General features: G+C 35.0%; 12 protein-coding genes, 1 long non-coding RNA gene and 2 other non-coding genes across 19 annotated transcripts; 9 read left to right on the top strand and 6 right to left on the bottom strand.

Moving 5' to 3' along the window:
- The first annotated feature begins 18,071 nt into the window (after positions 1-18,071).
- LOC122318782 (ubiquitin-like-specific protease ESD4) lies at positions 18,072-24,492 on the top strand. Its single transcript, XM_043136394.1, has 9 exons — positions 18,072-19,429; positions 19,589-19,665; positions 19,791-19,878; positions 20,041-20,139; positions 20,682-20,774; positions 20,879-20,998; positions 22,295-22,398; positions 22,539-22,611; positions 23,945-24,492. Exons 1-9 carry the CDS (start codon positions 18,593-18,595, stop codon positions 24,005-24,007), a joined length of 1,554 nt encoding a protein of 517 aa, XP_042992328.1. The 5' UTR covers positions 18,072-18,592; the 3' UTR covers positions 24,008-24,492.
- Positions 24,493-25,763: 1,271 nt separating this feature from the next.
- On the bottom strand, positions 25,764-36,494 carry LOC122318769 (kinesin-like protein KIN-13A). Of its 2 annotated transcripts, none has more exons than XM_043136378.1 (15): positions 36,265-36,494; positions 36,079-36,153; positions 35,658-35,923; positions 34,767-34,988; positions 33,924-34,112; positions 33,138-33,242; positions 32,837-32,914; positions 32,534-32,615; positions 31,182-31,344; positions 30,095-30,424; positions 27,844-28,062; positions 27,131-27,734; positions 26,844-26,909; positions 26,239-26,422; positions 25,764-26,049 (listed from the first exon to the last, which is right to left on the bottom strand). In XM_043136378.1, exons 3-14 carry the CDS (start codon positions 35,868-35,870, stop codon positions 26,240-26,242), a joined length of 2,454 nt encoding a protein of 817 aa, XP_042992312.1. In that variant the 5' UTR covers positions 35,871-35,923; positions 36,079-36,153; positions 36,265-36,494; the 3' UTR covers positions 25,764-26,049; position 26,239. The 2 variants fall into 2 exon arrangements, with proteins under 2 accessions (XP_042992312.1, XP_042992316.1); XM_043136382.1 differs by having other exon boundaries at positions 35,658-35,910.
- A 9,232-nt stretch (positions 36,495-45,726) lies between these two features.
- Positions 45,727-52,600, top strand: LOC122318754 (condensin-2 complex subunit D3). 3 transcript variants are annotated; one of them, XM_043136366.1, is made up of 10 exons: positions 45,727-47,379; positions 47,971-48,711; positions 49,162-49,647; positions 49,977-50,068; positions 50,217-50,304; positions 50,413-50,527; positions 50,622-50,745; positions 50,828-51,002; positions 51,303-51,397; positions 51,762-51,901. In XM_043136366.1, the coding sequence occupies exons 1-9, from the start codon at positions 45,853-45,855 to the stop codon at positions 51,366-51,368; spliced, it is 3,414 nt and encodes a 1,137-aa protein (XP_042992300.1). In that variant the 5' UTR covers positions 45,727-45,852; the 3' UTR covers positions 51,369-51,397; positions 51,762-51,901. The 3 variants fall into 3 exon arrangements, with proteins under 3 accessions (XP_042992300.1, XP_042992289.1, XP_042992294.1); XM_043136355.1 differs by lacking the exon at positions 51,303-51,397 and having other exon boundaries at positions 51,762-52,600; XM_043136360.1 differs by lacking the exon at positions 51,303-51,397 and having other exon boundaries at positions 51,755-51,967.
- A 235-nt stretch (positions 52,601-52,835) lies between these two features.
- On the top strand, positions 52,836-53,031 carry LOC122293536. Its single transcript, XR_006237299.1, has one exon. It is a non-coding gene; the product is annotated as a U2 spliceosomal RNA (small nuclear RNA).
- A 1,571-nt stretch (positions 53,032-54,602) lies between these two features.
- LOC122318746 (chaperone protein dnaJ 49) lies at positions 54,603-57,046 on the top strand. Its single transcript, XM_043136343.1, has 2 exons — positions 54,603-56,219; positions 56,594-57,046. Exon 1 carries the CDS (start codon positions 55,168-55,170, stop codon positions 56,215-56,217), a length of 1,050 nt encoding a protein of 349 aa, XP_042992277.1. The 5' UTR covers positions 54,603-55,167; the 3' UTR covers positions 56,218-56,219; positions 56,594-57,046.
- Positions 57,047-59,254: 2,208 nt separating this feature from the next.
- Positions 59,255-59,973, bottom strand: LOC122318740. The gene has a single exon (XM_043136332.1). The coding sequence runs from the start codon at positions 59,853-59,855 to the stop codon at positions 59,496-59,498; it is 360 nt and encodes a 119-aa protein (XP_042992266.1). The 5' UTR covers positions 59,856-59,973; the 3' UTR covers positions 59,255-59,495.
- A 6,113-nt stretch (positions 59,974-66,086) lies between these two features.
- On the bottom strand, positions 66,087-66,282 carry LOC122293753. The gene has a single exon (XR_006237354.1). It is a non-coding gene; the product is annotated as a U2 spliceosomal RNA (small nuclear RNA).
- A 20,611-nt stretch (positions 66,283-86,893) lies between these two features.
- On the top strand, positions 86,894-87,423 carry LOC122302701. Its single transcript, XM_043114096.1, has 2 exons — positions 86,894-87,116; positions 87,191-87,423. Exons 1-2 carry the CDS (start codon positions 86,934-86,936, stop codon positions 87,341-87,343), a joined length of 336 nt encoding a protein of 111 aa, XP_042970030.1. The 5' UTR covers positions 86,894-86,933; the 3' UTR covers positions 87,344-87,423.
- A 256-nt stretch (positions 87,424-87,679) lies between these two features.
- On the top strand, positions 87,680-97,244 carry LOC122318710 (protein pleiotropic regulatory locus 1-like). Its single transcript, XM_043136285.1, has 17 exons — positions 87,680-88,136; positions 88,250-88,274; positions 88,443-88,563; positions 90,200-90,281; positions 90,877-90,939; positions 91,970-92,054; positions 93,039-93,131; positions 93,739-93,802; positions 94,381-94,466; positions 94,551-94,652; positions 94,786-94,869; positions 95,344-95,404; positions 95,534-95,600; positions 95,719-95,796; positions 96,238-96,302; positions 96,538-96,615; positions 96,719-97,244. The coding sequence occupies exons 1-17, from the start codon at positions 88,003-88,005 to the stop codon at positions 96,889-96,891; spliced, it is 1,461 nt and encodes a 486-aa protein (XP_042992219.1). The 5' UTR covers positions 87,680-88,002; the 3' UTR covers positions 96,892-97,244.
- A 1,184-nt stretch (positions 97,245-98,428) lies between these two features.
- Positions 98,429-103,592, top strand: LOC122318720 (UDP-glucuronic acid decarboxylase 2-like). Its single transcript, XM_043136307.1, has 7 exons — positions 98,429-99,559; positions 100,057-100,204; positions 100,752-100,831; positions 101,048-101,131; positions 101,281-101,355; positions 102,535-102,627; positions 102,926-103,592. The coding sequence occupies exons 1-7, from the start codon at positions 98,918-98,920 to the stop codon at positions 103,166-103,168; spliced, it is 1,365 nt and encodes a 454-aa protein (XP_042992241.1). The 5' UTR covers positions 98,429-98,917; the 3' UTR covers positions 103,169-103,592.
- Positions 103,593-104,313: 721 nt separating this feature from the next.
- Positions 104,314-109,555, top strand: LOC122318715 (eukaryotic translation initiation factor 2 subunit gamma-like). The gene is made up of 9 exons (XM_043136295.1): positions 104,314-104,472; positions 105,176-105,362; positions 105,524-105,585; positions 106,191-106,303; positions 106,383-106,485; positions 107,062-107,289; positions 107,374-107,592; positions 108,114-108,374; positions 108,868-109,555. Exons 2-9 carry the CDS (start codon positions 105,257-105,259, stop codon positions 109,168-109,170), a joined length of 1,395 nt encoding a protein of 464 aa, XP_042992229.1. The 5' UTR covers positions 104,314-104,472; positions 105,176-105,256; the 3' UTR covers positions 109,171-109,555.
- Positions 109,556-109,673: 118 nt separating this feature from the next.
- LOC122318728 (probable 3-ketoacyl-CoA synthase 21) lies at positions 109,674-111,336 on the bottom strand. Its single transcript, XM_043136313.1, has one exon. The coding sequence runs from the start codon at positions 111,130-111,132 to the stop codon at positions 109,777-109,779; it is 1,356 nt and encodes a 451-aa protein (XP_042992247.1). The 5' UTR covers positions 111,133-111,336; the 3' UTR covers positions 109,674-109,776.
- Positions 111,337-126,535: 15,199 nt separating this feature from the next.
- On the top strand, positions 126,536-128,431 carry LOC122302697. Its single transcript, XR_006240503.1, has 2 exons — positions 126,536-127,203; positions 127,900-128,431. It is a non-coding gene; the product is annotated as an uncharacterized LOC122302697 (long non-coding RNA).
- Positions 128,432-134,016: 5,585 nt separating this feature from the next.
- On the bottom strand, positions 134,017-134,788 carry LOC122302688. The gene has a single exon (XM_043114076.1). The coding sequence runs from the start codon at positions 134,641-134,643 to the stop codon at positions 134,017-134,019; it is 627 nt and encodes a 208-aa protein (XP_042970010.1). The 5' UTR covers positions 134,644-134,788.
- Positions 134,789-135,998: 1,210 nt separating this feature from the next.
- Positions 135,999-138,044, bottom strand: LOC122318696. 2 transcript variants are annotated; one of them, XM_043136269.1, is made up of 2 exons: positions 137,897-138,044; positions 135,999-137,780 (listed from the first exon to the last, which is right to left on the bottom strand). In XM_043136269.1, exon 2 carries the CDS (start codon positions 137,676-137,678, stop codon positions 136,392-136,394), a length of 1,287 nt encoding a protein of 428 aa, XP_042992203.1. In that variant the 5' UTR covers positions 137,679-137,780; positions 137,897-138,044; the 3' UTR covers positions 135,999-136,391. The 2 variants fall into 2 exon arrangements, with proteins under 2 accessions (XP_042992203.1, XP_042992211.1); XM_043136277.1 differs by having other exon boundaries at positions 135,999-136,597; positions 136,664-138,028.
- Positions 138,045-143,858: the final 5,814 nt, after the last annotated feature.

The raw sequence follows: 143,858 nt of genomic DNA, 5'->3' as shown, positions 1-143,858 counted from the left end.
GTCCCTTGCCTACACCGAGAATGCAATATCCAGAATGCAAACTATACAGAATCTTCCCGATAGGAAAGAGGTATATCAGCAAACTATACAGAATGCAATATCCAATCAAGTAGAAGCAGGACACGGTAAAAAAAATAAAGAAACCGAAATCACACCCAAATCAGAAACCCAAAACAAATCACACCCAAAATCAGAAACCACACCAACCAAATCACACCCACTAAAAAAACCACACCATAAACTAAAGAAACCGAAATGGAAGAAGAGTTTATCAAAAACTAACCTGATTTGTAGTGTTTCTGAGGATGACCAGATGAAACGACGACAAGATGACGGCGACGATGGGATGACGACAACGACGGGATGACAGCGGCGACGGGATGAGTGGATGACGGCGACGACGGGATGAAGCTAGGGTTTCGGGAAGATTCTTTGAGAGAGAGAGAGAGAGAGAGAGAGAGAGAGAGAGAGAGAGAGAGAGAGAGAGAGAGAGAGAGAGAGAGAGAGAGAGAGAGAGAGAGAGAGAGAGAGAGAGAGAGAGAGAGAGAGAGAGAGAGAGAGAGAGAGAGAGAGAGAGAGAGAGAGAGAGAGATTGGGGGGGAATCGAGCTGCCGAAGGGATATAACTCAGTGTCAAAACGGCGTCGTTTTGGCACTGGGTTAGGGTTTTTAAAAAACCCTGGTAACGGATTTGAAACCCGGGTTTCAAATCAGGGTACCCGGCCCGGGTTCACCCGGGTTGTAGAAACCGGGTACCGGCCCGGATGTTTTCCGGGCCGGTACCCGTAACCGGGTTCCGGACCGGGCCGAAAAAAAAAATCCGGCCCGGTTGCCCAGCCCTACTTATCGACAGCATTATGAGAGCTGCACTTGGACATTTAAAAACAAATTTTTTTATAAAAATATAAGCATTAATCCATGAAGTGCTACCCTTTATAATTAGAAGTTAAAAAATTAGGAGGTGAAATGAAATTTTCTTGAAAATACACATAGAAGTTGAGGACTTTGATTTTGATGAAGAGCGGATAACGAAGAGAACACAACAACCAGCAAACTTGAACCTAACAAAAAAAACGAAGAGCAGGAAAAGAAAACCAATGATGGAAGAGCGTCAAGATCTTAAAATAACTATAGAATTTTAAAAAGAAAAATCATTTTTACAAATTCTAAATAGATAAATCTAGCTCAAGTGTTTGTAAAAAAAATAGACTATACCTTAAAAAATAAAATAAAAAAAATTACTTTTTATCATTATGATTCACTTTTTTATAAAAAAAAACTTGCATAAAACTTGTATATTTAAAACTTATACTCACTTAGACAAATTCCATGAACTCACTTATTTTTATCACTTCTATCAAAGAGAAGAAATAGAAATTGAATAAGAAATCCCAGTTTAAATGAAATAGCTAATAAAGCACAACCTCAAGTGACACAAACTAAATAGAGAAAGAAACCAAAATCATCTTTATTCATCTTTATTAGACTAATTGAAAAACCCATTTTTAGGAGAGGGTTGGATAGTGAGTTGAGATGAGATGAGATAAAAATTAAATAAAATATTATTTTTAATAATATTTTTATTTTAAAATTAAAAAAATTGAATTATTCTCTCAATCCAAACGAATCCTTAGAACACCAATAGCATGCTCTCTCAGATCGAGTAGAAAAAACTTAGACAATGGAAAGCGGCATTCGCTCTCTCAAATCTAATTTTGTTGCCCAGATGACTAACACAAGAAGGAGGTAAATTAAGTTATATTTAAAAATTAACAATTATAAATCAAATACACAATATAAAATATAAATAAAATAAGAAACAACAATAAATATAAAGAGTAAGAGTAAATGAGAAGCAAACTCGGTATGTTAAATAGATTTGACACCACTATCTACGTTCTCGCCTCAAACTACCCCTTGAGGATCCCTCAAACTACCCATTGAGGATCCCTAAATTCACTATTCAACATCTTTCAAGCAGAGATAGAAATCTATTACACCTTTAAACAATTCTCTTACAAAGGATCCGTGTAGAACACCCTCTACACTTGCAATCACATTACACTTGGTTATTCAACTATTTCATGTGTAGAACATTTTCTACACGCACAAGAGTTATTCACACTCTTTTACTGATACAAGAGCTAATAATGGGTAGGTTATCAGAGAACACTCATCAATTAGTGAAATAAGAATAATACAGCGCAAACTATATCTCTGAAAATGAACAAGGTTTAAGGCTCATGTTGAACCCAAGGTTTCAAGTTTCATGTGATTATAAATCTACACATGGATTTTGATGATAACAAATGAATTCAAAGAATAAAGGAGTTTCAAGCTCAAGTTGTTCACACAATGGAATCAAGCACATCAAAGAACCAAGCATGAGCAAGAAGGAAACAAGTTCACATTAAAGTCATAGAGTAATGTTGTAAATCTCTTAAAATTCGAAATTAGGATTAATGCTCAAAATTAATATTTTATCATAACGCATTAAAATACATTTTCCACATGTGCATGAATATTTTTGAAAATTAAATTTGAAAATTTTGAAAGATGATTGATTGTCATCTTTTGCATGTGCATGCCTTGATTAAAGGGTTGAACTTTGAAAATATTAAAGATGATTGATTGTCATCTTTCATATGTGCATGTTTTATTTGAATATTTTCAAAAGTGATTGATACTTTTTTAGACTTATACAAAAGGTAGATGATTTTGTTTGAAAAATTTGAAAAGTAAAGTGTGATCATTTTGTCATATGCAAAAAGTAAAAGATTAGGTTTGAATTTTTTGAAAAGGAAAGTGTGCTCATTTTGTCATATGTCAAAAGTAAACGATTTTATTTCAATTTTTTGAAAAAGTGAATGATGTTGTCTTTGACATGTGAATCTTTTTAAATTTGAATATGAAGTTTCATATGCCTATAAATAGATCATTTGAGAGCTTCACATTCACAACACCAAGAGTATACAACATTCATTCAAAACTTTCAAAACTTTCATTCTCTCTTCTCTAAGCATTGAGCATTAATCCTTGTTCATTTTGAGAGATATAGTTTGCGCTGTATTGTTCTTATTTCACTCATTGAGGAGTGTTTTCTGATAACCTACCCACTATCAGCTTTTGTATTAGAAAAAATGTGTGTATAACCCTTGTGCGTGTAGAAAGTATTCTACACGGGGAATGGTTAAATCACCACGTGTAAGGTGATTGCAAGTGTAGAGGGTGTTCTACACGGATCCTTTGTAGCGGTGTTGTTCAAAGGTGTAATAGGTTTCTATCTCTACCTGAAGGAGGTTGAACAGTGAATTTGGGAATCCTAAAGGGGTAGCTTGAGGCGAGGATGTAGGCAGTGGGGCCGAACCTCGTTAACATACTGAGTTTACTTCTCTCTTACCCTTATTCTTTATATTTATTGTTATTTCATATTTTGTTTATATTTTATATTATATATTTGATTTATAATTATTATTTTTTTAATACAACTCAATTTACCCCCCTCTTGTGTTAGTCATCTGGGCAACAATTGGTATCAGAGCTAAGAGCTCTATTATAAGATTAACTATCTTTTGAGTTAAGATCTTATGGCTAACATTGCAGCTTCATTTGGTGAAGGTCAATCTAGCAGTCGGCCTCCACTCTTTTGTGGAGATAATTACTCATTCTGGAAACTTAGAATGAGAATATTTATTCAAGTTCAAGGTAGAGAAATCTGGAAATGTATTGTAAATGGACCTTATATTCCAACAAAAGTGGTTGATGGAGTAAAGGTCAAAAAGGAAGAAGAAGAGTTTGATCGTGAAGACGATAGACTTTATACTTTAAATTTAACTGCTATGAATTTATTATATAATGCTCTTAATGGAAATGAGTTTAATAGAATAATGAATTGCGCTACGGCAAAGGAAATTTGGGATAACTTGGAAGTAACTTATGAAGGAACTTCGCAAGTCAAGGAATCAAAAATTTATATTCTTACTCATGAATATGAAATGTTTAAGATGAATGATGATGAATCTATTTCTAATATGCATACTCGTTTTACTAACATCATAAACAGCTTGACAGCTCTTGGCAAAGTTTATTCCAAGGTGGAGATAGTAAGAAAAATTCTCAACTCTTTACCAAAACGTTGGGAATCAAAAGTTATAGCGATTCTTGAAGCTAGAGACCTCAAGAAGCTCGAAGTCAATGAACTCATCGGGTCACTTATCACCCATGAATACACATTGAAAAGAGGAGAAGAAGAAGGAAAGCCAAAGAAGAGCTTAGCACTTAAAGCTGTTCCTCATGAAAGTGAAAGTGATGAAGATGAGGAAACTGACGATAAAGATGAAGAATTTGCGATGATAACAAGAAGAATTCAAAGGTTCTTGAAGAAAAATAGAACTTCTCCGAGGAAATCCTTCAAAAAGTTTTCCAAGAAAGATTCAGGTAAAAATGACATTTTAATTTGTTATAAATGCAATAAACCTGGTCATATCAAGCCATATTGTCCTCTGCTAAAGAAAGATCGAAACAAGGGCAAGAAAGCAATGAAAGCTACATAGGATGATGATTCAAGTAGCTCAGATAGTGAAGCAAACAATGAAAAATCAGCAAATCTTTGTCTTATGACTAAAGATGACATTGAGGTAACAAATCTTGATAATATTGAAAATCCTTCATATGAAGAATTGTAAAATGTTTTAGAAGAGATTTATGAGGAATTTGAAAAATTGGGTATCAAGTATACTGCTTTGAAAAAGAAAAATTCTTCTTTAACAAACGAAATTGAAATTTTAAGAAAAGAAAGTATCATTTTGAAAGATGAAAATCTTGAAGTGAATAAAAAGAAAACCGATTTAGAAAATATTGTTAAAAACTTTACGAATGGAAAAAGAAATTTTGAAAAACTTCTTGGTAGTCAAAGATGTGTTTTTGACAAGGCAGGTTTGGGATATATGCCAAAACAAAAATACAAACCTTATAAAAATTTCTTTGATAATCATTTTACATCAAAAACTAATATTCAAAATTCTTTTCATAAAAATAATTTTGTCAAAAAAGGATATTATTATAATCATTCAAGTTTTTCATATATGTCACATGCTATTTGTAATTTTTGTAATAGAAATGGTCATAATTATCATACTTGTCCTATTAGAAGAAATCATACAATGACTATTAGGGCCATATGGGTACCTAAAAATCTTGTTTCTTCTAATACTAATAAATAAAAGACCCAAAGAATTTGAATACCAAGAAAAATCATTTTAATTGTTTTTATAGGTATGCATGAAGTCATCCACAAGCAAAAATAAGTGATTTTTAAATAGTGGATGTTCAAGACACATGACGGGAGACAAGACTAAGTTTTTTGATCTTAGATCTAAAGAAGAAGGACATGTGACATTTGGAGACAACTCGAAAGGGAAGATCGTGGGAATAGGTAAAATTGGTAATGAATCTTCTCTCATAATTGAAGATGTTCTACTTGTTGAAGGTTTAAAACATAATCTTTTGAGCATAAGTCAATTATGTGATAAAGGATTTACAGTTACTTTCAAAATGGATAAATGCATTATTTTTGAATGATTATGATTGTAATATTTGTTTTATTGTTTTTAGAAACAATAATGTTTATACAATCGATTTTGAAGAAATTACCTCACAAGATGCTATTTGCTTTTCAGCTCAAAATGAAACTAGTTGGCTATGGCATAAAAAATTAGGTCATGCCAATATGGAACTTATTTCCAAACTTTCAAAAAATGATCTTGTGAGAGGTTTACCAAAAACGAATTTTTTTAAAGACAAAATTTGTGATCATGTCAATTTGGTAAACAAACAAAAACTTCTTTTAAAACTAAGAAACATATTTCCACTACTAGACCATTGCAACTGATACACATGGATCTTTTTGGACCAAATAGAGTTGCAAGTCTAGGAGGAAAATATTATGCATTTGTTATTGTTGATGATTTCTCTAGATATACTTGGGTCATCTTTCTTGCTCATAAAGATGAGGCACATAATGCATTTACCAACTTATGCAAGAGAATTCAAAATGAAAAGGGATATACTATTTCAAGTATCCGAAGTGATAAGGGAAAAGAGTTTTTTAATAAAAATATTGAAACATTTTGTGATGAAAACGGTTTTGTGCATAATTTTTCTGCTCCTCGAACTCCTCAACAAAATGGGGTAGTAGAGAGGAAAAATAGATCTCTTCAAGAGATGGCAAGAACAATGCTCAATGAGAACAACTTGCCTAGTTATTTTTGGGCCGAAGCGGTAAGTACTGCATGTTATGTTATAAATAGAGTTATGCTAAGGTCTAAATTAGATAAAACCCCTTATGAGCTTTGGAATGAGAAAAAATCCAACATTGGTTACTTTCATGTATTTGGATGCAAATGTTTTATTTGAATGACAGAGATAATTTAGGCAAGTTTGATGCAAAATTTGATGAATGTATCTTTCTCGGGTATTTTACTAATAGTAAAGCTTATAGAGTATTCAATAAAAAGACTTTGACTGTACAAGAATCTATGCATATAGTATTTGATGAATCTAATTCTCCACTCTCCAAGAAATCTATTGATGAAGAAACAGGAGTTATAAATAACACAGAAAGTCTCAATCTCAACAAAGAGAAAACAATAGAGGAAGTTCAACATGGAGCCATCAGGAAAGATCATCAAAATTTAATATAAGATGCAACCAAACAGTGGAAATTTGTGAAAGATCATCCAGTGGAACAAATTTTGGGAGAACCTTCACAAGGTGTAAGTACTCGATCATCTCTTAGAAATATTTGCAATCATACTGCTTTTCTATCTCAAATTGAACCCAAAAATATTGATGACGTACTTCTTGATGAATCTTGGATTCTAGCTATACAAGAAGAGTTGAATCAATTTGAAAGAAATGATATTTGGACACTTGTTCCTAGACCCAAAAATCATACTATTATTGGAACAAAATGAGTTTTTAGAAACAAGAAAGATGAGTCCGGAGTCATTACTAGAAATAAGGCTCGACTTGTAGCCCAAGGTTTTAATCAAGAAGAAGGAATCGATTATGATGAGACATATGCATCTGTCGCAAGATTAGAAACTATTCGAATGCTACTTGCATATGCTTGTTATAAAGATTTCAAACTTTTTCAAATGGATGTTAAAAGTGCTTTCTTAAATGGTTTTATAAATGAAGAGGTATATGTTGAGCAACCTCCAGGTTTTGAAAATCATATTTCCCCAAATCATGTTTTCAAACTCACAAAATCACTATATGGACTTAAACAAGCTCCTAGAGCTCGGTACGAGAGACTCAGTGGTTTCTTGATTGAAAAAGGTTTTTCAAGAGGAAAAATCGACACAACTCTTTTCATTAAATATGAAAATGATGATATTCTTTTAATTCAGATTTATGTTAATGATATAATATTCGGTGCTACTAATGAAAATATGTGTCAAGTTTTTGCTAAGACTATGCAGGAAGAATTTGAGATGAGCATGATGGAAGAACTTACATTCTTTCTCGGATTGCAAATTAAGCAAGCAAAAAGTGGGACATTCATCAATCAATCAAAATATATTGAAGAATTACTGAAGAAGTTTGGGATGGAAAATGCTAAGGAAATTGGAACACCAATGAGCCCATCAACTAAAATTGATAAAGATGATTCCGGTAAGTCAGTTGACTCGAAGATATATCGAGGTATGATTGGTAGCTTATTATATTTAACAGCCAGTAGACCAGATATTATGTTTAGTGTGTGCTTATGTGCACGCTTTCAATCATTTCCAAAAGAATCACATTTAATTGCAGTTAAGCGCATTTTTAGATATCTTAGTGGTACAATTAACCTAGGGTTATGGTACCCTAAGCACACATCTTTCGATCTAATCAGTTACATAGATGCAGATTATGCTGGCTGTAAAATAGATCGAAAAAGCACTAGTGGAGCATGTCATTTCTTAGGTCATGCACTAGTTTCCTGGTTTAGTAAAAAACAAAATTCTGTTGCACTATCTACTGCTGAGGCAGAATATGTTGCTGCGGGTAGTTGTTGTGCTCAAGTTCTCTGCATGAAGCAACAACTTGAAGATTTTAAACTCATATATAATCACATTCCAATCAAATGTGATAATAAAAGTGTTATAAATCTTTCAAAGAACCCAATACAACATCATAGAACTAAGCATATTGAAATAAGGTATCATTTTCTTCGAGATCATGTGCAAAAGGGCGATATAATATTAGAGTTCACAAACACACACGATCAGTTAGCAGATATTTTCACAAAACCTTTACCAGAAGATAGATTATGTATGATCAGAAGAGAAATAGGTATGATGCATGCTATGAATATCTCTTAAAAGATAGACCAGAGTCAATAAAAATAGAGATAAATTTTTTAAATACTTTTACATAAACTTGAGATTCTTAGCCTCATGCTTAAGACGCTCATTCTCTTCATACAATATCATGTCATTCTTATCCATGGGAACTGGTAAGCGGAATGAAGAATCTAATAAAGATTTCAACTGTTTATTCTTCTGCCGAATGATTCATTTCCTTGTGTGAGATTCTTGAACAATTCGTTGAAGTACAACAATTTGTTCTTTGAGCTTTTCAATTTATGATTTTTGGCTTGTAGCCGCTGAGAAAAAGCAACAATAGAGGAAGAGTAGCGAGTCCCAAGACTCACCAAGTCATAAATAGCATCAGAATCTGACTTATTAGTCAGATTATTATTTTCTTGCTGTAACATGGCACCAATGGTAGCTGCAGAAAGAACAGGAGGTTGAGATGCAGAATGCCTCATGGATGGATCTAGAGAAATGTTAGAAGAATGAGCCATTGAGAAAAGAATAGAAAGCTTAAAACGAGAATGTTGAAGGTGTAACAGCCCGCTAAAAATTTAATTGTGAAATTTCTATTAGATTTAGGAACCTCGTGAAGACCCCATAAGTTTTCACGAATCCATTAATCGTATAGGTGTTAATCTAACTACATAGTTAGTGTTATTATTTACTATGGTATCCGAAGTGTGTTTTTGATTACTTGGAGATAGTTAGAAGTGTCAAAATGTATTATGATTTGTGCCATTAGACTCGGAGGGTTATTTAAGGTCTTATGGCGCAATAACATTTTTTTATATTTTCGAACGAAATATCTGTTCAAAACTGTAGATATTATTGGATAAAAATATCTTGAATTGATTTTTGTAGATATTATTAAGTAAAAGAGTCCTACACTCTACTCTCACTCCGGGTAAGAGAGTCCAACACTTAACTCTCACTTCGGGTAAGAGAGTCCTACACTTAACTCTCACTCCAACCTCATCTCTTCCATATCTCATCCATAAGTATCTCCAGTCACCCCTCCCCATGAAATTATCTTCATTTACACTTTCCATTGAAAGAATATCAAACACTCTCTCTCGGACAGCTTTTAGGAGGTCTTTTGTACACCCATTTCGAAACTTTTGTAAGTATTTAATCATAAAGTCTCCTTCATATAAGTTGTTTCTTTTTTAGTCTAGTTTACGTGGATATCTTATTTGTCCCATTTGAAAATCATTTAGTCAGTCAAATATTGTATAAACTATAGAAATGTCATTCTGGGAGATAAATTGGAGAATATGTTATAGTTTGGAGTTTTTGACCAAGCTAATGGATAGATATTGGTCCGAAATTTTTATGGAATATTTTTAACATGTGTATATGATTATTGGTTGAGAATTTTTGCATGATTAAAGGTTTTGATGAAAGATTTTCTTAAATTTAGAAACTTAGAAACTGGAAGAGGAAAAACAGTTTCTGTTTTGAGAAAGTTTAACTCTTTGGTGGTCTAACCTATTCCAATGACTTTGATAATTTTATTGGAGGATCCTAAGCATCTTATATACATGTTATATTATTATTTTGAAGATATTTGATGTTAGTTTCAAAGATATGAAATTTTATGCAAAGAGATATTCAGATAAGCCAAAGTATGGATATTCTTGGCTAAATTTATGTTTTGGTTAATTTCTAACCATGTGATCTTGAATTAGAAGCTTATATATGTTTTAGGACATCTTTTTAAACCATGTGATGGTTTGGTTTGAAGATCATATATTTATAAGTCATAGATCAAGAGATTTATCAAAACTAGTTGAGGAAAAAGTTTCTGTTTTTGGACTAAGTGTAAAACCAAAAACTCCAAATGTTATTTTGTGATTTTGGTGACTTTAGTTTGATGATTTAAAGTATGGTTGATGTTAGGATGATATTATGAATATTTTAGAAGTAAGATTTGATTTTTGAAATTCTTGGAGATGTTTTGATTTAAAGTTAAAAACTTGTGATTCAAGTGCTTGGATCTTTTTACAAAAAATTTTGGTGTTGATTATTAGCTTTTTCTAAATGGATGTTTTAAGTATGGTTTTGAACTTAGGATTGGAAGATGTTTGTTGGAAAATTTTGGTTTAAACATGAGTTTTGAAGTTGGAAGGAATTGCAACAAAAATCAAGGGAAATGACCTATGGATGTTTCGGCCATAGTGTGTTTTCCATAGTTGTGTTTTGTTTTAAATTTTTCCGAGTTGATATTTAAGTTTAGGACAAAATTTACATGAGAAATGTAAATTTTGAAAACTTTTGGAGTTAGTATGGAAAATCCTTAACTTATGGGTAAAACGGTCATTTTTCCACGCATTTCATTTTACTCTTTAAGTTAGTATTTTCCATATTTCAAATTATTAGTGATTTAGTTCTGACTTTTAGAATCACCAATTACAGTTCCTCGTGGTTGCACTTGAAGTTTTATAAGAAACGCGGAAATCGAGGTAAGTTAGTTTTTAACTTACTAGCAGTCTACTGTGTATGTGTGCTAAATAAAGGAACTATAGTGTATGTATGTGTGTTATCATATATGTCATGCCATACCAAGTTATCACGTAATTGTCTATTATACAGAATTTATTCTGTCGTCAATTTTTATCTGTTACATAATATATTCTGTCATGTATTACTGTACCTTATAAGTACGTCATGCTAAGTATGCCATCTATTACATGTATGTCAAGTCATGTAATATTCACTGTTGCAAGTATGTCATGTTAAATATGTTGTCTATTATATGTTATGCAATGTTACGAAATATTTCTATCCCAAGTTGGTCATGTATTTCAAGTTATATTCAAGTCACGTTATGTTACGTCAGGGCTTCAGTCATTTCGTATTCCAGTCACGTTTCATCTTGATTACTTATGTATGGGGTCACAGCAATTGTGACGCATACACTACGTGAGACACAGCAATTGTGACACGTAGAATACATGGGGCTACAACAACTGTGGAGTATGTATTTAAGCAGTTAAAGAATAAGTTTCCGTAGAATACATGAGGCCACAACAATTGTGGAGTATGTATTTTTCATGTTAAGTCAAGTTTGTGTAGAATATATGGGGTCACAACAACTGTGGAGTATGTATTTACACGTAGAATACATGGGGCCACAACAACTGTGGAGTATGTATTTTTCATGTTAAGTCAAGTTTGTGTAGAATACATGGGGCCACAACAACTGTGGAATATGTATTTTTCATGTTAAGTCAAGTTTCAGATCAAATTCATGTCAAGTCAAGTTCAGTTCATGTTTCAATTTAAGTTATGTCAATTATGCTATGTTGTACGCTAAGTTATGCTTTAATTACTTATGAATTTGATTATGCATTTATGCTTTTACTGTCATCCATGCATCATTAGCTTGTGTAGAAGTTTTTTGTTAACTTACTGAGATTTGTAATCAAATCTCACTTTGGTAGTCCTAACTACCATTCCCCCCGAATGGTAGATCTTGTTACAGGACCTGAAGGAGAATCAGGAGCTGATCAACTAGACACAGTTGACTAAGCGACGGTGCGACGTCAATGTTAATATAGTAGTTAACGTAAATTACTACTTGTACAATGAAGTTGCATCTCTAGTACTTTTTGGATCATAACCATTTTGGACTAGTGTTGTGATCTATTCAATGGGTCTTTATGTATGAATTATGTTTTAAGCATTTGAGATATTTTCAATTTGGTGCATAGTATTGCTAAAGAAAAAAATTATCCGCTGCGAATATTGCATAATGTTAGATACATGTTAGGAACATTGCATCTTATATGTCATGAACGGGGGCAGGTAACCTTGTGTTGCATGTCTCGACGCTTCAAATGTCCGTCCGATCCCAAACGGAATTTGGGGGCGTCACAGAAAGAATGCAGATGAGTTATAGAGATGAGAATAAAACTTGATGTAGATTGGATGAACTTCAGGACTGATTTTATAGAGATAGCATAAAGAATAAGACAAACTATCATCCAAGTCAAAGAGCAATGTATTTTTTTCCTGATCAGTGAAAATGACTCTTTTTAGAAACTCGGAGCTTTCAATCTCGTTTGTGAACAACATCAGGCAAGTTTTTCAAATCTCCAGCCGCACTTGTCGGATCACGGATGGATGAAATTTATTTATTTATTTTTTTTTTAACTATCTACAGTGTCTACTAACGCACCGTTTTCTTCAGGTCCATTTACTTGCTGCCGATCCTTTTTAATGATGCCAAAAGGGGGAGAAGTTTTAGACTAGAATATTAACGTTGTTTAAATTTCTAAACTTGTTATATATGCTTGGAATTATATTTATACTTTTGCTTGAAAAACTAACGCATATTTTCAGGGGGAGCTTAAGTATTAATACAGGTTTCAAGTTCTATCAAGTATTTGTCATCATTAAAAAGGGGGAGATTGTTGAACCCAAGGTTTCAAGTTTCATGTGATTATAAATCTACACATGGATTTTGATGATAACAAATGAATTCAAAGAATAAAGGAGTTTCAAGCTCAAGTTGTTCACACGATAGAATCAAGCACATCAAAGAACCAAGCATGAGCAAGAAGGAAACAAGTTCACATTAAAGTCATAGAGTAATGTTGTAAATCTCTTAAAATTCGAAATTATGATTAATGCTCAAAATTAATATTTTATCATAAAGCAGTAAAATACATTTTCCACATGTGCATGAATATTTTTGAAAATTAAATTTGAAAATTTTGAAAGATGATTGATTGTCATCTTTTGAATGTGCATACCTTGATTAAAGGGTTGAACTTTGAAAATATTAAAGATGATTGATTGTCATCTTTTACATGTGCATGTTTTATTTGAATATTTTCAAAAGTGATTGATGTTTTTTTAGACTTATACAAAAGGTAGATGATTTTGTTTGAAAAATTTGAAAAGTAAAGTGTGTTCATTTTGTCATATGCAAAAAGTAAAAGATTAGGTTTGAATTTTTTGAAAAGGAAAGTGTGCTCATTTTGTCATATGCCAAAAGAAAAAGATTTTATTTGAATTTTTTGAAAAAGTGAATGATATTGTCTTTGACATGTGAATCTTTTTAAATTTGAATATGAAGTCTCATATGCCTATAAATAGATCATTTGAGAGCTTCACATTCACAACACTAAGAGTATACAACATTCATTCAAAACTTTCATTCTCTCTTCTTTAAGCATTGAGCATTAATCTTTGTTCATTTTGAGAGATATAATTTGCGCTGTATTGTTCTTATTTCACTCATTGAGGAGTGTTTTCTGATAACCTACCCACTATTAGCTTTTGTATCAGAAAAAGGGTGTGTATAACCCTTGTGCGTGTAGAAAGTATTCTACACGGAAAATAGTTGAATCATCACGTGTAAGGTGATAACAAGTGTAGAGGGTGTTCTACACGGATCCTTTTGTAACGCCCCCAAATCCCCACGCCCGAACACGGGAAAATCAAGACGTCCGGATGGTGACAACCCGGGTCACCATCCTATCGACGGGTGCCAAGTGTGTGTAAGGCAACATAAGTGTACAAAGAAACACGCAGCGGATAACGAAAGTCATAACTAAGTACCAGAATTTTCCTTAACGTAATACAAGCTGTTTAAAACGTATATAGATAAAATATTACAAAACACAAATACAGTTTTAAACAAATATAAAACACAACATCAGCAGCCCGGCGGAGCCGCATCCTCGGGTTCAGCCTCCTCCTCTTCGTCTTCTAACTCTGCACCAAAAGCTACGGAACCAAGAATGGTACCGCAGGTAAGTAAAACCCAAACACTACCAGATAAAAACACATAAAACTCAAACAAGATGCATGAAACATGCCCAATGCACAAAGCCCATAAAACACCCGTTTTCCACACACGCCAAAAACCCATTTGGTCCAAAACCACGCCAAAAGTCCCATTTGGCCTCTCAAACCATTATCCAATTTTAACCGCGTGCACCATGACCTCCCCTAGGGATCATCCGCACACCCTGGCTCCAGTGCCACACCGCAGAGTACCACCGCGCGTGTGACACCTAACAAGCGATGCCCAGTTCCGCGCCCCGCGCGTGCGTAGCCAAGCATCCTCTAGCCCTCACCAGCGAAGGGCCACGGAGTCAGTGCGTAGGGCGATGCCCGGTTCCGCGCCCGGCGCGTTCGTAGCCAAGCAACCCCTAGCCCCCGCTCCCGTCGTCTAGCGACAATTCAGGGGACATCACTCAGTTTATTCCGCTCCCGAGTGACCAGAGGAGCTCCACCGGGATAATACCCCATCCCGGCTTGGGGTCGTGATACACACGCACCCGTAAACCACTCACGCCAATACACAGGCTTTTCACACAATTCCACAAACACACGTGCATGCACCATGCAATGCCATAACAATGCAAAATAAAATAATCAAACAACATAAATCAATTAAACAGACAACTCCGTCCTCCATCCATCCGACCCCCGAAACTCCTCGGACTCAGTCCGGAATCAACAACCAACAACAATAAGTAAATTGTATGAGCGATATATATTTAAATCTGAAAATAGGGTTTGGAAAATACTTACAGCGCTATATGGAAATTTTAGAAAACAAGCGGCGTTGCAAACTGCGGAAAAACAGCAACGTCACAGTGAAAATTCACTGTGGCCGTGGGTTTGAAAAACCCACTTTTGAACGGGGACAAACTAGGACATGAGATTGATAGGGTATAGTCTAGGGATGGTTGTGAAGCTATTGGAAGTGATGAACGGCCGTGGGTGGCGGCGGAATCGCCGGAAAATGGCCGAAAAACTCAAATCGGAAACTAAGCTCGTAGGAGCTGTTCCGGTGGTCGTTGGAGGCCGGAAATGGGTGGGTTAGGACGGCAAGGAGTCGGTGATGAGGTGGAGCGACGGTGGCGGATCGGAGCAAAATCCGTGCGCCCTTCTTGGAGTTTTTCCGGCCAAACGGCCGGCCGGTTGGGGGTGGGCTTTGGAGGGGTGGTGCGCCGGAGGGAGGGGAAGAAAATGGGACCAGTGGGGGGCCGAGTGGTGGCCGGACGGTGGTGGGCCGGTAGAGAGAAGGTGTTCGGCGTGAGGGAGAGGGAGGAGAGAGAGAGAGCTCGGGGGGGGACCGATCGGGGAGAGAGAAGAGAGAAAAAAGAAAAAGAAGAAAAAAGAAAAAGAAAGGAAAAAGAAAAGAAGAAGGAAAAAGAAAGAGGAAAAAGAAAAAGAAAGGAAAAAAAAGAAAAGAGATGTAGGGAAAAGAGGAGATCTAATCCTCATCCGGAAAACAAAACTAAACCGCCAAAAAGAGATTAAAAACCACAAAACAACTAAAAGAAATAAAACACAACATCAAATAAATTAAAAACTAAATTTAAAACGCAAATAAATTAAAATAAATAACTAATATATTAATTAAAATAAAAACAACCATTTAAGCGAAAATACACTTAAAAGCGGGTCATCACACCTTTGTAGCGGTGTTGTTCAAAGGTGTAATATGTTTCTATCTCTACCTGAAGGAGGTTGAATAGTGAATTTGGGAATCCTCAAGGGGTAGTTTGAGGCGAGGATGTAGGCAGTGGGGCCGAACCTCATTAACATACTGAGTTTGCTTCTCTCTTACCCTTACTCTTTATATTTATTGTTATTTCATATTTTGTTTATATTTTATATTATATATTTGATTTATAATTGTTATTTTTTTAATACAACTCAATTCACCCCCCCTCTTGTGTTAGTCATCTGGGCAACAGCTCAATACTTAGAGAAGAGAGAATGAAAGTTTTGAATGAATGTTGTATGCTCTTGGTGTTGTAAATTTAAAACTCTCAAATGATCTATTTATAGGCATATAAGACTTCATATTCAAATTTAAAAAGATTCATATGTCAAAAACAACATTATTCACTTTTCAAAAAATTCAAATAAAAGTTTCTTATTTTTTATTTGTAAAAACAATATCATTCACTTTTTAAAAATTTCAAAATTAATCTTTTTACTTTTCGCATATGACAAAAGGAGTATACTTTACTTTTCAAAAATTTCAAACAAAATCATCTATCTTTTACATAAGTCAAAAAGAGTATCAATCACTTTTGAAAATATTCAAATAAAGCATGCACATGTGAAAAATGATAATCAATCATATTTAATATTTTCAAATAAAATCATCTACTTTTTTCATAAGTCAAAAAGAGTATCAATCACTTTTAAAAATATTCAAATAAGGCATGAACATGTAAAAGATAACAATCATTTATTTTTAATATTTTCAAAATTCAAACCTTTAATTATGTCATGCACACGTGAAAGATGACAATCAATCATTTTTCATAATTTTTAAATTTAATTTTTAAAATATTTATGCACATATGGAAAATATATTTTAATATTTTATGATAAAATATTAATTTTGAACCTTAATCCTAATTTCGAATTGTTAAGATATTTACAACATTACTCTATGAGTTTTAATATGAATATGAACTTGTTCCCTTGTTGCTCATACTTGGTTCCTTGATACGATTGACTCCATTGTATAAACAACTTGAACTTGAGACTTATTTATTCTTTAAATTTATTAGTTATCATTAAAATTAATGTGTAGATATATAATTACACGAAATTTAAAACCTTGGGTTCAACAAATTTAAACCATAAACTAATCCCTAATAATATTAAGGGTCTTTTTTTATTGTATTATAAGTCTTAAAAAATATTTAAATAGTGTTAAAAGTTTTTAATAGAAAAATTAAATTATTTGAATGTTACATATTAAAATATTATTTTAATTTCAAATAAACTAAAAAGTATATTTGAATAAGAATATTATTAATTTCAAATTGATAATCATTTTAATATTTTTTTCCAAACATATTTTTTCGAGAAAAAAATAAAAGATAACTCGTGCCATGTGAAAAAGAGTAAAAATAATTTATACGCAATATTTTTCACAATTTTATTTTAAATAAGGGATATTTTTATAAAACGCTTCATAAAAATATTCTTATTTTACAATATTAGTATAAAATGTATTATGAAAATATGTTTCTGTTTTTTGAAAATAAAATGTTTGTCTACTATTCACTCGTTCCTTTTTGTTTAACTTTCTGGGTAAATTTACAATAATAATAATAATAATAATAATAATAATAAAATTTATTATTATTATTATTATTATTATTATTATTATTATAATGATAATGAAAATATGTTGTGTGTATGATTATTCCGTAAAAAATAATGGAGGAATATCGACAGCCACCTTGAGTGTGGCCCGAAAGTGGAGGAGTGACACGAAACAAAGTTACAAAGGGAGGGGCTTCTAGACTTGTAAATGGTTTGGTCGTACGAAATCAAATTATTTTATCTTTATATTATTTTATATATTTATTATAATTTTTTTAAATTTTTGTAGAAAGAATAATAAATAAGTTATTTTTTTTAATTTTAATATAAAAATAATATTAAAAAATAATATTATAATAATATTATATTCAATTTTTAATAAAATATTTAATTTTTTAAATTATAATAACCAAACATGACCTTATAGACTGAAAATGAACTATGAAGTAAAGGGCATATTTGACATTCTCCTTAAAAAATATAATTAAATTTTTTTTTTTATAAAAAGCTCTATTTCTCTATATATTAAAAAATAAAAATTGTAAAAAAAAAATTAAAAACAAAATGAACTTTATGAGTAAAAATATAAACAAAAACTATAAGCGCATGTACAATCCATGATACAACTGAACACTGACCACAACATTATCAAATTCTCGATCAATCGGAAAGTCCTTAAAATTGATCCGAACGAACACGGAACATCAACGAGAACATCACCGCCGCTGAAATCTCCCATCTCTTCTTTTCAAATTTATTCCCATCTCTTTACTCCGCTCGCTCGCTCGCTCTCCAAGCCAGGCAAATTTCGCGGGTTTACATTTTGAGCACACTGTCCTGGATTTTGCTTCAAATCCGCCCTCCGATGCACTGATAGGTTTTTGAGTTTCTCAAATTCACTGCTTTATTCCCTATCTTACAACACCGTCGCTCCAAACATTCTCTACGGCCCATCCCCAAAACACAACTTTGAGTCCCATTGCGTCGCAGCTAGGGTTTAACCAGCTCAAAGTGTCTGGCCCCCTCTAAACAAAACCCTAATTTTCAAATTCAACTGGGTGATTCTCTCTGAGAATGCTTTTATTTAGATGGGTTTTTGATTTCTAGGATTCAGAGTTCCCAGGCTGGTCAATGGGTGCCCGAACGAGCAACCGTAAGCGCGATGGCGAGTGCTTGGGCTTTAATCACACCTATGCATCTCAGAATTCTTTAGATTTTCACATTTCAAAGAGACCGAGATTCTCATCCATTGACAAGACCCCGGACCGACCAATTGTATCCTCGAACAGCACCGTTGCGAGACTTTCACGGTACCCAGAAGCAACCCCTCGGCTGGGTAGAGAAGTCCACGCCCCTTGCAGAATACTCAAGTACGGGTTTTCCTGGACTTGTTTGAGTCGGAACTCAGGGCGGAGGACTAGCGGGGTTTATAAAAAGGAGCCTGTTGATGAAATGGGCAATATTTTGAGTGTCAAGTACGATAAGGCAAAGAATAGCGCACTGCGAACGCTTCGGTACCTGACAAAGGAGAAGGAGGTGATCGAAGTAAGTACGGATAATGAGAAGGGTGGAGTGTCCGAAGATTCAAGCATTGAGGAAGTTGAGGTCGTGGAAGGTGGCTTAGAAGGGCGGTCCGTGGCGTCGGAACACGGGGAGGTTTTTAATGGGGCCGTGGCCAATGTGCAGGAATTGGATGCCAAGGTTTTGGATCATGAGCTCTTGCCATCATCGTCTTCGGCGGCTTCACACTTGACGAATGGGAATTCAAGAGTGAATGATGCCGAGAAAATGTTGGATTCTCTGAAGCTGAATTCTGGGCGGGATATGAGTGTCTCTGCATTTAAGAAGTTACTTGAGTTTACGGAAAGGCGTACTCCGAAATTGAGAAACTTGAATTTTGAGATTGAGTTACATGAGGAGCGTAGGTCTATGTTTCAACAGTTGCGTCCGGCTAAGAAACCCGTGGAGGTGAAATTCTTTTATGCGCCCTCTTTTAATAAGTAACGTTAAGATTCTTGGTTATTTAGATGCCTTTCAGTTGGTAAGTAGCTTTACTGCTTCTGAATTTTGACTTGAATGTTCTTCCAGATGATGCTTAATAGTATTATAAGTTATTTATATTTTCAGGATTTACCGCGGGAACCTTTCCTCCCTCTTACAGAGGAGGAAGAGGCTATGGTTGAACGTGCATTTAACTCCACTAGGTATGCTTTGATACATGCCCCGCGCCGCCCCCCCCCCCCGCGGGGGGCGTCCACCCCTCTCCTTCCTCTTCTCTTCTTTTATGGGTGTCTTCGTAACTGTAACATTAATGGGTGGATTGCTACAGGCGGTTAGTCACTCATGAGAACTCAAATATTGAGATCACGGGAGAAATTCTGCAGTGCCTTAGACCAGGGGCATGGTTGAATGATGAGGTAATTTTTGGTATCACGATTTATGTTAGCAGCAATGATGAAGGGTTTTTAATTTGGTAAGCATGGCTAACTGGTTCTTCTGAGCTGGTAATGTAGTTTCTTGATAATTACTTATAAAAAAAAATTAGTTTCTTGATAATTATTCTCTTCCTTCGTTTGCAGGTCATAAACGTGTACCTTGAGTTGCTGAAAGAGAGAGAAAATAGAGAGCCGCAAAAGTTTTTAAGATGCCATTTCTTCAACACATTTTTCTACAAAAAGGTTGATTACCAGTGTTCCTATCATTTTCTTCAACTTTGTGGTAAACTTTATTTTATCTTTACAAATGGCTTCATTCATTCACGTGCCATAGTTTTTTATTTTTTTTTTTGGTCTCAAGATTTGTGGAAGGTTCTGTTCACATTCTTGGTTTTGCTTATTTACCTACAGAGTTTGAAATATTTTTTGCCTTTTTAACCCTTTACTCGTTACAGATGTCTGAATATTCAATTATTTCCTTTATATCAATTTTATTTGTTGGATCTTAGTTTCTAGTTCCAAGCATTAAAATATGAAATTCTACCTAATTTATAAGGCTCATTTTCTCTCTTTTAAATATTTTGGTAGCACCATAGTCTAGCATTTCATTTACCAACTTTGATTGTGTTCCATGTCCGACTTCACAAAGTAAGCCTTGTTTTTCATATTTGCTAGCCTCTGGAATCTGTTCCACACTCTCATATGTTTCCCCTTTATGCTTTTATGACCGATGTTTGTTTTAATCATTCGTTCCTTTTGTTGTTCGACTCAACTGCTAATCCCAGTTGATAAGTGGGAGGAATGGCTATGATTATAATTCTGTCAGAAGATGGACGAGCCAAAGGAAATTGGGATATGGCCTCATTGAGTGTGACAAAGTAAATTCCTGTGTGCCCTCCTTTATTTATTTATTTTCTGCGAGCATATTTTGTTTGATTGGCCATTGCTTTGAAGTTTAAATTGGGTTTTTTCATTTTTGAAGATATTCGTCCCTATCCATAGAGAGATACATTGGTGCTTGGCAGTTATAAATAGGAAAGACGAGAAGTTTCAGTATCTTGATTCACTAAGAGGGATGGATACCCAAGTGCTGAAAGTACTGGTATGCTTTTTGGTCATTCCCTGTTTAGCTTTATGTTTCATATGCTGAAGTCAAGAATTAAGTCAAAGTACCATAGATTCCAGCATCAGTAATTGATTAGTTGTGGAAATTTTCTTTGACTAAACTACAGTCCCGTGAAATAATTGTATAATATAATCGGCTGTTTAAATTCTGTGGTTAATAAATTCCCAATTAGATGTAATCTCTTGCTTACTTCCTGTCTATTTGGGTTATGCCTATTTCAATATTAATAAAATCTCTTTTATTTATACAAAAAAAAAAAAAAAAGATTCTGTGGTTCATAAATGAACAAATCTAGTGAAATGAGGTCAACTAGTTAATGCCACCAAGCCGATCTATATTCTGCTGGCATCAATCATGCAACCACATACTGCTTCCGTCCTGCCGACTACCCACCAACACCTGCTGTCATGGTTTCTGTCAAAATGACAGTCATCTGCATGCCACTTACATCTCATTGATACCCTCATCACTTTTTGGGAGCCACTACCATAACCAATGGTGGCGATGCCAGATCATTACCCTGAATACTCTCCACACGAGCATGGTGATTGTTATCATCACAATCACAGTGGTACTCCAACAATGTAGAATGCTCATCTGAACTGTGAAATTTCAAGATGATGGGATCTTCATTACCTTCATTTTCAAACTCAATAAAACATGACTTGTCGATTTAGGGACACAAGAAGGCAATTTTCTTTTTATAAGTTACAGTTGGCTTTAAGATTTTTTGTAAATACTTAAAAATGTGTTGTGTAAAATATTTTTATTACTTTGTGTACTTATTGATTCTAAAGATGGTATTTATTTAGTCATTTTATAGTTCTAGTTATTTTGTGCTATTATTCCCATTTTTGGAGCACATGGTGATACGTAAGGGGTTTTGAAAAAGAGAAGTAAAAACTACATGCACTTTTTAATGCAAAGTTCCCCCATCTCATCCTCATCCTTGAATGTTTTAAGGGCATGTACAAATTGGTAAAAGAAGCTTGGTTTTGTCATCAGTATGGCCTATTGCATAATCTTTTTTGCTGCAAATTAACTTCAGGATTGTGTACCTCTAAGCTATTACTTTCTCTATGTTGTGTCCATATACTTGGGCTCTTGCGTATTCTTATGATTAATGAAGTTCTGTTTACTGATTAAAAAAAAAAATACTGTGGTAGTGTATTTCCACCTTAATGATTGTACTTTTCTAAAGCCATCTGAAGAAAAACAAGTTTGCTCAACTCATTGGGGTTTGTATTTTATGTTAACTATTGATTCATCCAGGCTAGATATTTTGTGGATGAAGTGAAGGATAAGAGTGGAAAAGATGTCAATATAAGTTCCTGGAAACAAGAATTTGTTGAAGACCTTCCTGAACAGGAGAATGGGTGTGTATTCATATATTTTATGCTACTCAGGCATCTTCTTTTGGAAGTCACTGCCTAGAAAGTATTACAAACTTATTACTATAATTGAAAAGAGTGCTGCTCATTGAAATATTTTTCTAAACGAACTTTGATATGAACAGGTTTGATTGTGGCGTGTTTATGATCAAATATGCTGACTTTTATAGCAGAGACATTGGCCTCTGTTTCAGCCAGGTAAGGCACTTGTAGACATGCTCCTCTTGCATCATCAAATATGTTCATTTGCATCAGTTGAAAACTAGTGGCTTCCACTAATAGCCCTCCACCCCCCCCCCCCCCCGCCCGCCCCGCCCCGCCCCCAACCCCCCCCAAAAGAAAAAACAAAAAACAAAAGGTTTTCTGAGAAAGTTCATTTCATTCAACAAAATAGAAAGCATGGTATAAAGGGGTTGACCCCCCAAAAATAATGCAAACACTAACCAAATAAAATCTAAATAAACTGGAAATGGACCAAATAGTTAGTCCAGTCCAATTGTTCTTGGCCCATAAACCAAGACGTGCAGGGGTGGGTGGGGTCACCAGAACTGAACCAGTCTGTAAGATTGGCTGTTTAACAGAGTTGAACTGAGGTTTGTTGGGCTGAGATTATTGTTGAGGAACTCTACTCCAATGTCCAGTGAAGGAGTCTGAAGGTAGATGAGCTGAGGACATTGGATGTATTGGAATATCACGGGTTTGCTACTCAGGTGGTGTTGCATGGATCCGCATTCTGGAACAGCACTGAGGTCTACTACATATCTGACATCCAAAATGAAAGGAAGAAGGAAAATAGGAGGAAGGAGAAGGGAGGAGTGGTCCACTGATAGAGAGGCAGTGCCTGTAACCCACGAGCAATGATGTGGCACATGGGCTGCACACAATGATTTGTGGTTTTGGGGTGGGTGGAGTCAGAGATGAGAAGTGCTGGGAAGAGTTGGAGCGGGGACTGCTGTAGATTTATCCTCCAAAACAAAAGGATAGGGGGCAAAAAAGAAAGGAGAGACATCGACAGAGAGAGAAGAGAAAAGGGAGAGGGACTGTCTGGATACACCCTATTTGTCAAAGGGCGTGTTTGAGGTGAGCTGTATGTAAATTTGATTGTGCATAAGAAGTTTAATTGATTACCTGATACATGGTTTTTGGTGGTTGGGGTTGTGAAGTTGGGGGTTTACATTGCAGAGGTTAGTCCTAAAGGCCCTAATAGGGGGATGTTCCAGATCATCAAAAAGAAAAGAAAAGAACAGGAGGGATATGGAATGGGGAGGAGCCAAAGCTCCCTCCTCCTCCCCAGACACTCGCAATGAGTTGAAGGACTAGTAGAGGGGAGTGGAATGGGGAGAGGATGGTTTATCTCTTAAATCAATGCTAGAGACAGTGAAGCCAAATTTGACGGGGCATGCAAACAAACCGTTGCAACCATGAACACAATGAATAATTTTCTCTACTAGTTAAATTGCTCTCAATTAACTTGCTCCAATAGATCTACACAATTGAGTGCAACTGAATTCTGTATTTCTTTTACTTGCAGGAACACATGCCCAATTTTCGGAAGAGGACTGCAAAGGAGATTCTCAGATTAAGAGCTGACTAATTGAAAATGTCAGCCTGCCGCTTTAGAAATATGCTATTGCACCCATTTGAAATTAGGAATTTAGAAAACACTACACATCATTTTTTTTTTTAGTAGAAAATACTTCCCATCATTGAGTGAAGAGTACGAAGTCTGGACCTGGGTGATTGCCATGCAATGAATAGGAGTATCCTGGTGTGTGCTGACTTCCTAACATCACTGGTGGCATGAGTCTAAAGTGGTAGCTTGTATATACCATACAAGAGAGCCAATCTTCTGAAGTGTTACTTCGCAAGCGCTAGGATGTGTTGGTAATTTTCACACCCAACTTCCATTATCTTCTTCTCTTTTTTTTCTCCCTTTCCTTTTTGCCACCTTTCCTTTTTTTTTTTTTTTTTTCCCTGCTTGGTGAGCTGAGTTATTTTTTGCCTATTGTTATCAGTCTTGGAGTCGAGATCGATTTATCAACGTAATCTTAAGTTTCTGGTCCCCTACCGAATGCTTCATATCCTTGTCTTGAGTCTTCTGAGAATTTGCTTGTTCTGTTTTCATAGTTAGTGTTTCCCTTGGGATATTATAATGGGTTGCTGTCAGCGAGAACTCGCGTGGTCGGACTGGTCAAGCAGTCTTTGTTCAAATAGAGTAATGCTACGTACGCTGAGGGATGTAGCCCGAGCATCTACAGAGAAAGGCAAAAATAGTTTTGTTTTTTTACTTGTTTTCATTCATTTTTTTTATATCCTTAAATATATATATATTTAAAAAAATCACAATATCATTAAAAAATATTTCTTTAATCACTAAGTAAAACCAAAAAACACCGTCGGGAGAAATGTTCGGATCCATTATCGTGAATCCCAAGCATTTCTCGTTCAAATAACTCATGCGACAGTGGCAATGAACCAGTTAAGTGTTGCTTTCGGGGGTGTTCCTTTTCATGCAATGGACCATTAACCCAGCTTTTTTCTGTAGGGATATGATATGGACTGTGGCACTAAAGCACTAATTTTGTCATGTAGCAAACAACTTATGAATGAGGCTAGATCAATCATTGTTGGTTTTTGCAAAGGTTAACCATATTTCATTCTGATTAAAATCATGCTCTGATTTTATTCATTTATCTCGGTGCGTTTAGAAATTGGTAAATCAAAGTTGCAATTCACAAATCATATTTACGTTGTATTGATTGGTGGTGCTTGTTACCACCCAACTCGGCAATCAATCATGTTATATACTAGAGAATGTTGCATGGAAATGAGTAACAATACCAGCTTATGATGATCACTGAGATGGAATTGTTCTCAAATATAACTTTTAAGTACTTCGGGTAGGGAAGGAAGGGTCGTTCGAAGAAGTAACTCAGGCGAGTCCTCATGTAATTCATTGTGAAATAGACTAAGAAAGAAATATTTAGGGAAAAATAAATTCTCTTGGATACAATTAAAATGGAGGATTAAATAATGCCAACAACCAAAATGAAAGCGTGCGCCTGGTTTAAGACTACCCAAGTACTTCCACGATTTGAAGCCCACCCTCTCCCTTAATTATCTGTAAGATTGCAATATAATTCTCATACGAGCTAGTATAAACAAAAACAACCTAGAATGGAATTATTGTTCAGGTAGTCTTTCATCAAATAATAATATTCTGAATCAATACTAGGAACCATTTGTATCAGGATCAGTGTTCAAGCAGAATGCTAATGAACAAGGTGTGTAGGTGGAGAAAATAATTTCAGAACATTAAGGAAATTATGGAGCATGCATTTCACCTCCTCTTTTTTTTTTTTTTTTACCTTTTCTTGAATTTAATTTGTGAATCAAATCCAGTCACCTGTAAGCAACAGCAACGGTCCACAAACCCTTAAAATCTGGGGAAGATCACATCAGACCCATCTAAAAAGCACAATTGACTACGCTACAATCTTTGGTAACAGACATGGAACCTCTTGTTCAAGCCAAAAGTTTGGAAGTTACAGAACCATAGCCCTCAAGTACAGTTCGGTTGTGCATTACCTTATATCCTTCTCCTAAAAGTACCTCAACCCATCTTGTGCATTGTGACTGAGGGAAAGAAAAAAGAGTATACATTAGAATTGTAACTCGATAGCCAGAAAAGATCCACATACATCAAAGAATCCATTGAACAGATTTTTTTTTTTTTTTTTTTTTAAAACACACTGCAAAATAATAGAGAGAAATCACATGTAAGGATATGGTTTGATCCTTAAAAGCAAGGAAACAAAGAGATACCTTATCGCAGCACTCTTTTCCGACTAAGTATCTCCTGTTCTTTCAATCTGTGCTGGAACCTTGCAAGGCGAGCTTGAAGACCAACCAGGCCTGCTGCCTTGCGAGAAAGCACAAAGTTCAATTGTGTCACATAGTTGTCGATGAGGCTGCCTGGTTGGTCCACTTCTGCCAGTAGTTTCATTTCCTAGAATCCAGAAAACATAGGGGGATGCCCGTTCAGATCACAGAGAACACTTCAGACGTTAAACATGTGTTTCAGTTTAAGTTTGAAAGACCATGAAAAAAATTAGTAGGTGATTACGCTTTCTTGGAACTTTCAGGCTTTCATTTACTTATGTTTGGCGGGTGATAATGAACCATGAGTGAACTCACACAATTCAAACGAGACAATGTCTCCTTTTCCGACTATTTAGAAAGTCAATGTCATGATTCTAATCACATCAGGAAACTATCAAAGCAGACTACAGAAATCCCAGAGGGAAGCAATTCATATGCTGAAGGGATTGAAAATTATAAAACACAAAAAATGAAATAAACACAAACCTATCAAAACAAAAAGAACTCCGAAATTAGAAACCTATTTAGCTGATCAATTTTTCACTTACCTCACGAACAATCTCCATTGTGTCTTCAATTTCTTTTCTATGAGCAGCAATCAAGGCCTCTTCTTCCTACAGCGGCCAAAATAGCACATAAGATAAACAAGCCGCAAAGCAAAACCTCTAATATAGCCAGTGACCCTTGGCCCAGATGACACCAGCTCTGATTTCTATTGGGTGAATCAGGGTTCAATCCCCCACATTATTATCTACCAAAAATTAACTAACAAAAAGAAACCTCTAATATAATAGAAAGATTGCCATGAAATAACAGGGCTACACAGATAACCAACCTCAAGTATTTCATTAATATTTCCATCAGGAAGAAGTTCTGGATCATGTCGTTGGGGTCCAACATTATTTGTGCTGTAAATGCTTGTATTCTGCTGCCTGGTGCTTGTGGCGGAAAAATCCGGCCCGTTACGGTCTTTTTTCATCCAGTTCCCCAGCTTCTCCGACTTTTCTTCCCTAGAAACTTTTCTGCGAGGTGGTGACACCTTTTGCACTTTCTCTTCTGTCTCTACTGAGTTTTGGGAATAAGAAGAGTATGTCTTTTCAGTGGTAGAATCTCCATAGGAAATTTTCATTTCATACCTCTCTCTGTCCATTGAGCCAGAAGCAACCCCTTTTTCCTCTCGGCCATTCAAGGGGTAACTAGATGAAACACTGGAGGGCTGTTTACTAAACTCAGCAGTAGAATTGTATGAAAAATTTTCCTTTTCCACAACCCTCCTTCCCATATCTGCTACTTTCACCTCTTGCCGCTGGTCACAGACATCCTGTGAGTCAACAGAAACCGGCAAACATGATAGTGACAAAGCATCTTTATTACTTGATGGTACTGAACTGATACCCTGATCCTTTCTTGCATTTCCACTTCTGGAGAGACTTTTAACCCTGTTCATGGAATATCCATTATTCAGTAAAAAAACAAAAACAAACGATAACAGACCACCGACACTGACGTACTTCAAATTGTTGACGCTCATGATAGTTAAAAGCATACCGGTCTGCATATCGCAAAGTATTGAGCGTATGTTCACAGGAACCAGCATTTGGAGAAATGCAAGAGATCATAACAGTCCTTGAATTGCCGACAAAAGAGTCACGAAGCACTTCTGTGAGTTTGCTTCCGCGAAAAGGAATATGGATCTGATCATTGTCCAGAGCACGAATGCACTCCTTGAGAGCCAAAAGGCTCTTGTTGATTTCAGCTCCCTCAATCCTGTAACATACCAAATAATCCGGGAAATTCAAATATGAGGTCAATTTCCACAGCAATAAAACAAGATCTTAACGCCAACATATAAAACAGCTGGAAAAACAGGCTAGAAAAAGAACCAATGTCCAGCAAGGAAAAGATCTGTTTATGGCAACTCTATCAAAACAACTTAATACACCCGATTAATGTTGCTGTATGTACGAATGGCCTTCAAGGCCACACCGGACCCAAAATAAAGCAGTGACTAGTGTTCAGTGCCATGGTAGATACTTGGGAAAAGATAAGAACTCAACTTAAGTGAAAGAGTCAAAAACTCACTCTGACCCTCCCTGAAACTAGACCAACAAACCAAAATTCAGCACCTTAAGTGGACCAGGACTGGTCGATCGTTACCATCAGATTCAGCTCTAAGGCTTGAGCTATGGCCCAATGCCAAAGAGACAGATTAACAGCAAGAACAGCTGCAACCACCTCTAATAAGAGCAGCTTCAAGGTTGATAGGGTTATAAGAGCCTGGTTCAAATCTTAAGCCAGATAAATGAAAAACTGTTTCGGACCTGCCAGTAACCTTCTTCTTCTTCTTTTTTTTTTTTTATAAGTAAAATGAATTTTATTATCATGAATAGGCATATCCCAAGTACACAGGAGGTATACAAAGGAAATAGCTACTACACTCTAGACAACAGGAAAACTAAGATAGAAATAGATTCATAACATTCTCATCATTCCTTACAAAGATCTTAGCCCACAAGCTCAAAGTATAAAAGAAAAAGTTTCGAAGATCTTCAAAAGTGCGCTCCTTGTCTCAAAATATCTCCCATTTCTTTCCAGCCATGCCATAGACACCATATTAAACACAAAGGAATCATTCTCCACCTGGCAGCAACATCTTTCCTCACCTCACAACCATACCAACATGCAAGAAGCTCCTATACTTCCTTAGGCATCACCCAAAAAACAAACCAGTCCGACCACAAAGAGTTTGCCACCTCACAATGTAAAAACAGATGATTTACAGATTCTCCATCCTTCTTGCACATGACACACCAATCAGCCATGCAGAGAGTTTGCCACCTCATAATGTAAAATCAGACCTGCCAGTAACTAATGGATAATGATAGGCTTACTGCCAGTAACTAAGGAAGTGACTATTAGTGAAGTTGTATATTTTTTTCTTAATGATTAAGGATGTTAAAAAAAATACTTAAAAGAAAATAATAAAAATAAAAAAAAGTTTCAAATACACTATGGAGTAGTAAATGGGTGGTAAGCCTATCATTATCCTTTTTAAACCGCTAATGAGCTGCTGGTCCTGAAATAATATATTAATGCAATCTCCTATTATAGCTAATTTACTTTTCCAATGTTTGGGCCCCCACTTTAAGAAATTGGTTAATGATTCTGAATAAACGAAGGAGCAATAATTTCCAGGAACATTACATTTCTGAACAGAAGTACCATTTTCATTTTCAAGTGGTTTTAATGAATCAAGTTTAATCATTAGTAAAAAGGAAGTTAATGAAACAAGGAAATTTTCAGTTGCTGCTTATGACATAAGCTTTTAGCACTGTGAATATCATTTACACAAGTATCAATTAAAATACATATGCTCTGAATCCGAAAACCAAGCAAAGCAATAAAGCGGCACAATGGCCTTGAATGTTAGGATGCCATTTTCAGTTCTGGCATAAACAGTAAGATGCATTTATCATTTTGAAAATTTTCACACACTGTTCATGTTTCACACGTTCTTTTGGTGAAATTCCATAAGAAACATCTCTAAACAAATCCTGCTCCTGCAAATTTAGCCAGTCATGCAGGATGCTATTGATATAATAATTCTTAAACATGTGCAGCACATCTAGCAGACTAGCAAGGGAACGAAAAATGAAGCTGGCATAACAAGGATGTGCTTGAAAGAATTAGGTAGATGCAAAGAACATATTATATTAATGCAGACTGCAGAAAAAATTGGATCTCAGCCTATTTCTGAGGAAGTAGAAAAAGGAAAAATATAAAAATGCACAAATATAACCTTGTTTGTCGGTCATTGTCAGTGGTGTCAGCACCTCTTTCACTACCAGCAAGATCAATAAAAGAAATCTTCCCAACAACTTTTGCAGATTTAGACTCATTTCCGTCATTGCTACGCTTGGATTCTTTTACCTCGCTGTGCTTCTTTACAACAAGTTGCAAGATAGCATGTGACCTGGAAGATTCCTCATTGGCACCAGTGGATCCCGTACTTCTTGCAGCATTACCTCGCTCAATGTATTCTTTAACAATTTGTACATCAGAAACTTCAAATTCTTGGAGTCCAACAATGCAAACTTGTTGCTTTCCATCTTCCCTCATAAATAGTTTCCTATTGGAGAACAATGAACAGTCTTTATCAATGACATAAATTCATAATTGTGAATGTCTGCACAGCCAACATTAATACAAATGGATACAAATTCATAATAGAAGATGTTTAATATTATTAATATGGCACATGCATGGAGAACAATGAACAGTCATTTATCAATGACAAATTCATAATTGAGAACGTCTGCACAGCCAACATTAATACCGATGGATACAAATTCTTAATACAGGATGCGTAATTTTATTAATATGGTATATGCATTTACATCCAACCAAAACCCATGCATGCATGATGTGGGACACACTGCTGGTAGAAACACAGGATGGCATTTCAAGAAATCGTTTACCATCCTGACAAACACTCTGGGTGGCATAGTTGCCAAGTATTGACCCTTGCCACAAATGCTTAGCATACAAATTTACGCAAACAGAATGAGTTGTAGAAGTACAACAACACATGTTGCTTGTAGGTGACCAGAGTAACAAATGCTTCACAGCATCCCAACATGATTGTCCACATACTCCAAATAGTCGAGACTCAGAAAATAATTCCTTCCCTTACAAACACATGAAACAATGCCACTAACAAAGTGATATAACTTCAGCTCTTGCAAGAAAACAGGAACATCTAAAGAATAGTTCATTCATCAGAACGACGACTACATAAGGAAGTTTTCTGCATGAATTTTTACAATAAAGAGTAAGCCAAAACAAAAAATAAAAAATAAAAAACCAAAAACAATGAAAATACTAACTTTCTGTCACTGAGAAGATCAAAGAGTTTTCCACCATATATCTCAAAATAGCTAAGCCACAATTTAAATCTCTGATTACGATAGAATGGCTGATGTAACAATCTAACAAGGTCCTCTGATGCTCTGAGAGGTAACGGTTGCATTGTGAATGTCTTGCCACTACCTGAAATCAGGACATTTCAGTTAATTAACTTATTCAGCAAAAAATGGAGATTACAAATTAATATATATATATATATAGATATATATGAAGCTCCATCTAAGATGAACTCTTAAGTTGTAGACAAGTAAGAAACTTCCAAACATGGGGCAAGATTTAATGCATTTACCACCTTTTTTTTTTCATCAGTATGCATACCATCTTACCAACTCATACAATACAACTTCTTTTCCCGATCTTAAACAACCATCTAATCAAGACACTACCACCACTACTCCTTCCAATCCACAATAGGTTTTGATCTTTCCTCTTTTAAGCTGCCAGGAAATAAATTGAAGTTCCAAAAATGAAAGCATTTTTCATATAGACTTTCCAGATTACTCTTAAATTTGAACTCGCATCTTTTCAAATATAAATCCCTTTTCTTGACTCAGCAGAGGGCATTTTAGGAAGAGAATTATTAAAACGCATGCAATTTATAAATTTGCATCTAATGTGGGATGAAGAGAGAAGTTCATGATCAAATACAAATTTGAAAAGAAAAGACACTTAATATATATGCCTTAACCATTGCCATTGCACACACTGTACACATGATCTAAACGAAACTTGTTAGTTTTCCCTCTATGATAGAGCTCTGATTGTTTCAACAAAAAATGGCATACAGGGGACCCCAAATTGATATACATCAATGCCCAAATGTCTTTTTTTTATAGTTACATCAATGCCCAAATGTCTTTTTTTTATAGTTACATCAATGCCCAAATGTTTCAAGAAATATTTGTTAAAAATTCAAAAACATTATTTCACTCCATCTATAACCTCAGCAAAAATATCTTTATTTAATTTGACTATAGTAAAATTTGGTTTAAACTTTAAAACGTTTAATTTTACTTTCTCAAGATACCTTCACGTGATAAACAATTTTGTTTAGAAAATTGACACCTCCCTTGCCAAAAAAAAAAAAAAAACAATAAATAACATGAGCCGATTCAGATGCTACAGATTCCAAGATACCATTTGTGATATATATCCACAAACAGAAATTTTAAATAGCCTGGACAGTTTGGGACATATCCAAATTCCCAACAATTAGAACAGTTTAAATGTTTCAACAGGATAAGCTTTAAAGAAGGTAACTGATGATAACAACAGTTGGTCATATGGCAAGGTGATCAGAATCTCAACACACCAGTCTGACCATACGCAAAACATGTAGCCTTTGTTCGGTCAAAAATGGTAGGAATGATTGGTTCAACAGTAACCCTGTATACCTGTAGCAAGTACCATGTAAAGATGTCATGCATTGAGATAAATATTAATAATCATACAGAAAAAAAAAAGTCCAGATTATTAACAAAAGTTCTCAAACATAAACCCCAGAACTCAACAATACCATAAACATCAAAGAAAGACTACATCAATACACTCGTGTCAATAGAGAATGCCAGACCAGCAGCAAGAAGCAAACTTCAAATCATAGTATTAGCATTACCTCATCATTAGTGACATACTCATTAAGAACAGCATCAAAACAAAACTCGTGCTTCTCCACATATGCAGTCAAGTCCACCTTCAACAAAAAATAACAAAAAAAGGATTTCAACATATGTTTGTATGAGTCTGCAAAGAGTCCACTCTAGTATTTTACTAATAAACAAACATTTGTTTGTAAGAGACTGTCGATTGGGGAGAGAGAGAGAGAGAGCTCAATATCAAGAGCGCATATCAATTTTAAACTCAAATTTAGCAGGAAACTAGAAGATATGGTGCTTTGTGATGGCAAAGGATGATACCTTCAGTTTGGGTTCATGGACAGTCAAATAAGCATTGTCATATACGTTTACTATATCATCCTCCTTCCGAGAAAGCTCCTTCTTGTTCAAAGGCCTTTTACGAACCTAATGCATGCATTAGAATTCAACAATTACAGGAGTTAAAAAAGAAGAAGCAAAAAGAGATATGGAAAAGGATATTCCATCATGTGCTAGTTGCACAAGCAAGAAGCAGATAGTCAATAAAAATACAGTGACAAGTAACATTAGCCAAATCAATGTCTAAGTCACAGGAAAGAAAACTGAGACCTGCATATGCCCAAATGCAGATGCAAATATCAATAATTGATAAACTAGGATTTAAATAAAAATAACACAGCAAGTTCTTAAACAACAATTTATAAAAATTACCAAAATCATTAAATCCTAAGGCTTATGGTTCATAGTTTAAATATTATATCATGAGCAAACATGAACATGGGCAGTCAACTTTCTGCACAACTACGTACATAAGATAAAGAAAAACATTGGTGAAAAGAATTTTCTGCAGAGATCAATAATATTATAGAGGCAGTCAAAGAATGATTATCGTTACTTATTAAAAAAAAAAAATGATTGTCAGCGTCTAAAAATGAGACTTGTCACAATGGATATGACATGAGCAGATGTGGACATGAAATATCTAATTTATATATTGTATCAAATAAAAAGAAACAACAACTAACGAACAAAACTATATTTAGGATGTACTACATGACCCAGGCAGACATATATAGCAGCACCCTGCTGTCAATTTAACCAACATACCACGACTTTAATTTTAGCCACGTTATTCTCCTTTGTATTCTCTTTTTCATTCATAGGTAATAGAAGTGATGCATCTACATTTGGTTGCCCTCCTTGCTGTCCACCCGCTGTCGCATTAGAGTCATCATCAAATGCTTTTGTACCACCAGGCATAAAGGGCGAGGGCTCAAATGGTTCTGGAATAACATGCTGCGAGTAGAAACAAAATGATGATCTATTAGAAAGGAATATGTGCGTGTGTGGGTACTCTCAGCACTTATGAAATCATCCTAACCTTCTTATGGGACCAGATGATAATCCACAGGTAAAGGAGTATCCAATTTATTTAACAAAAAAGGGAGAGATAATTATACGCATTAAAAATTGATATAGACAATACAACACATTCTTCTTTACATGGCAATTCAGAAACCAATAAAATTTTTATCCTTTCCCCTACTGTAACAACAATCAAGAAATGCTCTTCTTCCAGCACAATTGACATATATTTCCTATACTTTTGATTGAAGTTATATAAAATAGTTCCAGGCCAAAAATGGCAGAGTAACTCATCCTAATTGCAGGTCTACACAATGAAATATAAATAAGCCAAAATGACTAAGCCCCTATATATTGTCTAAATGCTCCTCCCGTTAGTAAACCATAACCAATATGGGATATAGCCATTCCATGGTTTTCAATCTCAGTCCTTTAACAGAATAATCTTCCAAAGTAGATTATGCCCTTAACCTTTTTATTAATAAGAATAATCTGATTTTTCCATAATGAACTTTACATAAGCTACTGATTTAGAACTAGAAGTTCCCTGCACTGTTGGACAGGATACCTTAAACAGAATCATACCTCCGACAGAAGCTCCGTATCATCCATAGCATGAAGATCCAAGAGCCCAGCTCCAAAATCACCCCTGAACTCCGGAGAATAAAACCCATCCGAAGTGGGAACCCCTCCTGAAGTTTGGGCAGCCGGTGTGTACAGCTCGGAGGCAGACTCCCCACTAAATTTGAGGTTTCTCATCAACTTATAAAGTCTCTGCTTCTCTTCAGCTGACTGCGCTCCATAACCCTTTGATAATATCAAATACTTTCTTGTCAAGTCCCAAAATTTTCTATTACATATATTGAGAAAAAAAAGTCTCCAATTTTGCTCAGATTCAAGTGCATGGAAGAACCAACTCTCGAACAGCATTTCAACTACCAATACCGCATGTAAACAATTATTAAAGGACAAAACGTAACACCGAAGGGGTGAGCAGTATTAAACTATTCTGCGCTATCAGCAAAATCCACACAAACTTAGTTAGAAAAATAATAGTCCTACAAAATTGCAATCATATTCTCATGGAAAATACGCGCACACATCAGTTCTTGAGCCCAAAGCTTATCCATCAACCTCTTCTTATGGGAGGAGGAGAAAGTGTCGATTGGGCCAGAATGCATTGGTAATAAAATTATTAATTCAAACAAGGATAACATTAAGTTCGCAAAACAATAAACCCTAGTACCAAAGAAATGGATAATCGAAATGACCACATAAACGACAATCTACTTCTTAAACCGTATAAACCTACAGAAATGTTTTGGACAAACTTCGTGCAGACACACTACCACACAAACAAAGGCATACAAAAATTCAATGAACCAAGATTGCATGTCCGCTAATCGATGAAAAGACCGATAGGCTAATCATTAATGTTACTCGGAGAATGAGTTTGAAAAGCAGTCATATGATTACCTGCATAAGAAGATTGGGGAGGAGGCGGTGATCGATACTGGTGGAGGCCAAGGGAGAGGCCAGATGCTGCAACCCAGCGGACTGGAGCCACCGTGCCATGACCGCATCGCCGGCGTCATTTGCGGAGCCTGCATTGTGAAGAGGCCCGCCACCGGCGTGATCGTAGAGCGCAGTCGTGGCCGCAGCATTGTTCTGCTGCATCTGGCCACCCATGTGGCGCTGGGATCGTCGTTGAGGAGCCAATTTTCAAGATCTATTAGACAACGCTTCACACGCAACATTATCCATCAAGTTCAAAATTAAGGAAAATAAAAATCATAAGGTCAAAATAACATCATCAAAACTTCAAATCCAACGAAAAATCAAAACAAAAAACAAGAAAATACTCTTGAAGCAGGTGATCTGAACGAACGGTACTCACAAGGAGGGGAAAAATCGAATTCAAAGTATAACATGAAAATGATGACGCGAGAACGAGGAATCGAATCCACGGAATCTGCAATCCAATTAAATCCGATTTCAGAAGGAAAAATGTCCACTCCAATTCCCGGAATTTATACAGAAATGGTTAAAACGACGATTATTTCGAACGCATAATCACGCGTACCGGGTTGCGATAAGACAATGATTTACACGATCAAGATCTGTAGTTTGAAATGGATGAACTTCTAGGTTGCGATCGGATCCGAAGCGAAATGACAAAGCAAAACCCTAATTCAATCGTACGGGAAAGGTTCAAATGTCTCTTTCCTCTGCGTGTGTGAATTGTGATAAATGGCCGAGGCTCCACGCGAGAGACTGCTACGCCTTGTTCATATAAAAGATTACTTGTCAACGACAAAATGTGTAAAAATTACAATCGTTATATAACGTAACCTTCAAAGAGAATTAAACGGATATTTCAAACTAGACTTCAAAGACTAATATACCCTCGTGTTTGTTCGTAATTTTCGGGTGCGTCCTAGTCAAAATGTGTAATTTTAACTGTAATATTGTTGATGAAGTATATATTCAATTTTTTATTGTTTTTACTTTTTATAATTGATTTCACAGACAGATTAATATACTGTGTTTTCAAATGTCTTTATCGGATGTCCCCAAAGGGACTGTTTTCAAATGTCTTTAAAATACTTTAATTTCAAGTACAAAAAATAATCATACTAATAACTCAAATTAAGGATAGGAAAATGAAAACTCTATCCCACATTTTAATTATTAAAGATGTCTTTAAAAATGCTGTATAAGGCTGGCATGGTAGTATGTGGCACAGTTAGGTAGGCCTGATCAATGACAAATGCTGACTGTTAACAATCGAGGATGATATCATGCCATATCAACACATATTCTGAATTTATAGAAGTGACCTGCAACGTCGGTTTTGAGTTTTTTTATTTATAAATATTGATTAACCATTAATGAAAACGAAAATAGCAATAATATATGGCACTGTCAAATCAACTCATGCACAATTCATGAAAGGTACCATGCATTGGTCAATATACAGTCAATTTTATATTTTTTTAACATTTTATTAAATTAATTGGTGAAAATAATTATTTTATATTTAAAAATAATAATATAGTAAATCATATTAATAAAATACATAAATAATATATAAAAATAACTGTAAATAAAACTTGTAGACTTATTTTCGTAACATCTTTGTGGTAGCACTTACAAAAATTGCGGTGTAAAAGATTTGTGTATACCATCATTTCCCTTCTAGTAAGCCAGCAAAGACTCAAAGTTAAACCCGCACGCTGGTGAGAAACGTGTACGTACGACTACCGAGAAATAGAAAACTGATTGCCGAATTTGCAGTGTCTTTTTTATCACCAGTTAATAGTTATAACGTGCTATTTTTGGTACATCCAGTGGATAGCGATTCGCTTTGGATTCTGGAATCCCAAGCCGGAGCGATGGCAGTAGTTTACTGGATGTTTGGCCGAGGACGAACACGCAGCACGTGACACCCATGCCATTTCTGACCACTCACGGCCGCTTGTTTTCTGTAGCTCTGAAAATTATGCGAGAGAACAATGAATGGTCTGGCTTCTGCTTGTGTAATCGCCAAGTTGTAGGCACCTCCAAAACGTTCAATCTTACTTGCAGTTGCAAGTTGCAGACGGCCGTGACTTTCTGTCTGGAATCGCCCTAGCTTCCAAAAATAATGGAACACTCCCTGACGCTTCTGTATTGAGAAGAAAAGCATACATTTCCTTCCATAACATACAAGAAGGGTACTGCTAACATGCATTATCTTCAACACCGACTTTTGCCATGTTCCAAATATAGTCCATGGTTTATTGCATAAATACTCACGTGTTATAACGTTTTTTTAAGTCACTTGAAATATTGTTGTTGCTATTGTCACGAAACTATGGAAGCCTAACCGAGTGAGTTACAACAAGGAAATTACTTGCGGGTTGGTGTAAAGTTTAAATTACTTGGTAGGTGTAGAGCTTCGGTTACATATTGCTGTCAAGTGAGGTTGTAACTTGTAACCCCTCAGAGAGAGAGAGAGAGAGAGAGAGAGAGAGAGAGAGAGAGAGAGAGAGAGAGAGAGAGAGAGAGAGAGAGAGAGAGAGAGAGAGAGAGAGAGATACTAGATCTTTGTACCAAATTATGTACAGAATTCTCGTGGACACAAGGATGTGCTAAAATGTTAAACTTTAGTAGTCCCCATGTCAAAATGGAGATCTCAAAGTTACCCATTAATCAACACTTTGTCAATATACCGAGTAAGATATTTGTCAATTCCTTCGTATATATAACTGCAATATCGATAATAATTATGGGTATTCACGAAGCATAAACAATATGATAAAATGATGATGACCACAATGGCAAAGTAAACAAAAAGCACTAAAAGTTGTGTTTCCTAGGTTACCTTTTCTACGTGTGATATATAAAATGCCTACCAAAAAAGAAAGATATATAAAATAAAATTTTTATCTACAGTTACTCTTACTATTCTTTATGCACTTCACTGATACGATTGGTTATGTCATTTTTATAATATAAAATAACTATTTTGACTAATTACATTAATAGAATGCGTAAAAAATATATAATCTCATATTTGTTGGATATATCAATCTCCTCTGCTCCTTGTTCCTTGTTAATCAGAGCTAGAAAGCAAAGCAAAAGCATACATAATTAACTGAGAATATTAATTTAGGTGGAGAGTATTTTTGTATATTGATTCTATTTATCTAGTGTTATTTATGCTAAAAGGGTGTGTTGTTGTGATCATTGTGGGGCCACCAAGAAGGAGAACTTTGCTGTTGGATCCCAATGTGGGCCAACTGAATGAGAAGAAGACCCACCTTTTTCTTCTTTTGTTTTTTTCCGGTTCGGCCTAACCTATCATACCTTGCAATGCACTTCCTTTTTTAATAAAAAAAAGCCTTGCTTTAAGTTAAAGCATGTGAGGTTGAGACCCAACAATTAGGAGTGGTAATTAGAATTAAAGTTTCATAATTTCTTGACCGAATCAGCTCTAATATTATCCCTTCTAATATGAATTAGCACTAATCCTTTGTGACAATCAACTCGACCTCATCAGAACGGTATAAAACATTTTCAAATTAATGTTTCTTTTCGTTTTTTTCTTTGGTGTGAGAGTCATTGATCCGAGGTAATTATTTAGAGGAGGTGAGAAGCTGCTGTATTATCCGCTAATTATCACCTACACAATGCCCTACATACTTGAATAGGTGTTTACGAGATATAAGTTCAAGATTAAATAAAAAAATAAAACCCTTTTATTAGGTTGCAATAGTAAATGTTCGTTCGAATTGTCACAAAATCCTTGGACCATATTTGGTGGAACTCGTGTAAAAGATGTATTAGCTGAGAAATTTTGTTGGGTATAGTAAAAACAGTGAGCTCATGCAAAACATTAAAGGAATTATTGGTTAGATTGTTTTTTTAAGTTTTGTTTTGTTTTTTTCACAGAATTTATCTGCAAGACACCAAAAGTTCTTGGAAAAAAGGACCAAAATTAACATTTTTTCCCACTTTTCTCTTTTATTTGTTGTAAACAAAAATATTGACTGTTCTGTTTGGGTTGGGCTTATCTCTGTGGTATGAAGTATGAACACCATCGAAAATTCTTAAAAAAAAAAAAGTAATGTTACTTACAATAATTTTTACATATTTTCTGTACACTTTACTGATATGATTGGTTATATTAATTTTTTTTAATATACAATTAATCACATCAGTAGAATGCATAAAAGAATATATAAAAGTGATTGTACTTATAATTTTTTTTTTAAAAAAAAATTAGGGCTGATTTAGATAGTGACGTGTTTTGAGAATACTCTATTACTATTAATTATTTTATCCTTACTTTTTACATAATTTTTATTATTATTTAATATTTTATCATTATTTTTTTATTATTTTTTATTACCATTTACATACCACCTCATTTCATTTCATTATCCAAATGAGTTATAGTTTTTGTAGTTGTTGGATCGAAGCCCAGTTGGTCATCCCAACCATCCTACTAATAGACTCTACATAATTTTTTCAGCCCTCTCCTAACCGTTCATACCTCTACGTGACAAATCGAGTCTCACAGCAAAATTGCCTCGCAACGGTTACGAATAATATAGCGCAAAACACCGATTTACAGCATTCACATTGGGTTATCCATCAAATTTCTTATAATTTAGTTATAAATAAAATTCTCTAAAATTTTTCTCTAAATTTTACTTATTTTTTAAAAACTTCATAGATCATATTTCTTATAATTTCTCTATTCTATTAAAATAATATTCTCTATTCTTTTTTTATTATTTTTTTCTCACTTTTATTTACAGACTTAACTACTCAATATTTTTTTTGTTATATTTTGAACTATTACTCTAGTAAATACTTTAAACAAAAATTTAAATTATATTTTTATGGGTATGATAGTATTTTTAAAATTATTTTTTATATATTTTTTAATTATTTTAATTATTTTTAAAATTACTATTTAAAACTATAACAAATATGAGTATGATAGAAATTGTAGATGATTGAAAAAATAATTTATTTTATGTATTGGAATAAAATATTGATAAAAAATAGTTTAGAGAATAAATAGTAATTCTCCAAATATAAAAAATCACTATTTATTCCCTAAATATTTTTTCTAAAATAGAGATCCAGATGTAGGGGTATTTTAATCAAAACCGTATAATAAACCTTAAATTATAGAGAATCTAGTATTTTAGGACACCAAATGTGAATGCTCTTACCCAAAGTTGGTATCATATGCTTTGTCCTCGAACCACCATCAAAACTATCTCATATATTCTCAAGCCACACCATCAATCAAGAGGCGCAAGTTATACATGTAAATGTAGTGTGATTCAACCCCTATCTGCACATGATTGAGAACTTAGTGCTCTTAAAGCATTGGCTATGGTAACCATAATAAGGTTACTCATATCAAGCATTTTTTCACATTTTCAAACACCTACGGGAAGAGAATTGTATTTTGTAGTCAATAATTCTATGGACATTCGTCCCAAAATCGCCCTACAGTCGCCACATCATCAAGCTCTTTTTTAATTAATTTGTTTGTCAAAATCCCTTTTTGCCCCAAAATAAAAAGAGTAGAAAGTAGTTTTTTTAATTTAAAAAAAACGAGCTTAGCCTTGCTTCTACTCTATTCGTTCTGCAACCGAGCTCAGATTCAGTTTTTTTTTTTTCATCGCTGTTCTTAGACAATTTTTTTTTCCAGTTCCAGCAAGTTCTTTCTTGCTATTCATGGGAGTTGCTGCTTTCTGTGGTGGCAAACTTTGTGGATTTTGGTGATTGTCAGTTTTTTTTTTTTTCCTCGATGGTTTCCAAAGTTGCAAAAATCTATTATTGTTCTCGGTAGTTTTTTTTTTTGCATGGTGACTGCGCATATCTAAGTCTGTCAGTAGTTTCTGATGCTAACTAAGTGGTGGTCGACCACTTATGCAATGTTGGGCAGTGGTTTCTTTATTTTTGGGCAGTGGCTCTCTTGGTGCTTTCAGTTGCCGTGAGTCATCTTCTATCGCGGGTCATTGGTTTGCCCCTGTTGGCATTCTCTGAGGGTGGTGATGTGTGAGTCGACAACTTTTTTCTTGATCTCGACAGCTATCGACATTTTGTGGCTATTGGCGTAAGAGGTGTTCTGTTGTGGGTTCACGGCAACTTTGAGGGCTTCCAGCATTGCTACACGAGAGAGGGTTGCGGCTACTAAGGGAAGGGTTGAGATGAGAGACAACTGATAAGAGCTTCGGGCTGCTGAGGAGAAAATGAGTTTAAGGAGAAAATTGAGAGAAGCATCGCTAAGGGATTGGAGGGAGGGGATTATTGGGCCAAAAGAAAAAATTAAACGATGTCGTTTCCTTAAAGAAGGCTACCATATCATCAAGTCATTTCTGCATTGTGACTGCATCCAGCATTTTTGTTTGTGAAATGATGGTGGAGAAGCCTGTAATACTGATGGTTGTGGACGATAATGAGTGTAGCTTCTATGCTCTAGAGTGGAAACTCCACCATTTTTTTCACCCCTAAGGAGAGTCATGCTTCAAAATATTAAGATAAATTATAAATAAAAATAATTAAATCTATCATTTTCTTCTATCTAAAATTTTTGGGATAAGTAAAGACTTCAGATGCCATTAGAATAGAAATCTTGAGTTTGAATTATGATTTTACACTTTTCTTCATTAAATAAACATTCCACGTATTAAGTTTACCTATTAAGGATGAGCTTTGCCCACATGTAAAAGAGAGTTTTAAGATAATTACAAATTATTAAATATACCTCTTCCCATCTTGCATATTTTTTGTTCTATTTTCCTGAGAGTCAGACGACTTTCAAGTTAGACAAAATTTTATTCGTACATTAACTTAGATTGTGAGAATTTATAATTAACCCATCTTGGAGACAAATTTGAAGAACAAAGCAACTACGATCTTTGAAAAAGCAAAGAACATTTGTAGAAATAAATCATTAGCAATCACATGCATATTGTCCTGTAAATCTTACCATCTTTTTTGTTCCCCTATATTGGTTTGGTTCGTCAAAGACCCGTGAAGGTATGAATGATACTCATTCCTAGTATACTTAATTTATATGACTAATCTATACTCTTGGAGTCTTCAATTAAATTCCAGCATGAACACCCATGGAATCATGAAAAACACATTCTCTTAAGCAAAATATTCGAAAAAAAACATTAGGCATAAAGCCTTATTGTTAAGGACGTATTTCATATTACCATCAACAAACTCAATCAATCTACACCAAAAGAAGCGAGAGGCTCAATGTGTTAGGAACACCTTTGATGCCTAATCAGTATTTAGGATGAAGAAGTATACAAGCAGTAGGATTGTGACAATTACCTCGAATCACCAGTCGATGCCAATTATATAGATGCTCACTTGATTGGTAAGAATAGTATAGCTGCATGATGTTCTCCGATGATTTTAGAGGTGTTGAATATTAGACCTTGGATAAGTGTAGAAGGAAACATATCATGGGTGAGTATTTTGGATGCCTATCCTTTTTAGGAAGGCCCGATATTCTCTCAATGGTTACATTATTAATCCACAATTAATAGTGTTCGAATATTTTGTCAATATCTTCATGTGGTTATATGATGCGGTCCCTTATATCTCATTCGATGAGCTTGTGGTATTCCATTTATAGGCCTCCATAAGGTGGATCGGGCGTAGTCTAACTGGGGATGAAGTTGTCCTTCCAATTATTCCGCAAATTCTTATCATACAAGTATAGTGGGAACTTTATTTCTTGTCCTACTTTGAATCAGTTACACATATTTATTTTCTATTTTTTCCATTCATTATCTTCGACGATACCCATTCATGTGCTTGGGGTAACATGTGTTGACTCTACCTCTCTCGTCTCTTCATGTGGCGAGGATCATCGGATTTGTCCGCAACATCTCATACCATGTAATACCTATCACTTTCCTACTAGAAGTCATCCAGCTGTCATTATCTCCCTACTTAACTTCCAATTCTTGATTCGTAGCTTGTTCACTCTGTTGTTTATTGCATTTTCTTTCTTAATAATTATTTATATAAAAAAAAAAAAACTTAATATTTCTTCTCTTACTTTTCTCTGTTGTTGTTGATGGTGCCTAATAACACTTCTCTTTGCTCGTCCTATGGTTAGCGTTCAACACATACTGAGGGGTCTTCTAAGGAACCTGGGACTTCAAGCCAGGATAGTCCTCCCTATTTCGAGGGATACCACCGGTCTATAGCAACTACTCAGATGAACCTAGATGCAGTGAGGAATTCTTACAGTGTTCTCTTTTCGGCTGTCTTGGAAGTGCCCGAAGCTTTTTGCAAAACTGTTGATTTGGAGGGATACATTGAAAAGGTTACATTGTATCCCTCTATATTCTTGAACAGACTATGGCTTACTTTTTGCTATCTCGTTTGGGACATTTTGGATTATTTCGCCTATGCTCCCTCACAACTTCATTCCAACACCTGGAGGATCATTTTGTCATGTTGCATTGTATTGCACTTGGTCTTGGGAGCCGACGACAAGGATTATCCTGACCTGATTGTTGGGGAGTTTTTTTTTTTTTTTTTTTAAGTATGGGATACGGTTCCACGACGTCTATCTATGTAGCTTATTCTCCCTTACTAAATACTAGGTAGCCTGCCTAGAATCCTTTTTTTCTTGTATTAATGACTAGTTTAAAAGTTTTTTTTTTCTTGTGTTTGGTCATAGTTGAGAATTCTTGTTGATGAGATTACTCGTTAGGAGTTTCCCATTCGAGCTGTGTGTAGATTTGTTCCTGACGATAAGGAGTTTTTCTTGAATCTATTTGATTGGGAGCAATACTAGAGGAATTGATATTTTAAACTAATTCATTTCATCATTACAATTTTTTTAAAATTTTCACACAAAATATAATAAACAATTTAATTTTTTCAAATCTCAAAATAATAATAATATTAAAAAATAATATTCTAACAATATTTCATATAACTTTTAACTTTAATCTCAACTCATTATCTAAACAACACCTACAATATTGGCAACGTAATACTCCATGTTATTATAATATGTCACATAATTAAAATTATTCACGTAATCATCAAATTTTTAATTGACATTGTATCTAATGATAAAATGTAAGTATCACAATTCACACCGGAGCAGGTTTGGTAATTCAAAAATCTCAACTCAAATTTAAAATTCTCATCTCATCATTACAATTTTCTCAAATTTTCATACAAAATATAATAAACAATTCAACTTTTTCAAATCCCAATGCAACCTTTTCAAATCTCAAAATAATAATAACACTAAAAACGAATATTTTAAATTTTCATCTCAACTCAAAATTTTCATATCTATCTCCAAACCTCTTAAACGTGGCATTTTCTATCACCCTCAGATCATTCTTTACCTGTATTTTAAAAAAAATTTAAAAGTTGATAATGTCTATTTATCATAAGGAGATAAGAAGTGAGATGAAAGTGTAGTAAGCAACATTTCCTATAATCTTAATTTTGGCAAATTCTTTTAGGTATATCATGAATGCTAAAATTAATAATCATATATTTATTTTCTCTTAGAAGAGATCAATTTGGACCTATATATAGTTATGTCATCTTCATTTATTTATTTCCCAACATTTGTTAAAATTCGAAGAGTAATTTTACAGTCACATAAGGATCTCCCCAAAAAGTAAGTCGAATTGTGCATTTCATTTCATTTTTTTTCTTTTTTGTATACATTTTTTAATCATTATAAACATTTAAAAAAAATAAAAAAATCACAACATTATTTAAAAATACTTTTTTAATCATTAAATAAAAAAAAAAGAGAAATTGGGACACACATTCGGGATACTTTTTGAGTAGAATAAGGTATTGTTTAGATTGAGAGGTGATCTCACTCATCTTATCTCATCATTATAATTTTTTTAAAATTTTACATAAAAAATAATAAATAGTTTAAAATATTAAAATATTAAAATAATAATAATATTTTATTTAACTTTTATATTTAATTTAACATCATCTCCTCTCTCGTCTCAAATTGAAAAGAATCCCTTTAGGCGGGACGACGAAAATTTAAAGCCTTCGGTGTGGAAACATGAAGCTGAGAAAGATTATACAATGAGATCTTCGTGGCGACAAGAGTAAGACCTTCACTGCCACATCTATGGAGGAGTCGACATCCCGGATCATCACGGAGCTCGAAGAGATCCGGTACTTGGACAATCCCACAAATCCACAGTCCCAACCCCAACCGCTGTCCGAACCCGCGCTCTTAGACCTCCAAACCCTCCTTGACCAGACCCTCGATTCCAATGATTCCGAACTCCTGGACCGCCTCTACGACGACCTTGCGTCCAAATCGCTCTCTCCCAACCACCTCGTCCCTCCGATAGCCTCCGCCATGGACTCGGGCCCCATCCATCTGTCCCTCTTGGCCTCCAAGGTCTACCTCTCGCTGCTTCTCTCACCGAATGCCCCTGTTTTCACTCTTTTTGCTCCAATGGCGTTTCTATCTCTCCTTCACTCTATCCGCCGGTCTCTCAAGCGTCGGCCACAGGTCCCACCGCCCGATATCGAGGGGTCCCACGCTGCGGCTAATAGGAAGAGGAAGGGCGGTGGCAAGCGAGGCAAGGGATTGAGGAATACTGCCAGAAATTCGTACACTGACAGGAGTGATAACGAAGAGGGTGAATTCGATGTGAGAGCTTTATTTCCTGTGCTCGAAAGGTTGGAATTGGCAATGGGTTTGATTCACTTGGACCGGTTTCCGGATAGTTTGAAGTCTTTAGTCCAAACCGTGGCCGAGGTTCCAGTAATGGCGGTTGAGATCTGTGATAATTCCGGTGCTTATAACCGACTAAAAGATTTGTGCTCGCGGATCTTGAGTGAAGTTTTAAGGCCGGAGCATGGGGAACCGGCGGATACAGCGGCCGAGGTGTTGAAGTCATTGTCACCGTTAATTCTTCGGCTTAAAACTCAGGCACGGATGTTTGCTTTGGGGTTTATAATGAATCAGATGACGGATTTAGTGAAGCGTCCTGAGGGAGTGAAGAAAGCGGTCGTGAATCTTCCGAGGTATTTGGCACAGAAGGCGCCGGAGAAGTCTGAGCCTCGGGCTCTAGCTGTGGAATCCATAATGGAGATTGTTAAGGTTATGGAATTCAATGATCAAATTGGGTTTGTGAAGTATGTGGTGAAGATGACACAAGGAAAGGCTAACCTTAGGCTGCTGGCGGTTGACCTTATTTTGATGCTTATGATGACTTTGAGGGATCCATTCGGTGTGGATTTGGACATTGAAGTGAAGGATTCATGGGGTTTGAGGTGTATGGAGGCCGTGATCTTACGTTGTTCCGATGTGAATGCTGGAATTCGTGCTCGGGCCTTGTCAAACTTGGCGCAGCTGGTTGGGTTTTTGGCAGGTGACAACAGGAGCCGGGCTGTGTTGAAAGAAGTTATGGGGTTTGGCAATGCGGGTGTGCAAAGGGTGGAAGGTGGTATGAACGATCTTTTGAGGAAAAGGTGTATGGATGAGAAGGCAGCAGTCAGGAAGGCTGCGCTTCTTCTGATTTCCAAGTTGACTGCCCTTCTAGATGGTGCCCTCGATGAAATTGTGCTCAAGACCATGGGCATGTCTTGCTCGGATCCTCTTGTTAGCATAAGGAAAGCGGCGATTTCAGCTCTCTCAGAGGTAAATTTACTGCTTTTGCTTCGTCTACTGTTTTCTCATTCGATGGTTTTTGTTACTTGGTATGATTGGTATATGATTTTTGATTGGTTTGTCACTATTACATAGTTGTGATAGCCTATGCTTTTGGACACTTATCAGCATTCCAACACATATATTAGAGTTGAACTGCCTCAATGTGAGCTTGTTTATTCCTTGTAATAGGCCTCTAGTATCGACCACCCGAAACACAAGTTTCTTATTCAAAAACTATTTTATATCAGTTTCTTGTAACTGTGTTGATAGCGATGATTCTTTTGACCATCTCTATTACATATGGATGGATGTTATTATGGCCTCACTATATGCATTGTGAACTTACGAGGCTAAAATTTGGGCTTTCATGCCTTCAGTGGGCTTTCATTATGGGTTTTCTAATAGCGTGAAATAATATTTTCTGATTTTTTTTCCAGGAATTAATTGGGATATTGTCCTGACACCCGGTGCCAACAAAATGAAAATATATATTTTTCTTCACGTTTTATTTGCATCTGCTTGTATATGTCCTCACTCCTATATTTCGAATTTATGGTGAAATCTGCACTGACTTCGTAGGCTTTCAGAAGATTCTCGGATGGAAGTGTGACTAGTGAGTGGCTTCATTCGGTTCCACGTTTAATAACTGATAATGAATCTAGCATTCAAGAAGAGTGTGAGAACTTGTTTCTAGAATTGGTACTTGACCGAATATCTAGAGCTGGATCAACTAGTTCTCCCCAAAAGGGATCCCTTTTCTGTGATCCAAGCCTCGAAACAAAAGGTTTAGAACAGGAACTGGAGTGGTTGTTCCCTGGAGTTTTGGGTCTCTTGAGAGAGATTTGCAATGGAGAGGTGACACCTTGGGTGAAGAAAATTTGTGCAAGCTTGGGTAAGAAGAAACGGCTTAAGCACAAGATTGTTATTGCACTTCAGAATATTATTAGGGCATCTGAGTCTCTCTGGTTAAGGGAATCTATGCCGATAGAGAAGTGGACAGCACCACCGGGTGCTTGGCTTCTTCTATCTGAGGTATCAGCATACCTTTCAAAAGCAGTGGACTGGGAGTTCCTCCACCATCATTGGCAGCTCCTTGACAAGCATGGACCAAGAGGCGGGATTAAAAGTCCCCATACACAAGGAGATGCAGATGAAGAGGAAGAGAGCATGAAATCCAATTCTGTTGCTTGGGCTGGGGATCGTGTTTTCCTTTTGCAAACAATCTCTAATGTTTCTGTGGAGCTGCCTACAGAACCTGCCGCAGATTTGGCTCATAACTTGCTTAAACGAATTGAAGTGTTCAACATGCATTCAACCGAGGTATCTCTTACTTGATATGAGTGTGTTTAATTGCAGTGAGGATTCTTTTGTTTTCTTGTCAAATGCTCTATAGGGCTATAAGTTGGCCATTTTTACAGCTTGATGGTAAAAGTACTCCCATGAATATACCCATCTCACCCTGGTCATGCTCGATATATTTTATGGAACATCAGGTGTCGATCATATGTTTTAGCTCATATGTCGCTCTGGTGGATTGAAGGACATACCCTTGCTATATTTTGCTCATACATTTTTCTAACCAATGTGGGCTATGCCCATCTTTATATCGATAAAATAACTTATTACCTATAAAAAAAAAAAAAAACATTTTTCTAACCAATGTCTCTTTTCTGGCTGTATTTTGGGTTACAGGAAGACCATAGTTTTTTCCTATATTGCTCGATTGTCTTGAACCCTGTATGTATAATTAATTGGCATATGTGATGGCAGATTAATGCTCATGTAAAAGCACTTAGGACATTGTGTAAGCAGAAGGCTTCAAGTCCTGAGGAGGCTGATACACTTGTTATGAAATGGGTACACCAGCTTCTCTTGAAGGCTTCACAGATTTTAGAAAAGTACATTTTGGAGGTTTCAGAAGTGACCAAGCACAGCAGCTTCTTTACACCACCCAGTAGAAAAGGCAAGAGAGCAGCAGTCATGTCCAGGTTACTCTCAGAAGCAGTCACGGCCGTTTATACTATTGGATCTATGGTTATTGTTTGTCCGACTGCTGATATGAGCACCATTACTCCTCTATTGCACACCATAATAACTTCAGGCAATTCCAATCCAAAATTGAATAAATTGCCAGGCCCTGCAGTTTCACTTGAGCAAGCTGCACCTTCTTTATACATTCAAGCTTGGTTGACAATGGGGAAGATTTGCCTTGCAGATGGGAAACTTGCTAAGGATTATATTCCTCTTTTTGTGCAAGTATGGTAATTGAGTTAGCACCACTGCTTTCCCAAGTCTTAAAATGATTTTTCTTAAAAACATGTCAACATTTTTCTGTGACAAAATCCTCCAGATTTCCAAGAACATTATTACATGAGTTTTATCCTGTTTGCCAATAATCTTAATGATAGGATCGTCTCTGTATTTGGTGCAAAAACTTCAAAAGGTTCAATTGTCGTGTGTCTGTACATAGATCCTGTTCCAGTGTTTTATTATCTCCTGCAGCATGCACTTATTCCTCCCCAAAGTATATATTGATTCTGAATAACAACTGAAGCTGAAATTTCATGTTGCATTTCTTACTCCAGAAGCTTGAAAAGAGTGAGTGTGCTGCCCTTCGCAACAATCTTGTAGTGATGATGGCAGATTTTTGCATTCGGTATACCGCTCTAGTTGATTGGTAAGACCTGTAAAAGATCATCGTAAATGATATGCATATGAAGAATTTCCAATAGTTAAACTAAATATTGAGAGGAGATAGAAGGAGCGAATTTGGTTAATCTTTTTCTTATCCTAAGTTTCTAATGAATTGTCTTGAAAGTCAACAGTTATATAGCAAAGATCACAAAGTGTCTCTGTGACCCATGTGAACTGGTGAGAAGGCAGACATTTATATTGCTCTCAAGATTATTGCAGGTACAGTTTTGTTTTGGTATTTTGTCATCTGGATGTTATTTGTATGTTCCCATTTCAATACTTAGTAACCCTGGAGAATATTGACTTGATTCCGATTCCCATCCTCAGAGGGACTATGTGAAGTGGAGAGGAGTGTTATTCTTGCGATTTCTTTTGTCACTCGTTGATGAATCAGAAAAGATCAGACAACTTGCTGACTACCTTTTTGGGAGTATTTTAAAAGGTGGCAGGGTTCTCACAGTAATTATATTTGCAGTCATTGAAGCTGGTAATGCTTTTGTTGTTGGCATTGACTTGAATTTATAACGTGCTTGCAGTCAAGGCACCTCTTCTAGCTTACAACAGTTTCGTGGAAGCCATTTTCATTCTGAATGACTACCATGCTCATAATGGACATAGTGGTTCTAAGGGTTCACAAGAGAGCCGACTTTTCTCCATCAGGTGGATATATCCTATATTCAGCAAAAATAGAAATTGTTCTGCAATCGAGATGCTGTACGTAACTAGTATACATTGTTTACAGGGGTAATGATGAGAATTCGAGATCTAAAAGAATGCACATTTATATTTCTCTGCTGAAACAAATGGCTCCAGAGCACCTTTTAGCTACATTTGCAAAGTTATGTGCAGAGATTCTTGCTGCAGCATCTGATGGCATGCTCAACATAGAAGAAGCTACCGGCCAGTCTGTTCTGCAGGTAGTGATCTCAAATATTTAAAAATACTTTCCGTATGTGTGTTGCGTGAGTTTATCCATGTTCTTATCATGGAATATGGTACCTGGATGACTGCAAGCCTGCCATATATGATGTGCTTCCGTATTAAAGAAATATTGAATAACTTGATATTATTGCTCGCACATCTTTACGTTTACAGTCAGTATTACACACAAGATGTACAACATAATTACAGAAATAAAACAGGATAGGATGACCATTAATGGGTCAACTCCATGAATCATGGAGGCTTGATATTCAGCTGAATATCATGTTGTGCAGATATGGCTTGATCCTTGGATGCTCTGTCATGATTTTTGGAGGATGTCTTGGCTTGGTCTTCGGTGACATTGATGTTATCGTCATTACTTAGAGAGGTTTGTTAATAGCAAGTTCGTAATTAGCCAACCAAAGGGATTCAGTTCCTTTTCAATCATGAAAGCTTGATAAATATTAACATAGAGGTTCACTGCCATCAACTTTCAGTGAATTTGTAGATCTGAAATTCTTCTTGCTTGTCCAAAAATTAGAGACAACAACTTTCATTTTGACTATCTTTAAAAATTAAAAAAAGAAAAGAAAAGAATTTTCTAGTAAGGGATATATCCAGATTTTTTTTTTTGGGTGGGGGGGGGGGGGTGGTTGTTGGTGTTTGGTTGGGAGATCCTAGCTAATTATCAAGGTCTCAGTGTTTATTAATCAAGTTTTAATTTTAAACCTGCATTTTAATGGAGGGAGCAGGATGCTTTCCGAATTCTCGCCTGCAAAGAAATCCGAATTCCATCCAACCGTGGAGCATCATCTGACCCAGCAGACATTGATGAAGAAGGCGCAGATGGTGCCCCTGCCACTGCTGCTAGAGGAAGGGCTATAAATCAAGCAGTCAGAAAGGGCCTTATCCAAAATACAATTCCCATCTTTATAGAGCTGAAACGTCTATTAGAAAGCAAGAACAGTCCCCTCGTGGGCTCTCTCATGGAATGCCTCAGAATCCTTCTCAAGGACTACAAGAATGAGATTGATGAAATATTGGTTGCTGATCAGCAACTTCAAAAAGAACTCATTTATGACATGCAAAAGTATGATGCAGCAAAGACCAAATCTACAGCTGCTGAGGCAGTTGCCAAGATGCAAAAATCAAGTAGCTATCAGTCACCTGATGTTTCCAAGGCTGCGAGTAGAAAACATGCCCAGGATAAGCTGAAAAATGATTCAAAACTGGCCTCAGCAATGGCAGATGCAGCAGCTATGGCCACAGCTCGTTCTGTGCTAAGTGAAGTGAACAAGGGAGCATCCACACCGCCACTTAGTTCCTTAAGCGTGCCTAAGCTCAAGTCTTGTAACGCCAGGAGCACTTCACAATGCGATCGTCCTTTAGATGTATTAGAATCTTTGAGGAAAAGACAATCTTTTGATTCTGATGAAGAAAACTGATGCCTCTAATAACACAATTTCCCATCAAGAAGCCAATGTATAAGCTCAAAGATAAGGGCTATTCGTTTCTCATTTCTACTTCAATGTAAACGTTCACATTCAACTTTCTTTTTCGAGATAGAACATTCCAACATTTTTGTAGAACATGTAACACTTTGTTCGATCTTTAAAAGTTTGTTCGATCAGAAAAGAATTGACATTATTTGACGGGAAACCTTGCCCGCCACAAATGCCGACGCAGTCTCGCAGACCCCATGAATGGCTTGCCACTTAGACGTTTTACGATAAATCTCCAGTTTTTGTTAATCCCACACGGATTAAGTGAGAGACTAAGGAGCCAGAGGCGATCTACAAAAGGAGAACCAACATATATGGCAAAGCATACCTTTCTCGGCCTTTTGGCTAAGATCAAGTGTAGTATCTGTTCTTATCAGTTTAATATCTGATACGTGGTCCAATGGGCCACACGATATTAAATTAATTTTTTGAGGGGGAAGGTCCGCTACAGCAGCTTGCTGCTGGGGCCTTCGAGCGTCGCCCATGCGCTGCACTACTGCACGGGCCCGGCGCACCCCTCCCAATCCAAGTTTATAAATTTTAGATCTTGCTTTAAATGAACTCAGATCCTTTATCCTCCATTATTTAGTTGGGTTAGAATAATCCGAGCTTCTTGTAATCTTCTACTTTCCTACGTTTCCGTCGAGGTGGGACTTTGTCCCTATAAAGGACTCTCGGTTTTCCCAACAACTGAACAAAGTAATCAAAATGAATCTATCATAAAAAATAACTTGTTTCAAAAGCTAAACCGAAAAAACAAATTGTTAGATTTAATTATTTAAATTATATTTTATTGCACTCTTTTTAATTATATAAAAGCAAAAAGGAAAATATTTTTTTATAAGTAAAAGCATAGAGAAAAATATATTGCTAATATCATGCATCTTACTTTTGTTTAACTAGCATATCATGCTTGTTGCTTAAGCTATTTGAATATCATCATTAACATATTTATATAAATTATATAAAAAAAAACTATTAGTTAAAGGATTACCGCTTAGATATAATCCTATGGTAAGTAAGTCTCTTGTATTTTTTTTTTGTAAAAAAATAAGATCTATCATTAAAAAATAGATTTTTTTAAATGAATCTCGAATTAAAATATACCAAAATTTTTTAAAGATAGTGTGCGGAACTTGTATACTTTAAAGACTATATAAATAATTTTCCTTGTTAAAATTTAAGGATACAATTATGAGCTTGTAAAAATATATTTTGTTAAAATCAACTTATGAAGAAAGCTTAAATTTGTTTGTATAAACATAAATTATATTGATAAGCCCGAGTCCAACTCGTATTTGACTCAAAATTAAATAACTGAATTTAACCAATTACTACTCATTTGAAATCAACTCTATTTATCCCTCTAATCACGTTAATACAATAAAAATGAGATGGAAACCTAGCCAATAACATTAATATTATTGTATAATCGGTCTGGTCCAATTCGGTTTAAGAGAGATTACTGATCGAAAAATTTGATCTAACATTTTTACCAGACTAGATTATTAGTTATTAGTCTAGTCGATTTATTCGGTCTATGAACATTATTTTCTTCTTTTTATTTTTTATTTTTTTACAATAAAGTTAATATAAAAAAATTAATTAAATTAAGAAAATTAAAATTAAACCTTCTCTTTAATATTTTATATATAGTTAATAATTATTAAATAATTTTATTATATACATGATCATTAGTGATTCTTTAGATAAAAATTAAATAATTAATTTATATAATTACTATATAAAATAATATATTATATATATACACATTGGGTGGTCTCATTTGATCCAGTCAAAATAATCATATCTCAAACCGGTTAATAAGATTATTGATCTAATCCAATCGGTTTTTTCGATCCAAACTGATAGTCTTAGGTCTCATTTGGTTATGTAGTTCAGAAGAGATGAGATAAAATATTTTAAATAGTATTGAATAAAATATTATTATAATATAAATTTTTAATATTAATTTTATATTAAAATTTGAAAAAATTAAATTATTTATTATATTTTATATAAAAATTTAAAAAAATTATAATAATTAGATAAAATAGGATTAAATTGTATGATTTTTTATGGGCCAATAACTCCAAATCATATAGTCTCGGAGCTTGGCCGATACGACGTTTTCGTTCATGTTTGGAAAGCCGATACCAAAGTAACGAGCAAACTTTGCGTCGGCGTAGACGGCCTGGGCACTGACCCTCAGGTTTCGATCCCTGTCCCAAGCAAGTCTATACTATCTCTCCGGTACTGTTCAACCTCTCAGATCCGGTATATTTAACTCTAGTCTTGCATTTCCTTATATCTACTAGGTGATCTCTAAATCAAGGCCTAGGATTTCAAAAAACCTAGAACTTATTTCTGTTGAGAGCTCTAAGTCTTGAGATTCACTTGATTGGAATCCTGATCTCGGGATTGTGATTTTTGGGAGTGGGAATTGTATTTTTCTATTTTTTGGGTGGGTTATCAATTTTGTTGCTTGGAATTTTTGGAGTTGGATTTAATTGGATTTGTTGAACCGGAATTACCGATTTTGAGATTCATTTTCTTGGGAATTGGGATTGTGAATTTTGGTGTTGGGAAGTTTTGGGATTCAGTTCTGGCGATTTTGGTCGACTCAGTTTGTTGGTTTTGAAGTTCATATTTGATAATGGATGGTAATAAGGATGAAGCGTTAAGATGTGTTCGCATTGCGGAAGAAGCAATTGCCTCCGGTAATAAAGAGCGTGCCTTGAAATTTATTAAAATTGCCCAACGCCTAGACCATAATTTGCAAGCCGATGAACTTGTGGCTGCATGTGAGAAACTTGATTCGAAGTCTTCTGTTTCTTCAATCAACGGAGAATTTGTCAGTGGGAGTAAGAATGAACCTGGTCCATTAAAGTCTGGTGGTGGATTAAATGGAGAGCGTAATTGCACTGAAGAACACGTCAAATTGGTCAGGCAGATTAAGAGGAATAAGGATTATTACGACATTCTTGGAGTTGAAAAGAATTGTTCAGTTGAGGAAATAAGGAGGGCATATAGAAAATTGTCGCTGAAAGTTCATCCTGATAAGAATAAAGCTCCAGGTTCAGAAGAGGCATTTAAGAAAGTAAGCAAGGCCTTCAAGTGTTTAAGTGATGATGATTCCAGGAGACAGTATGATCAAACAGGTTTGGTGGAGGAATTTGAGCACAACCAACAGCACAATGTTAGGCGGAGGAGGAGGAGAACAGGGAATGACATATTTGATGATGATATTGATGCTGATGAGATATTCAGGGCCTTTTTTGGTCAAGGAGACATGTTTCGAGCAAGCCGTGTTTATAGGACCAGGGGGATGAACAATCATCAGAGGGAGGATGTTCATAGAGGACCTAGTTTTATAGTACTTCTTCAATTATTACCGTTTCTGATAATTTTCTTGCTGGCTTATCTGCCCTTCTCAGAGCCCGACTATTCTTTGCATAAGAATCACTCCTACCAAATTCCTAAGATGACTGAGAATTATGGAGTGGAGTTTTATGTTAAATCATCGGTGTTTGAAAAGAATTATCCTCTTGGAAGTCAGGTTCGAGCCAACATCGAGGACAATGTGATCAAGGATTACAAAAATATGCTTTGGCGCTACTGTCACATAGAGCTCCAGAGGCGTCAATGGAATAAGAATCTGCCAACTCCTCACTGCGATAAGCTGCATAACTTAGGATTTACATGAAGGTAAACTGAAGTGCTCTCTTTGCTAGATGGCCAATAGCTATATATTACCATGTTTTTCTTGGTTATTATTTTTTATATGGTGTTATTTATGCATATCTTGGTTGAGGTAAATTTTGGTGATTATTTTTTATATGGTATTAGTTATGCATATCTCAGTTGAGTTAAATTCTGGTGACATTTCCTTAACATGATTATCTTATGAATCCTGGAACGTGAGAGGCTCTGGGGAGCTGAAGAAAATTAGAATGATAGTGTAACAATATCATATTACCTCCATAAATATTGGATTGCCTGTGTGCTTCTGCAAGTCAATTTCTTTGCTTGTAGCTATGAGTTCAGAAACACCAATTGAAATTGCAATTTCTCTTTCTCAGCTTATCAGGGTATATGCCTAGAATATGAGAGATCTTCTATAATAGTATGATGAATAATAGCTGGTGGATGAGGTTAAGTTTGGGATTGAGTTCAGCGGACGTGACTGAGATTTCCCTCTTCATTTCAAAACAGACTGTCGATGGCCTGGTTTGCAATTTGCATGGTGGTCTGTGATTGATGGGATCTTCAACATCCCTAAGCCTGCAGTGAAACTCTGCTTTTTGGGTAGTATGATGCGGTTGTATAATGTGAGAATTGCAGATTCTTAGCAGCCTGGGAAAAGATCTAAAGAATGATGGAAGTTGAAAATTTGTTTTAATGTTGGCAAGTTTCTTCTTGTATTTCCCAGCCCCTCATGGTATCAAATATTTTTTGTTGGAGGGTAATGATATTCATCTTATTAACCATTATAGCGTCAAATGATTGAAAGATTATTTAATCTTTTTTATTTATCTGATGATTATATGATGTGACACTAGGATATGATGAAATAATAATAGTTAAATAGATGATAAATTGAATTTTTCTTCGTAGTTGCATAGCTTAAAACGCGCTACCCCTACAAAGCGTACAGAGGTTTCGGGTGCGTATTTGATATCTCAAGTTTCTCTTGCTCTTTGGACGTAGATTTGGGTAAGAGAGGGAGAGAGGGACAATGTATGTTCAATTTCATTTAATGTTATGCATGTAGATCTCCCAGACATTAATATATAATTGAAAAATACAGCAAAGATCATGTTATGTCTATTAATGTAGAAGCAAGAACGTGCCTACATCACTCTTAGCCTCGTTTGTTTTTTCACGAGATATGATGAAATTGATTGAGATAAAAGTTAAAATTTGAATAAAATATTATTAGAATATATATTTTTTAATATTAATTTTGTTTTAGATTTGAAAAAATTAAATTATTTATTATATTTTATATAAAAATTTAAAAAAGTTATAATGATGAGATGAGATGGAGAACACTTTTTAAATTTAAACCAGCTCTGAATCTTACAAAATACCTTGAAATAAATCTTATTTAACCGGTCTCAATTAAACACTCAGTGTTTGATATTATTTAATTGAATCAGAAATCACCTTCATTTTATCTGAAATAAATAGTGTTCACTTGATGGGAAATATAAGGTATTCTAGTCACTATATTTTAGAAGTGATTAGGGGATCATTATTTTAAGACAAGTTGTCTGAATGGGATCTCTGCAGAAGATAGCTAGCATCCTCTGCCTCGTGAAGTGACAAACTAAAAGATGTCAAAGTTGGCATTTGCTGACTCAAATTCCAGCATCTAATGAACCTAACCCACTTCCCACGATGACCTGATCTATGATCTCAACCAAATTTGTTAGGAGAAAATGCTCCCCCTTCACGTGTTTGGCATCCGAATAAGGTCAAAGGAGATAATAGGTAACGACAGCTATACAACTATTTTATAATATTAACAAAAATTATATAAAATGTAACAAAATATTTTAATCATAAATAAATTTCAAAAAAAATAATTTTTTTGATGAAATACATTAAATTATAAAATTATTTTTATTATAAAATAGATATAATATATTTTATAAATCTATACTAATTTATATATTTATTCTTGTAAAATCTCTTTATAGCTATACAACTCTGAAAATGAAAAGATCAATGATCAAGAAAAATTTAACATTTTCATTAATATATTATAAAAGAGTTGTAATATAATTAATGCTTAATGCTACTATGCCGCTTGGGCAATACCGTTTAAGTATAATGCCCAGTAAATTTATTTATTTATGTATTTATTGATTAAGACAGTAATTTTAAATATATTAATATTTTTTATTTTTTAAAAATATTTAAATATATTATAAAAGTGTAAAAATAAAATTTAAAATAAAAAGAAGAAGAAGAAGGTCTGACACCCCCACCCAGCTCATACTCTGGGAAGCAATAGCCCGACTCATAATTAATTAAAAGAATATTCTTTCAATAGTAGGAGATCAGCAGTGATTTTATATCATTAGTAGAGTTTATTAAAAATAAATAAAAGATAACTTTTTGGTCTCGTTTGAATTTTAAAATCTTTTCTAATCTCCTATCCTCATTATAATTTTTTAAAATTTTTATATAAAATATAATAAATAATTTAATATTTTTAAATTTTAATTTAATTTTGTAAAAGTTAAAATAATAACAATACTTTATTTAATTTATATAAAATTATCAAATTTCATCTCCAAAATTTAAATCTCATCTAAAAGGTAAAACAAAGTATTTTTAAATAAACAAAGAAAATTTTTTATTTTAAAATAATGTTAGTCACAAGTCTAAAATTGTAGGGTCTAGATTCGCAATTTATTTTATTTAAAAGTTTATTATCTTCAATTAATTTAATAGATTTCAAAATAATTTAAATCGGCATGCATTTCTCAAACAAGACGGCATGCCGAACAGAGCCAAGAAAAGCCACGAAAAGAACCCCAACAAACGACAAAAAGTAATGAGAGAGAAGGGGACAAGAGGGAGACACAGCCACCAGAGACACCCGCGCCCCCAGGCCCCTACCGCTGACCCCCAGATGTCATTTCACATTCAGCCCTGCAACAATTAACTTTCGAACGCCTCCTCGAAAAGGCGATAATGTCCTCCACTCATCATTATATATTAGATTAAAATTAAAATTAAAAACAATACTGCATTTAAACAGGTGCATTCAGGGTAATTACAGTATCACAAATCAAAGCTCTCAAACTCCACTATAGTCAAATGACCGCAATACCATCGAACACGAATTAACTCTACGTACGTAAAGTACTGTATCAATACCACCAATGTACAGAAGTCAAAAACCAAAAGCCAAGGAGAGAGATCAAATAAGCTTCGAAAAAACCCAGATCCACACAAACGTACGTGTTGCTATTCACCGGAATCATCGCCACCACCGAAGATCGATACGCGATTGTAGAGGAGGAACAAAATGATGATCAGAACAAGTGCGACTCCCACCGGAGAGCCGCTAACCCTGTGGATGGTGTCGGGCTCTCCGGTCGAGAACATGCTAGAGATGAAAGAGCCACGCTCGGAGGAGAGGAACTGGATGGTGAGGAGGAGGAAGATTGGGAGGAGCAGAAGTCCCACAGGGCTCAGTAGCTCGGCAATGGCAGCTGTGATGGCCTCACCTTGGTCACCAACGAGGGACGGCACCACAAGCACAAGAGCCACCACCACGGCCAGTAAGACGCCGTGGGGTGCACCGCCTTGTCTCTCTTCAATCATTCTGTGAGCGGGAGGTTTCGTGAGTTTAGGAAGTGTGTTTTTGGGCTTTCCTGCTGTGTATTTTTTATAACGGGAGGGAATGAGGTGCGTGAGTGATTCGTCTTGTCCTTTTAAAATCAGACGCGTACATTTAATAAAGGTCGATGTTTCTTATTATTAAGTACAATAAATTCTCGAGAAAAAAGATGTATCCTTTATCTCGTGTGTTGAAAAGAGCATACACCATATTTGATGCTCTCCAGCGGTAACTTGATCCTGAAATTTCATTAAAAAGAAGTCACGAGGCAATTAAACGCTCATTGTTTCCACGTATCAAACTGTGGGTATGTGCATGTTGAAGATTTTGATGCTTCTAGAGGCAATTTTATAAAAAAAACTCATAGTTTGAATTCAGAATATATCATTTTTTTAAAATAATAATGGTAGTGGTATTGGGAATTAGTTAAAAATTTAAATAGAAAGAGTTCTTTTATTATGGAGTGGCTCCATAGTCACACATGGAAACTGGGATCTTGCCAAATGTCAAGGTTTTTTCTTTAGGTTTTTTAATACAATATTTAAAAAAAAAAAATCATAACATTATTAAAACACACTACTTTAATTGTAAAAAAAAATTACAGTTGTCAGGTTCTCCAATCAGGATTCCATTTGTGAGACTAGCATTTCTCTTTATTACGAGTAGTGCTACTCGTACCGAAAAAATGGATACCGAATGATCGAGCAATAGTATAAAAATTTTTTTTTTTAATTATTTTCCTTTAAATAATTTTTAAATTATTTTAAATATTAAAAAAATTACAAACTTATTAAACAATATTTGTTTAACAATTAAGTAAAAAGTTTATAAAATAAAATTAAGTAAAAAAACTCTATAGGTAAATGCGGTGAGAGTAGTGTTTCTCTTTTATTATTGTTATTATTATTATTATTGCTTTCCTTAAAAGCATATACGTGTTCGAGTGGAACAATTATTTATTGCTTTCTCATTTAAGGGAGTATTTACATTAGACTACCCTTACAAGGTCCTCGATCAGTACTGTTATTTCATATTTGTTGATTATTATTTAGTTTTGTTTGTTTTTATAAATAAAATAAGATTAAAAGTTGAATAAAATATTATTAAAAATATTATTTATTTATTTTATTTTGTATAAAAATTTAAAAAATTATAATAATTAAATAAAATGAAATAAAAAAAAATAAATGGAGAGGAATTGTGAAAATCAAGAGTCCTCAAATCACATACATTAAAGGAATTAATCTTTCGGTGTTAGAAAAAGAAAAGAAGCGTCGGAGTCGAGGAATGCGCACTCGAATCAAGGTAGAAAGCAGAAGAAAGTGAAAGTGGAAGGTGGAAATACCAAGACGAGTTGTGATTTTCTATGAGCTGGAGTTGAATTATATAAGCTAGCCAACCTTTGGAGGAAGATGTTTGAGTCTCATGCTGAGCATAAACACAAGTAATTATAATTATGAAACTCTAGATCTAAGCGCTACTTTAAACTTATATATACAGCATGCATGCATGCATGGCACATTGAGAAATGGAGATCGAATTTCTTATATATATATATGTATGGCTGTTAGTCAACAAATCAAATAACTTATATTTTTTACTCACAACTCTTAACGTACTGTTTGGCCATATAAAATTCTCGTATCAAATATAAAATTCTTATCTTATCATTATAATTTTTTCAAATCTCCATATAAAATATAATAAATAATTTAATTTTTTCTTAATTTTTTTAAATCTCAATACAATAATAATATTAAAATATAATATTTTAATATTTAATCTTAAAATTTAAAATTCTTATATAAAAAATCTCAGTGGTCAAGCAGAACTTAGAGCATGTGAAAGATGCGGCAGCAATTACAACCATATTTTCCATTTCAAAACGTGTATACGACCGAGTCATTTACTTCAGAACCAACGTATTGATCAACATAGTTCTACATTTACCTTTGAAAAAAAAAAAAAAAAAAACATAACTCCAATCTTATAATAATTTTCTATTTTTGAAAAAAAAAATGAAACGCATCATTAAAAAATAAAATTTTCATGCATGTTCTATTTTTTAAAATAAAATATGTAAAACTTATATACTTTAAAACTATATAAATAATTTCCCAACATTTAGTTTATATTGATCAAACCCAACTGGACCACTGAAAGCCTGTATCATAATATTTCAGCAATATACTTAAACAGTGAAATTAGTGTGGTACGCCAACCGCCTACATTGGTTGCATGAATGGTTGGTAGGATATAAATTATAAGGAAAAATATAGTTGCAAGTATAATTGTGCACTAATATGTGCACTAATGTGATGTAATTGATTAAAAAGTAGATTTTATTGAAAACAATGTTAATTTAAATTTAAAGTATGAATAAATTAGTATTTTTACATAGATTAGTGCGTGATTATGCTTGTATGTAGCAAAATTCAAATTATAATAGCCCACGATATGTTATTAGGTAGTGCTACCATGCTAACTAAGTTTGCGCACTTGGTATGTTCCTAATGTAAATTGTATTTTTTAAAATTTTTTTTAAACATTTTTTATATATGTCTAAAAATTTTTAAAAAATAAGAAAATATCAACTCATTAATAGACATTTCCTTAACTATTAAGTAAAAAATAAAATGAAACACGTGAATAGTAAATTGAGGAGACAAACTCAAAGGGGACTAATTTCTTAGACTTTTAGCCGCCGTGTCTCGGATAACTCTTTGCCACCATGCATTGTAGTTTTGGGATTTGTGGCATCAGATCTTCCAGATCTGACTGTTTTCTTCACTCCATATGTGGCGCGCGGCGTGCATGTGCCGCCACTACTAATAATGCCTTATTGTCAAAGATTCGTCACAGTTTTCGATTGCTATACTATATTCTTGCTTTTCCTAATTAAGGATTGAGTGAAAATGGATGTGACAGTTCCTTCTAACTAGTCTAAACCAATACGTTGCAGCACAACCCTTTGTAATATGGCTTCTAACCGCAGTTTTATAATCTGTTCATTAGACTATTTAAAAAAATCACCTAGAGGTCTCTCCTTGTGGAAATTAGGTGGGAGCCAATCATTTAGCTCCAATCACCTATTTTATTCTTTACTTTTGTATTGTAATGTGTGTTGATTTTGAAAACACTGTAGGAAACTCCCACCTCATCAAACCTATATCTTGGATTTGCTAATTTGATCTATAAATGTCATATTTGCCGAGGAAAATAATAAAGCACGACCAAGGGCCATACGCATATATATAAATATATATATATAAGCTTGGGAGCACGTACAAAACACGTTTGCTTAGTTTGGTTAAACATGTATTTTATAAAAATAATATAGTTTTTTTTAAAAAAAAACTTGATTAATGAATAATTTAATGCATAGAGACAAAAAATCAAACTTTAACAAATATCTTGATAGGTCGGTAAGTATAATAATTACATATTTAGATATATTAGAAAATAAAAAGACTAGTTTAAAATTAAAGTCAAAACACATTAGAATAATATACACAAATAAAAATGGGTAGTGATAGGCTTATTACCCTATCATTATCCATTTACTACTTATAAGGTATTGTGAATTTTTTATTTTTTAAGTATTTTTATAACATCCTTAACTTTTAAGAAAAAATTAAAAGAATATATAATTTTACTAATAATTACGTTCTTAACCATTAAGTAAAATAAATAATTAAAAAAATTCAAATACAAAAAGAGTAGTAAATGAGTAGTAGAAGGGTGTAACACTATCATTTTTTAATAAAAATAGCATTATTACCACCACAATAAATACTACCACCACACTCAAAGAACACATAAGATTTGAAACTTTTTTTTAATGTTGGACGATAAATCCAAATAATGTGTTTTGATATATATATTTTTTAATTTCTATATATTTGAATAGATTTCGTTTAAATCTGAGTGTTTTTCTTTGTAGAATTTTTTTTTTCTTTGAATTTGTTGTTCTTTATTGTCATTTTTTATACATATCTAAACATTTATATTCATATTAAGATATAAATGTTTTAGAAAAACACGTGAGATTGTGGATTTGAGGGGTAGGTAGAGAGACAGATATTGGCAAGTGGGGTACATTAATATAATTTACTATTAACATTATTTAGAAAATCTAATGCCTTGAACGCAAAATTGCAATGCATGAAAAGCTAATTATAGGTAAAATTTTTAGAAGAATGAAATTAAAAAAAAAAAAAAGCTTATATTTTTAATCACTTTATTTATTTATTATATCAGTTTTGTTGATAACGTTCTTAAAAAATACAATCGAACTATTTATTCTAGCCTATAAATATTCGATCGCTCCAAATTTATAATTAATCCTAACTTCGTACAGATTTTAATGGAAATACCTACCACGCAAGAGAGCCTCCACTCGGTGCCAGAAACCAGAGTACTCCATGGGAAAATAAATGAAGTTTCTTGGGGCAAAGGTTCATGTGGGCGCATATCCCATAGCCACAAGACTGCAGCACGTTATCTTTTTGTGTTTTTTCGTAGTAAATCAATGTAAAATCAATATAAAGAAAAAGATAATTGTATTATTAAAATAATAAAAGTTACTATTAATTACTGTAGAAGCTATCAATAGTCACTTATTATAATATATACAATAGATAAAATATATTTAAAAGTAAAATCAACTCAGTAGCAAAAATGTAACTATACCAAAAAAAAAATTACTGTTTATATAGAATATATAATTATTATAATCGATAGATATATATATTTTTTATACGGGCACACTTGCAAGCCAGTCATAAAGGCATACGTTCAGACTGAATTATTAATGGTTGTAAGGCGATCAGATGATCCCACCATCACGTGTTCAAGTCGTCCGATGTATTTCTTGTGCTTTCTTTATGATTTAATCTGTGTTTATGTTGGGCAGATGATCTAAATGAGTTTAGAGTCTACTACAATTAACCCAACTCGTTACTGACATTGTGGCCCTCAAACTAGAGGACGTAGAGCTTAATTTACTTTCCCAAAAAAGAAGAAGAAGAAGAAGAAGATGAAATGGCCAACTATTCTAATGTGCCTACCCTTTTCAAGCTGCTTATAATCATGTTAATAAATAGAGGCTAGCTGGCTAGGTCGAGTTTTTTTTTTCCCCCTTTAATTTTTGAAAAAAGGAATTAAGCAAGCATTGTGAAATGTGATAGATAGCTTGTCGCATTCATGCAGGTTTTTGGATGGGGAATGCATGCAATTACAAAGTCAGTATTCCCAGAGCTAGTAATTGAGATGAGAGGACATGAAGCTCGCAGAGACAGAGTCGTGTCGGCATGGGGGTTCCTTGATCGTATGGCAAAATTATTATACGCACGTACATGATGAGGTTGTGTCGGCAAGGGGCCGGGTTTCTTGTATTTGGGAAACTTCACTGACAACCCAATACATGATCTGAATTGGTACATGATGTTCTTCTACATTTGTGAAGCTAAAAACTTATTGTTGTCACAGAATTCTTGTCTCGGTTGATGAGTCCAAGTGTCCAGTTATGTTCATACGGGACATGTTCAAAGCCATCAATGAAGTAGGCTAGAAGGCATGGCCCGCCCAATTCCTTACTGGTTGTTCCCAATTGTGGCCATGAAACTGGCTACTTAGCACCTAAACATCTAGTGAATGGTAAAGGCCAAACTAGTTGGGAGTAGCCTAAGGACTATTGATGAGCAACTACTCGGCTTGACTGTATATATGTAGCCATAAATTTCAATTGCCTTGGTGACAGACTGATCACAATGTCCTTATAGGATATAGAAGCAGCTCGATTGTCCAGGACACTCCTGAAAGAAATACCCACAATGGTTCCTATCCCTCAGGATACCTTGCATAACTGTTGGAAACATGTATTACCGCCCCCAAAGGTTCTTCTCCCGGTCTAAGCATGCATTCGTAATAATATCCTCTGTGCCTTACAAACTCTTGTTTTTAGGAAACAATTAACTGATTAAGTACAATCATTCTGGCGGCAATAATAAAAGGGTGCCCAGAGTCCGATACCAAAATCTCATAAAATTGACGCTCAAAAGATGATCATAGCGCTCTGGATAACATCTCCACCTACGGCTTTGACCCACTTTGCGGCAGCTCTTCACTGCCACATTGTATTTCGGAGCGAAAAGCGTTGAAATTTCTCTAAACAAGGAGTAATTCATCGAGACAAATTGTTGGGTTAGGATTGGGTGGGGTGCGCCAGGCCTGTGCAATAGTGCAACGCATGGGCGACGCTTGAAGGCCCCAGCAGCAAGCTACTGTAGCGGGCTTTCCCCCTTAAAAAATTAATTTAATATCGTGTGGCCCATTGGACCACGTATCAGATATTAAACTGATAAGAACAGATACTACACTTGATCTTAGCCAAAAGGCCGAGAAAGGTATGCTTATTCTCGTTGCTTGCTTCTCCTTTTATAGATCGCCTCAACCTCGCTCTGAACGTACTTATTCGGTTTGGGACTTTGCAGACTCCGTGAAGTGCTTCCAGTACCCGTAAAGGTCGATCACATTGTGAAGTGCTTCCGCTTACTCTTGCAGCCCTGTTCGATTTCCTTCGCACGACCGGGACGAACAGTGGCTGCAGTGGCTGGCTGTTGCATCCTCGGCTCCGCCATTGCTAGCTCTGGACGCCAGTTTTGAGTCTTTTATTTTTTTTTTAAAGAAAAGAAGGATCAGAACTTCTTGGTGAGATTTTTCTGGGCACGTTTTCTGGTATCAACTATGTATATATATATACATTTTACAATTTATGGGTTAAGTTCGACTTTACTAATCATTTTAACACATCACACGCTGTATTTTTTTTTTTAAAATTCTAAACTAATTAAGATATTCTAAACTAATTAAGATATTCTATTCATAATTTATATATTATATATTTAATAATAGAAAAAAAAAACTAAAAAATCATGTATAATATATTTTGTGAAGATGATGATAATAATTTTTCATAGCATTATTCTAACAACAAACTCGGTGGATTTTACCTTTTTTACGAGGCATGCTCGCAATGGAAAATTTATCAGTGCATCTAGCACTATCTATAATCTTTACATCAGTTTTATTTTTTTTTAAAGAAAAAACTTCAATGGACAATTTTGCATAAACATAACAGAATTAATATGAGATAATTGTACAGTAATAAAATAACTATTTTTTATTTCTGGAGATGGAATTTGGCTGATTATAAGTATAACTTATAAGGAAAATACTTTAATTATAAAATAATTATATAAAAATAATCTTACAAATTAACGTGTATTATATAATTCATTTAATTATAAAATTATTTATATTATAAAATAGATATAAAGAATAAAATAAAATCACATCAATTTCAACAATTGCTTTTATATATATTTTGAGTTTTGCTATATACAAGCACAGTCGCGTATTAATCTGTGTACCAATACTGATTTATTCATACTTAAAATTTAAATTAACACTGTTTTCAATAAAATCTACTTTTTAACCAATTATATCACATTAGTGTACAGATTAATATATAATTATGCTTGTAACTATACTTTTCTATGTATTTTTTATACGTGTCAAGTCAACTTGTAAAGATTCCTTTGAGACTACTATTGTACTTTCCTTCAAGATGTACGCCCTAAAAAAAAAACCATTGATGGTTCTTTTATACTAATTAAATCATTTTATAGCCTTAAGATTCGAAATTCAAACTCCACAAATCATTTTATAGAATTAGATCAAAATATTGAGAGTGACATATTGATGGCTTTTCCAACAAGTAGAGGTGGATGAAAGAAATAATTTATTTATTTCTAAATGTAAGATTTTTGAGTATTTAAATAATGCAATAAACATTTATATGATAGTCTAGTTGCTATGAATTTATATTTTATGACTTTAAGATTATGAATTCGAGTCAGGACATGAGTTGAAATAACTTATAGTAATAAAACCTAAGCTTTAGGACACAAGATAGACTTTAGACTAACTGGATATTTTAAAGATATTGTAGTGACGAGCTCACTCTTGAAATAGTAGTTATGACAAACTGGATATTCTAAAGCGACTCATATAATTACTCTCTAGGAGGATTGTTCTACTCATTGTCTCTTCTTCCCCTTTTTCTTAAGAAAAAAAGACATTACCTGTAATTCTCCCACAAAGTAAACATCCCTAATTTGGCATATACATATTAAAGCTTATATAGTTTGGTTCTCGATTTTCAAATTGTTTCCGGTTAAATGCATGTCACATCAATAACGTGGATGTTATCTGATGGCGTTAAGGGTAGCACCCATGCAACACTATCAATAACTAATATAACTCACTTTTTTTAAGTCAAATATAACTAATAATCTGTACAAATTTTAAATATATAAATTCCGTACAATCTTTTATAAAAGTAGACTCTATCATATAAAGATATAAAAAACTTATATTATATATTAGTGAGATTCATTAATTTTTTTACCTAACATGAGGTAGTTGGAACTTAGGCATTATTTGGTTAAATAAAATTAAAAATCTCATCTCATCTTATCTCAATTTATTATTATAAAATTTTTAAATTTTCATATAAAATATAATAAACAATCTAATTTTTTCAAATCCCAATATAAAATTAATATTCAAAAATTATATTATAATAATATTTTATTCATTATTATTTAAAACATCTCATTTCATATAATCTGATCTGTGTAACTTGTTATAAGTAGAAGACTAGCACGAGTACGATAATTAAAAATAGGTCAATGCTATGATGATCACTAAATGTGTCTATCAAATATGCGCATTAGTACAAATAATTTTTTAAATAATTTTTTAAATATTTTTAACCATTCATAAAAAATAAAAAAATATAAATTGACTAATAGTCAATTTCTTAATTATTAAATATATATATATCTTTATATTAATAAGTGCCAATAACTTAAGCTACAGTGTTTTCGTCTAATATTTTTATTTCCAATTTTTACCCTTAACTTTATTCTAAAATTACAGACAGCTTGTTTTTATTTCTATTTTATCGACAGATGTTTTAGTCTTTTTACATTTATGATCTTTTTTCTTCTTCTTTAGCGCCGACATTCACACCCATTTCTCACAAACCTCTCTCTCTCTCTCTCTCTCTCTCTCTCTCTCTCTCTCTCTCTCTCTCTCTCTCTCTCTCTCTCTCTCTCTCTCTCTCTCTTCACTGCCACACCCTCGCCTCTAGCAAAGCAAAACAGAGACACCACCGCCTCCGTCAGTGAAGCACGGTCTCTCGCGTCGGATCTCTGACCCGTGGTTTGATCATCCATCCTCCGTCATACACATATAAGCATATGTGGCTTTTTCCCTGTTGAGTTTTTATTCAGTATGGTTTTTATTAACTGTTTGGTAATTTGTTTTCCTGTTGCGTATATGCATATGATGTATATGATTGAGCCGTTTGCTTTGTGTTTGCTATGTGGTGGTTGGCCTTGCATGGAAGCTCTGGTTCGGTAGCAGAGGAGCTCGTGTCATGCCGTGTTTAATCTAGGGCTCCAAACATTGGGTTTGAGTTTCATTTTCTGAAAGTTATTATTTTTGTTTGTTGAACTTCAATTTCGAATTCAATCCTCTTTGTGTTTGGTTGTTTTTTACTCATGCATATGTGTATCACGAATTTTTTACTCATGCATATGCATATCACGAACTTCATTTTGAACTGAGAGGACAAGAAACAGAAATCATACCTACGAAATGCCCAAATTATCTCTCTCTGTACTTTTTTAATTTATGTATTATTTTCTTTATGGATTTGATGATATGTTCTGTGATTTTTGTTTGCAGGGGAAGGAGAATATTACTCCAATTGGCTCAAAGATCACAGTAATTTCAACTTCGTGCCTTGTTTTTTATGTATTTGTTTATCATAACCAGTGTTTCATTTGTTTGCTTAGGAAAGCCTAATGGGTTTTTTATTACTCTGCTTGATTGAAGTGTTTGGTAGAGTTAAAAATTTCCTGAAATGTTTAATTTTAAATTAATCTCACTGCCTTGTATCAGGATCACATGCGACAAGCTGGGGATGTTTGTTTCTCCCAAGTCTTCCGTGAGAATGGTAGGTTTTTAGTTTGAGGATTGGGTTTAACAGTTTGTTGTGATTGTATTCGAACAACTTGTGGTTTAGCCTTTTATCCGTGGTGGGAAATAATATAGTTTGGGTGAGAGTTATTATGTGCTCTTGTTTAACTATGGTGGGAAGATTAGCCGCTAAACGATAAAAAAAAATCCATTCGTGTCACTAATTTGGTTGCTTATGGAAAATCATTGTTGCTAATTTGGTTTCTTATGGAATTGTGTTATTTTTCTTCGTCTCAAAGTTTGCTAATTTGGATCTGTTAATTATGCCCCAAGGTTTTTAGTTTCTTACATTTGCTAGAATTATTGAGTGTGAAGTTTGGTGATAGTGGATATTAGCTCAACAAGATGATTCGTATGTTTTTTTAACCCATATGTTACTCTGTTTCTTAAAAGCAATGGGACATAGAATTACTTCACATATCTTGCTTTTTTATTTTGGGTTAAATTCATGCTTAATTTAAATCCTATTAATGATAGAATTCATGAAGTTCATTTCTTTAGTGTCTTGGAAATGAGGAATCATAATTCTTGGAGATTTCAAATCATTTGACTTTCTTTTTTCATCTTGGACCTTTCATCCTTTTTTTTGCAATACATGATGGGATATTTGAAGGAAAATAGACAGAAATGTATAATTTTTCGCATTTGAAATATTGGGTTTGGACTTTTGGATGCACGATCACATCACATGGCCTCCTTTTGTTGTTATTGAATTCAACAAAGTAAAGGCAAAAATCTAGATTTTTTTTGTTTGTATTTATTTTAGACATGAGTGCAAGAGTTGGTGGTGACTTTCAAAGAAAAATACAAATGTTTTAGCAAATGGGAGATCACATATATGTTAATTATTTCCGGATGTTACCATATATAGATTAAAATATTTTTTTTCTTATAGTATCAGATGAGAGGATTAAAAAAATAAAAAATAAAATTGCATGTGCTCCCGCATATATATATAATTTTAAATATAAATCCATCATTCAATATACTACATATCATCTATTTTTTTAATTTTTTAATTTTTTATTAATTTTTTAGTATATGAATAATAAATAAAAAATTTAAATTAATCTTAAAAAATAAATCTAAAAAAATTTAAAAAAATATTTAAAAAATAAAAATATAAAATATGTGGTGTACGAGACTCATTGTATGATCACCGATATAAAAGAATGTTGAAATCAAATCTTGAAAGGATCAAGAGTGGATGCAGACGTTGAGATAGGAGGGATACAAAAATAGTTGGGGGACCTACATCTTGAAACGTGATAAAGTATTTTGAAATTAAGCCAATTCAGACAAATATCAATCATCTATATCGAGTGTTAGGTGCGACATGTATGCTTTTTCCTCATTCTTTAATTTTTAAGTGAAGTAGAAAAAGAAATTGAATTTGAAGAGGGTCCATTTCCAAGTACCTAAAATGGATTGGCTTAACCTTACCTGCCAAAATATTTAAAAATCAATTTAAATAATTTAATTAATATTATATTAATTTTCTTATGTACAAATTAGATTCCTAACACTCAATGGCCACGACTGACGGCAGACAAAAACACATACATAAGAAGATGAGAGATGAGAGCGAGAGAGGTGGGTGCCATGTAATTCCCAATTTGAACTAATAGGGCCCATCATATTTAACAAAAGATGATCATAACTCTCTCATCTAATAAGACAAAACGGTCCTACCATGAGACGATAATTGAATGTGTACAACCTGAAACTGATCATGACTTGGACAGGTAAGAAAAATAAGTCGTGTCTTGGACCAGTTACCAAAATTTGAAGAATTATATTTATTATCTTTACCCAGTACACATCTCGATGTCACCGTCTACAGTTCCCACATCTTTCCTCTAAAATCTTCCGAGACTTCCACTTTTGCATTATTGATATGCCTGTGCTCGAGATCATAAAAGATATATTCTTCATGCATGCATGCATGCCTTTTAACTTTTTCTTTTCTCGGAAAAGTCTTTCGAAGAAGGCAAGGGATAAGGTTTTAAATACGATCACTTTCAAATGTCCAATATGAGCAAGACTACTTGATTCTTTTCTGAGATGGTAAGTGGTAGTCTTTTAGGATATGGACAATTTCAAATTTCCAACACTTAGAAATTTTCCACATTTTATATGATTTGCTTTGCTTTCAAGAATCATATCGCACTTTAAAAAAATACCAAACACAAGAAAAAATGTAATAGACCATGTATGAGCCAGCCTACCAGAGCGTTGAAGTGAGACATTTTAAATTGAAAATCATAAAATTTAAAATGAAAAATTATATTACCTTATTATATTTAAATAGGAGTAAAATATAACGGAAAGGAAGACCAGTTAAGCTGGCAAAATCATATGGATGGGTTATGTGGTCTTCTATTTTGAACACTTTGTAAAGTATATATAGCCTATAGGGTTGGTATAGATATAATAATGAGGTGTGTGTAGGGTTATCCAAGTGCAGGTCACCAAAACCTAATTTTCAAATCGAAGCCAGGGGTCTCTGGTCTGTGTTGGTGTACGTCCCTTTCTCTCTTTTGGAGTTTGGGCAAAATACGCAAACCTTCCGGGGAGTTTTTTTTTTTTTTTTTTAAAAAAAGAAGAGGACAGCACCTCCAACTTTATTAACGAAATCTGTCATTTATGTTGGAGGAAAATCATAACCAGTAAAACAAATGAGTGAAATGACCAACAAAACAAAAAAGAAAAGGCCTAGAAGGTGGGTGTCGTGGCCTGATTTCATGGGATATTCTCACTTTCCTTGAGCATGCATATCCTGCTTTCTTTAACAGGTCATTAAGTGCAAGTGACATTTTTTTTTCTAACAAACATGTCAGTGTCTTGATGTTGACAAATTGCGTTATGGTATTGAGGATTTGGAGGCTCATGATGAAAATTATATGCATGAAGAATAACTTTTTCCATGTCTCTTAGTAAATCTTCTGGCCATGGAATGCATATATGCTTGCAGCATCATAAATGGTATGATCTGCTGTAAGCTGTTTGTTATATTACGTGGCTCATATCGAATAGAACATGTATTCAGAGGAAAGCAAGTTGATGCTAGAGTAAAGTGCAAGATAAACATTTTCCTCATATTTTGAAATTAAAAATTTTTACATGGTAGTTAAAATATTTTATTTACTGATATCAACGAATGATAATTTATTTATTGCTGTCAGGTGTCGAGTTTACTTAAATGTGTATGATGATACCATATCGACACCCGTTGTTATTTTTGAAATCTATACAATATATTTATATGTTTACAAATTTATATATTTTTAAATTTATACATTTAAATACGTTTAAATTTTTTTATACATTATCTTTTTATATGTTTTTTCATTGTTACAGGAACATCTGCCTTATATTGAAAACTTTGCAAACAACATTGAAAATAATGAGTGGATCGTAGTCTTGGGCGCGCAGATTAATGAATCAGTATATCTAGATATACTAATTATTTTTTCTTCTTTTGTAAGAACATGATGAACAAATCGATTGATCCATTGTATTTTTAAGCTGCTTTTTACAATCCGACATGGGTAAAGTGGAGCAGGTCGATAAAAGTTGTATCATAAAGCTATATATATATATATTTAATATTATATGGCAAAGTAATCACGTAGTTAATTCATTCTTTATAAACAACTAATTAATTAATTAATTAATATCAAAATGCTTGCTTTTGAATTTTGAGCAGACACCAGCATATAATTATTATATGATTAGGTCTAATCTTATGATGGTTTAGGCAATACTCATGAAGTGAGATCTTGGCACAACACTTTGGAGATTCTTTTGATCAACTTGTATTATTTTATTACAAAACAGGACAATTACTTACCAAATTGCATGCATGCTGACAATTTCGTGGATGTGCAGCAGGCCACAATACAAAACAGCATGCAGTATCCACTACTATTATTACATCACTCTTAATCATCCTCACCCCCTTGCCCCCTTGCCCCCTTCAATTTTTTGTTTATGAAAGCATGACATAAGAGTTACTCCATCCATGAATTAATATTGTAATGCATGAAATCGTAATTCGTAAAAAGATGACATATTTTTTATTTTATTTTTTAGATAATTTAATTAAGATATCTTATTCCTTGAAAGCCGGAGAGAACATTATTACTGTTAGAGAACAGATTTGGTAAATATTTTTGAGAGCGAGAGAGAGGCTTTTAAAATATTTATTTTCTCTAAATAAAGCAAAATTATTGTTCTTGGTCGAGCCCTTTACGAAAATTTAAGATATGGGTACCACTTAATTTTGTTGTTAAGCGAAAGCTACCGCATGAATCATAGACGTGAGGGACTCGAAGTTAGGATCAGGTTGATCATCCAAGTGGTGCTTGCTGTCTTATAATTTTCATAAAGATAGATTAAAACTCTCATTTAGCAGTTAAAGAGTGTAGAGACTTTTAGTGAGATAACAGTTAGATTTGATTAGAAAATAGGTGAGGCTGTCGAGAAAGAATCCAAAATTGATTGACGTGTTGAATTGAAGATTGCAAAAAATTAATGGAAACCGTTCAGTTATTTTTACTTCTCTCTCATTTTCTTTCTTTAACTTAGAAGTTTAAGCACATTTTTTATTTTTTTTTTATTTTTTGCAATCTTTAATCAATCATAATTAATGTTTTTATATTTTTTTGTTAAGACTAAATACCAATACTGTAATTCGATAATTGATTAATAATGAACGGGTAGTGTAATGTATTAAATATGATGTTATATCATGTTGATGGTGTTGCGAGTAGAGTAGTTAATCTAGGGATCTAACGGGTCGAAGACATACTTAGTCGAGCATCCAAACAAGTCGTAATTCACCAAAAAGTAAAACCGAAAACCGCTTTAAGGACGCCTGGTTTTCATTTGGTGGGAGAGAATCCACTTCTCAGCACAGATACATTGCATGTGGGTTTCCCTTGTGTGTATTGTCACGTACACAAACCTCCCACATTCCTCTCACGAAATAAAACTGTTCTCCATTGACCCACCCCGACTCCTATCATTTCGCTCCTCACATTCTCTTTCCTCTCACTTATTTTCTCTACTTTGTTTTGCCCTATCTCATAGAGTTTGCATGTGGATTTCCGTTTTTGTTGATAAAGCTCTGTACGAAGAGATTTTGGCCGTTATCTTCTTTGGTTTTCTCTTTTTTGCTCTGTTTGGAGGGTTTTCTGATGGAAAACGGTGCGGATTCGACCTCCCATGATTTTTTCAGCTGTACCCATGTCTAACATATTCGGTTTCAGTGGTAAACTCTCAATTGCTTTAGAAAAACATAAATGATATACTTGAAGTGTTCTTCTAAATAACATACTCAGTAAAGAATTCATCAAAATTAAGCTGTTAACCTCTCTCTCTCTCTCTCTCAACAAAAATGGTGACCCTCTGTTTTAGACCAGACAACTCTGATCCGTAAGATTTTTACAAGTCTTCTGTATCTGTCAGGCGCCGCAGCTATGATACTACATCGCTCTTCTGTATCTGTCAGGCGCAGCAGCTATGATGCTACATCTCTTGTCTCTTGTAGAGAGATGCTTCACGAAAGATGTTATGAAGCAATAGAGTGATATTCTGTCATAATTTTCTCTATAAAAGAATTATTTAGCTCATCTTCTTTCGCATCTCATCTTCTTCACTTTTCTAAATTTAGTCTGCATTCTTACTCTGTAATCTCTTTCTGCTTTCTCACTTTGCAATGGCTCGACAATCTTTTCATTACCAATATATGAGGTATTCTGCACCTCGTTCACCAGTTGTTTCTGCTTCTTCCGTAGGTACTATAATGCAATCCAATGATGATTTGATTAATAAGTCAGATAATGAAATTATCTACGACCTTGTGAGTCTCGGTACCCGATACTCATCAACCCTTATCGCATATTCTCAGCGACTACAATCTAGGACTGGTGGGGTTGACAAACTTCACGAGAATATTTTTATCCTTCAGCGGCTTCTTATGGAGTCCAACATGAAGATTGAAGCACTAAAGCGAGAGAACAGAGATTTAAAATATTTGCTTAACTCTTCTTTTCGAGTGGCTACTCCTTTAGATAGGAAAGACATGCAGATTTTTGAAGAGCAAGAGCGTTTAAAGATTGAGGCAAAGAGCCTCAAATTTCTGTAATTTTGCTTTGTGATAATAAAATAATACTTCACAAATATTCATATTTGTGTTTCTATCTTCTGTTAGATCTTTTATGTGTTCCATTTTATTTCTCCTTTAATAATGCACAATTTCTTATAAAACCATAATATGAATCTGAAATACTAATTGTATTTAAGAGATGATATTTTAGATCTAATAATTTCATTCATATCCTCCATGAATGTTCTCTAAATCCCAATTGAAGCTTGTCATTTTACAAATTTTTTAGTTACAATTCACTTGTAAAATCTTTGCTTGTTATTTGGAAAAATTCCAGTGGATCAAGTTATCAACAATCATGACAGTGTTGCTGGTCTCCTTCTAAACAGGTTGATTCACATGAATAACCTCAGTTGCTTCAGTATACTGAATGAGATGTACTTATTTCTTTTGTTCTTTATTTTAGGACATTTTGAACTTTTGCCATTTATTGTAGTAATAACATAATTGAAGATGAACTGATGACTACTGCATAATATGCATGGAATTCTACCTGCAGTGTACTAAAATGAAGTAATTTGCTATGTTATATGTAATCAACACATTTCCTAATCAATTTGTGCTATTATCTGCTTCTACAAATTATTGATATGTTTTAGTGTTCCCAGAATAGCAAAAACTTCATTTTAGCAGATGAAACAATAAACTTCATTTTAGTCTCACATGCAACAATAAAAGGAAGCTCAAGGGTGGCAAATTACATGGATGAAAAAGAATCGAGCTAAATGATTTTTTCCACCGAAGTGATGTCAGGGATTATGTATATTAAAATTTTTTTTATCAATAGTGATAGTGCACTGGATAACTGATATTAGACGTGTGGATTCGAATTGTCATTGGAAAGTAGATGACAAGTCCTTATTCAATGTTGGTCCCGGCTTGTCCTCTGTATTCAAAGCAAACATATCTTCCTTCTTGTGGGTTCCTTACTTTTTATTATTATTTTATATTATTATATATTTTTTTTAAATTGTTAGGGCTAATTTGGACTATTTTAAAGGGAGAAGGGAGTCCATTACAAGTTTTTGATAGTTTAGGAGATGATTGCAACAGATACTGTCATAGTTTGAGATGATTGTGCATATTTTCCTCAAATTGATCTCAGCCTTAAAAAGACTCAACAAATATATTAAAAATCAAGAATTTTATTTATTATACTGGGTGATTAGTTTTGCACTTGTTTAAGTACATTAGCTTGTGTCGGGTTTTGTGTTTCTAAAGTTTTTTCAAAAGCAAATGCCTGCTTTATAGTATTGGTCTTGGATTATATAAATGTGAAATGTAAAATTTAACTCATTTTTCATAAATTTCTTTTGTGAAAAAAAAAAAGAAAAAGAAAAAGAACCTTAACAATCACGCGGTAAGTGACAAGAAGGATAAAAGTGTAAAGTTGAGAAAAAAGGAAAATAAGGAGGAGGAAGAAAGAGGACTTGGGGACTTCGACGCTTCTTCCCGCATGACTCTTGGACGACCGAGAAACCTCTGGATGAAAATCACAATTTGTACAATGAGTAAATCTATCATTATCTTATTATTTTATACTAAAGTTATTATTAGAAAATGTTTGTATATCTTCTCTATTTGCCTTTTCAAAGTGGTCATTAGTCACAATTAAACTAAGGGCGGCATGCTCAACAATAAACACTGAGCGGCATAATTTCTTCTCAGACATAAAAGGTACATATCACTGTTTAAGTTAAAGCAATGTGCAAGTACTTCATAGTCATCAAACATGTGTCGTGGAATGTGAAGTTGAGCAGGAAATTCCAAGCAGAATTTGACTGCACTACTGAAAAATAAAAAATAAAAAACTTTTGATAAAGTCTAAAATCTCATGCTAATTGCGGAGGCCGAGAGAAAAAGTCTTCTCGAAAGAAAGAGATTGGATTGGGGATATGACATGTTGTTAATTAAACAATGGATTAAGCTTAATCTCTTTCTTTCAAATTATAGTCTCTAAACCTACTAAAGTAGGATTTAAAAAAAAAAAAACAATAATAGAGCTATGTATGAATTAAGAGACGTTAGGTAACATGTCAATAGCAAGCTTTTAAAGGATACCTTTTGTCATCATGGTGGGTAACACACGCCAAAAACAATTGAAGAAAAATAAACCTTTGGGTAATATATCGCAACTTTTTTAATTCAAAATCTTTTTAGACGCAGAACCTATAATTGAACTTTCAAATGTCTAATATGAGCAAGACTACTTGATTCTTTTCTGAGATGGTAAGTGGTAGTCTTTTAGGATATGGACAATTTCAAATTTCTAACACTTGAAAATTTTCCACATTTTATATGATTTGATTTGCTTTCAAGAATCATATCCCACTTTAAAAAAATACCAAACACAAGAAAAAATGCATGCGCGCTAATAATAGACCATGCACGAGCCATCTTTCACTAAATTTTGTCTTCTGTAATGAAAACAATGGTGTCAAGTAATTGGAAAGACATCATACAAATATGACTAAAGGTATACAGTAATAGATTATAAATCATCATGAATCCGCAAAAAGATTTGGTTGCAGCAGTAGTTTTGCAGCGTGATAAGACGTCTGGATGATTGAGGACAATAGGCACCTTAAAACGGTCTTTATGGCTCATTTGTGTTCACTTCGTCTCGTATAGCTGATTCAGTTTTTGTTTCAGAAGGTACGTATTTCCTTAGTTTTATTTCTTTCTTCAGGGTAAGGAAAATCTGCCTACACATAATCTGACTGTGTATATATATATATACATATAATACAATTAAAACTTACAATGCCTTTTGTGTCTAAACAGGAATTGTCCTCATCAAGAGATCTAAATATATAAAAGACTCTCTATTGTTCATTTCAAGACCTGTAAGTGCTTTTATATATATATATATATATATTATATCTCTTTTTGCTGGTCTCTACTTATAATTTTTTTGTGGATCCTTGCTTTGAATGGCAAATTAATTTTGAAAAATATTTTATTCAAGAATTTTGATATGTGATATCGATCTATGCTTTTTATAAGTTCCATTTTTATGGTATTTTTTTCATTCCATGTGTTATTTTCTTCTCTTCATTTCCTTGTTAATTTAAAGTATAAATAATTTGGTTGTATGTATTTTTTAACATATGAATCAACGAAATTGTTTATAGCATTTAAAATGCATCATGGAGATATGGATTTCGCATTAAGCAATTATTATTTATTCATTTAGTTTTGGTTGTGTTGAACAGTATCCAACTTTTAGAAGAATCATTTGCTTCGTTAACATAATGAGAAGTGGTAAGATTGTGTTAATAAGTTATGTAGCATTTTTTTTGAAATAGTAATATTAATTTTGAAAAAGTTAAGTTTGGAAACTATTTTTTGAATATCAAAGAAAACAACGAGCGGAGAATATCCCGTATAAAGATTTACCAGAAGAGAAAAAGGAAGAACTCCGTAGAAAACAGAGAGAACGATATGCTACAAAAAAAGCATCTAGCAGCAATTCCCTCCAATTGAAAGATTCATAATATGAAAAATCTTATTAAAATTTTAATAAATAAGTGTTAACAAATTAAATTATATTAACGTTATTAACAGATTAATTTTTGATATGTTAATATAGTCTTATTTAATAAATGATAATATATTATCAGAATGGTTGTGTGATGTTTTATAATATATTCATTTACAGCAAAGTTGTTGCATGTATTGTTGTCTTTGTGCTCCTCGATTTGCTGGGTCGTGATCTCCTCATTTTCCACTGATCTTTCATTTGTCCTCTATCTCCAGGTATGTTTTGTTATTATCCATATAAATAAATGTTCCTCTATTTATTTTGTATTATTTTATGAATTCATTTGTCTATGTTATTTTACAAATCAATAAGATTGTTATTTAATATTTGGTTTGATACGAATGTTAATCATATGCTATTATTTATATATAATATTTCTTTATGCTTTAGAGATACATAATTGCAAGCTTGTTTTTTTTTTCTTTCCTTGGATATTCATTTCTCTGTTTTGTATGTTTGCGTGTTTGACAAGTTGTTATTTATGTCTTCTTAGTCTGTCAAATTCCTACAAAATTTGTGATTCGTTCTAAGAATGCTAACTGGTAAGCCGATCTTATTACATAGAACGTTAAAATTTCATAAATTGTATCTTCACTAATTTGTATCTAAAATTCTTTAAAAATAAATTTTGAAGAATCTGGAAATGGTGTTGGAAAAAAAATTGGTACGCTGCTCAATCAGAGGAGAAGAAAGAAGAACTACGTAAAAAAAAGCGGCAGAGGTATGCTGAACTAAAAGAATGCAGAAGTAAGAAAAAACAAACAGAAACAAGATTTCAACGTAATGTATCTTATAATTCAAACGATGATGAAATTATTTGTACAAGAGAAATCGGATCTTCGTCAAATATTAACACTTCTGGTAACATTATACATAGGACCGCATCTACTCTATCTAGAATAGAAACTTGCAACTCTGGCAGTGTTCAGAAAACTTCATCAGTTGGTACTTCTTTCAAACGAATATTACAAACTGACATTTTGGAGGCAAACCACTTACCCTTTGTGCTTTCGTGCCAATATTGTGGACCAAGAAAATTTTACCATGAACCAAACGGCTTTTGTTGCGCTGATGAGACAATAGCGTTGAGCCGTAATCAATTTTCAGATGAGCTTTATCAATTATTCACTTCTAATTCAGTCGAGTCTAAAATTTTTTGTACATATGTACGCACGTATAATAATAAATTCGCTTTCACATCATTTGGAGTTATATTTGATAAAGAATTATGCAGACGAAACAGAGGAATCTACACGTTTAGAGTTCAGGGACAGATGTATCATTATATTGAGGATTTAGTTCCTAAAGATGGGCATCCTTCATATTTACAACTATATTTCTTCGATACGGAGCACGAGTTAGAAAATCGTATTCATGACGCAGAAAGATTAGATCCTTCTATCATTGCTCGATTAATGGATATATTTGAGGTTAATCCATACTGTCGCTTCTTTAGAACCCTCAGCAACATTTCAAGTCTTGAAAATCATACAATTCGTATAAGATCATATATTGATTTAGACCAACGTGTTTACAATGCTCCGTCGGTATCGCAAGTAGCAGCTATATGGACAGAAACTGACAACTGTACAGAACAAAAAGGTCGAGACATTATTGTTTTTAACGAAGCAGGAGGCAGTCATATTGTTCAGTATTATTTTAGATGTTATGATCCATTACAATACCCAATATTGTTTCCTTTCGGTGACTCGGGTTGGCAATAGGGAATCAAAAAAGTAGAAAGAGGAACGATATCGTTAAATGCCCAGGCATTAGAATCACACTTTATTGAACATTCAAATAGCGCGGAAGAATTTCTTCGAAAAGAAGGCCAAGGTAATAAAAAATTTATGTAAATTTAATTATGTATTTTAGTTTCATCTAAATTTTCTAAACTATATTTTATCATATTTTCAGTTTTGAAGAATAAGAAGAAAGTACCAACGGTTTCATGTCGTGAATATTATTATTTCAAATTACAAATAAGAGATATGTACATGTCGATTTTGTTACTATCTGGTCGTTTGCTGCAACAATTTGTTGTCAATATGTACATTAAAATTGAAACGTCAAGATTAGATTATTTTCGCTCGAAACAACATGAGATTAGATCAAATGTGTATCAAGGTATTGTAGATAGTCTTTCAGTTGGAGAAACTTGCGCATCCAATATTAGAAAACGGATTATTCTACCTTCATCTTTTATTGGAGGTCCGTCCAAAAGATATGCGGAAGAGATATATGGAAGCAATGGCATTAGTTCAATGTTTTGGCAAACCTGATATATTTCTAACCATGACATGTAATCCAAATTGGGAAGAAATCTTAGAACAACTAAATCCACATGAAGAAGTTCAGAACCGCCCTAATTTAATTGCAAGAATCTTTAGAGCAAAATTAGAAGAATTGAAGATTGATCTGTTTAAGCGAGAAATTTTTGGTAAGGTTGCAGCATATGTTTATACCATTGAATATCAAAAAAGAGGTCTACCACATGTTCATTTCTTAATTATACTTCAGAAAGACTGAAGAATTTATGCACCTGAAACTTTTGACAAAATTGTTTCAGCAGAAATACCTAACAAAACAAAAAATTTACATTTATATAAAGTCGTCCTTAGACACATGATGCATGGTCCTTACGGAATATTAAATCCAGCCAATATATGTATGGACAAAGACGGCATCTGTAAGAATCGATACCCCAAAGAATTTACAGCTAACACAACTGTTGGAACTGATTGTTTCCCGTCATACAAACGTTCTAACAATGGAGTCATTGCTAGAATTAGAGGAAAAGATTTAGACAATCGGTGGGTTGTTCCATACAATCCGTATCTTGTTTCCAAATATAATTGTCATATTAACGTTGAGATTTGTTGTACAGTTAAAGCTGTTAAATATTTATACAAGTATATTTATAAAGGATATGATCGTGTTACTTTCAATATCATTAGCAAAGAAAATAACCAATAAATTGACGAAATCGAACAATTTCAATCGGGAAGATGGATTACTCCACCTGAAGCAATGTGGAGAATATACGGTTTCACGCTTAACGAAATGTATCCATCAGTTTATAGTTTGCACCTACACCTAGAAGATCAACATTTGGTGTCTTTTCGTGCACACGAAGATCTAAACAATGTGTTAAACTCGTATACATCCAAAAAATCGATGTTGACAGAATTCTTTTATAGAAACCAAATTGACAAGAATGCACGAAAATTGTTGTATAGAGAATTTCCTGAAAAATTTGTTTGGGATTCACAATGTAGAATTTGGACTCCGAGGAAAAAAAAAACTGTTATAGGCCGAATTGTTACAGCCAATCCATTTGAAGGTGAAAGATATTATCTACGGATGTTATTGAATCATATCAGAGGAGCAACGTCATTTGAGAAATTAAGAACAGTTAATGGTGTTGTACTACCAACGTATCGTGAAGCAGCTACTTCTCATGGTTTGTTAAACAAAGATAGTAGCTTAGAAGATTGTTTAGAAGAAGCTTGTCTATATCAGATACCAAGTAGTTTAAGACACATTTTCTCAACAATTTTGGTGTATTGCAATCCTACGAACCCAAAAGAACTTTGGGAGCGATTTGAAAAAGAAATGTCTACAGATTTTCTTATAAGAAACGTGTCGTTAACAGTTGTTAGGAAGATGGTTCTACAAGATATTGCTTCCACACTAGAATCTATGGGAAAAGATATAAATATGTATCGTTTTGTTCCTGCCGATATATTTTACGGTCAAGATGAATTTACAAATAGAGAAATTGACGACGAACAAGTAGTCACAATTCCAACTGAAGATCTACTTGCATCACAAGTCCTAAATTCTGAACATAAAAATGCGTATGATTTGATATTGCATACATTAGTATCAAATAAAGCTGGTGCTTTTTTGGTTGATGGCCCTGCTGGTACCGATAAAACTTTTCTATACAAAGCACTTCTAGCAGAAATTAGATTGAAAAATATGATAGCACTTGCAACTGCATCATCCGGTGTTGCTGCCTCCATCTTACCTGGAGGACGAATAGCACATTCAAGATTTAAGATTCCATTAAATGCAGATAAAAGCAGCACATGTAATGTAAGTAAACAGGAAAATCTTGCTAAATTATTACGACTTGCAAAATTAATTATATGGGATGAAGTACTCATGTCTACAAAACATTCAATAGAAGCATTAGATAAAATGTTGCAAGATATTAACGATATAGATCTCCCTTTTGGTGGGAAAGTTATTGTTTTTGGTGGAGACTTTCGACAAGTATTACTTGTGATTCGTAATAGCACAAAAGAACAACAGATTGATTCAAGCTTAACTTCTTCTTATTTATGGTCTATTTTTAAAAAAATAAAATTAACAAAAAATATGAGAGCCAGATTAGATCCAGATTTCTCGCATTATTTAATTGAAGTTGGCAATGGTAACACACCCATAACTATTGACGAAAATATCGAAATTCCCAAAGAAATGACTATTCCCTATACCAATGATCTTGACTCTCTAAATTCTTTATTAGATGCTGTTTTTGGAAATATTTCTAACTATCCAGACAATTTAATAGAAATGTCAAATCGAGCTGTATTAACTCCAAAAAATCGGTCAGTTGATGAAATAAATACTATTCTCATTAACAAATTCCCTGGCGACGTTGTACGATATTATAGCTTTGATGAAACAATTGATGTATCTGAACAAGGTATTATGGAAGATTTTTTAAATACATTGACACCGAACGGATTGCCACCACATGAATTGTTACTTAAAAGAAATTGTCCTATTATGTTAGTTAGAAATATTAATCCTTCAGAAGGTCTTTGCAATGGAACACGATTAACTTGTTGCAATTTTAGGCGTAATCTGATCGATGCACGAATTTCATCTGGTCACCACAGTGGTAAAAGAGTTTTTATACCTAGAATTGCATTTTTACCAGAAACAACTGAAAATAACGGCTTCCCATTTAAGAGGACACAATTTCCTGTTAGGTTAAGTTTTGCAATGACAGTAAATAAATCACAGGGACAAACGTTAAATTCTGTCGGAATATACTTACCAGAACCTGTCTTTTCTCATGGACAGTTATATGTTGCACTTTCAAGAGCTAAGACTGCTGATTCGGTCAAAATGCTCATAAGACCAACGACAAGTGCTGTTTATGAAACAAGTTATACAAAAAACATTGTATATAGAAATTTTTTAAGATTAACAAATTCATTATAATATCATGCAAGTGTTCCAATTATTTTGATGTCTTTTGTAATATCATGTGAGTGTTCCAATTCTTTTATGTTATTATTATTCATATACTGTTTTTTTTTTCATTTTATAATTCTATAAATTTTTGTTGTTATATATTCACATTTGTTTGTCATCTAATTTTTAATTACAGTGAACATGCGGACCGTGTATACATCTGTTAGGGACATTACTCCAGCCACAAGAAATTGGAAGATCAAAATGATCGTTACAGAAAAGTCACCAAAACGTACGGCGCAAAATTCAGCAACAAAATACCAAAATTTGATACTTTTAGATTCTGAGGTATTAAAATATTACTCTTCATTACTTATCATTATTTTGTGTATGGTTCAAAATTAAACAATTAAATTTATTCATTGTCTTCTTACAGGGAAATCGCGTACAGACAGTGATCTTTGGGAAAGACATCGATCTACGTAATGATACACTGTATATCTACCAATCATACTATATCGCAAATGCTTTGGTAAGAACAATGGATCCAAGGCATCAAAGAGGACCATATCAGTTTCAATGGACAATAAACTCCAAGACCATTGTTGAAGAGATCGAAGAAGACGAGCCAGCACTTAGACCGCCAGAATATAACCTTGTTCCTTTGAATGAACTTGGCGTACACATAGACACAGATGCTGAAATAGGTAACTACTATATAAATGTCGATATTTTTATATAGTTCCCTCTCACTGCAAAGTAACAATTTCTTTTTTCCTAAACTAGATATTTTGGCACTTGCAATTCATATGAACCCGCCAAATGTAGTGAATACGAACCATGGAAAATCGTTGATCCAAGAGATATACTTGATTGATCCAGGGTATGAACGTATATTGTCTCACATTGGTAAAATTTTTAGATTAATATATTATAATTGTTTTATTATGATGAATTTAACACCATTTATCATTTTTAATAGTCTAAAACTCCTGCGTTTAACAATGTGGAATCGCTTTGTTCATGACGAATGCCGCAAAATTTCTGACCTTATTCTGGCAAAGCCAATTATTTTAGGAACACGGATCAAAGTTTCTTCTTATAATGGTACTTCCTGTTAATATTAACATTGTTGTTAATTGTACATCTTATACTTGTATATTTATTCATTCATGTTTATAATATAGGCCTATCGCTGTCATCAAGACCGACGAGTGTCTTTATTGTTGAACCCCTTCTTTCATCTTCTGTTGCATTACGTACATGGTAAATAACTTATTTAAATACACTATAAATTTAATGTGATTTTTTTCATTGTAAATCTTTCTTTGTTTCTATTGATGTTTAACTTTATTTACTAATTCAAATTTTCAGGGCAGCACAAAATGATAAATTGCTGGAAGAAATCATTGGAAATAGTTTTGGATCAGATTCAAGTAGTTCTACCGATCCAATTATAAAAGTATCTGAAATCGCAGAAAAACTGATATCTGCTCCAGCAATGGCGGTATATATATATTTTTTTTAAAGCCAAATTTCTTATTTTAAAGAATACAATTCATTTTTTCACTCTTTGGAATTGTTTAATTTTATTCTAAGTTTTTGGGACATGGAGATTGGAGGTTGGTTGGAATGAAATGGAGATGGAGGATGACAATTTGTGAATTGTGTGCTGTGGATTCAGAATTGTGCATATGCTTCAATTTGAAATGTTGATTGTTTGTTGGATTTAATTTATGTAATAAGGGTGAATTTCGAATCATTCTATACGGTATTGTTTAGATGTTGATTAGTGCACATAGTTATTTTGTCTTAATGCAGAGGTCCACATATTTGGTTAGAGGCAAATTTAGAATGGTTGATTTTCACCAGTCATTCCACTACGTATCATGCGAGAATTGTAACAAGGCAACTGGCTATGACCTCGGTGAAAACTTTATATGTTATAGTTGCAAGAATGCAGCAATTGCACGGACAAGGTAAACATTTTCCTCATATTTTGAAATTAAAAATTTTTACATGGTAATTAGAACATTTTATTTGCTGATATCAACGAATGATAATTTATTTATTGCTGTCAGGTGTCGAGTTTATTTAGATGTGTATGATAATACCACATCGACACCCGTTGTTATTTTTGGATCTTTGGTAGAGGAAATTTTGGGATGCACAACTGTTGATCTTATAGACCGTACAGACGAGGTAAAATCTATACATTTAAATACGTTTAAAATTTTTGATACATTATCTTTTTATATGTTTTTTCATTGTTACAGGAACATCTGCCTTATATTGAAAACATTGCAAACAACATTGAAAATAATGAGTGGATCATAGTCTTGGGCGCGCAGATGAATGAATCTGGGAGGTTACGCCAAAACAAACTTACTGTATTATCTGTTAATAACGTTCCAGGAACAGCAGAATGAGTTTCCAGACTTTTCTTTTGAAACTTTTGACTATTGTAATATATAAGTACAGGGTACTCGTGTATAGTTGTAGTTATGTTTATTAAAGTGCTGTATTATAGCAATGAATATTTTGCAAACAATATATATAATATTTATTATGAAGAGGAAGAAAATTGTTAAAATATAAATAAAATTCTGTCTATTTATAACTAAATTGAAAAATTTTTAAATTATTACACTTAAGAAAAATATCGACTGGCACACGTGTGTCGCACGTGCTGCTTTACTAGTATATATATATAAGTGATCACATTAGATATTTGATAGTAAAAAATAATGATAAAGAAAAGATTTGAATTCATGTTTGGAAGCACGAGTGTGATAACCAAGATCAGGTCATTCCGGGCGGCCCTTTTGATCATTTGTCCGGCGAAACAAATAGCCCGTGTATGAGGAACTGGACTGCCTCATACACGGGCAGTCCAGTCGCCTAGCTTTGAAACCTAGCTTTGAAACAAATAGCCCCGGGTTTCCTCAAGTCGCCTAGCTTTGAAACCTACCGTCTCCCTCCCAGTCCCCACTCCTCCAACTCGGGCGAGAAATAGCTCGTAAGTGAGAGCCTAAAACCCTAGAATAAGATTCTCTTGCAGAGTAATCACAGAGACTCGACGTCGAAGATGCCAGGGGCCACCCTGGAAATGGAGCCAGTGGAGCCACAGTCACTGAAGAAGCTCAGCTTCAAGTCCCTCAAGCGAGCCCTTGATCTCTTCTCCCCTCTGCATGGCCACCTCGCTCCTCCCGATCCAAAGAGGTCACCCTCTATATCATCCCCGAATTTATATGTTTATTCGTTACTGGATCTCGATTGTGACCCTATTTTCATTTAACTAATTGATTTTCTAATAAATATTTTCATTTGTGCAGTAAAAATATTCGCATGAGCCACAAGGTCGGTGAATTTTCCGTTCATCTACAAGTTCGGGTTCTTTTTTTTTTTTTTGTGTACAAAAAAGTGAACAAATCTCTGAATGCATCTTGCATGATTTAAAGTTTGTTAATTAACCATAGGGATTGTAGCTTGAAGGGGTTTTGAACGAGATTTTTATCTGGTTTGTAGGTAAGCCTGGAGTATGGAGGAAACAAAGCCATGACGAGTCAACCTTCCCTTGGGGTTAATGCCATTGCATCGGGTCATGGTGTTCAACTTCCAGTTCCTCCTAATACCCTTGCTCTTACAGGTATTTTAATTCTTTAACGATAAAACATAATGATTGGAATTGAATTTTGTTTTGCACCAAAAATAATATGCAATTAGTTATTAAACCTTAACTAAATCGCTGAAATGTAGAAGTTGCATTAGCCAACATTAGAATGTCAATTATTTGTGACACTTAAGGATTTGTCGGTATTTCCATGCATGTCTTCTATCCTTAATGATTTATACATGAGTAGGATTGCAGTATAAGTGCTCTATTATTCAGTCTTTTGATCAAATAGTGGTCCAGTTGAACGCTCAATAATGAAGAAATGTTGAATATAGTGTTTTTTTGTTATGTTTCTTTTAAAGCAAATAATTTCTTTGGTGATGAGAACAAGTTCCATTTGATTAAATTGGATAAGATTTGTTTCCCCCATTCTTTTGGTGATTTGGGGATAAGAAAGCTGAGCATTTTCTATAAGGCCTTACTTGGGAAATGGCTTTGGAGGTACCATCAAGAAAGTGATGCTCTATGGAGGACCGTGGTTGATGCTAAACTTGGGAGCACTTGGGGTAATTTAAGGTGGGTCTAGGCACTAGAGTCAGATTTTGGTTGGACGTCTGGTGCGGTGAGACTGCTCTCAAGGAGGCTTTTCCTTCTCTTTTCAGAATAGCATTGTACAAGGAAACTTCAGTTGCCGATCATATGGACATTTCAAATGGCCTGCTGCAGTGGAATGTGCCATTTATAAGAGCAGCACAAGATTGGGAACTGGGAGATATTTCTGGCTTATACAGCTCCCTACACGCATTGACTTTGGAGCATGGTGTAGAGGAAAAAATGTCGTGGATTCATCCCGGGAACCTGAACTTCTCAATAAGGTCATTTTATAATGCTTTGACTTCCCAATCTTCTACTATTTTCCCTTGGAAGCGTATTTGGAAAAGCGAAGTGCCTCTAAAAGTTGCTTTTTTGGTTGGTTGGCTTCTCATGGAAAAATCCTGACCATAGACAAGTTGAGGAAGCACTGTTTTTTCATAATGGATTGGTATTTTATGTGTAAAAGGAATGGAGAATCAACAGACCACCTTCTTCTCCATTGTGACGTCACGAAGGCTCTTTGGGATGATATATTTGCTAGGTTGGATATTGCGTGGGTGATGTCTAAAAGAGTGGTGGATCTCTTGGCTTGTTGGAATGGAGTAAGGGAAAATCATCAAGTGGCGGAGGTTTGGAAGATGGTGCCTTTATGTCTTATGTGGTGTATATGGAACGAGAGGAATGGACGTTGCTTTGAAAATAGATAACGTTCTTGGGGCGGTACTAGAGTTTTATTTTATCAATCTTTGTTACTTTGGGCTAAGGCCATTTTATTAGAGGGGGCTAATTTTAATGACTTGTATGCTTTTTTTTGTTAGTAAGATGTAATTAAGTATATTTCTCTTGTATACTACCTGTGTACTTTGGCTTTGCCTAATTATTTGGATTAATAAATTTTTCTTACTTATATAAAAAAAAAGCAAATAATTTCCTTTTGGTTAGTGAAACAAAATTCATGAAGAAAATATGTTGGTACACTTTATATCTTTCTTAAATGACATTAGTTTTAGGCATTATATTGCTGCCATTGTAAACATGACTAAAATCTTTGGGATATGCTGTTATTGTTTTGCAGGTCCAGAGGATTCTAGTGATCACCAGAAGGGAGGAGCTCAAAATGATCTAATCGTTGGTCCATCCATTCAACCAAAGGCATCGTAAGTACTTTTGTGATACCCCATATGATAAGTAAGGGTAGGTGGTGTATGAGATCCCACATTGTTTGGGAAAGAAAGGTTCTTGCTCTTTATAATGTTTCAATAGGGCTCCAATTGTATCATTGACTAGTCCTTTTGGAGAGATCATGTGGTTTGAGCCTTCTATTGGGGTGTTACAAATAATATCAAAGCTTATCCCAATTAGAAATGTGGGACTTGAGCCATGCCACCTACGATAGACGGGCTTGACGAGGACGTAAGGATTTTAAGGGGGGGGATTTGCAGTTATAAAAAAATATATATATATATTTTTTGTTGCAACCCCGAGGGGTAGCTCAATTGGTTAGGCCTTGGGTTTGCTTCCCAATGGTCACTAGTTCGAGTCTCATCAGGGCCACTGGAGGATTTACCTGGTCGTTAACTTCAGGGCCCCTTGGGATTAGTCGAGGTGCGCGTAAGCTGGCCCGGACACCCAAGGTTATAAAAAAAAAATATATATATATATATTTTTTGTTGCATTTAAACTTATATAATTATATGGAGGAAAATTTTGCCACTGTATTGAACTAGCACTGATAATGTATGCTTTTGCTAGGAATGATGTCGGTCTACCCAGCAAAAGCTCTGCAGTTGTTTCTGCTTCAGGATCATCTGAAAGGTTTTGTCTTTTTTCTCTACTTTATTTCTTAGATGCAGACAAGTGCTTAGCATCTTTTTGTGGGGATAAGAAAAGAACCCCTAATTATATTACAAGTTCTTCGAAGGACTAAGTTTTTATTATGATTGAAGTAGAAAACAGACAAGTTTTTGGCTTTTGGTCATCCCTGCAGCTTTCCAGACTTTGTATGGAACCATGGCGAAGCTATGACCTTCAAATCATGTTTGAGCCTATGAAAAAACCAAACCAACCCCCTTATTTGAATAAGGCTGGAAAGAATGCCCGCCAATTTCAGATAAGGGAATGCTTCTCCCAACCATTAAAGGACCTTAGCGTATGATCTGGGCTGTTTCCCTTTTGACTTTGGATCTTAGCACCCTAAAAGTCTGTCTGTACAAACGATCTAGGCCTGTCTTCGGAGTTTCCCTGGGGTTGGTAAGGCAAAATGGGGCCACCCTAGCCCATTGAGTGCTCTAACTCGGGCCATCGACATCATACGCTCTACTGAAATAGATTTTGCGGAAAACCAGCTATATCTGATCTTGGTTGGCCTTTCACCCCTGCCAATAGGATGTAGGATCATCAAGGAGAGTTCCATCATAAAGAGAGAGTTTATGACCCATTTTAACAGGAGTAGAACATGGTTTGCAGTCAAGCATATTCATCTGGCACCAAAGATCAAGAATTTGAGATAGAATAAACTTATAAAAAAAAATATTTTGCTAAAATAAAAGAATTTGACACTTTTTGGTGAGCTAGTAATTCATTATGTCATGCATGCTGTCTTTTGTTGAAATTTACTTGTAGTATGTGCAGATGCGCTGTATTGCTTGTTATTGTATATTGTTCTTCAGAAATGCTGTTATAAAGTATTGAAAATAGAATTTATTTTTCTTAAATCACAAGACAGCACTAGACAATTAAAGGTCAGTTGAGGATTGTAGATTCTTTGATACATTAACTTGCACATCAATGTTATTGTTTGATGCTAGCTCAATTTGACTTGAATTGCTTTGGTTTCTTTCTTTAGGAATTCATCTACATCTGCTATAATGGAAAGAATCCCGAGCAAATGGCCACGTCCTGTATGGCATCCTCCATGGAAGACCTACAGGGTAAACCTTTCTTTTAATTATAAATAGATAGGCTGTAAGTGGTGGAGCAATGGCATTAGTATTGTGTTAGGTGTTTTTTTTTTTCAGTTCAGATTACATGCTTGTATTAAAATTTTAGGATATAAATTCTGTTTGCTTTTCTTTAAATTATGGAGCAAATTGTGTTCCTTTCCCTGAAGAAACTTTTGTTGTGAAATTTTAAGCAATTTGTGTGTTTCTGGGGAACCAGAATCCTTCATCCTTTTTTTTTGTATCTAAAGCATAAATTGTCAAGTTCCTATTTGGATTTGCCTTTGACATGTATGCAGTATTTTTCAATTTTGACTCCAATCACTGTTATTTATGAATTTTTTACTGTTAGTTAGAGTAAATTAGGTTTCCCTCTATGTTTGGATGGCTGCTCGCTACAGCTCCTGTTTCTCTATTCTCCTAGAATTTATGGGCCTTTATTCCTTTTCTGCTTCCCCTAGATGGGTATTTCCCCTCTTTTATATTTCCTGTGTACTTGGGTTGTGCCCTCTGTGCTTTTAAAAAGATTACTTCGCTTGATTTATAAAAAAATTATAGCTAGATTGGGCTATTTTGGCAAATACACACAAACAAGCAATTAGTCACTTTTCAATTTTTTAAATCTGTTCCTTTATTTTTGAATGGTGGAAGGTGGAGCCGATTTGCTGGTCTAGCCAGATGAGGGTGCAAAGAAAAATAAAATTGAAAAGAGGAAAATAAGGGAAATGTATGGTATTTTATGTCCATGCAGCTAAAAAAGAAGGCAAAAAAAGTCTCCATCTGTAAATTTTCGGAGTTCTTATTTTTGTACTGTAGAATAAATACTGATTCCCAGTCTCAGCGTCATTGGTTATGGATTGGCTAACACCTCATTTCTGGATGACCTCTTGGATGATATTTTTATTTGATAAGTTTGTTGTTTATGGTGCTTTATCTTTGCTTAGCCACTTTAACACACTAATTTCATTTCTTTAGGTCATCAGTGGCCACTTGGGATGGGTGAGATCTATTGCATTTGATCCAAGTAATACATGGTTTTGTACCGGCTCTGCCGATCGCACAATCAAGGTATCCATCTTCAGTTTAATTCATCTAAATTAGTTCTAGAGACTTGTTCCAACGATGCATTATAACCATTTGGGTTTTGCTTTGGTGTCTTTCTTAATTTTTATTTATTTATTTATTTTAAATTTTTTTTTTTTGGGTGTTACTTTACATCCCCTGCTCTCTCTAGCTTCATATTTTCTAAGAATTCCTTGTCTAGTCCTTTTTTTTTAAAATTTTTTTTATTTTTTAAGTTTCTCGCATGTGATTCCCATTGGATGATCTGAAATTGCTTATTGTAAACTTGGAAATGTCTTGAGGAACATTACTGTCATTAGAAAATGTTTTGGCGAAACATGGCCAGAAAGTTTGGTAAATACTTGCAAAACTGAATTGATTAAACTAAAAAAGTTTGGTGTGCCAAAGCTCAGTTATTGCGACAATGGGTCAATAAGGAGATTGTCTTTCTGTTATTTACTAACCGATTACTCTTTTTTTAGGATTCAAAGAATAACAATTATGATTATGCTACTACCCTAATGTTTTTCAATATTTTATACCCTGTGATCTCTGTCTCTCAAGATGTTTCTTGGTAAGGAACAACGACTGAGTAGATTTTTTTCTTGATCAGATTTGGGATGTTGGAAGTGGAAGGCTAAAACTCACCCTAACTGGACATATAGAACAAGTACGAGGTCAGTTCCTAACACATTATTGATAGTACAGCAGGTTCCATTGGCTAAATGGTAAATGAACAGGTATAAGATGGTAACAAATATGTGATGGCTATGAGGAATCCCTTGACAACTTGCTTACAGCCATTGAAGCAAGTTCCTCTCTTGAGGATGGAGAGTTCTGCCTGTGGTTCCAATCTGGGCAATAAAGGCAATAGAGATTTAAGAAGGTTACAATCCTCTATTAACTATGACTGGAAGTACAAGCTGAAGTAGAGCTAAAGGGAGATCTGATTGTAGGCATATGGTGGCTGGTACATAGCTTTTAGGGCTTTCTGTACAGTGCGCGGGGATTTTGTACTGTTTCTGTAGGCTTAGTGGGAAGCTCAATACTAAGTTAAAGGGATTTTTTGGAGGGGTAACTTTGTTTTGTGAGATAGGACTTGGCTGGACAGAGCTTAGTTTGGTGGATTTTTTCATTCCCTTCCCTTTAGGTGTTTTTGTTGTATATTTATTGTGTACTTGGGTACATCACCTGATTTTAATGAATTTTGATTACTTAAAATAATAAAAAAAATGGTAAAAATTTGCTTTTGCAGGCCTTGCTGTCAGCAGCAAACATACGTACATGTTTTCTGCTGGTGATGACAAACTAGTCAAATGTTGGGACCTTGAACAGAATAAGGTTAGAACCTCTACGTAATCCAAATGTTCAATGCTCTATTGCATTGCTAACTCTACTTGTTAAGAACATATTACTTTTGTTTAGGCCATCCGGTCTTATCATGGTCATCTAAGTGGCGTCTATTGCTTGGCTCTGCATCCCACTATTGATGTTTTGCTGACTGGGGGACGTGATTCGGTCTGCCGGGTATGCAGTTAATTATTATGATTGAAATTACATACTGAAGCTGTTATAAGCTTCTTGCTACAGTGAGGGTTTTTTTGGTGATAAATTGGGATGAGAAAAATGATTTTGTGTGTTTCAATGCAACTATTTTTAGGTTTGGGATATTCGTAGCAAGGCACAGATTTTTGCTCTCAGTGGGCATGATAACACTGTTTGCTCGGTGTTTACTCGACCTGTGGTATGTGGAATCTTTTTCTGGTTGACACCTTTTTTTCCCCCTAATATATCCTGATTTCAGTTTGTATTGTTTGTTTCCTAAAATAGTTTATATATATATATATATATGCACACTAAAAGCTTTCATATATACATGTATATATGTCTAATACTATAATCAGGCATAAGGGCCAAATTTTACCCCTTTCTTTCATTCTTATTTTTTTCTTTTGGGTTTTTTTTTTTTTGTTGTGTTGGGGGGGGGGGGGGGGGGGTTTAAATCTCTCATTTGCTTTATGTGGTGTAGGACACAAGTTATATCCTTTAAGAGGTTATTCAAACGTTAACTTAAATATCTTGGTTTTGTCTGTTAGTTTGTGTGGATGTTACCAAATGCTGGTTCAGGGCTTTTTGTTGTTAATTTTATATGCATTTGCACATCAATGGGTATGGGGACATTGGTGATATCTTATATTATGTTTCTCATTTTTTTCAGGATCCACAAGTTGTTACTGGCTCTCATGACTCAACCATCAAGTTTTGGGACCTCAGATTCGGTAATTGTGTTTTAGTGATTGATTTCGTTTTTTTTTTTAAACAACAATAGAATTAGTCATTTTTCTTTTTTTAATTTTCTATTTCCCAGCTTTTTACATATAAACTGCATATAAACTGTTGCCTGGCAGGAAAAACAATGCTTACTCTTACTCACCATAAAAAGTCGGTGCGAGCAATGGCACCGCATCCTAAAGAGTATGTGCCTATGCCTATTATTTGTTACTTGTGAAATAAGTTAAATAACAGAGCTGTGGTTTTTAGTGTCATGCTTTTACTAAAAATCATATCAACTATTGTGCCGTCTTCTTCTCAGGAATTGTTTTGCATCTGCTTCAGCTGACAACATTAAGAAATTTAACCTCCCGAAAGGGGAATTCTTACACAACATGCTGTGAGTTCTCAGCTAGCTTTTCTTTTATGTAAAGTTGCAGACAATTTTCTTTCCTTCCCCGTTAATATTAATATTCTGTCCGTCTTGTAAAAAATATTCTATTTCTTAATAGGAGATATTCGTATGATTTTCTTGTGATAACCAAGTGAGATTGCGATTCTGATTTGTGATGATAGTCTGAGGCAGCTAATGAAAGCTGCAAATAATTAATAATAACTATATGAAATTTTCCCTCTTGTTGGGAAGAGGCAAAATTAATGATGCACCCATTGTTTTGCACATATACTTCTATGTTTATTTTTTTTATTCCTCACGTATTGACTTGAGCTGGAATCAGTTAAAAATCACTTTTAAAGTACACTCTGAGCATCCATTGAGTGTATTTAGCATGTCTAATGATAAATTGATATTCTGATTTTGTTAGTGGTGGTTTTTGAGCAGCTCCCAGCAAAAAACTATAATCAATGCAATGGCTGTCAATGAGGAGGGTGTGTTGGCCACAGGAGGTATGGGATTTGATAAATTTGGTGTTGAATTATCTTCTTTTAAAGGAACACGTGGAGAAAGAATTTTGTGTGCCTGGTGTCTAGGCACCCTTTCTACTATTTACTTTCTCAAACTTATTTTCTTCTATTTTATTTTTCTGTTTTCTCTTTTTGGAAACATTTGTATTTCCACATTGAAGGTGACGAGGTTTATGGAAATAATATTTTTAATCTTTTCTCCTTTTGTTTATATAAGGTGACAATGGCAGTCTTTGGTTCTGGGATTGGAAGAGTGGTCACAATTTTCAGCAAGCCCAAACAATTGTACAGCCTGGTATGTATGTTTTTTTTTGGTTTTGGGGGGGGGGGGGGGGGGGGGGGGGTGGGTTGACTCTAAGAGGAGTCCAGTCTAATGACTGTTAAGTTCTTCCTTGCAGGCTCATTGGATAGTGAAGCTGGAATCTATGCTACATGCTACGACTTGACTGGTTCAAGGCTTGTTACTTGTGAGGCTGACAAGACAATTAAAATGTGGAAAGAAGATGAGAATGCCACACCAGAAACTCATCCCGTTAATTTTAAGCCACCTAAAGATATTCGACGGTTCTAATGGTCATCCTACTCTTTTTATGAGGTTGGTTATATTCATGCTAGTTCACGTTGATATGGAAAATGTGTAGCAAAATTAGAACTGTAATGTGTGTACCCAATTTGCTTTATTAAATACACAGGGCTTTCCGGGGAATATGTTTTTGTAAGCTTTGATGTAACGTCAAAGACCTGTAGGCAGAAATTTTCATATATTTGGTTTTTAAAGAATTTTTGGTACTGAAATCTTTAGCTGTTGTTGTAGAGTGACTGGTGTTGCTAAATTGTTTTTGTTTTGGGTTGATGTGGCTCAAAACTATTGAAACATTAGCGACTTGTAGTTGTAATTTATCAAATTAGTGCCAGTTTTCATCAGGGGCCTGTCTTCAGCATTTTAAATCAAGATTTTTAAAGCCGTCTCTTATGATTTGAATTTTTGGGTCCAATTTCAGTGACGATGGTAGTTTTGATTGGACTTGGTTAGAATAATATTGTAAGTGCATAATTAGGTGCAACTTGAAGATTTTTCTAACACTGCGTAATGAATTAAGTTTAGAACATAAAAACATGGGTTGCCATAATTATTATGTTCCGAGTTCATTGGTTATTCTGTTCCCTAATAGTTGCTGGATTGAAGCGAAGGTACGGTTTTTAGGCATCCATCAACAAAAGCTACTTCTCATGCATGTGTGCGCCTGATTGGCCTTTTCTTCGGAGATAATACAGGAAAAGTCATGGGTCTCTGTTCCCAATAAAATGTACCATATCCGTGGTATCTTCATGTCTAAGCAATAATTGACATTGTTTCCAAAAGGCAGGCACTGTATTCATGGCACCCCTGGCGGTCAATTAAGGGACAACATCACATGTTCCCGGTCTGAACTTAATCATCTACGACAGATCTATCTCTATTTTCAGTAAAGGCATACGTACGACAATGCCTCAGCTTTAGATCAAAATCATGACCACCTACTTTCTCCTACTTCACTTTTTAAAAATTTTTTATTTTATTTGATCACATTTAATTATTATAATTTTTTTAAATTTTTATATAAAATAAAATAAATAATTTAATTTTTTTAAATTTTAATACAAAAATAATATTAAAATAATATATTCTTATAAAATTTTATTTAACTTATAATTTTAATATTAATTTATTTTAATTCATCTCATCTTTAAAAATCAAAAGTAGTTAAACCTGAGTTCAGTATGGTGGCCTTCAAAATAATTTTTTTCTAAGTAAAAATATATAAATGATTGTATGGATTCTCTTTCTTTAGCCATATAATCAAATCCTTTTTATACATCTGCGTTTCAAAAAAGGGAAAAAATGTCCCATTTTTTTCCGACTTGAATATGCCGGGCCTGAATTGATATCACTATTATCTGTCCCCCACCACATAACGAGTTGCTGCCAAATTTTTTGCATAATGTCTCTAAAACTAAACAAAGTTAAGCACTCTCTCTAAACCCACCGACGAGCTTAATGTTGCTACTATGCTTAGCTCTGACAATTTGACACTTTGAAAATTTGATGGTTCGTCCGTGATGGTTTGTTGGATTGGCCATAGTTAACCCCAATCGGATCTATGTTAAGGTGAATGTGAGTCATGTGACCAGGTGCGTGGAGGATAGAAAGAGTAAACTGGGTCTATGGCTGTTAAATAAAGTTATTCTCTTTGTGACAGGCTGAAGGCAGCAGTGGCGCTTTTATATAGGATCCGGCGGCAGATAAAGTGACCAGGTGTCCACTCACCACAAGCCAAACCCGCAAAGAAAGAGAGAAAGAACTAAAGAAAACGCAGCCAATCCAGAGGCAAAGGCGAAGGTAACCCTTCCCTTTGGAGCGATTATACGGCCAAATTTCATGCATGCAATGCAACTGCAGGCATATAAAGTCCCCACTACTCCACTCTACATCCTCTCCCTCTCCAAAACCTAAACTTTACTCTCAGACCCCTCTTCCCTCTACTCTCCCCAAAAAACCTGTCTTTTCTCTTCGTATTTAGAAACAAACTCCGCCCTCTCAAATCTCGTAGAAAAGAATGAACTCCGAGCTCATTCATAGAAGCTACCATAGCCAAAACCCTGAATCAACCAACGATCTTCATTCTCCGAAACCTGGAAAGCCTCTCCAGAATTCCACGAATACGTTCTTTCTCTACATTCTCCGCGAGCAGCGCCTCCTGTTCGTCCTCCTCGGCATCGCCATCGCCACGCTTTTCTTCAGCTTCGTGCCACCGCGGGATCAAGATCACCGTCGGTTCCGTCTGGTCCCCGCAGACCGCCCGGTTTTCCAGTCGAAGTCGACTATCCTCCCGTCTACTGGGCGCGTGCTTTACGAGACCCACCAGCACCATGACTACGGACTCGGGCACGTGAATGTGGGTGGGAAACTGCCGCTGGGGCTGAAGAGGAAGACTCTGAGGGTGTTGGTGACTGGTGGGGCCGGCTTCGTGGGGAGCCACCTCGTGGACCGTCTGATGGAACGGGGAGATAGCGTGATCGTGGTGGATAATTTCTTCACGGGGAGGAAGGACAACCTGGTGCACCATTTCGGGAACCCCAGGTTCGAGCTGATTCGCCATGACGTCGTCGAGCCGATTCTACTAGAGGTTGATCAGATCTACCATCTCGCTTGCCCTGCCTCTCCGGTGCATTACAAGTACAATCCGGTCAAGACCATCATATCCTTTCTTTTTACTTTTTGTTTTACACACAATAGCATTTATATACTCGCCGTATTTTCTGTTTGGTTAATGGCAAAATAGTAGTCATTGAATACGTGAACTTAGCAAGTGATTTGGAATCTTCTAAGTTTTGAGTTCAAATTTGTATATACATTGACTTAGATTATTGGCATTCGGGATTCATTGAATTTATCAACGAGTTATTTTAAGCTATGACTCAAACTTGACCTGGAGTCCCTACAACTTTTTGCTGTCTATACACTCCAATCCTATTCTTAATAAGGTGGTACTATAATCACATGATCACGGAAAAAATCATGTAACATCACTTTCCTGTTGTGAATTACCATTTTTTTTTATCCCAAAAGGAAAATACTGTTAAATTCAATGCAGGTTTTAACCTAATTTTATGATCTTTTTGTAACGGCTTGTGTGCTATTATTGTTGTGGATGCCGTTTTGGGGTCCTTGACTCTGTTTCTTTTAGGGGCCCACAAGACCAATGTGGTGGGGACTCTGAACATGCTAGGACTGGCCAAAAGGGTGGGTGCAAGGTTTCTGCTAACCAGCACCAGTGAGGTGTACGGTGATCCTCTGCAGCATCCTCAGGCCGAGACCTACTGGGGCAATGTCAACCCCATTGGTAAGAACGTCTAAGCTCTCCCACTTTCTGTTATCCCACAAGTTTTGATATTTCAAAGTTTTTAAAACGACAAAATCGAATAGAATTGTATTGTATTGTGACTTAATGATCATTACTCTTATCTTCCCTACCTTTAACTAGCAATATTAGTACATGTTCAGCGATTAGACACCGAGACAATCTCCTCTATTCAGATTTATGATTTAAATTATGCGATTCATTGTTAACAATAAAACCATATTATTGAGTTCTTGAAACATACTCCCTTGACTTATCTACTGAACATGGAAAATAAATGTAATTATTGATCATAATTATGGTCATTGAACTCCCAAATATTACACCTATTAATATTATGTATTTTAAATGTTTTACTTTTTAAGTGGCAAAACGTGATTGGAGATGACAAGATTTTAAATAAGCTCAACAAAGAACATATGATAGCTTAGAAACAATAATTGAAATGGCTAGTTCATTCAATCAAGTTTTGTTTTTTACTCATTCTGATTCTGGTTTCATCGTGTACGTGTGCATCTTGGCATGGCAGGAGTAAGGAGCTGCTATGATGAGGGGAAGCGCACGGCAGAGACCTTAAGCATGGACTATCACCGAGGCCTGGGCATTGAGGTCAATATTTACTTGTTATTCCTAAACTTTAATATTCAAATACATGGGTTAATTTTTTCTTTGCTGACTATGTCTTCGAAGCTTCAAGATTTGAGGAACTACAATTTTATATCTTGGCCAGATAAAAAGTGTGGTGAGGGAGGGAGTGAGTCGTCACAGCCTTTTCTTTTGACAGTGGAAATGCACCAAGTAATTAATAATGATCTTAATTTGCAGGTGAGGATTGCTCGAATTTTTAACACATATGGGCCACGTATGTGCATAGACGATGGTCGTGTTGTTAGCAATTTCGTAGCCCAGGTAATCTTTATATAATATATATTAATATCCACTTGTTCTTTCTTTTATATTTCTGATCTGTCTCTGTTTTATCTAGTCTAATTATTCACAATAATTAAAGAGTTAAGATAGTGCTAGCTAACAATTATTCCAATACATTAATTGCAAAGGCATTAAGGAAGGAACCATTGACTGTCTACGGTGATGGGAAGCAAACCAGGAGCTTCCAATACGTTTCTGATCTGGTAAGTGGTAATGCTTTTTTGTAAAAAAATAAAAATCTATATATTGCAATATTCATATGGATATCCTCTTCAACATTTTTTTAATTCCTTATCTTACCTTTATCATGTTAAACCAAACTTTTGAATCCATCTTGCTTGTTTAGTGGCACTTTGTTGTCTCTATTGCTTTGTGCATATATATATATTTATATATTTATATATGAGAAATAATATTTGCAGTCGTGGTTGTGCAAGCGGCGTACAGTCGCTTTGAAAAAAATGAATTAATATGAGACCCACATAAAAAAAAAATTAACTTTTTAATCGTGGACCCCACTCTTTTTCAAAGTGATTGCGCGGGGTTTGCAATTCCACGACTGTATGTAGCATTGCTCTTTATATATAGGTGTTACAGGATTGTCTATTTATTTCCTACTTCCCATTATCAGGTTTCTTCAAAAGACAGGCCATACATGATAGCATACAGATATACAGGATGACGTAGGCTTTTTTAAATTATCTTAATTTGAAAAGTCAATGAAGTACTTCCCAAACCATATTCAGTTTTCATTTCATAATAGTGTCAGCAGTAGAGGATCTGAAATTGTCAGAAAACTTAATAGGGTCATATGTAGCTAGCAAAATATGAATAAAAGAATAGCATGCAGATCAGATGTCGGTGTTCTGTTTGCGCAAAACACGACCGGATAATTCTCAATATGATAAACTATTATCATGGCTATCAATTATTTAGGATGTTTAAAGTTACATGTTCTCTACTAGGTAGCTACTTCGTACTTAATATCAGTAGACGATAGATCTTAATGCAATCATGATCCATCCTTTTTAATGGGTTTAAAAGAAAGAATAATTCGAATTAGTTGCAGGAGACCTGAATCAAAATACGTACGATGGCGTTTGATAATCGCCGAAGTGACTGTTTGATGTTTCCTTTTCACTGTCTTAATTAGATAAGATATTTTCTTTCCTTTGCTTGCGTGTGTACGTCTGTGTTTGCGAATTGTATAAAAAAAGAGCCTGGCTTCGGGGCCGGAAGGCAGGTGGTTGGGGTTTGCGGGGTAGGCTTTCTGACTGCAGTAGTCTGATGTCCTCCGACTTGCTCACTCGGTGCATTACGCATTATTTATGGTGAATATGAGAATTGATGATTTGTGTTGTATTTGCACAAAACAATGTTAGGTGGAGGGTCTAATGCGGCTGATGGAAGGTGACCATGTGGGACCTTTCAATCTTGGGAACCCTGGTGAATTCACCATGCTCGAACTTGCACAGGTTCTGTTCATTATTAAATTCCTCCATTTTTACTACACATAAATCTCTCTTTGCTAACATCTTAAAAAAAAATAAAAAAAATCTCTCTTTGCTAAGATAACCTCGCGGAAAGCATGAAAAGTATTAGTTCTATATAGAGATCTTACAAAAAGAAGTTCGCAAATTGAGGTAGCTTGACGTAATGTACCGGATTTGTTTAACAATAATAAGAGTTTTATAAATTAACATATCACATTAAGTCAAAGCCTATTTATAGACCTTTAGGCTAAGAAGAGTGAACTGGATGGTGTTTGTGCAGGTGGTACAAGAGACTATAGATCCCAATGCGAAGATAGAGTTTAGGCCCAACACAGAAGATGACCCACATAAGAGGAAGCCAGACATTACCAAGGCCGAAGAACTTCTTGAATGGCAGCCGACTGTATCCCTTCGCAAGGGACTACCTCTCATGGTGGAAGACTTTCGACAGCGTATATTCGGTGACCTCAAAGACGGTAGTACTCGTGTTGGAAATACAGATACTATTACGTCCTCGGTATAAAATATACATGAGTTGATCTTGAAGGCCACGCGCATCCAAGAAAGAGAGTTACAGTGAAATAAAGATCCCATAAGAGGAATCCTTTTGATTAGCTAAAACCTTGGCTCTTTCTCTCGAGAACATTGAAGAATAAAGTTAGCAGCATCTAAGATAAATCTCACAACTCCCAGGAGAAAGATCGTTTATGAATACGACTGAGATTTGAGCTACGCTTCTCTCTGTGTACATGTAGACTAATCCTATTATTTATATGTGCATTTGTTTTTGGATAAATACTGTTATTTGTAGTAAATTTTGTTGTCTCCAGTCACGTATGTTAGGTATCACAATAATTAAGTGGTCGATATATGAAACTATCTAAAATGTATCATGACAAGAAGTGTGACAAATTCTCGGTATCAATAACATCAGACAAGGTCCTCTATATGGTAATTTGTATGCATTTCTTAATGGTAATGGAAATGCCCATTCATCTTGTTTGGGGTCAAAACTTCCACATGACATTATACATGTATACACGTTTAAATGCTTCACTTCATTGCAACCTTTTCTTTTAAAAGAAAAAAATTATTTAGGGTGCACAGCCAACATTATGATGATTGTAACAAGCCCATTAATGAGATATTGGGATTTCTTCGATTGTCGGCCCAAAACAAAGAGGAAGTTCGAAAAATTTTAAAGAGTAATTTTAAATATAATTAAAAATTGTGTAAATATTATATATTCTTTTTTAAAAGAGTTTTTAATTATTAAAAATTTAATTTTAATTTTTTTTCAAAAAAATTTTAAATAGTCGGTTTCGTTTGAATTGGAAGGTGATCTCATCTCATTATTATAATTTTTTAAAATTTTTATACAAAATATAATAAATAATTTAATTTTTTTAAATTTTAAAATAATAATAATAATATTTTATTTAAAATTATTTCATCCCACCTTATTTCTAAATCAAAATGATGCTGCTAAAGACAACAAAGAATTTTAAATAGACTAGCAAAGGCAAATAAGTAGTAGTTAAACATCGGATTCTTGTCATCTCTAAAAATGATTCTTATCCGCAACCGAAGAGAGTTCGGACCGGCCCGCTCTGCCCCGGGCATACTCACATTTTCAACACGAAATTACCAAATAGTCCTCTAAATACTAACACAGACAACATGGGTAAAACACCCTATACCCACAGTAGCAAAATTCACTCAAATCTCTCTCAGCTATCGACCAAAGGGCTGCGGAGAGCCTCTAGCCCACTCTCTCCCTCTCTATCCCTTGTTGCCTGTCGGCTCGCCCTCGATTGAACCTACCAGGTCCGTCCCCCCCTCTCTTTCTCTCTGCGATTATCTTCTTGCCTCTGTTATACATTTCTATGTACTCTGTGATCGGTGTAGCTTCCGATTTCCGATGTGTGATTTATGCGCTTTTTTTATGAGATTTTCTGGCAATATAATGTTTTGGCAATGAAGTATAAGGAGGATTGTCCGGGGGATGAGGGTTAAGTTAAATACTGGAGTGTTTTTGGGTTTATTTAGGGTTTTGACAATCGTTTGTGGTTGAGGAAATCAGTCTAGAGATGCTCGCCATCACGATAATGATTATTATAATAAAATACCGACCGATTCTTTGCGAGGTTTGCTGGTTTTATCTTATTTTTGTTAGTTTTTTTTGGCTGAAGAATTGGATATAGTTTTTTTTTTTGTTCATCTCCATTGGGTTTTTGTGTGAGTTTTTTCTTTCTTGTTGGAAGGATTTCGGTGGAAATTAGGGGATTAGAGAATTGTAGTCTTGAAGGCTTTGGTGCCGCCATTGATAAGATTTTATTCTCATACTTTTTGGTTGTGGATTCCTTGTGGTTTTTGTATTGGCGTCTATTTAGGGAGCATAAAATACTTAATTTATGACCAATTTATATATGCAAGCACGGTTGTACAATTAGGTGCATTGTATATATTTTTTCGTTCTCTGCTTAAACGTCTAAGATATTTTCTGATGTAGTTTCTTTCGTTTTTGAAGTGGAAGTACATTGGTACTGTCTCACTGAGAGCTTGCAAATAGCCAATTCTTTCATCAGTGGGGCCCTTAGAAACAGTCAAAATGTCGCGGAAAGGTTTGATGGAGCAAGACCTGAGCAAACTGGATGTAATGAAACTACATCCACTCTCACCCGAGGTTATATCTCGCCAGGCTACGATCAATATTGGTAACTTTTGTTCCCTATGAAAAGCTAAAGCCTCCTTTCTCATGTTGGTTATCGCAGCAGTTATGCTTGATTGAACTTTCATTCATCTAGTTGGTGATTAGTTGTAGATCCAAAAATTTATATCTGAAGCTGATCGTTTGGGACTAAATTCATTATATCAGGCACTATAGGTCACGTGGCCCATGGGAAGTCCACAGTTGTAAAAGCGATATCTGGTGTTCAGGTGATTAATATTAATATAGATGCTGCTTCTAATTTGCAATGCATTTGTTTCTGTAAGCATTAATTGTATGAATCCTTAGGTCATTGCAGTTATAGTATGCTTCAATATATTCATGTTATCATATATTAATCTAAATTGACTATGAAACTACTTATAAAAATTTTAGTCGACTGTAGAACTGTATTCCATCCAGTGAAACGAATAAATACTATTCAGTCACTTTTGGACAAGGAAAGTACTTCTCAATAATCTTAATTGAGCTTGTTCGAATGTTGATTCTTTAATTTTCATGGGAATGGGAAATCTGAATATTTCAACAATTTTTTAGTCTCCTTAACAGTCCCGCTAGAAATTTAGTGAACATTCACTGGTTAAGCTAAGGTGTCTTGGTCTAGTGGTATTTATCCACCATGGAGTGGATGCCACTGGTCTGGTTTCTTTTGTTCGATTGAGGCAAACCTATGCTTGAATGTTATTTGTTATTAAAGCTTGAGTTTAGATAAGAAAAAGACAGGCATTGAAGTGCTTTGTAGCTAAATTTTCCTTGCTACAAACACTAATGGTAAAATTTTGGAATTATACCTCTGTTTGGTCAATCATTCCAGACTGTTCGTTTCAAAAATGAGTTGGAGCGCAACATTACCATCAAGCTTGGTTATGCTAATGCAAAGATCTACAAATGCGAAGATGAGCGGTGCCCTCGACCTATGTGCTACAAGTGGGTAACTATTCAATGAGTTCAATTATATCTTCATTTAGCTAGCAGAATTCTTTGATATGTTACATTGTTGATATAGGGCTTATGGAAGTGGAAAGGAAGATAGTCCTCTGTGCGATGTGCCAGGGTTTGAAAACAGTAGAATGAAATTGCTGAGACACGTCTCCTTTGTAGATTGCCCAGTAAGAGTCTAAAATGCTTATTATTAACAATTATTGTTTGTATGTACAGTTGTATGATTGGGTATAATACGTCTCAAGTTTAAAACCTGCTTTTTACTGATAAATAAACGTCTCAAGTAATTTACGTTCCATGATGTGCTCTATACATGGTATGAGAGACATTAGACAGAGACATTGGCTTGGGGCGTTGGGCAATGTTGTATTTTAGTTTTTTAACTTCCAAATTCTTATCAGTAGTCTGCCTGCCCCAATTTGGTTTTGGATTATGGGTTTCAGTTTACTGCATGTAACATGTCTGGTCTTGGTATTCCTAAATTTTGCAACTGGAAGGTCCTACCTTCTGAAGTCTTGGACAGGCTTAGCGTTAGCCCATGTATAAGTGCTTCCTTGTTGGAAGTATTTTCATGTGTTGTCAATCTTATTAAGAAAGAATTCGTTGGAGGCCGTGTTTCGTTCTATTCTGAGATAATTTTCTTCATGGAAATCTGCGTTTGCATATCATATTATGATGCTAAATCATGATATATTTGGTCTTGAGATCGTGGCAATATGATGGTTTCTTAACCAATTCAACAGGGTCACGATATCCTCATGGCTACGATGCTCAATGGAGCTGCAATTATGGATGGAGCTCTACTTCTAATAGCAGCGAATGAAAGCTGCCCTCAACCCCAAACTTCTGAACACCTGGCTGCTGTCGAAATTATGCGCCTCCAACATATAATAATCCTTCAAAATAAAGTAGACTTAATTCAGGAGAATGTAGCCATCAATCAGCATGAGGCGATCCAGAAGTTTATTCAGGTAAGTTCTTGTAGGCTGTCTTTGATGCAAAAACAATTTATTATTCAGTGTGCTGAATAGTGTTGGTTGACTTTTTGATTCTAGGGGACTGTTGCTGATGGAGCACCTGTGGTGCCAATTTCTGCACAGCTGAAGTATAATATTGATGTTGTGTGCGAGTATATTGTGAAAAAGATCCCCATTCCAGAAAGGAACTTTGTGTCACCTCCAAATATGATTGTAATCCGGTCCTTTGATGTCAATAAGCCTGGTTTTGAGGTTGATGAGATAAGAGGTGGCGTGGCTGGTGGAAGTATTCTCAGGGTATGTTTCTGCTCTATAAAATTGTTTTAAAATTTAAAACCATGTTAAATTGTGCTCATGCCTTTTATCGGCACATGAATCGTTAATTGTTTATACCTGGATTTTCTCAAGTATTTTGGTCCATGTTATTTTGTATAATTGGTTGTTTCATGAGCACCAAAAATGCACATATGGACTTTTTTTGGGACTGTTTAAAACGTTTAAATTTCACCAGGATGGAAAAAGGTCATAAAGCAATAATATGCATTTCTGTTTTGATTAATCCTTTGGGCTGTATTTCTACTTTGATTATTCGCGCTTTTGATTCTACAACCTATTCTTCAAATTTGTATTAGTTTATGACTTCTTGAAGCATGCCCGAACTCTAGTTTTCCTGTCTGCCTTTATTGTTGATTTGGACCACTGAATATTTGAACTCTGTAATGGAAACTTTCTGCCACCTTCTGCAAATATGGTTTTAGGAATTGGATATGTGAAACCAATTGTATGTTGGTATCTCATTTGGAACTGTTCTTTTGTAGGGTGTTTTGAAGGTAAATCAATTTATTGAGGTTCGCCCTGGGATTGTTGTTAAAGATGAGAGTGGGAACATCAGGTGCACACCAATATATTCCAGAATAGTTTCATTGTATGCTGAGCAAAATGAGCTGCAATTTGCTGTACCTGGAGGTCTCATTGGGGTCGGCACGACAATGGATCCCACATTAACACGTGCTGATAGGTTGGTGGGTCAAGTTCTTGGTGAAGTTGGATCACTCCCGGAAGTTTTTGTTGAGCTTGAGGTAAGAAGATCGTTTGTAAGCTTCTTTTGATGGTCTCCTGACCGGTGAACTTGGTACCTATATTAATGTGCAAATATCATTTTTTCTTCACTTCAAATTTATTAAGCAAGTGATATGCAATCTCCCCAATGCGTCTCATACTTGCTGCTGTCAAATGGATTTGGTCAAACTTTGAACAGGCAAGTTAGAGAATATTAGCGGAAGTTAACACAAGTGTGTCGGGGAAAAAAAACCCATTGATGTGCATCGATGATGCCTGATTTATTAAAACATTTGAATGAGCTTCTTGAGGGCTCAAGATTCTTTTCCATATTTTAAGTGGTGATACTCTAAATGTTTCTTCCGGCATTCCTTCAGTTCAAGTAAAACCTAGATATTGTTGGACTGATTTGCTGCTCCATTTGCTGTAGGGGATCGTTTTCAGAAAAGAAAAATCTGGTTAAGGATGATAAGTAATGCTTTATCAATTACGTGTCGTTGTGTGATTTTGCAGGTGAACTTTTTCTTGCTGCGGCGGCTTCTAGGTGTCAGGACTAAGGGCACGGAGAGACAGGGAAAGGTCTCTAAGTTAATCAAGCAAGAGATTTTAATGTTGAACATCGGATCTATGTCTACAGGGGCTAAAGTCCTTGCTGTCAAAAATGATCTGGCAAAGTTGCAACTCACATCTCCAGTGTGCACCAGCAGAGGGGAGAAGATTGCCCTTAGTCGACGAGTTGAGAAGCATTGGCGTCTTATTGGTTGGGGTCAGATTCAAGCTGGAACTACCCTTGACGTCCCACCCTGCCCAATTTGAGTTAAATCCCCAAACAGGTAGCCAGAAGAAGAACCAGTTAAACCGTTAAAAGGGAATTAAGGAACAATGTGGGAAGACAGACAATTGTTGGGAACCATTTTTGTCAGGTGGAGAAGAAAACATTGTTTGCATTGTCATTATTTGCGCTGTTTGTTCTCTTTTGGGATTGTGTTTTGTTGTGCTGACAACTGTTTTTTTTTTTAGCTTTGGGGTAGAGTCATTTTAATTTTTGAGGCTGTTTCTTATAGGTTTCCCTTGTCCTGTTCAATGTTTTGCTTCTCCTTGCTGTTTGCAAATTTGAGCCTCATTTGGAAGCAAATGGTTGGCCTCGATTTCCCTCTGTGGTCCCTTTGTTTAATGTTTAATTTATTTTATGTTTTGAGTATTTTCTAGGTCGGGATTCATTAGATGGCCCTGCTTTACCATATACTTTCATATGCATAATAACATTGGGGTCAAAATTGAAGAATTTGCTGTTTGCACGTGAGCTAAATGCTAGAATATACATAAAAATGTAATAATTCACTTTCCTGTGTAGCACGAGAAATGGAAACAGTTCAAACTTACATTGAAGAGGCAGGGATGATAATATCCTGGCAACTACATTCAATTGATTTTTACAACATCAGGTACTTCTACTGGATATCTGTTGATATCGTTCCATGCATCGGCTATCTCAAACTCTGAGTCTGTAACGCACTGCCACACTGCACTGTTACACTTGAATCCACTCCCAAAGGCAATTTGCCAGACCCCATCGCCCCTTTTCATCCTCCCCTTCGCTTCTATGTAACTGAGCTCATACCAAATGGAAGAAGACGAAGTATTCCCATATTTATAGAGAGTCATCTTTGAGGGCTCAACATCCTGTTTCCTTAACCGTAGGCTTTTTTCAATTCCTTGAATCACAGCTCGCCCCCCTGCATGGATGCAGAAATGATCAAAAGCTTTCTTAAAGTCAGGTACGTAAATACTCCTTTGCTTTGTATTCCACATGATCTTCTGGCAAAATATGGAGAACCCAAACTTCAATTGCTCTGAAAATGGCAAGACCAGAGGTCCCAGGGCAGCAATATTTTCCTTGAGTGCATCTCCAGCCACATTTAGGATCCCCTTTGATATCGTTACCCCAACCTTGTTTTCCATGTCCACGTCTTTAAAGACGCAGGCATGAGATATGTCATCTTGTGCTTTATTTGTTCGAACAAGGTGTTTTAACTCATACTTTGCCCTGCTCTTGTCCTGTTCCCTGCTTGACAGCAATACCGCTGCACCCCCCATTCGAAAGAGACAGTTAGAAAGCAACATGGATGTGTATTTGCCAGTATACCAGTCTTGGTTTAGGGTCTCAGTGCTGACAATTAGAGCCAAGGAGTTCCGGTGAACCCTCAACAGGTCTTTTGCAAGGCTCACTGATATGATTCCAGCGCTGCACCCCATGCCAGAGAGGTGGAAACTCATAATGTTGCTTCTCATCCTGAACTTGTTAACTATCATAGCAGCGAAAGATGGCGTAGCACAAAATAGGCTACAGTTTGAAACCAGAATATCAATGGCCTTAGGGTTGGTGTTGGTTTTCTTAAACAAGTCCGCAACTGCCGAAAACATTACTGTCTCAGCCTCCTCCGTTGCAGAAGAGAGTGATTTTCTAAGTGGTAGTTGACTGAGAGAGGGAGGAATGCAAGTTTCCTCGCTGAATCCAGATTTCTCTAGGATCTTGGTCTGGAAAGCAATACTTTCAGGATCCATGTTATCAAGAACGAAATGCTCTACAAACATGGACATTGGTAACCGATAAGAGCTGGGTGGTCGATAGCAAGCAAAGTCCAGTAAATAAACAGCGACTTTTCTGTTATATAATATGTATAGGACAAGAATTCCTGCAACTAGCACCATCGTAAAAGGGTGGGTGCAGAAGATAGTGAGCTCAGGGAGGCTGGGTACATGTAGGGTCATTGCCATGGAGGAAGTTTAGGCTTGTTTTTGGTTTGCACTAGAATCGAATTATGCCCTGTTTGACAGACATGACATCCAGTCGCTTATGTCAATGCGTTTGGGCTCTAGAGTTAGGGAGCTAGAAGGAATGCATACTACTACATACAGATGGTGCATGATAAAGGAGGAGAAAGAGAGACCTACAGGTAAAGGTAATTTGGACATGAGGGCATTCAACATCCTTAAAAATGCTTTTTTCAAGGAATCAAGTCATGCACGCAGGGCCACTTCGTTGTCACATATTGTGTTTCTTTGCTAATTCAAACTAATCTTAACCACAAACTCTGGTCCTAATCCTATATTCCAGCAACAGCGTGACCGTTATTGATCGATCACGCGGAATCCATGTGTGGAGTTTTGTACATGAGCTGAGTTTTTAATCATATATAATACGGCATCGTCTCCCCACCAGTTGTAGATAAAAAATGGATAACTCATAGAAACCGCCATTTTGAGCTGAACGCGTTCCGTCTTGCTGTAAAGGTTACAATATACTAATCAGATTGAATTCAGGCTGCTGCATGTTGTTGTGTTTTAGCTTATAGAAGTATATTTTACTTGAATAGTTATGTTATGCATATGTTGTTCATCAACCATTAGATTAGAATCTTTATTTTTCAAAATAATAAATTCAAAAACTGATGGATATTGTAACATTAATGCAATGTAGTGGAATAAAAATGGAATGAAAGTGTAATATAACAAAAAAAATGTCTAAATACAAGTACTTTTCTTTTAGAGAAATTGATGTCACAAGCTGCGTATTTTGATGTGCCAACAAATGTACTTGATTTATTATGAGTAATGTTAAATATAATCATTCATAGGTAGTGAAGGATAAAAACCGAGAGGAAGTGCATCCACCCATTAGGAGGGAGGGTATGCATGATAGAAATACGCGGTTTCATCAGCCAATTAAGACATAAGCCACAAGCACAAGCAACCGACAACCTTCAAAAATCTGTCCAACCCATGCAGCTCCTACAGTAATTATGCCACAAAAAGCATGTTGTGAAAAACGATGACAATGAATTGAAAGATAATAAAGAACGAAAAACAATCACACACGCAATCACACACGACACAAGATGTACGTGGTTCGGCAAAATTGCCTACGTCCACGGGAGCTGCATAGGATTTTATTATTGAGGAATATCACGCTAACAAGATGGATCTCACCACTGTTCGTCTACAGTGTTTTCGTGTCTACAGTATCCGGCCATATGAGTTAAAACATCATATATATAGTTCAAACGGCGGAATCCCTAAAATCGCATGTTCGCTCGAGCGACGTGTCGAGCATGTGTCGAGCGAACTTCCCTTTCACATCCCGCTCGAGCTCACTGTCGAGCTGACGTCGAGCGTTCGACTCTGCCTGACTTCGCTCGAGTGGCCAATGCTTCCGCTCGAGCGAAAGCCTCCTGCTCGAGCTTACTGTCGAGCTAAAGTCGAGCGTTCGACTCTGCCTGACTTCGCTCGAGCGGCCAATGCCTCCGCTCGAGCGAAAGCCTCCTGCTTGAGCTCACTGTCGAGCTAACGTCGAGCGTTCGACTCTGTCTAACTTCGCTCAAGCGGCCAATGCCTCCGCTCGAGCGGTGTGGACCAGACTCCACAGTACTCAACAATTCTCCCATTTGGAGACTGGTACACTCGCTGTATCGCCGTCTTCCTCAAACATGATATCCTCCACCTCTGCAACTCACTGCTCCTGTCTTCATTCTAGAAGACCAACTGAAGTTGCGCACAATTTCAGTTTCTTAAGCGTAACACCCTTTGTCAACATATCAGCAGGGTTCTTGCTTCCACAAATCTTCTCAAGTAACAACTATCCGTCATCTAACAATGACCGTATGAAGTGATACCTGATCTGAATGTGCTTGGTCTTGGAATGAAATGCTGGATTCTTGGCAAGGAATATGGCACTCTGACTGTCACTGTAGAGAGTGCCTTTCTGATTCTTCTTACCCAATTCTTCCAAGAAGCCTTGTAGCCATACCATCTCCTTTGCAGCCTCTGACACTGCAATATACTCAGCTTCTGTTGTAGACAAAGAAACTTTTTTCTGTAGATTAGAACCCCATGACACTGCAGTACCACCAAGTGTATAAACAAAGCCCATGGTACTCTTTCTGCTATCAATATCTCCAGCTAAATCAGCATCAACATAGCCCTGCACCTCCAAGCTCTCTCCAGAGAAACATAAACAGGTTTCTGAGCAACCCTTTAGGTACCTTAAAATCCACTTCACTGCTTCCCAATGTTGTTTTCCTGGGTTACTCATGTATCTACTCACAACTCCCACTGCATGGGCAATATCCAGTCTTGTGCAAACCATAGCATACATAAGTGAACCAATAGCTGAGGCATAAGGAACCTTACTTATGTAATCTTGTTCCTCCTCTGACTCTGGTGACTGATTCTTGCTGAGTCTGAAGTGACTTCCCAAGGGTGTGCCAACTGGTTTGGCCTTGTCCATATTGAACCTGCTGAGTACCTTTTTCACATACTCAGCCTGTGAGAGTCTCAACGTACCTCTGACTCTGTCTCTGACAATTCTCATGCCAAGGATTTGCTTTGCAGCTCCCAAATCCTTCATTGCAAAGTGCTCTGACATCTGCTTCTTCAGATTATTGATCTAATCAATACTAGCCCCTACAATAAGCATGTCATCCACATACAACAGCAAAATAATGTAAGGATTGTCAAAATGCCTGACATAGCAACAGTGATCTGCCTGACATCTAATGTAACAGCCCGGTAGAAATTCAATTGTGAAATTTCTATTAACTTTAGGAACATCGTAAAAACCCCATAAGTTTTCACGAATCCATTAATCGTATAGGTTTTTGTCTAACTACATAGTTAGTGTTATTATTTACTATGGTATCATAAGTGTGTTTTTGATTATTGGAGATAGTTAGAAGTGTCAAAATGTATTATGGTTTGTGCCATTAGACTCGGAGGGTTATTTAAAGTCTTATGGCGCAATAACATTTTTTCATATTTTCGGACAAAACGTCTGTTCAAAACTGTAGATATTATTGGATAAAAAGAAATATCTTGAGGTAATTTTCATGAATATTATTGGGTAAAAATATTTTGAGTTGATTTTTATAGATATTATTAGATAAAAATATCTTAAATTGATTTTTTGTAGATACTATTGAATAGAATATTATGAGATAATCTTTTATAGATATTTTGGGTAGGAGAAAACTACACTCAACTCTCAACTCCAGTCTCATCTCTTTCATATCTCATCCATAAGTATCTCCAGCCACCTCTCCCCACGAAATTATCTTCATTTATATTTTTCATTGAAAGAATATCAAACACTCTCTCTCGGACAGCTTTTAGGAAGTCTTTTGCACACCCATTTCGAAGCTTTTGTAAGTGTTTTATCATAAAGTCTCATTCATATAAGTTGTTTCGTTTTGAGTCTAGTTTACATGGATATCTTATTTTCCCCATTTGAAGATCATTTGGTCAGTCAAATATTGTGTAAACTATAGAAAGGTCATTCTGGGAGATAAACTGGAGAATATGTTATAGTTTGGAGTTTTTGACCAAGCTAATGGATAGATATTGGTCCGAAATTTTTATGGAGTATTGTTAATATGTATATGTGATTATTGGTTGAGGATTTTTGCATGATTAAAGGTTTTGATGAAAGATTTTCTTAGATTTAGAAACTTAGAAACTGGAAGAAGAAAAACAGTTTTTGTTTTGAGAAAGTTTAACTCTTTGGTGGTCTAAACCTATTCTAATGACTTTAATAATTTTATTGGAGGATCCTAAGTATCTTATATACATGTTATATTATTATTTTGAAGATATTTAATATTAGTTTCAAAGATATGAATTTTTATGCAAAGAGATATTCAAATAAGCCAAAGTGTGGATATTCTTGGCTAAAACTTATGTTTTGGTTAATTTCTAACTATTTGATCTTGAATTAGAAGCTTATATATGTTTTAGGACATCTTTTTAAACCATGTGATGGTTTGGTTTGAAGATCATATATTTATAAGTCATAGATCAAGAGATTTATCAAAACTAGTTGAGGAAAAAGTTTCTATTTTTGGACTAAGTGTAAAACCAAAAACTCCAAATGTTATTTTGTGATTTTGGTGACTTTAGTTTGATGATTTAAAGCATGGTTGATGTTAGGATGATATTATGAATACGTTAGAAGTAAGATTTGATTTTTGAAATTCTTGGAGATGTTTTGATTTAAGGTCAAAACTTGTGATTCAAGTGCTTAGATCTTTTTACAAAAAAGTTTGGTGTTAATTATTAGTTTTTTCTAAATGGATGTTTTAAGTATGGTTTTGAACTTAGGATTGGAAGATGTTTGTTGCAAAATTTTGGTTTAAGCATGAGTTTTGAAATTGGAAGGAATTGCAACAAAAATCAAGGGAAATGACCTATCGATGTTTTGGCCATAGTGTGTTCTTCATAGTTGTGTTTTGTTTTAAATTTTTCTGAGTTGATATTTAAGTTTAGGATTTTCATGTAAATTTTGGAAACTTTTGGAGTTAGTATGCAAAATCCTTAAGTTATGGGTAAAACGGTCATTTTCCCACATGTAGAGAGTAAAATGAAAATTTTACTCTTTAAGTTAGTATTTTTCATATTTCAAATTATTAGTGATTTAGTTCTAACTTTTAGAATCACTAATTACAGTTCCTCGTGGTCGCACTTGAAGTTTTATAAGAAACGCGGAGATCGAGGTAAGTTAGTTTTTAACTTACTAGCAGTCTACTGTGTATGTGTGCTAAGTAAAGGAACTACAATGTATGTATGTGTGTTATCATATATGTCATACCATGCCAAGTTATCACGTAATTGTCTATTGTACAGAATTTATTCTGCCGTCAATTTTTATCTGTTACATAATATATTTTGTCATGTATTACTGTACCTTACAAGTACGTCATGCTAAGTATGTCATCTATTACATGTATGTCAAGTCATGTAATATTCACTGTTGCAAGTATGTCATGTTAAATATGTTGTCTATTATATGTTATGCAATGTTACGAAATATTTCTATCTCAAGTTGGTCATGTATTTCAAGTTATATTCAAGTCACGTTATGTTACGTCAGAGCTTCAGTCATTTCGTATTCCAGTCATGTTTCATCTTGATTACTTATGTATGGGGTCACAGCAATTGTGACGCATACACTACATGAGACACAGCAATTGTGACACGTAGAATACATGGGGCCACAATAACTGTGGAGTATGTATTTACACGTAGAATACATGGGGCCACAACAACTGTGGAGTATGTATTTTTCATGTTAAGTCAAGTTTCAGATCAAGTTCATGTCAAGTCAAGTTCAGTTCATGTTTCAATTTAAGTTATGTCAATTATGCTATGTTGTATGCCAAGTTATGCTTTAATTACTTATGAATTTGATTATGCATTTATACTTTTACTGTCATCCATGCATCATTAGCTTGTGTGGAAGTTTTTTGTTAACTTACTGAGATTTGTAATCAAATCTCACTTTGGTAGTCCTAACTATCATTCCCCCCGAATGGTAGATCTTGTTACAGGACCTGAAGGAGAATCAGGAGCTGATCAACTAGACACAGTTGACTAAGCGATGGTGCGACGTCAATGTTAATATAGTAGTTAACGTAAATTACTACTTGTACAATGGAGTTGCATCTTTAGTATTTTTTGAATCATAACTATTTTGGACTAGTGTTGTGATCTATTTAATGGGTCTTTATGTATGAAGTATGTTTTAAGCATTTGAGATATTTTCAATTTAGTGTATAGTATTGCTAAAGAAAAAAATTATCCGCTGCGAATATTGCATAATGTTATATGCATGTTAGGAACATTGCATCTTATATGTCATGAACGGGGGCAGGTAACCTTGTGTTGCATGTCTCGACGCTTCAAATGTCCGTCCGATCCCAAACGGAATTTGGGGGCGTCACAGGGTGGTATCAGAGCAAATACGTCTCTGGGCAGTAAATCCACATGTCCTTAGGAAATGCACCAAACATTAGGCTTGAAATTTTAGTCGTCAGTAAGCTTGAATTTATTAAGGTATGAAAGGTAGTATGTAGTTTTTATACATATACTCGTGTGTTTCGAGAAGGGATGCATGACTCGTGATAGAATACCTCGGAATCCTAAGGGAGATAACAATCAAGAGGATCAGAATTTCCCGATGGATGAAGGATTAGTTGAAGTAAACATAGTTAACGTTGATCTGATTGCAATTGATGGTAGTAATGCATTATTGTTATTTTGGAGTAGGTCAAGTCTTTGGGGCTGGTAAATTGTGCATTGTTTGATTCAAACGAGTCATTGTTTCTATTAATTGTGGTAGTGCTTGAGAATTCAACTTGGAAGCTGAATTGTTACCCTAGTAGTAAGAGTAACAATTTTCATTAGAAGTATTATTGTTAATACCAATGTAGATATAGAATACCTTTTAGTAATATGAGAAAGGATATGTAGGATTGATGAATGGTATTCCACATATTTGGAGGATTGTTTTGATTCTGAGAATACGATCGAAATTGTGTTTGGAAGAGTAATTTGATTAGGAGAAGCTTTAGCCTTAGTAGGATTCATTTATGATAATAGTATTACCACGCCGCCAATAAATGATTTCTGACAAAGCACTATCTTTATGGATACATAGATCGATCTTCTTTTGAAAACTATTATATGGGGAGTAAAATCTTGGTCTTGAAGCTTTATGTGAACATTAGGAACAAATCATTTAGAGTTAGAATAATTGATAACTCATGATGGATAGAAGAGTTATGACAATTATAAGAGAGAAAGTCTCAAGTTTAAGTTATTAATTGGTCAGTTATCGAAGTACCACCTAGGAAGATGACTGATTGTTGCGATTATAAAGAAGTAAGCTAGTCCTAGACCAGTAGAACTCCTTGAGGTTTTTATTAACTTGAAGATTACTGAGAGTTTGGATATGCATGATTAAATGCATATTTATATGAGTCATTGGATGATGTCATATATATGAAAATCCCTGAAAGAAATAAAATGGAGCACATAAAACATCTACCAGAAGATAGAAACACAAATATGAATATTTGTGAAGTATTATTTTATTATCATAAAACAAAATTACATAAATTTGAGGCTCTTTACCTCAATCTTTAAACGCTCTTGCTCTTCAAAAATCTGCATGCCTTTCCTATTTAAAGGAGTAGCCACTCGAAAAGAAGAGTTAAGTAAAGATTTTAAATCTCTGTTCTCTCGCTTTACTGCTTCTATCTTCATGTTGGATTCCATAAGAAGCCTCTAAAGAATAGAAATTTTCTCGTGGAGTTTGTCAACCCCACCAATCCTGGATTGCAGTCGTTGAGAATATGCGACAATGGCTGATGAGTATCGAGTACCGAGACTCACAAGCTCGTAGATAAGTTCATTATCTGACTTATTAGTCAGATCATTATTGGATTGTATTATAGCACCTACGGAAGAAGCATAAACAACTGGTGAACAAGGTGTAGAATACCTTATGTTTTGGTAATGAGAAGATTGCTGAGCCATTGCAAAGTGAGTAAACAGAAAGAGATTGCAGAGTAAGAATGCAGACTAATTTTAGAAAAGTGAAGAAGATGAGATGAGAAAGAAGATGAACTAAATAATTCTTTTATAGAGAAAATTATGACGAATCATCTCTCATGAATCATTTCTCTACAAGAGACAAGAGCAATATAGTATCATAGCTGCGGTGCCTGACAATTACAGAAGAACAAAGTAGTGTCGTAGCTATGCGGCGCCTGACAACTACAGAAGACCTATAAAAATCATGCGCATCAGAGTTGTCTGGTCTAAAACAGAGGGCCACCGATTTAAAAAAAAAAAAAAGAGAGAGAGGATAACGACTTAATTTTGATGAATTCTCTACTAACTTTGGTATTTACAAGAACACTTAAAGTATATCGCCTATGTTTTTCTAAAGAAGAGTTTCGGAAGATTATTTACTTGAAATTTTAGATTTGGAGAGTGTGTCGATACAACTTGGCCAACCTTGTGGAAAGAAGTATAATATAATTGTTGATTAAAATAAGAGAGTTAAGGAATGACATAATCTCAAAGACAAATATATACGGGATAGACACCAAGTTGGTAAGCAACACATATTCCTTAACTTGTTATTTCTTACTTACTTCGATTTCGAGGACGAAATCTTTTTTTTAGGAGGGGAGATTGTAACAGCCCGCTAGAAATTTAATTGTGAAATTTCTATTAACTTTAGGAACCTCGTAAAAACCCCATAAGTTTTCACGAATCCATTAATCGTATAGGTTTTTGTCTAACTACATAGTTAGTGTTATTATTTACTATGGTATCAGAAGTGTGTTTTTGATTATTGGAGATAGTTAGAAGTGTCAAAATGTATTATGCTTTGTGCCATTAGACTCGGAGGGTTATTTAAAGTCTTATGGCGCAATAACATTTTTTCATATTTTCGGACAAAACGTCTGTTCAAAACTGTAGATATTATTGGATAAAAAGAAATATCTTGAGGTAATTTTCATGAATATTATTGGGTAAAAATATTTTGAGTTGATTTTTATAGATATTATTAGAGAAAAATATCTTAAGTTGATTTTTTGTAGATACTATTGGATAGAATATTATGAGATAATCTTTTATAGATATTTTGAGTAGGAGAAAACTACACTCAACTCTCAACTCCAGCCTCATCTCTTCCATATCTCATCCATAAGTATCTCCAGCCACCTCTCCCCACGAAATTATCTTCATTTACATTTTCCATTGAAAGAATATCAAACACTCTCTCTCATACAGCTTTCAAGAGGTCTTTTGCACACCCATTTCGAAGCTTTTGTAAGTGTTTTATCATAAAGTCTCATTCATATAAGTTGTTCCTTTTTTAGTGTAGTTTACATGGATATCTTATTTGCCCCATTTGAAGATCATTTGGTCAGTCAAATATTGTGTAAACTATAGAAAGGTCATTCTGGGAGATAAACTGGAGAATATGTTATAGTTTGGAGTTTTTGACCAAGCTAATGGATAGATATTGGTCCGAAATTTTTATGGAGTATTGTTAACATGTATATGTGACTATTGGTTGAGGATTTTTGCATGATTAAAGGTTTTGATGAAAGATTTTCTTAGATTTAGAAACTTAGAAACTGGAAGAAGAAAAACAGTTTCTGTTTTGAGAAAGTTTAACTCTTTGGTGGTCTAAACCTATTCTAATGACTTTAATAATTTTATTAGAGGATCATAAGTATCTTATATACATGTTATATTATTATTTTGAAGATATTTGATGTTAGTTTCAAAGATATGAAATTTTATGCAAAGAGATATTCAAATAAGCCAAAGTGTGGATATTCTTGGCTAAAATTTATGTTTTGGTTAATTTCTAACCATTTGATCTTGAATTAGAAGCTTATATATGTTTTAGGACATCTTTTTAAACCATGTGATGGTTTGGTTTGAAGATCATATATTTATAAGTCATAGATCAAGAGATTTATCAAAACTAGTTGAGGAAAAAGTTTCTGTTTTTGGACTAAGTGTAAAACCAAAAACTCCAAATGTTATTTTGTGATTTTGGTGACTTTAGTTTGATGATTTAAAGCATGGTTGATGTTAGGATGATATTATGAATATGTTAGAAGTAAGATTTGATTTTTGAAATTCTTGGAGATGTTTTGATTTAAGGTCAAAACTTGTGATTCAAGTGCTTAGATCTTTTTACAAAAAAGTTTGGTGTTAATTATTAGCTTTTTCTAAATGGATGTTTTAAGTATGGTTTTGAACTTAGGATTGGAAGATGTTTGTTGCAAAATTTTGGTTTAAGCATGAGTTTGGAAATTGGCAGGAATTGCAACAAAAATCAAGGAAAATGACCTATGGATGTTTTGTCCATAGTGTGTTCTTCATAGTTGTGTTTTGTTTTGAATTTTTCTGAATTGATATTTAAGTTTAGGATAAAATTTACATGAGGAATGTAAATTTTGGAAACTTTTGGAGTTAGTATGCAAAATCCTTAAGTTATGGGTAAAACGGTCATTTTCTCACATGTAGAGAGTAAAATGAAAATTTTACTCTTTAAGTTAGTATTTTTCATATTTCAAATTATTAGTGATTTAGTTCTAACTTTTAGAATCACTAATTACAGTTCCTCGTGGTCGCACTTGAAATTTTATAAGAAACGCGGAGATCGAGGTAAGTTAGTTTTTAACTTACTAGTAGTCTACTGTGTATGTGTGCTAAGTAAAGCAACTACAGTGTATGTATGTGTGTTATCATATATGTCATGCCATGCCAAGTTATCACGTAATTGTCTATTATACAGAATTTATTTTATCGTCAATTTTTATCTGTTACATAATATATTTTATTATATATTACTGTACCTTACAAGTACGTCATGCTAAGTATGCCATCTATTACATGTATGTCAAGTCATGTAATATTCACTGTTGCAAGTATGTCATGTTAAATATGTTGTCTATTATATGTTATGCAATGTTACGAAATATTTCTATCTCAAGTTGGTCATGTATTTCAAGTTATATTCAAGTCACGTTATGTTACGTCAGAGCATCAGTCATTTCGTATTCCAGTCACGTTTCATCTTGATTACTTATGTATGGGGTCACAGCAATTGTGACGCATACACTACATGAGACACAGCAATTGTGACACGTAGAATACATGGGGCTACAATAACTGTGGAGTATGTATTTACACGTAGAATACATGGGGCCACAACAACTATGGAGTATGTATTTTTCATGTTAAGTCAAGTTTCAGATCAAGTTCATGTCAAGTCAAGTTCAGTTCATGTTTCAATTTAAGTTATGTCAATTATGCTATGTTGTACACCAAGTTATGCTTTAATTACTTATGAATTTGATTATGCATTTATGCTTTTACTGTCATCCATGCATCATTAGCTTGTGTGGAAGTTTTTTGTTAACTTACTGAGATTTGTAATCAAATCTCACTTTGGTAGTCCCAACTACCATTCCCCCCGAATGGTAGATCTTGTTATAGGACCTGAAGGAGAATCAGGAGCTGATCAACTAGACACAGTTGACTAAGCGACGGTGCGACGTCAATGTTAATATAGTAGTTAACGTAAATTACTACTTGTACAATGGAGTTGCATCTTTAGTACTTTTTGGATCATAACCATTTTGGACTAGTGTTGTGATCTATTTAATGGGTCTTTATGTATGAAGTATGTTTTAAGCATTTGAGATATTTTCAATTTGGTGTATAGTATTGCTAAAGAAAAAAATTATCCGCTGCGAATATTGCATAATGTTATATGCATGTTAGGAACATTGCATCTTATATGTCATGAACGGGGGCAGGTAACCTTGTGTTGCATGTCTCGATACTTCAAATGTCCGTCCGATCCCAAACGGATTTTGGGGGCGTCACATCTAATATACCCTGCACTGTGCATGAAGTTGTCAAATTTCTTGTACCACTGTCTAGGAGCTTGCTTCAAGCCATACAAGCTCTTCTTCAGTCTGCAAACTGAACCTTCCTTTCCCTGTACCACAAACCCCTCAGGCTGGTGCATGTAGATGTCTTCTTCAAGGTCTCCATGATGAAAAACTGTCTTCACATCTAACTGCTCAAGAAATAGATCTTCAGTGGCAACCATAGCCAGTACCATCCTGATAGTTGTGATCTTCACCACAGGAGAAAAGATCTCAGAGTAATCAATACCCTGCTTTTGCTGAAAGCTTTTTACAACAAGTTTAGCCTTGTACCTCTTACTGCCGTCATGCTCTGTTTTCACCCGGTACACTCACTTGTTGTGTAATGCCTTCTTCCCTGATGGAAGTTCTGTCAACTCCCATGTCTGATTCCCTAGCAGGGAATCCATCTCGTCTTTCATGGCCAGCTCCCACTTGTTAGAATTCTCATCTTGCAAGGTTTCTTCATAACTCTGCGGTTCTCCACCATCTGTCAACAAAATGTAATTCAAAGTAGGTGAGAAACGCTGTGGAAGACGTATAGTCCTAACTGACCTGCGAACTGCAACTGTAGGAGTAGACGGTTCTGAAACTGCCTGCGGAATAATAGGAATGGGTGCACTAGACCCATTCTCCCCGTCACTCACATCTCTACACTGCACTGTGACCTCTGGTAGGTCATCCAATCCTACAAACTCGGACTCCTAAGGAGCTACTGCAGAAGCTGTACTCGACTTATCCTTGTACATCATTTTCTCATTGAAAATCACATTCCTGCTTCTTATGATTTTCCGACCCTGATCATCCCAGAAACGATAGCCAAATGCCTCGTCTCCATAGCCAATGAAATAGCATTTCTTTGACTTAGCCTCAAGCTTACTACGAGTTTCAGAATCAACAAGCACATAAGAAAGACAACCAAAAGTTTTAAGGTGAGAAAACTTAACCTCTTTCCCGCTCCAAACCTCCTCAGGCAATCCACAATCCAGTGGAACTGATGGCCCTCTGTTTATCAAATAAACGGCAGTGCTGACTGCATCTGCCCAGAAAGTGGGTGGTAGTCCAGTGTGCAACCTCATGCTTCTAGCATGCTCATTAATAGTCCTGTTCATACGCTCAGCAACTTCAGTTTGCTGTGGTGTCCCAGGAATGGTCTTCTCCATTCTGATATCCAGAGCTGCACAGTACTCCTTGAACCCGCCATCAACATACTCACCACCATTGTCAGACCTCAAACACTTTAGTTTCAAGCCTGTCTCTGTCTCAACCATGGCTTTCCAAATTTTGAAAACATTAAATACTTCAGATTTATGTTTCAAAAAATAAATTCATATCTTCCTACTATGGTCATCAATGAACGTAATATAGTAGCGAGAACCTCCAAGAGATGCAACTGGGGAAGGACCCCACACATCTGTGTGCACAAGATCAAGTCTTCCTGTTTTTGGCGTCCTGCCACTTTTCAAGAAGCTGACCTTCTTTTGTTTCCCCGTAACACAACTCTCGCACATACTGAGATCAACTGTCTTCAGTTCTGGTAGCTTGCCTCTAGACAGAAGTTCCATCATGCCCTTCTGACTCATATGGCCAAGCCTGCAATACCACAAATCTGCTGTGCTTTCTGCAACGGTAGTAGCAATAGTGTCAATTAAACCAGTAGTCATATATAGTGTACCAGTTTTTTTACCCTGAGCTAGTACCAATGCCCCTTTTGTGACCTTCCAGGTGCTATCTAAGAACACCACTGAATGACCACACTCATCAAGCTGCCCAACAGAAATGAGGTTCTTCTTCAACTCAAGAATGTGCCTGACCTTTTGCAAGGTCCATTTGTTCTTGCCAAGGAGTGCAATGTCAATGTCTCCCATCCCCACTACGTTCAAAGCCTCACCATCAGCCAAATATACCTTCCCAAAATCACCTGCAACATAGTTCCGCATTAGCTCCCGATGGGAAGATGTATGGAAGGAAGCCCCTGAATCCAGTATTCAGTCATCAACTGGACTATGAACTGCAAGCAGTAGTGCATCCTGTACTTCTTCAGTTACCACATTAGCACTATCATTCTCTGTCTTCTTGGGGTTTTTGCAGTTTTTCTTTATGTGGCCAGTTTTGCCACAATTCCAGCAAGTTGCCTGCTGACCAGGCCTCGACTTGCTTTTGCCCCTGTACTTTGATTTTGATCTTCCTCTGTTTGAGTTCCTGTCATGTGATCTCCCTCGAGAGTCAACATTTAGGGCTGAACTCAAACCCGAGGTCTCGCCTGAATCTTTCCTGCGCACCTCCTCAGCCAAAATCAAATCACGAATATCATCATATTTCAGTTTAGTTTTACCAGTAGAATTACTAACAGCCACTCTCATGGCTTCCCAACTATTTGGCAATGAAGCCAATAGTATCAATGCACGTATCTCATCATCAAATTCAATTTCAACAGATGACAATTGATTTGTGATAGTATTAAAATCATTCAGATGTTGTGCAACAGACGTACCATCTGCCATTTTCAAATTGAATAACTTTTTTATCAGATGTACCTTGTTATTCACTGACGGCTTTTCATACATACCTGACAAAGCCGCCATGAGATCCACAGTCGTCTTCTCCTTGATGACGTTGTGTGCAATAGATCTCGACAGGGTTAATCGAATAACCCCCAGAACTTGTTGATCCAACAGGTTCCAACTAGCATCATCCATTTTTTCCGGTTGCTGCCCCAATAGTGGAAGATGAAGTTTCTTCCCATAGAGGTAGTCCTCTATCTGCATCCTCCAGTATCCAAAATCCGTGCCATCAAACTTCTCGATCCCCGATACCTTCAATTCATCTCCAACCATCGTTTCTCCTCAGACCCGAACTTTGGCTCTTGATACCAATTGTTGTGAAAAACGATGACAATGAATTGAAAGATAATAAAGAACGAAAAACAATCACACACGCAATCACACACGACACAAGATGTACGTGGTTCGGCAAAATTGCCTACGTCCACGGGAGCTGCAGAGAATTTTATTATTGAGGAATATCACGCTAACAAGATGGATCTCACCACTGTTTGTCTAAAGTGTTTTCGTGTCTACAGTATCCGGCCTTATGAGTTAAAACATCATATATATAGTTCAAACGGTGGAATCCCTAAAATCGCATGTTCGCTTGAGCGGCGTGTCGAGCGCGCGTCTAGCGAACTTCCCTTCCGCCCGCTCGAGCTCACTGTCGAGCTGACGTCGAGCATTCGACTCTGCCTGACTTCGCTCGAGCGGCCAATACCTCCGTTCGAGCGAAAGCCTCCTGCTCGAGCTCACTGTCGAGCTAACGTCGAGCGTTCGACTCTGCCTGACTTCGCTCGAGCGACCAATGCCTCCGCTCGAGCGAAAGCCTCCTGCTCGAGCTCACTGTCGAGCTAACGTCGAGCGTTCGACTCTGCCTGACTTCGCTCGAGCGACCAATGCCTCCGCTCGAGCGGTGTGGACCAGACTCCACAGTACTCAACAAAGCAATCCACAGGGCACCCAGATCCGCCAGCAAAAAGCAGACTTCAAAACGCCAGACCACAACCAAGAGGTCCAAGAGAGACCCCGTAGCTAGTAATTGAAAAAGATTACGTTCAAGCAACTACAAAGTCAGATTATTATATACAATCGGAAAATTTAAAAGAATATACAGTCGGATTATATGCAGGGGAAGCTCTTGAATATTTGATGTACATGCCAATTTGCCTTGATGTGCATGATAATTTACTAGTTATTGTTGAATTTGCTTTGATGTGTTAACCTTTGTATTAGTTCTTGAATTTTAAATTTAATATACTATATTAATTTACATCAGTTCTTGACGTTGATCTGACAATTGTATTGAAAGTACGTAAACGGAGAAATCGCACCTACCTATCTAGCACACGCATAGTCGAAAGTATTCAAGAAAAAAGTTAGATATCCCCGTCAAAGAATTATAAAATTAAAATTTTAAAATGATTACAAGGCTCCATAATTATAGTTTAATTAAGTTAAACCCATTTAAGAGAAAACAGGCAAACAGTTGGACTGGATAATGACGATCAGATGATTGGGCCTCAATAGGAAGAAGGGGGCCCATTGAAGCCTGATTCATCTAAAAAGAACAATTTATTCGTCAAAAGATTCAGAGGAGGATATCTAGGAAGTGAAGTGGGACATGAGCTCCAGTTTACCAAGGAAACCACTCGCGGCTTCTCAACAAATTTGGTGGCCTCGCCTCGCGCCCCTTACTTTTTGAATTATATATATAAGCCCCCACAAACCCTAGTTTTCTTTACTCCACTACACACAGAGAGCGAGAGTGAGAGAGAGCGATCGAACAGGCGAGAAAAGAAGGCATATATACATATAGCTGCTGCGGAAGTCCTGTTTTTGCTCTCTCATTGATACTCATTCCAAGAAGAACAGCTTCTGCAGCAGCTGCAGGACCCAACAACACACACACACACACACACGCAAAATGGCTCTCTCTCTCAGGCTATAAGCTTCTTACTGCTTCACTTGCAGATGGTCGATCCCTCTTTTATCATTTGGTGAGTTACCCAGAAACATTTATAAACCAGACTTGTCTATTGCTTGATTTCATTTAGTTTTATACTGATCTGATCGTACTTATATTCTTGGTTCAAAGTATTCTAGATATAAATTGTTCAACTTGTTTCAAGGTTACGGTTTTGCTACAACTGATCTACACATTCGAATCATATTCTGGACGTGTAAAATATTAATCACGTGCATTAATGTCACAACGCTTATTTGAATCCCCCAAAAAATATTGACGTCGGCTGCCACTTATTCAACTTAAAAAGAAATGTATCCTTAAACCTCTCATCTCCTACTCACTAATGGGTAAGTAAGAAGCGATAGCCCAATTGGTAGAAAATTGAAGCAGGCCCAGCCAGCTACCTGATCTCCCCATGCATTAGATAAGGAGAATTCAATGACCAATAATCAAAAAGTTACAAGATTCGTGATAATCTTATGAACCGACAGTTTTATGTCACTTGGAAAAATCGAGTTGCATTGTTTATTTGACTTGAAATATACGTATTATTAGTGCTCTTATTGTTCCTCTAATCAAATTACTTAATCATGCGCGTTGTTTCTTTTCTGAGAAATTATTATCACCGCGAAAAAAATATAGATTTTTAAATGTTGGGATTATAATTTATCGGTAACGTAAGCAGATATTTTTATATTGTTGTTAAGAACAAAAATGTCCATTTTAGGTGATATGACAGCCGAGGTTATGCAGTCGCATCACATGACTTGGTGTCGGCAAGCTTTGCAGGAGGAGGGTGCAGCAGAGCAGTGGTAGGGAAAGCACAAGATCGGAGGGCTGCGATTAAAGAAGAAGAATCCGGGGCCTCTTGATCTGGCATGGAGTCCCGACTGTGTGACTGCCAACTACAGGCCCATCAATCATGCAGCTGAGAATAAATGTTGATGCCGTGGAACACCGAGACATGCTGTTGAACCACAGGGCGAAGGAAGCGAGACCACACTAGCTAGAATACATATGCAGGAACCCACGTGGTTTGGTTATCATATTCAGAAGGATTCTGTGCTGTTCTTGGACGTACTCTGGAACCTGTTCTGGCTATAACTTATCAGGCTATTGAATTTATTTATTTTTTCTCTCTTCGTTATCAAAGGCAATGAGTGACTTTGCATTCATGGTGCATATTAGGCAGCTGATCGTGATGAACTGGTTACTCCTTATTTTGGATAAGAATAATAATGCAAGTCTGTCTTTTGTTACATTTCATTCTTTGTTTGTATGTATACTATAGGCAGAGGTCTCGGACCTTTCAACTTGTCTCCTTAATAATCCGACTTTGGATTTTAATTAGAAGGTTATAAATTCCTAAAAACTGACTACTTAAATTTGGATTAATATTTTGTTACTCCTTTCATAAAAATATATATATATATACATATATATATATATGGGTTGAATCTCAGCACTCGTACAAGCGTTTTGGGTTGAGTAAATTAGTAATTAACTTCACCGATTGATCGAGATCAAAAGATTCAAAGCCTCTTTTTACTTCGATTAGGTCCAAAGCGAAAGTCGAAGCCCCGTGACTTAAAAGTACAGGTATCGTGGTCCAGTACATATAACACATTAATAGTCTTACCCGATCACTGTTTCTTGCGGAGCAGCTTTCTTCTGTCCTTTTGCAATTGGTGTACTTCATCAACGAGTCGGGTCACAATCACGAGCCCTCAGATTTTCTTTTTTTAATTACACCCAGATAAAAAGGAAAAAGAAAGATATTTCTTTCCCTTTGAGGTCTCCAACTTTTCCTTGATTTTCTTTTTTTCTAATTAAACCCAGATAAAAAGGAAAAAGAAATAATATTTCTTTCCCTTTGAAGTCTCCAACTTTTCCTTGATTTTCTTTTTCTAATTACACCCAGATAAAAAGGAAAAAGAAGTAATATTTCTTTCCCTTTGAAGTCTCCAACTTTTCCTTTGAATTCCACATTAGCTTCTCCTACTTCCAATTTCATCCAAACAATTGAGATGAACTGCACTCTTTTTTGGGCATCCTTTCGGATTGCATTAAAGCGTTAAGACATGTTTTGCAAATACCAAATGGAACATTAACTACCCTTTTTCATGTTCAGTTTTTATAAAGATTAATGATAGCTGTTTTAATAGTTAACGTGGTAAAGGATTTGGGTATACTTCTTCACGTCTAAGGATCAGATCCTCTTAAATAAAAACAATTTTTAAAGTCTATCAAATTAAAATTTTTTTCTTTAAATTTACCCAAAATGCGTTTACAGAAAACTTACCAACTTAGAGCATCCCCATCCGGTTTCCTATATCATCCCCATCCCTAAATTTTGGGGAAAATTTTAGGGATTTGCTCAATTTTGTGTCTCCATCCGATTCCCCATTTTGGGGTTTCTATTTAGGGTCTGTAAAGGAGTTCCCCATAGATGGGGAACGACTGTACATCCCCATCGCATCCCCATCCCCAACTATTTTCCTTTCCCCCCCCCCCGCGTCTTCCTTCTCTCTTGCTAGGGTAAACCGTTGGCCCCTCCCTCGCAACGCTCCACCATTGATTGCAGGTCTCCATCGGCACGCACGGTAAGATCTCCACAACCCTCTCTCTTCACCTTGAGGTCTTCTTTTCCCCTTTCGCTCGGCTGTGATATTTGGAAAATGCCCTCAACTTTGTGATTCATCTTGATAAATGCATTCGGCTCTCTCGTTGGGTACGAATTTCTTTGGGGATTGCATCATGCTTTCACCGTTTGGCTGCCGAGAAAGTGGTGTTGATTTCTCACGGATTTTTTTCCGTGCAAAATGACGAAGCTCATGTTTGAAAATTTCTTATTATTCTAATCCATTGATTGAGTTGATGTTGAGAAAATACAACACACGATTGTGGGTTTAAGTACTTCCTGTTGTGTTGGGTTGTTGGTTTTGAGGATATTTTATTTGAGTATTGCATATTCATTGATTTGGTGTTTGGCTGCTGAGAAAATTTTGCTGGGTTTCGCACGGATTGTTTTTTTTTTTTGGATTTTTGTCTCATCTTTTACCATTTATAATTTGTTGATGCTGGTAGTTGACAAGCCGAGATGCTCTGGTTGCGATTGTGGCTTTGGTGACTTCTTGGTGTGTTGGGTTGTTGGATTTGAGGAGAATTTGGTGGAGTTTGTTGGTATGGAATGGATTTTGAGGCTTGAGAAATCTGTTGCCCTTATTTATGTTGCCATTTTGTGATAGAATATTAGTTGTGATTCCTCAACTACTGTTTAAGCTGTAGCTTGACCATGCATGTGCTTTTTTTTTTTTTTTTTTAGTAAGAAACTTCAATGAAAAGTGAATAGAATGCCTAGTGTGTACTTTGGAATATGTTTCTGAGCATTGCCACTTTTTGTGTTACCATTGATCTGGAATATGTCTTTTCCTTGCTAGTTGAAACCACATACCATAATCACTGTGTTGGTGGGTTAATTACCTTCGAAATACGTATCCCCATCCCTTTTCTTATTGCATATTCTTGTGTTTGTGTATATGCTATGTTACAGGAGTTCTTTGAGGAGTCTAGCTTGTGATCATTGCACATGTTCATTTTTTGACTCTATAATTTCTTGATTCATCAGCTTCTGAACCTTGTGAAAGGACATTATTATTTCTACTTTATATATATTACATCATGTCTTAAAATTGATGTACTTATAAAAAAAATGTAAAAAAAATTTATTTAGGTTGTTTAAATCTATTAACTCTTATGCCATCAGTCTGGCCATTTGCATTGCAGTTTAGAATTCAAGTTATGATACATTCAAAGTGTAGACTTCAACTTAATTGCCTTTGTGTGCGTCTGTTATATATCACATTGCTGCTCAAAATCATTCAGATAATATTTTGACTAGATTTTTTGAAATTCCACAATGTGGGGGATACACATTTTATGGCCGGTGAAATCTTGGAATCTCATATATTTAAGCCTTGAGAGAAGCTGATTGCTGACACACTTGAGAAGTTAATGCAAGAATTACACCATTTGCACCGTGTAGATCCTATAGCTAGATCTCTTGCCTATTCTTATGATCAATACAATCTTGTTGGATAATAGTATTGTGGTTGTGACAGTTTCCTTGTAGTTTGCTTGAATTTGTGCAATCTTTTTGGATTCTTTGCAGTTATTCATATATCTCGGGGGAGAGGACCTATTAATAGGCTATGATGATGGTTATAGTGCTGGTAGGTCACTAGTGTATTAGGGGACCCATCGATATGGCGGGGTAATCCTCATTCGGATGACCATATTGCAGTTTGTGGTACTTTCCACAAAAGGCAATTGGGGTTCGAGTGGGGTTTTGCAGCCATTCGATGTTCGCCACCTTACTTACGCATGTTGAGCATATTTACACCATTCTGAGCCCTTTGTCATATTAAATTATGTTATATTAATAATGTGGAGCTGGATGGGGATGCTCTTATATAAATTTCCATGATCTGCATGCTGATGATGTTGGTGTTTTGTATTATGTTCTGATAACTGAATAATGTATAAACTCAACCCCCTTGGCTGTGATGATGACAACCGCATGTAGGGATACATCATATAGATTGCCATCTCCTCAGTGGCTAGGTAACCCGGACGGCCAACAAGTAGTGGCAACCGGTTGTTGCAACCATGAGTGGGTGGCAATCTTATCTTTTGTATTGCCATTCGGTTCCTGAGCCTTGATCAAAAACCAAACATTGTGGTGATATCTTTTCTAATCTCTATATATTTTTTTAGAGATGAATTCACAAGACTTGACTAGTATGTACTTCACGAACCTCCTTAGTCAAGATCCTCAACTCGACCCCACTTACGGTGGGCAAAGTGGAAGTTCTCCGTTAACCCTGCATGACTCTCCAACCCTTCCCCCTAACGAGCCCATTGGCGTTAGGAAATCAGTGAGGGGTGCGAATTTCACCCCCGAAGAAGACAAGTTACTTGTCTCCGCTTGGCTAAATTGTAGTCTTGATGCCGTTCAGGGAACGGATCAAAAACACTCCCAACTCTGGGAAAAATTTTTTGAGTACTTCCAGCAATTTAAAGAAACCACAACTGAGCGGACAATAAAATCTCTAATTCATCAGTGGTCGGTTATCCAAAAGGCCACGAACAAATTTTGTGCGAAACTAGCCCAAGTTGAAGGGTTAAATCAGAGTGGCATGACCGACCAAGACAAGGTAAAAATTCGATATCCTTCTTGTTTTACTCTAAAATTTCTTATCTTCTACATTGGTTTAACATTTGTTTTTTTTTTCCATGCAAGTTCGACAAGGCCAAGATTATGTACCAAGCGCTAGAGAAATGCTCCTTCCAATTTGAACATTGTTGGCACCTGTTGAAGGACCAACCTAAGTGGATTTGGCGCGCCACAAAGGAGGATCCAAAACGAAGGAAGACGATGTCCCCATCCCCGACCCCAACTCGATGTTCTGGCGCTACAATTGATTCAGCTTTTGATATGGAGGCGGATGAAGTCATGGAGAATGAAGTTATCGAGTTGGACCGACCAATTGGGAGGAAAGCTGAGAAAGGAAAACGAAAGGCCTAAAGCAAACAAGCAGAGGAAAATTTCCAACTCAGGAAGATGAAGTATACTCTTTTGGAGGAGTCACGCGCTCAGGAGAAAGAGTTTTATCAAATGAAGGCCGAGAAGATGGAGTATGACAAGGAAAAAGAGGAAAAAAAATTACGCCTTGAGGATGAACGACTGAGGTTGGAGGCCGAGAAGATGGTAATTGAGAGGGAAAAGGAGCTCGCCAAAATTCGTCAAGAGGATGAAAGGTTAAGGTTGGAGGCGCAGAAAGTGGAGCTAGCCACGAAAGAAAGTGATCAGCGCATTATGATGATGGACATGAGTGGCATGCCTGAAATGCAGCAGTTATACTTCCAGCAACTCCAGAGGGAAATCATGGCGAGACGCAGTACTTCTCAAGATTGAACTTCTTGTTTTTTAATATTACCAAATTCAGTTGGCCATCTTATTTTTTGTTCTGAACAATGATAAATGTATAAAAAGCATGTGATTATATTTTTTAACAATTTTAGTATTGTAGCCTCAATATGCTTGTGCAAGTAATATGTTATAATAATTTTTATTTTTATTAAAAATAACATTTTCATCATCATATAGATTGCAAAGCTTATACTCAAGGAAAGGCATTACTAAAAGGGTTTTACCATTAACATAGTTACCAATGACACGAAGGAAATACAAATGCAAAGCAAATCAATTCAAATATAAAACCCAATAACACGAAGGAAATACAAACTCAAAGCAAATTAAGTTAAACATAAATCTTAAATAACATGAAGGAAATACAAATGCATGCCATATCAACTCAAACAAGAAGATCTAATAACACGAAGGAAAAGAGGTCATAGTTTGAATGCACTTATGCTAATGTTGGGAATATAATAACCATTGATGTTCAATTAGATCTTCTTGGAGCTGATGATGTGCCGAGCTATCTCTAATATGATGATGACGTTGGATGAAGTCCGTAAGCTCAATTGTATGATTGCGTGACAATTCTGGAAGATGATCATCAAGTTGATCATACTCAATGTTCAGACTCTCACTATCATCACGTTCGTCTTCAATGATCATATTATGTAAAATAACACATACTTTCATAATATTTGTTAGGTCCTTCACTTTGAACATTCGGGAAGGTCCACGAATGATAGCAAATCGTTGTTGAAGTACCCCGAATGCATGCTCGACATCTTTTCTTGCGGATTCTTGTGCTTTTACAAAATTTTTCTTCTTGTTCCCTCGTGGTGATGGAATCGTCTTCACAAAAGTTCACCACTTGGAATAAATACCATCCACAAGGTAATACCCCATAGTGTAGTCGTTGCCATTGATAGTGTAATTGACAGCAGGAGCACGCCCTTGAGCAAGTTCCGTAAAAATAAAAGATCTTTCTAGCACATTAATGTCGTTATGTGAACCGGGCATACCAAAAAATGCATGCCATATCCAAAGATCATATGAAGCAACTGCTTCTAAAATAATAGTTGGTTCATGGATGTGGCCATAGTACATACCTTTCCACGCTGCGGGACAATTTTTCCACTTCCAATGCATGCAATCAATGCTTCCGAGCATTCCTGGGAATCCTCGTTGTTCACCAACCAACAGCAATCGGGCTATATCATTAGCATTTGGAGAACGCAAATATTCATTTGAAAAAACATTTACTATTGTCTCAGAGAATCTTTTTAGGCTCTCCATTGCGGTGCTTTCACCGATACGTATGTATTCATCCATAAAATCTCCAGTAACCCCATACGCCAGCATTTTAAGTGCTGTGGTTATTTTTTGCATAGAAGATAAACCGAGTCTTCCGGCATTATCTCTTCTCTGGACGAAATACGGCTCGTAAGACTCTACCTCATTTAGAATACGAAGAAATAGGGGACGGCTCATCTGAAATCTCCTTCGAAATAGATTCGAGGGATATACTGGATTTTCTGCGAAATAATCACGAAATAGGCGCTCGTGCCCCTTGGCATGATCACACCGAATAAACTTACGTGGGTGCCTATTGTCACGCTGCCTCGATGACTGTCCATCGACCTCCTCAGTATGAACATCGCTATCATCTTCAGAGGATACGTATGTTAATAATTTGCGAAAGAATGTACGAGCCATTTGATGAAGGGAGTGGGAGATGAAAGGATAGAATAGAATCTCTGCTCTATAAATGAAATGAGACTTGAGTTTGTGAGAATGTGAATGTTAGCAATATGTTAATTTATAGAGGAAAAAGTTACCGTTATACTACAAACAAAAAATGTTACCGTTTGAGAGAAGACAAAAAAAGTTACCATTAGAGAAAAGACAAAAAATATTACCGTTGGAAATATGACAAAAAATGTTACCGTTGTAAAAATGACAAAAAATATGACCGTTGGAGAAATGACAGGTAATATTACCGTTACAACCAATTTAAAAAAATAAAACATCAATACGTGACTATGGATCCTCATTATTCTTTAATTGATAAAAAGTACTCTTCTAAATAAAATTTCCATCACGTTAGAAAATGGATTAATTTATTAATAAAATTTACTATTTTTATAATACGATTAATGATTTAAAAAAATACTGTATTGGGTAGTCAAAATCATATAAATATTTAGTAGAAAGTGATATTTGAAAAAAAGATAATAAGACAAAAGAGTTAGTAGTTAGGATTGTAAATGGAAGAGAGAGAATAAAGTAATAAAAAAAGAATAGAGAAATATTATTTAATAGAATAGAGATAGAGATGGAGAATGAGATGTAGGAGGTTTTTAGAAGATGAATAAAATTTAAGAATAAATTTAAAGAAATGTAATTTTAAGTTAAATTATAGAGATGAAGATGCTCTTACAGAAGGCCCGTACAGCCTCGAATTATTCTGAACACCCGTGCCCATCAAAATAAAGAAAAAAAAAATGTTCGTATTTGCTTTGAGTTGTACGTGGTGCAAGCGTTACAAAACTTGTCCAACTGTTCAACCATATGGCTACAAAGAACGCTGACGTGTATCTATTGTCTACAGTGTTGAACTGAATGATTAAAAGGAACACCGCACCATCTTAACTCCACATATAAAGCTGTAACTAATTAGTATTTTCCATCAAAAGAATATCGCCAGATAGAATTTTTAATACTAGAAGGTAGTCAAAATCAAAGAGCCTAAAGGTCAATAACATTGCCAGCAACGATGGGATTGGATTAGAGATTCCAGTGTGTTTGATACCACCTAACATGTGTGTGCATGTGGGGAGTGAAACTCAGTCAAACCATCATCTACATTTAATTATTTAATGGAAAAAACACATATCTTTGCCATAACATCACAACGCATATTACAGAACAAACCCAACAAAGAATACAGATTATAACACACATGCCCAACAAATAACATGTAGTACTGATGAAATAAGTGAAGTTTCATCTCCTTTTCTAAGCAATAATCCACAGCGCCACACTCACTAGGTATTGGTACTATTCCATTATCACTTAAGCCTCCCCAAAATGGAAGTAAAATGAAAATGGAACCCAGAAAAAGAAAAAAGGTGTGACATTAATAATGGAATTGACACAAACAGAGATAAACATGGAGTTGAAATCGACAAGTAACATGAAAATGTGTATTAAGCCAAAGGCAGAACTAGTATCGATCTCTAGCCTCTCACGGCCAGCAAGGAAGGAATGGCGGCCAAGTTTGGGGTAGTATTCTTATCTGAAGCGTCTCTGATGATATCTCTCTTCCCATCTTTAGAGGAAGGCTTGCCGAAAGCTCTCATTGGGCTAGCAAACGCCCAACCCCAGCTCTTACTCCGACCATGCACAAGTGGCCCTCCCGGCTGCTTCCCGTTCATTTCCTCAGCTGAAGAAGACACCCAATAAGAAGAGGAAGATGACGAAGAAGATGAGGAAGTTATCATAAACCCACCAAATAGGCCGCCGCACTTGACCCTCTCTTTCATGCAGTGATGGTGCTCGCCGCCAGCTCCGCCGCGGTGCACGGCCGAGGTGGAGACCTTAGGTTTGCCTTCCCGCTGGGACTCCACTCTCCTTAGAGTGCAGTCCCCAAACCCAGTGGAGATTCTCTCAAAGAAGTCACCGGAGAAGCTCCTGCTTCCACACCCAACAGATCTGGATCTTGAAACCTTACGCTCAAAGGACGAGGCTGAAGCGTTGGCTTGACTATTGGGACTGTCATCATCTTCCACAATGTCAGTTTTCTTGCCCAGAGAGGACCCCAGACACTTCTCCTTCTGCTTCCCCACTGAAACATTTGTTGTTGCTGCTGCTGCTGTTAAAGTTGTGATCTTGGGGTTGTCTCTGAAGTTCTTGTCCATGCTCTTGGAAGCACTGGGCTTTGAAGAAGAAGAGGATGCAGAAGAAGAAGAAGAGAAGTAAAGAAACGACCAAAAACCTCCTCTTTTTCTTGGGCTGAAGTCTTCACCATCATCAGCATCCAAGAACCGGTTTCTCCTAGGGGTTGCGGTGGACTTGCTTCGCTTGAAAACGATGTCGGATGCATGATCCGACGATGCTATTATAGTAACTTTCTTCTTCTTCTTCTTAGCCAAAAGAAAAGGGATCCGGGCCCGCCTCGTATAATACTCATGATAATGACTATCTTTGGTTCCACCATCGTTGATAGATTTTGTTGATGTGGGTCTGATTGAGAGTGAAAGAGAGGAAGAAGAACCAGCACCGCCATTCCGATCAGATCTAAAAGAAGGAGAGGGCGAAGAAGAGGAAGAGCCACGAATAGGGAGAGGAAAAGCAGAAGAGACCAGCTTGCCAAGCTTCTCTTGGAGGCAGAAAGCACAGATCCCACCTGGATTGTTTCTATAGGGATGGTCGCTGCATTGCATACCATCCCCCATATCTTCCTCACCAACGCCAACCCTTCCTCCTCCACCACCCCCCCCTAGCCCTTTGATTCCTTCCATCATCACCTTCTTTCAGCTCTCTGGGAAATCTTTGATTCCAATCCTAGATATCTTTCTCTCACTGTTCCCCTTTTTTCATACCAATTCCTTTCGCTGCTTAGCTTTCTAGAGAGAAGCAAACAAAAGGAAAACAGTCCGTCAGAGAGTGTAATTGAGTGAGAAAAAAAAATGTCATTGAAGTAAGGGTGAGAGGGGGTGGAAGAGAGAGAGAGAGAGAGAACTGGCTGGGGGAGAGTCCCAGGAGCACGTGGAAGACTGACTTGCCCAGATATTAAAAAGTGTGAAAGAAGACAAGCAGGACTTCAATATCTTGAGAGAGCCATCCTCGCACCAGCCCAAGCAGAAGAGGCCACAAAAGGCTGGCCATAGAGACATCTAGTTTCTCTACGTTTCCACAGTATTTATTTTTTGGCCGTACTTTTTTTTTATCACCCGTCTTCTCTCAAGTGGGTTCCATTCTCTTGTTTGAGAAATGAAAATGAATGTTGAAACGTGAACAGACCTTAGAGGGGAGTGGACAAATATTTTTATTTTCCCCACCTTACAATTTTAGATTTGGGCCACATTAATTATGTCTGGTCTTTTTCTTTAATTTTTTATTTTTACAAATCTACATGATCTCTCGTTTTATGCATCTGTCATATACGACGCGAAAGATGGGCGGATAAGAATGGTTTATATTTTTATTTTAAACAGTATATAAATAATAATTTTATTATCTTTACATCACATAATAAATATAATTTTTATTTTTTTCCTATCAAATATATAATTTATGGAAGATAAATAAAAAAAACTTTATTAGTTTAGAAAAATTATAAATTCTTTAAAAAAAATTAAAAATATAATAAAAATATTATTAATAGTGGCCGGTAATTACATCCGTTATGGTGATTTTTGCTCATGGTTTCAGCGTTCTAAACATTATTTTTCTTAGGTAGTAGACTCAATAAAATTAAATTATAATTAAAAAATAGTTAAAATGTGAAATATTATGCTACAATGAGTTCAATAAATCTACAGTAAATTTCACCATCAACTAAATGGCTGGTTAAATTTGTTGAAGAAAAGACACTAGCCAAATGTTATTTTTAGAGTAAAATATTACTTCCAGTTCTCTCCCGCAGTAGCCGAATATTACTGTCAATCTGTCGTCTGTTGCCCAATTTGGGTTTTTGTTTTAATTGTTTTAATTTTTTTCAAATAAAATAATATTATATACGTTACTTTCATTTATAATAATTGAAAACCGGCTAGCTAGATTAGAAGATATTTAATATAATCATATTCAAATTATAATTAGAATTAAAGTATATAAAAATTTTAAAATTAATATTTGAATAGAATAATGAAAGATTTGTTGAGCTTATTATTTGATGTTGTAAAAAGTGACTAGCTAAAATTTATAAAAAAAAAAAATTCTAACTAAAGTTTATTGAGCCCACCATTAATACTCTTACATGGTAAGGATTTCATTTTCAAAAATCAAACGACATCTAATGGTGCAGTTGATTGCACAATCTAAGGCCAACATACACCTGCAAGACAAGTCATGTGAAGTATCATAGGCCTACCTTATTACCTTAACGTCGTAGATATATTAAAAAACATTTAGAGAAAATAATTTTCATAAAATAAAATCTGCCTTAATACCTTATAAACAAAAATTAAAATTATAGGCCCCAACATTAACCAGAGGTTTGGAAGTTTACGATGATGGTAAAGTATAAGTATAATTAGGGTTGGCTCAATGGTAAGGCCATCGAGATTATTGCCTAAGGCCCTTATCTTAAGTAAAGTTTTTAAAATTAAAAATGATGTGTTTAAACCATTTCATTAAATAAAATTTTAATTAAATTTTATATTTTTCAAAATATGTAAAGCTCAATAATACTAAATTTAATATTTAATACAATGAATTATTTATATTTTAAATAATTTTTTAAGATGTTAAATTGAAGTATAAAATTTATATTGAGATATTATTTTAAGCTGTTACATTAAATATAAATTTTAAAAAACTTTATTTAAAGATTTTGCATAAAATTTCATTTTATTAAAAATTTTGAAAATATTACATATAATAACTTATATTTTATTATATTATAATTAAAAATAATTAATTTAAATTTGATCTTATGCCTTAATTTATATTTTGCCGTCTTATAATAAATGAGAAATGATATTTATAATCATGGTTGTGCAAGCGGCGTGCAGTCATTTTGAAAAAAATGAATTAATATGAGACCCACATGAAAAAAAAATTAACTTTTTAATCGTAAACCCTATTCTTTTTTAAAGCGATTATACTACGTTTACAATTTATTACTATACGTAGCATTTCATAATAAATGGCCTGCAATAGATTGGGGAAAGAGGATCGTGGCGCCAAATGTGGGCAACGTGCGTAGTATGAAACCAGACGCACGTTTGCGTGTAGTGGTATATGTGGATTTTAGGGGTTGGCGTTGGCGGAATTGCAGTCCATAGTCGTCCCTAGCTGTTGTTGCTGCTGACTCACTGGAGTTTCAACTTCAAGTGTTTGCTTGGTATGCATGCCGAAGTGGCTGGTTCTCTTTAATTAGCTTCCCACTTGACCGGGCCCTAGCTTGATTGGGACTTGTGCGTTACCATCTCCCTAAAATCTTTACCTTCTTCGTGTTTTATTTGTTTACATATATTTAAAGTTAAATAAATATAAATTTTATTTTAATATTTAAAAAAATTAAATTATTTATTATATTTTTAATAAAAATTTTAAAAAATTATAATGAGTATATGAAATCAGCTCATCTAATTTATTAAAAAAAAAATCAGACAAATCTCAACTGTAAGTCTATGTTTAGACACTGAAGTGATATTAAATTATTTATAAATAATAGTAAAAAAATAACAAATAATAAAAATAGAATAAATAGTTATAAATAATAGAAAACTAGTAATACATAATAAAAAATATAATGTAAAACAACTTCACTTGTCAAATTCCATTCATTTTTACCGCCTATAAACCAATCCACCGTATTTGTGACCGAACTATTGTCAATAAGAACATCTCAATACAAATGATTAATTTGTGTGCTAGAATATCAAATTATCAATACTCCACGATTTATTATTATTTTATCATTATTATTTTTTTATTATTTATAAAATATCTAAAATTATCTCATTATCTAAATACAACTTAAATCTAATAATTTTTTTAAGAAAATAAACTTTATTATAGTTATGTTCAACTTCTAATGAGAACTTTTTATTTGTTTAATAAAAAAGGCAAAGACATCAAATAAATTATTAATTTACTCATAAAATAAAATACTTATTTGGTGAAAAAAAAGCTTCCCTTTTCTTTGTTTTTTTTTTTTTTTTTAATTTTTTTTCTCGGTGCATAAAAAATGTTTCCTAGGCTGTGAACACGATCTCACACGCACGTACCTCCAGCGTGCATCCCCCGCCCTGATCCTTTTGGGTACCTAAACAAAAGATATATACTATATAGGAGTAACATGAAGATCTCGTCTAGCCCCGTGGGCCGTGAGGCTACGATGCTCGATCCTCTCATGTTAGCCGTTGGATAATCGTCACCCTAGGGATCTTCACTTTATTTGTCCCATGTGACTTGGGAGTGTACGACCCTGTCCCTGTAAATGTAAATATAACTTATAGCAATGTTTTAGTAAAGTTATGTACATAATTTATTTTATTATATATTATATAACATTATATAATAAAATAAAAATAAGATAATAGTAAAATATATAAAATTTTTATTATTATTATAAGAGCCACTGGTTTTTTTTTCCCCCTTTTAATCTCTCTTCATGTTACTGTTCTATTCAGGCCACACGATCATATAAGATTGAAGGGTACAACACCAATCACTGATGGCTTCTTGCCACAAAAAAAAGGTTTAAAATTATTTTTGTCATCAGTCGTATCATTTAACAATGTTTTAAGTTTGTATTTTTTATTTACAATAACATGGTTAAGAATGATAAGATGTAATAGTATTGTTCTCCCGTTAAAGGTGTTCCATCGTCACTTGAACTTGAAGTATGACAAATGAAAATTGAAAATTTGTATAATAAGAAAATATAACGTGCCTCTATGCATTAGTAAAAGGTAGTGAAGTAAGAAAAATGATATTTATAATTGTAAAATATGTAAATATTACGTAATTTGTTTTAAAAAAATTAAATAAATACAGAAATCACTAAAAAAATCTCTTTTTTAAATAATAGATTCTATTATTTTTTAAAAAGAACATATATTATTTATTTATTTCATGATTATATATAATATTTTTTGTCAAATAAAGAAAGTAGAGATAACCTTGACATCCTTTGCCTGAGTTTTATCTGGCAGCTCCTGATCAACTCGCTTGAAGGCAATAAACAAAACAAACCTTAAAACAAAGAAAAAAAGAAAAGAAAAAGGGCTACCTTAAAAATATACGAGTTTGATTAATTTGTACGAGGTCTTTAATTTGGGAGTTCCTATATGCAGTAATAGTACTGAATGATTTGTGTCAATGAAATAAGTGTTTTATCTTATTTTCTTTCATATTATAATTTTTTTAAACTTTTATATAAAATATAATAAATAATTTAATTTTTTAAATATTAAAACAAAAATAATATTAAAAAATAATATTTTATTTAACTTTTAATTTTTATTTTAATTACTACGGTCTCAATTCAGTATACAAACAGTAACAATCAGTAGCGGCCAAAATCGTGAATTAGCCTTGCATGGATGTGTCTCATCAAAACCTGGTCTTTTTGGTAGATTGCTTGGAATTAATTAAAGCTAGCTATTTGCTTTTGGTAGCTCGTCCCATACTTTATTAAATAGCATATGAAGACATGCAACGCTTTAAAACCAGGAATTTAGGGGGAAGGGGACCATGCATTCTCTTGGGAGACAACACTAGCTAGCAAGCTATAAATGCAGTTTGAGTAGCTTGTTAATAATGGTTTATTTATTTGCACGTACAGGTGAGCAGAGGACGCATTACAAAGCAACTCTCTCGACAACTAGATCTGGCTTTATAAATAATGACTATTTGTTTGTGTGTGTGTCGATAGCAACATCTAAGTTCTTTTATTAAATACGGTAGTAGTTACTAGTTAGAGCAAAAAACTAGGGGATTCAATTCCTGATCATCATCACTTCCTGGACGGTAGTCCTGATGATCTTCATCTTTAGTTGAAAATATAGTACAGTGGTTTGGCCGTTTTACTTATAATTAATGCAAAATTTTCATAAAATAGAATGTCTTGCATTTTTATTTGATTAATGAGATAGTTTATTAAAAGTTAAATAAAATATTATTATAATATAATTTTTTAGTTTTATTTTATAATTTAAAAAAGTTAAATTATTTATTATATTTTTTGTAAAAATTTAAAAAAGTTATAATGATTATATAATATCGGATAGCTTGGTTTTGTGTAATTAAATCAACCAAATCATTGATTTAAATATCATATCAGTATCGACCGATGTGGCTAGTATATACCGTATTGGCCATTGGTCCGATATAGGTATTACACCTGTTTCGTACCGTCCCAAATGCTGGCTGGTAAAGGCTGTACCAGCCGATATTTTGACCTTTACATTTTTTTCATTTTTTTAAATTGTAAGCTCATTTTTTGACCTCCAATTCAGACTAGGTTATTTATAATTTATATATTTGTATTTACATATAATTTATTCATATATAGACTATTATTTTAAAATAAAATTTATATATATTTATATGTATAATTTATTCATATATCGACTGTCTCGAAATGGTACACAAAATTATATCGATATCGAAATATTTTTTTCAGTGCTTTAACGGGTACGACATTATGTATGATATTCAAAACTTTGAGCCCAATACTAAATTGATACTGTATATTAATTTCAAGTGAAATGAATAAGAGAAATCTGTACTGGTTACGTATAGAACTGATGCCACCAGATAAAAATGCCCATTAACATATTTCTATTGGGTTGAAAAAGCTTGTTAGTAAGCAATATTGATTTTTTATTCAAAAAAAAAAAAAAAAAGAAAAAAAGAAAAGCAATACTGATTCGTTGGTGATTTTTTTTTTTTGAAACAAGATTCGTTGGTGATTAGAATTTTGTATCGTTGGTGATGAACTTTGGTTAAAATTATCCTAATTATTA

Source organism: Carya illinoinensis, chromosome 1, assembly GCF_018687715.1.
Source record: "Carya illinoinensis cultivar Pawnee chromosome 1, C.illinoinensisPawnee_v1, whole genome shotgun sequence".
Classification (NCBI taxonomy): Eukaryota; Viridiplantae; Streptophyta; class Magnoliopsida; order Fagales; family Juglandaceae; genus Carya; species Carya illinoinensis.
This window is presented reverse-complemented; position numbering and strand designations above follow the sequence as displayed.

Coding starts and splice junctions, on each gene's coding strand:
- LOC122318715 (XM_043136295.1), top strand. CDS start 105,257: ATGTCGCGGAAAGGTTTGATGGAGCAAGACCTGAGCAAACTGGATGTA. Junction 106,304..106,382: donor CCTCGACCTATGTGCTACAA/GTGGGTAACTAT, acceptor TTGTTGATATAG/GGCTTATGGAAGTGGAAAGG. Junction 106,486..107,061: donor TCTCCTTTGTAGATTGCCCA/GTAAGAGTCTAA, acceptor CCAATTCAACAG/GGTCACGATATCCTCATGGC.
- LOC122318710 (XM_043136285.1), top strand. CDS start 88,003: ATGCCAGGGGCCACCCTGGAAATGGAGCCAGTGGAGCCACAGTCACTG. Junction 94,653..94,785: donor GACGTGATTCGGTCTGCCGG/GTATGCAGTTAA, acceptor AACTATTTTTAG/GTTTGGGATATTCGTAGCAA. Junction 96,616..96,718: donor CCAAACAATTGTACAGCCTG/GTATGTATGTTT, acceptor TCTTCCTTGCAG/GCTCATTGGATAGTGAAGCT.
- LOC122318769 (XM_043136378.1), bottom strand. CDS start 35,870: ATGGGTGGCCAGATGCAGCAGAACAATGCTGCGGCCACGACTGCGCTC. Junction 32,616..32,836: donor AGTATGTCACTAATGATGAG/GTAATGCTAATA, acceptor TACTTGCTACAG/GTATACAGGGTTACTGTTGA. Junction 28,063..30,094: donor GACAATGACCGACAAACAAG/GTTATATTTGTG, acceptor GGTATGTTACAG/GATTGAGGGAGCTGAAATCA.
- LOC122318720 (XM_043136307.1), top strand. CDS start 98,918: ATGAACTCCGAGCTCATTCATAGAAGCTACCATAGCCAAAACCCTGAA. Junction 99,560..100,056: donor ACAATCCGGTCAAGACCATC/ATATCCTTTCTT, acceptor TTAGGGGCCCAC/AAGACCAATGTGGTGGGGAC. Junction 101,356..102,534: donor TCCAATACGTTTCTGATCTG/GTAAGTGGTAAT, acceptor AAACAATGTTAG/GTGGAGGGTCTAATGCGGCT.
- LOC122318746 (XM_043136343.1), top strand. CDS start 55,168: ATGGATGGTAATAAGGATGAAGCGTTAAGATGTGTTCGCATTGCGGAA.
- LOC122318754 (XM_043136355.1), top strand. CDS start 45,853: ATGGAGGAGTCGACATCCCGGATCATCACGGAGCTCGAAGAGATCCGG. Junction 47,380..47,970: donor CGATTTCAGCTCTCTCAGAG/GTAAATTTACTG, acceptor CTGACTTCGTAG/GCTTTCAGAAGATTCTCGGA. Junction 50,746..50,827: donor AGCCGACTTTTCTCCATCAG/GTGGATATATCC, acceptor CATTGTTTACAG/GGGTAATGATGAGAATTCGA.
- LOC122318782 (XM_043136394.1), top strand. CDS start 18,593: ATGGGTGCCCGAACGAGCAACCGTAAGCGCGATGGCGAGTGCTTGGGC. Junction 19,666..19,790: donor CGTGCATTTAACTCCACTAG/GTATGCTTTGAT, acceptor GGATTGCTACAG/GCGGTTAGTCACTCATGAGA. Junction 20,999..22,294: donor CCCAAGTGCTGAAAGTACTG/GTATGCTTTTTG, acceptor TGATTCATCCAG/GCTAGATATTTTGTGGATGA.
- LOC122318696 (XM_043136269.1), bottom strand. CDS start 137,678: ATGATGGAAGGAATCAAAGGGCTAGGGGGGGGTGGTGGAGGAGGAAGG.
- LOC122302688 (XM_043114076.1), bottom strand. CDS start 134,643: ATGAGCCGTCCCCTATTTCTTCGTATTCTAAATGAGGTAGAGTCTTAC.
- LOC122318728 (XM_043136313.1), bottom strand. CDS start 111,132: ATGGCAATGACCCTACATGTACCCAGCCTCCCTGAGCTCACTATCTTC.
- LOC122302701 (XM_043114096.1), top strand. CDS start 86,934: ATGGTAATTAGAACATTTTATTTGCTGATATCAACGAATGATAATTTA. Junction 87,117..87,190: donor TTATAGACCGTACAGACGAG/GTAAAATCTATA, acceptor TCATTGTTACAG/GAACATCTGCCTTATATTGA.
- LOC122318740 (XM_043136332.1), bottom strand. CDS start 59,855: ATGATTGAAGAGAGACAAGGCGGTGCACCCCACGGCGTCTTACTGGCC.